General features: G+C 43.3%; 1 protein-coding gene across 1 annotated transcript; it reads left to right on the forward strand.

The window, feature by feature from the left end:
- Positions 1–21080: 21080 nt before the first annotated feature.
- On the forward strand, positions 21081–93091 carry LOC126291886 (ankyrin-1-like). Its single transcript, XM_049985612.1, has 4 exons — positions 21081–21178; positions 72004–72529; positions 82443–82565; positions 92291–93091. The coding sequence occupies exons 2-4, from the start codon at positions 72135–72137 to the stop codon at positions 92787–92789; spliced, it is 1017 nt and encodes a 338-aa protein (XP_049841569.1). The 5' UTR covers positions 21081–21178; positions 72004–72134; the 3' UTR covers positions 92790–93091.
- Positions 93092–144179: the final 51088 nt, after the last annotated feature.

Raw genomic sequence — 144179 nt, forward strand, 5'->3', positions numbered from 1 at the left:
GCATTAAATCTTCAATGATGAGGGCGAAGCTGTGGAGAACGAATGGAAAAAAAATTTCAAAGGCATCGTTCAATATGCCCTAGACAAGTATATTCCGAGTAAGGTTCTAAGCGATGGGAAAGATCCACCATGCTTTAATTGCCGTGTCAGTAAACAAAGAGAACTTTGTCTCAGATTCAGGAGAAGTAAAAACCTAGCTGACAAACAAAAGCTGAACGAAGCGAAAATGAGTGTAAGGAGAGCAGTGGGAGAAGCGTTCAACGATTTTGAAAGTAAGACGTTGTCAACCGACCTGTGTAAAACCCTAAGAGATTTTGGTTCTACGTAAAATCAGTAAGTGGGTCGAAATCATCTAGTCATTCTCTCAGCGACCACACCGGTTCAAAATGGTTCAAATGGCTCTGAGCACTATGGGACTTGACTTCTGAAGTCATCAGTCCCCTAGAACTTCTTAAACCTAACTAACCTAGGGATATCACACACATCCATGCCCGAGGCAGGATTCGAACCTGCGACCGTAGCGGTGGCGCGGTTCCAAACTGTAGCGCCTAGCACCGCTCGGCCACTGCGGCCGGTGACCACACCGGCACCGAAACAGAGTATAACAGAGAGAAGGCCAGAATACTGAATTCGGTCTTCCGAAGCTGTTTCAGCGCGGAAGATCGTAACACTGCTCCTCCTTTCAGTCGTCGTACGAACATCGAAATGGCAGATATTGAGATAATGGATCGCGGAATTGAAAAACAGCTACAATCGCTTAGTAATGGAAACGCTTCACGACCACATGAGATACCTATAAGGTTCTATAAAGATTATGCGAAGAATTTGCTCCCCCTCTAGCGCTAATTCATCGTAGATCGCTTGAGCAACGAAAGATACCTAACGACTGGAAAAAAAGTCAGGTCATTCCCGTTTTTATGAAAGACTATAAGACAGAACCACACAATTTTAGGCCTATCGTTGACGTCACTATGGAACATGTTTGATGCTCAATAATTATGACGTCTTTGGAAAATGAACATCTCCTCTATAAAAACCACCATGGATTCCGCAGATCCTGCGAAACCCAGCTCGCTCTGTTCCTCCATGAGATCCACAGCGCAGTGGACAACTGCCCACAGGTTGATGCCGTGTTCCTTGATTTCAGTAAAAGGCATTTGACACCGTCCCGCATTGCCGTTTAATGAAAAAAAAATACGAGCTTATGGAGTATTGGAGCACACTTCCGATTGGATTCAAGACTTTCTTGCTGATAGAACTTAACACGCCACTCTTAACAGAACAAAATCGACAGATGCAAAGGTAATATCTGGAGTACCACAGGGAAGTGTTGCTGTTTACTACATATACAGAGGGGTCCAAAAAAATGTGTCCACTGTTTAAAAGTCCATAACTGGCAAAATAATTGATGGAGTTGTCTCATATTTGGTAGTGTAACAGTTTGTAGTTCCGGCAATCGCCACACAAGCGTTGTATGGGGTTGTTTTGTTTTGTCAGATGACAGTCGACAGATAGTGTTTTGTTCTTAGTTGCGCCTAGTTACTTGAGTAAACATGGCTGGCGCAAGGCTTACATTCGATGAAAGGAAGTCAGTTTTGAAGTGGTATTTTAAGTACGAAAACATTAATGAGGTCCAATGGCAATGGCGAAATGAGTATCAAACAGAGCCACTGACACGTTTAACGATTCGTCGCATTCGAGAGAAATTTGGAGACGAAGGCTGTTTTAAAGATGTACGATCTGGACGACCTGTAACAGTAATAAGTGCAGCTAACTCCCGTCGTGTGTTACAACAATTCACTCGCCCACCACAGAAGTCTGTGAGACAGTGTGCCCGTGAAACTGGAGTGAGTCGCTCAAGTGTTCGGCGAATTTTGAAGACAGCAAAGTGGAAGTGCTACATCCCACGCAGTGAACGAGGGCGACCCAGATCGTAGAATGGAGTACTGCGAGTGGTTTACTGACATGGTGCGCAACGACGAAGAGTTTGCAGAGATGATTGTGTGGTCTGATGAGGCACAGTTCAAACTCAATGGTACAGAAATCGCCACAATTGGATCTACCGGGCCGCCGAAAATCCGAATGTCCATGTAGACAAAGCCGTGAATTTTCCAGGAGTAAATATGTGGTGTGGATTGTCTTACCGGGGCTTGATTGGGCCATTCGTCTTTGATGGGGCAGTTACCGAGGCGGTGTACCTTCAGAAGCTTCAGACATCCATTTTACCTGCCATCCGAGACTTGTATGGAGAAGGAAGAGTTTACCTTCAATACGTTGGTGCCACAGCCCACTACCAAAATCGTGTCAGGGCGTATCTCCACGAAAATCTACCAAGAAGATGGATAGGCCGTAGAGGTGCTATGGAGTATCCATCACGTTACCCAGACATAACTCCTCTGGACTTTTACCTGTGGGGACCACTAAAGGACGTCATTTATCGACAAAAGCCACGCACATTGAATGAACTTCGAGAATCCATCGTACATTCATGTGCAAATATCCAACTGAACACGCTGCAGTCAGTAGTTCGTGCTGGAGTTCGGCGGCATCGTTTGTGTGTGGATGTTAATGCTGACCATATCGAACACCTACAGTGATATCTTTAAGTTGAACTTTAAGCTACACTTTCACCAAAAATGAGACAACTGAATTAGTTTGCAAGTTATGGACTTTTAAACAGTGGATACATTTTTTGGACCCCTCTTTATATAATGATGTAGTATAAATGGTTTTTAAGGCTATTCGCAAATGATGCAGTTGTCTGTATCAAAGTAGCAACGGCAGAAGATAATAAGAATTGGGGGAACGACCTGCAGAGTACTGATGAATGGTGCAGGCGCTGGCAGTTGATCCTGAAGGTAAATAAATGTAAGATATTGCGCTTATACAGGGTGTTACAAAAACGTACGGCCAAACTTTCAGGAAAAATTCCTCACACACAAAGAAAGAAAATCTATTATGTGAACATGTGTCCGGAAACGCTTACTTTCCATGTTAGAGCTCATTTTATTACTTCTCTTCAAATCACATTAATCATGGAATGGAAACACACAGTAACAGAACGTACCAGCGTGACTTCAAACACTGTGTTACAGGAAATGTCCAAAATGTCCTCCGTTAGCGAAGATACATGCATCCACCCTCCGTCGCATGGAATCCCTGATGCGCTGATGCAGCCCTGGCGAATGGCGTAATGTATCACAGCCGTCCACAGTACGAGCACGAAGAGTCTCTACATTTGGTACCGGGGTTGCGTAGACAAGAGCTTTCAAATGCCGCCATAAATGAAAGTCAAGAGGGTTGAGGTCAGGAGATCGTGGAGGCCATGGAATTGGTCTGCCTCTACCAATCCATCGGTCACCGATTCTGTTGTTGAGAAGCGTACGAACACTTCGACTGAAATGTGCAGGAGCTCCAACGTGCATGAACCACATGTGTCGTACTTTTAAAGGCACATGTTCTAGCAGCACAGGTAGAGTATCCCTATGAAATCATGATAACGTGCTCCACTGAGCGTAGGTGGAAGAACATGGGGCCCAATCAAGACATCAACAATGCCTGCCCAAACGTTCACAGAAAATCTGTGTTGATGACGTGATTGCATAATTGCGTGCGGATTCTCGTCAGCCCACACTTGTTGATTGTGAAAATTTATAATTTGATCACGATGGAATGAAGCCTCATCCGTAAAGAGAACATTTGCACTGACATGAGGATTGACACATTGTTGGATGAACCATTCGCAGAAGTGTACCCATGGAGGCCAATCAGCTGCTGATAGTGCCCGCACACGCTGTACATGGTACGGAAACAACTGGTTATCCCGTAGCACTCTCCATACAGTGACGTGGTCAACGTTACCTTGTACAGCAGCAAATTCTCTGACGTTGACATTAGGGTTATCGTCAACTGCACGAAGAATTGCCTCGTCCATTGCAGGTGTCCTCGTCGTTCTAGGTCTTCCCCAGTCGCGAGTCACAGGCTGGAATATTCCGTGCTCCCTAAGACGCCGATCAATTGCTTCGAACGTCTTCCTGTCGGGACACCCTCGTTCTGGAAATCTGTCTCGATACAAACGTACCGCGCCACGGCTATTGCCCCGTGCTAATCCATACATCAAATGGGCATCTGCAAACCCCGCATTTGTAAAGATTGCACTGACTGCAAAACCACGTTCGTGATGAAGACTAACCTGTTGATGTTACGTACTGATGTGCTTGATGCTAGTACTGTAGAGCAATGAGTCGCTTGTCAACACAAGAACCGAAGTCAACATTACCTTTCTTCAATTGGGCCAACTGGCAGTGAAATGGTTCAAATGGCTCTGAGCACTATGGGACTCAACTGCTTTGGTCATTAGTCCCCTAGAACTTAAAACTACGTAAACCTAACTAACCTAAGGACATCACACACATCCATGCCCGAGGCAGGATTCGAACCTGCGACCGTAGCAGTCGCACGGTTCCGGACTGCGCGCCTAGAACCGCGAGACCACCGCGGCCGGCAACTGGCGGTGAATCGAGGAAGTACAGTACATACTGACGAAACTAAAATGAGCTCCAACATGGAAATTAATCGTTTCCGGATACATGTCCGCATAACATCTTTTCTTTATTTGTGTGTAAGGAATGTTTCCTGGAAGTTTGGCCGTACCTTTTGCTAACAGCCTGTATAGGAAAAGATACAGCTTGAGACAGCGTCTGCCGTAAAATATTTAGGCGCAACTGTCCAGAGATACCGTAAGTGGAAAGGCCACATAAAACAGATAGAGGGAAAAGCTGACACCAGACTCAGATTAATCGGAAGAGCGTTAAGGAAATGTAACTCATCCACGAAAGGATTATAAGGCGCTTGTTCGTTCGATTTTTGAGTATTGTTCATCTATCTGGGATGCGTGTCAGGTAGGACTGATAGAGAAGATCCGACCAAGAGCGGCGCGTTTCGTCACGCGATCGTTTCGTCGGCGAGAGAGCGTTACGGAGATGCTAAACAAACTCTACTGGCAGACGTTACAAGAGAGGCGTTGTGCATCACGGAGAGATTTGCTATTGAAATTTCGGGACAGCTCTTTTCAGGAGGAGTCAGACAACACGTTACTTTCGTCACATATTGACCAAGAGGAGAAAATTCGAGAAATTAGAGCCAATACAATCACTCTTCCCACGCACTATTCGCGAGTGGAACAGCGTTGGAGGGATCAGGATGTGGCTTGCTGAGTATGATGTAGGAGAGATGAGGGGGCCTCGTTCGGCGCCTGTTTCCGTCTGCAGCGAGCGCTCGCCCACACTGAATTGGCTGTCGGCAGCGGCTTATCAGCAATGCGTCCCATCTGTCAACATCCGAGGCCGACCGCCAGTGTCGCCCTGCATTTCGCAACCGCCTCCCGGCGTTCTGGCGCCTTTGTAGGCGGACGATGCAGACAGCGTGTAGACGACAGCTGTACCCCAGTGGTGCGGGCAAGTCGACACGGACACTTTCACACGGGGCGCTTGCAACACCGACTCAATGGAAGGCCTCGGCGCTAGTTCGTGCCGTCACGTCAGCTAGGCACGGCGAACGCCAGGTCTGTTGCGTCTCTGACACAGGAAAATGTGAAACTACTGGCGGTAGTTGACCGACACACATTGTTCTGAGCGATTTCTGCAATCAATTAATTGTGCAATACATTACACTTCTTAACAAATAGTGTACTCCTGAACTTAAATTTCCACCTGTTTTTAGGATTGACATACAAAAACAACTTCATGGTCCGGCAACAACAGAAGTTGTGCTTCTTTACATTATTTGTAAATCTGAGGAAGTTACGTTTGTACTGGGTTGCTTTTGCATATTGGTGCTCTTCTTTAGGTATCTTGGTTGACTATGGGGTGAGTAACACTGAATGTTAATGAAATGTCTTGCGATTGTGCACGTTGGGGGAGGGGGTGGGGCACAGAAGAAGAGGCAAAAGAGAGATACTTGTTTTATCCAATAAATTTTTTTTATCTTATAAAGATTCTCCTTTCAGTTGCAAGAGGGGAGTATTTATCTTTTCTAATACGCAAAGTTTAAGCTCAGCAGTATTTTCGATGTATGAAGCTATTTTGTTTCCTGTTTAGAATTCCTTTCGTTAAAAACGACTGTAATCTAATGACTGGCAACAGCTGGACATTAACACATGTAAATTAGTTCACATTTCCAGTGACGATGTCAAACGAAAATAAATTAATAAATAAAAGAAACGAGTTCATTGTAAGGGGGTTGGGGTAAGTTTCTATAGCAAAATGGATCAAGGAAATATAGTTACTTGAATGTGAAATTTCCTAAGCATGCAATGGGGCAAAGCATCTTCTCATATTGATCTACGTTTGTTTCGACAGGATTCAGTAAAACAGAACTATGCTTTTCATGTGTAGCTTTACGATAGTAAGAAAATCTTTCATCTAAATAAGACTGCAGAATCCAAAACAATGCCAAACATTTGTCCAAAAATAAGAGATTTATAGTGATAAGCACGCCCAGGCGCTTCTTCCTGCAAAAGAGCTGGCGTTCGCCGTGCCTAGCTGACGTGACGTCACCAACAAGCGCCGAGGCCTTCCTTTGAGTCGGTGTTGGTTTATTACGGAGCACGTTCGCCTCCGAAATTTGGATATTATCCTTCCGTCGTCTTACGCCACAGGTTTATTCCCTCAGATTTTTTAAAACTTTTTTTTCACTTATATTAGTAACACAAACTTTCCCATGTGAGTAATGAGACGAAAAACAATTTTGTAAACGTTATGCAAAAATAACGTGCGTTTACATTTTGATCTAAAGTTAATCGTATGTCATAGGAAGAAGGCGACTTTTGTAACTTTTGATTTTCCGGTGTTAAAACTTGCACAAACGGAAATTTTACATTTTGTAACTACAAGAACAAGGTGTTTTTAATATTCGAGGACAGTTTTAACGAGGAAAAGGAGTGAGGTTGACAACAACGAGAGGGCAATCAATACGGAGGCCGCGCGCATGCGCTGTGGGCCAGTCAGTCTCCCGACCTGACAGAACACGAAAGAGTCCCGAAACAAACTGCTCGTCTCGACCTTCCCTACACCAACGTGGTGCGCTGTACACACTTGTCATTTACACCCGCTATATACTGCAAACGGAATTCCCTGTAATTCTCACTTATTGTACTCCCAAAACCGTTACAGCGCGGAGAGCGTGCAGAAAGATTAGTAGAAGGTCCAGTGTTGGCCGTATTATTGATAGTTTATTGATAGCAAAATCGATTTTCAATCACATAGTGATCATCTTCAGTGCTGGAAGGTAAACATTTCACACAGCTATCAGTGAATAAAAAAACAAAAGACAACAAATACACCTGAGTATAAACCATCTGTTGGAAAGAACATACCTGTGGTGTACGAATTAAACTCATAGGCCTTCGTATCAAGTTATTATCAGTATCCAAAGCTTATGAAACGATAACAATAACTGAAGCCGCTATTTACATTCAGCTATGCAGCAGAGTTCGGTGTGAGAGTGTCTTGGAACGCCCTCTATGTAGCGTGTGTCACGTGAAGATTTAACAATACTTTATTTGGCAAGAGATTAGCGCAAAATACCAAGTTGCACTTGAAAATCATTAATTCAATAATTCAAATTTAAAATTGTGGATTAAGAAATGCATAGCAAAAAAGAAAGGGGGAAATGCACATCTTGCCAACATACGCTGGCGTGTTATTTTCCAACAACTTAAAAACATGTACGAATAAAAATCATCAGGTAAAATTGTATGGTGTCAGATTGCAGGACTAGTAAAGAAGAAAAATATACAGATAACATGACATCAAATATAACATAATTTGTTATAGCACAGTAACCGCCATGTTGCGTAGGAAGTCAGAATACAAAGTTCTTAATTTACGTCAAATATTACACTGAAACCAAGAAGTCAAATACATAAACAGTGGTAATTATACAATATATGTCACGATATAACAGGTCAAAATGCTATGAAACACATTACGTGTTAGAAAAATTTTGTAGGGTGCAGACTAATAATTTTCATCGTATTTAATGACGTGATGATACACACATCTCATTCGCCCCGTTGGGACATTAAACACTTTATCAATATTTCTTTGATCTAAAATGCAAGTGGTGAATAAGTAGTAATATACGTAGTACGTCCAGAAAAATCATCGTAATTAAGAAAACAGAATGTTTTAAAAGCACATTGTCGATGCAGAGGTCGTTTAGCGCACTCGTGAGTGAAAACTACTGTTACAAATTGCGAAGAATTAATTATGTGTTGGCTAGAGACAAGTGTACGAAATACGCTAGCTTAGTAGATACCTCCACTATCACACCTATTATTTATGGAAAAATTTCTTATATGATACAAATAGAACTTGGGTATAAGGAAAAAGTGTTCTCCTTCAAGTATAAAAACTTTGTACCAAAAAATACATCGCACTTTACTTATACACTTTTGCACAAGTACATTTACACTTGATACAACAGAACTGAAAACTGTCAAGAAGCAGACGGTTTTGGATACTCATATGAAGAAGATAATTTTATTTCATGCCTTATAGCAGCAGTGGGACGCCTTATAACATGAAAGCAGATTTTGACCATATATCCAAAGTAGGCCATAACAATTGATCTAAAATGCAAGTTGTGAATAAGTAGTAATATAAATAGTAGATCCAGAAAAAACATAACAGTACAAATTATTCCCAAAATTTACATCGGCACCCTTAATTCCGTACTGGAGCGAGACTGACGGTTCAAATGTGGTACGCTGGTGTATCGGACCTTGGTTTAAGATAAATTTAAAACGTTTGAAAAAAATCTTGCTTCGTATGCATTTTAGATCCAAAAAACACGTTCTTCTTGGTTTTTATTGAAGCGCGCCTCTTCGATTTTTTACACTTGTCCAAATCGGTTCAAATTTTGCAGAGAGGTACACAAATGGTTAAAGTCAAAACGAAATTATTTTTATCCAGTAACCTTTAACCCTTGTCGAGATACGATGGTTTAATGTCGAGATAAATGTAGCACGTAAAATTCATTCTTGCGTGAACAGAATGCTCGGAAACGATTTAAAGTGAATCAGACAAATAAAATAAGTCTTCTTACGATACAATTGAAAACTCGCTTTCAAAAATTTAGCTTGATGCGGATTTTACGCGCAAAAAAAACACTTTTTGTGCTGTTTTCTTCTCGCGGGCTACTTCTTTGTTTCAGACTTGTGCGAGTAGGTTCAAATTTTGTAAGAAGATAGGCAAATACATGTAAGTAATCGTCGCGTATTGTTTTGTGAAAGCTTAATCCGCTGCGACGATATAAGCGAAGACAACAGAAAAAATCTATACTGGATGAGTTGTGACCCAAATCAACAGAAATCTACATCAACTGCCAAGCTTTCGCGGTCTAATGTCAAAATTATGGTAGAGGAAAAGTGGGGAACCAGAATCAAAAACGCTGCTATCAAAGCACGAAAAGAGGCGAATATGTCCTGGGCAGAGTTACGGCTATAAAGGAAGGGAACTCGCTTTTCGACTTATCTGCCAGTTTCAAAGACGTTCAAATCAAAACATCTGGACACATTCGCGCTTTTTCACCAGTTTACCCTTCTACCTCAGCGCTATGAGTTCTCTTAGACGCAAGGTTTTGGCAAACCTGCGTATTTCTATTTATAGGTTCAAGTTCCTAATCTTGTGTTCAATTGGTTCAAATGGCTCTGAGCACTATGGTACTTGACATCTGAGGTCATCAGTCCCCTATAACTTAGAACTACTTAAACCTAACTAAGCTAAGGACATCACACACATCCATGCCCGAGGCAGGATTCGAACCTGCGACCGTAGCCGTCGCGTGGTTCCAGACTGAAGCTCCTAGAACCGCACGGCCACAACGCCGCCACCTGTGTTCAAAATGCAGGTGATTCACCAGCCACAGGAAACAATATATTTTATCATATGGCTGAAGGCCATCTTGTAATATTATAGAACGTTTTTCTGGGGGGGATAAAGTTTCTGGGTATGAATTAGTTCCTGGAGGACACTAAAAATGTTTTTTGATTCCTGGGGTAGGGTGAATGGGTGAATGGGGGGTTACTTTTTCCCCGAGGGAATGAAAGCCCACCCTGTTTTACATCTGTGACGAGGGGGTGGAACAACAAATATACGCAAACGAATCTGCTTCTAAATACGCGTCTACAATAGAAGTATTCCAGAGTGGGGATGAACGTTACGTCATGCTGCACGACATGACAAATGCCATGTCGGATGACGTGGTGGTATGTGTCATGTTATACGACATTACGGCATCTATCATGTACCATGCTACGTCACTTGACACGATGCATCGTAGTACACTACTTGGGTATTGATACGAACTATTAAAAAAGCCCGGATATCTGGAAGTTTCAAAGACGTTTAAATCAAACTGTCGTGACATTAGTCGGACAGCTAGTTTCCTTCTTTTACATCCCTAACTCGGTCCAGGACATACTCGCTATTATCGTATTATAACAATACGATCTTCCGATTTCGTCCCGTTAAGAACTTTTTCAGTTGTGTGTGGTAAAAAGTGCTGATTTCGGCCACAGATGTGGTCCTGTGCTCGGTAAGCTCGTACTTTCTCCACTCAACAAGAGTGCGGACTTGTGTCGAATGCCTTCCTGAACTCAACGCAGACGCACAAGCTGGGAGCCCGTGTGTACAATGCTCCGGACCTCACGGGGGAAGAGGCTTTGTGCACTGACCCTTCGTTGAATTTTATAGAGATGTTCGTGCTCCGTAACAGATAGCCGTCACCAATATTATTGTGCGCGTCTGTCCTACGACCCTTCTTGAAAAAGCCCTGAAATTTTCTTTGTCGGTCGGTGTGCTTCTTTCCTGCCGCGATCTGCGTACGATAAACTGACACGGTAAGAAACTGACAGAAGAAAAGGAAGCCATTTCAAGTACCCTCTGCAGAACTTTGGAGTCGTCCAGTCCAGTACGACTTAAGTCAGTTTCGTATTTCGAGATCACTTACCTCAACAACTGCCATTTCGCAGTTGTGTGACTTTCGAAAGGAGGAGCCGTACAAAGATCCTTCGATGTTTATCAGGGAGCTGTAGATACGTGGATTCGATCCCCTTAGTAACTTTATACAAGGCCAAAGATTACTGGAATTTTGTTCAGATAGGTTGGCAATAATATGTTAACGAAATCATTTACCAGTTCTCACATTGCTATCCTCACAGTCACTATAAGTCGGCTGTTTTTATGTTGGTAACGCCACGTAGCGCTCTGTCTGAAAATCACTGACTGTGCTGTGTGCAGTCTGTGGCTGGTTTGCATTGTTGGAATATTGGCAGTGTTGGGCAATTGGATGTGAACAGCGCGTAGCGTTGCGCAGTTGGATATCATAGACTGATTTATATATATATATATATATATATATATATATATATATATATATATATATATATATATGACTTTGGAACACTATTAAGGTAAATACATTGTTTGTTCTCTATCAAAATCTTTCATTAGCTAAGTATGCCTATCAGTAGTTTGAATCTTTTATTTAGCTGGTAGTATTGGCGCTCGCTGTATTGCAGTAGTTCGAGTAACGAAGGTTTTTGTGAGGTAAGTGATTCATGAAAGGTATAGGTTATTGTTAGCCAGAGCCATTCTTTTGTTGGGATTATTCAAAGTCAGTTTGCGTTGCGCTAAAATATTGTGTGTCAGTTTAGTGATGATCAGAATAAGTAAAGAAAGAAATGTCTGAGTACGTTCAGGTTTGCTCATCTGTTTGAAAATCAAATAACGTATGAGGTTTATCAGCGCAGTCATTTATAATTTTTCTAAGGGAACGTTTCAACTTTAGCTTCATTCACCTGTTCTTAGTCAACTAGTCTTATCACTTCGTTTAAATCTGCAATGAAGCTCTCTTTATCTTCGTGGCAACTTTCTAGTATGGCATTGAACCATGGCGTCTCCCTCCTACCCCTCACAACTTTCCTCAGCACGTAGTGGTCTATTGCGTATCGTACAGTTTTTATGAATTTTAGCCATTCGTGCTCCACGTCTCTGACGTCAGTAATGAGTATTTGATGACATCTCAGACACCGTGGTACTTATTTCCTGTAACTGAATATACAAATACACATTTTCCCACATTTCATTTCAACATGCATAGTGTCGGATGCTACCGCAGCTTTATCAACACCGGTGACCCCTGCCGTAAGTCGTTCAAAAAGTTCCACTAATCTTCAGATAATAAGTTCAGAACAATACAACGTGGATAACTTTCTCGGACATTTTCAACGGCACGGCTCTCCATTCTAACCCCCCCCCCCCCCCCTTATAAATCAGTATGGTCGTGCAACAGAACTGCGTCCTCTAGTTTTCTCTGAAGCGGTATGTCACATCGATTCCTGGACTGGATTGTGTCACCCCGATATCCCTTGTGAAGCTTCTATGTCATGTTTGTCTGTAAAATCTGGGTCGTAATTTTCCTCTAAACTTTCGCAACAGAAGCACTTCATAAGCTTTAGACTGTGATGAACGACAAGACTGTTTGGCAAGACACAACAAGCTTCGTGCAAAATGTGGTGACGTATGCAACTTGTTGACTGTAGGCATCTTTCATTCGCCTTATTCACGCATTACGTGCCTTCAATAAATGTGACAGGGACGCTTTTCAGAGGGAAAGCGGGAGAACAAAATATTTCGCGAGTGCGCTGAAAGATATTCAAGGTTGTCTCTCACAAGCCGTATTCCTGTACATAACGACGAGCGAAGGGTTTTTAAAGGAAAAAAGTACCGACTGTATGAGAATCAACGACTTCTTATGTCGGTCCACTACAGTCATGATATACAAACCGAGGCTACGTGAATTATTGTCTCAACATATGCAGAGAACACACTGGAGGTCTTGAAAAGATGTGATATGTATGGCAGTATTTATTCTCGTAGTGTGAAATGTAATACTCAAATGTTAAATGATAAGTCTGCAGTTTTATAATTTCATACGGAACTTTAACACCGTATCTACAGGGTGTCCCATTTATCATGACAGGAGGAGGAGGAGATTAGTGTTTAACGTCCCGTCGACAACGAGGTCATTAGAGACGGGGCGCAAGCTCGAGTGAGGGAAGGATGGGGAAGGAAATCGGCCGTGCCCTTTCAAAGGAACCATCCCGGCATTTACCTGAAGCGATTTAGGGAAATCACGGAAAACCTAAATCAGGATGGCCGGAGACGGGATTGAACCGTCGTCCTCCCGAATGCGAGTCCAGTGTGCTAACCACTGCGCCCCCTCGCTCGGTATAACTTGACAGGCCAAAATAACTGTTTGTCCAGATGCAAATTACAAAATGTTTCAAGCAAATGTTCTTAAGCTGTCAGATGGACATCAGTCAGCACGAAAGCCTTCGCTGTTGCTTAGGTTTTTACAAAGATATAAACAGCGGTATGACTTTTTAAAATGACACCCTGTATCTTTTATTCGGTAGTTCATTTCCTCTCTTGATGACCTATACAAAAATGTATCACAGTGTACCATATACTGAAACTTAACGTTATTAATTACTTAACACAACACTGACTTCGAGCCCGAGATCACAAACTCGTCCACTTGCTGCAGTCGTCAGAAAACAAATGAAAACCCGGTAAAAACATAACACAAAATTGACTTTGACTCTCCTGTACAATTGCCCAGGAGTAGAACATTTCGCTACGGTCGCAGGTTGGAATCCTGCCTCGGGCATGGATGTGTGTGATGTCCTTAGGTTAGTTAGGTTTAAGTAGTTCTAAGTTATAGGGGACTGATGACCTCAGAAGCTAAGTCCCATAATGCTCAGAGCCATTTGAACCATTTTTTAGTAGAACATTCAAAGGTGCTCAATTGGTGACCCTGGACCTTGATACACTGGTGCACTCGTTGAATGAGTTATTTTCTGCTTCCAGTGTTCCCTGCTGAAGAGAATTAGAAGCAGGCACGATACGTTCCCGCATGTCCTCTGGAGTTGTTGGAATATCGCGATAGACAACGTCTTTAATGCATCCCTAAAGAAAAAAATTTCAGAGGATTTAAATCAAGAGACCTAGCAGGCCAAGTAACTGTTCCTCCTCGACCAATCCATCTGGCAGGATGCCTGCGGTTCAGAACACGACGTCCACGCAAGGCATTATGAGCTGGGCATCCGTCGTGTTGATACCACATAAACATTCTGGTTCTTAGCGGTACATCATCCAGAAGAGCAGGAAGAATTCGTCTGAGGAAGTTGGCATACGCTGCGCCGTTTAGTGTACCATTGATGAAATAAGGTCCGCAGCTCGTGGTCGTGCGGTAGCGTTCTCGCTTCCCGTGCCCGGGTTCCCGGGTTCGATTGCCGACGGGGTCAGGAATTTTCTCTGCCTCGTGATGACTGGGTGTTGTGTGATGTCTTTAGGTTAGTTAGCTTTAAGTAGTTCTAAGTTCTAGGGGACTGATGACCATAGATGTTAAGTCCCATAGTGCTCAGAGCCATTTTTGATGAAATAAGGGCCAATAGTTGCAGTACCAAGCATCCCACTCCAGACGTTAACTCTCCATTGACGCTGATGTTCCACCTGTCTAAGCCACCGTGGGTTGTCGCTGGACCAATAATGCATGTTCCTTGTATTTACCTGTCCTTTGTTTGGGAAAGACCATTCATCGGTATTTAGAACATTGGAAGAGAAGTTCGGGTTGGCGAGGATTTGCTGCTGTGCCCACTGACATAACTGAACATGATTCTGGGAATTATTCGCATGCAATTCTTGATGAAGGTGTATATGGTAAGGATGAAACCGGTGACGTGTAAGAATATGGTGTACACTGGTTTTAGGAATACCTGTCTCGTTTTCAAGCTGTCGTACGCTCACATGTGGATTCATAGTAACGGAAGCGAGAACAGTAACTTCGGCAGCTTCGTCTGTGCGAGTGCTACGACGATTGCGTTGTCGTGGGTTGAAACTTCCCGTTTCCTGAGGCGTCGTGACAAGACGAGAAAACATCCGTCGGGAAGATGGGTTCTTGTCAGGATATCACTCTCTGCACAGTTCCGCTGCCTGCGTAGTATTTCACCTACCTTCAACAACAATAGGTCTTTAGGGGAAGAAATGAATTACCGAATAAAAAATACAGGGTGCCATTTAAAAAAGTCATACCTCTGTTCATATCTTTGTAAAAAAAAAACAACAACGAAGGCAATCATGCTGATTGATGTCCCCCTGACGGCTAAAGGACATTTACTTGAAACATTTTGTAATTTGCATATGGACAAACAGTCATTTAGGGTGGTCAGGATAAATGGGACGTCCTGTATAGCTTTTATCAAGTACAGGAGTAAACAAATCTATTATGAAGTCACCTGATTTGAATGTCTTGTGTGGTAATCCACGATGTTAAACTGCCTGCAGTTAGTTTGAAGCTACAAAATCTGTCGTGGAAGTTTGGATAAAGCAGCTGAGCTTTGCAGAAGAAACCTTTTTGTATGTTGGCATCGCGTTTTGTGCCATTACACTTTTAAAAAAATGGTAGCGAGAAGCGAGAGTTCTAGATGTGGCTTTTTTTCACCTACGTTTAAACACAAAACCTGCTAAATGTGGCCGGCCGGAGTGACTGTGCGGTTCTTAGGCGCTACAGTCTGGAACCGAGCGACCGCTACGGTCGCAGGTTCGAATCCTGCCTCGGGCATGGATGTGTGTGATGTCCTTAGGTTCGTTAGGTTTAATTAGTTCTAGGTTCTAGGCGACTGATGGCCTCAGAAGTGAAGTCGCATAGTGCTCAGAGCCATTTGAACCATTTTGCTAAATGTGGCACAAAAGTTATTGGATTGATACCAGGTGAACAAACATTCAACCAAACCATTCCAGTGTCTAGAATGGCCACCTCTTATAAACTAATCCGGTTACCTACTTGTGACCTATCAGCTTTTCCCTAATATCCATCTAAATTCTGTCACTATGAGGGGAAGCTAATATTTCTTTTAACATGCTTATAATTCTGGATCTGAACGCCAAATTTTGAACATGTTGTTAAATTCAAATTACAGTTAAGATGACACAGAAAGAGTTCTCCCACTTGCAACATGTTACGCACGTTCTTTCTACGAGTGTAACGAATGCAAAAAGGAGGCTCATTTTACAACAGGGCATCATCAGCTCAAGCTACAACGTAACTGACACATGGCTGAGCGATCACAGCGCACACTTACACACATAACCTACCTGCAGCTGCACGGTGCACGACGGGGGGTACTCACGTTAACGTCCGTGTGCCGACGGCTTTACCATCGAAACCCGTAGGTTAGCAGGGTGGCAGCGCGGTCTCTGCGGAGTACCGCTTATCTGAATTTAGCGGAGAGGGTCGTCTTTATTCCAGGGATTGCCATCTATGCTCCTCGACTATTTCTGCTACACTTTCGTATGGCCCATACGGACGAGTCGTAGCAGAGGAGAGAGCCTATAACACTACCTTGGGGAACGCCAGAAATCACTTCTGCTTTACTAGGTAACTTTCTGTCAGTTACTACGAACTGTGACTACTCTGACAGGAAATGACGAATGCAGTCGCATAACTGGATTGGCACAACATTCCTCGTTATTCTTGTCAGAACATTTTTTTTTTTTTTTTGTAATAATAACTCAATTTCACTTAATACACCGAAGTCAGATACCAGTGTAGGAAGGAATGACAATTTATTTTTTTAATTGATCACATGTGCACTCCCACAAAATAAATCCCTACACCCAATTTGGTGAGATCTGTGAAATGAATGAATGTATGGTCGTCTGCTAACCGCAGATAGTGCATGTGCAATATATGATCATCTTTGAGACGGTCCTTTGGGAACCAAAGAGATGAAATTTACGAGCGTTGAGCAGCACGTTCAACTTGGCACGCTCACTGAGGCGATATTCCATAACCACTTAATTTCACTACAAGCCGCTTGTGTGGTACAGTGTCAAAAGCTATCCAGAAATCTAGAAATATGGAAACAATTTGTAATCCCTTGTCAATAGCTCTCAACACTTTGAAAGGGTACAGCACGTCTGTTTGTAATGGAACTTTTATAAGCCTGTGTCCTTATTGATTGGACATTGTACTTTCCTTTTCGTGGACGATGCAGGAGATGTGCGGGAATTTTACGCCCGTTGACTAAACAGTGTGATTTACGAACCAGAAACATCCCTCAACTGCCGCTGGAGTGCGTTGTGATAGCGTATACCACGTTGGGGCCCACGTACCGTGTGCACGAGTCGCATCGTTCCTGAGCGCCTGAAATGTGGCTGACCATTACGGTAGCAAGGTACTCCCCCACTTCGGCAGAGGTGCGAGATGACCTGAAGAACGGCCATGTTTCAGCACTCTGGCGCTGGATCTTGTGTTGGTAAAAGCTGTCTTGGGTGTGCTCCGTAAAGACAATAGAGTGGAGAAAATGGTATGCATGTGAAATACTAAGAGTAGTTTGGAATAACTATTTCTCTATTTCAGGAACTTTTGGGGAGAGAATTAAATGACATGCAGGTAATATTAAGGGGATCGTAGTAATCTTCGGAAGTGACCAACGGTCACAGTGAAACCACGTGTAGCAATAAGTTGAAATACTTGCGAGTGCTAGTACTAAGTTGGAATACTTCCGAGTGCTAAAGTTAAGCTGAATTAAGCTGAATTACTGGCGTGTGTACTATAAGTTGGAAATATTTAAGAAATGGCGTGTGCAGGACTTGAAATTAGAGACGAGTACTACCACGTGGTGAGTACTGTGTGAGTCTCAATCTGTGTAGGAGACAAAGGATAAAGAGAAGTACTCGTCCATGGTATCAGTTGAGGACTCGCGTGTGTGACGAATATGTTCTTAATATCACTCTGCGTGTTATGTTTCCGTGTGACACTGGATTCAAACTCTAATAGCTACTCTGAGAGAGAAGCAAGGTTAGTCAGCCGTCTATCCAGCAACGCCACTTGGCTTCCATTGCACAGGAAGACGTGCATATGTCCTCCAGAGTTCGTAGTAGGAAAGAAAAGTTACGACGTGGGGCAGTGTCTTGTGAAACTGGGATGAATACTGATTGAAGTGGGAAAGCTGAAAGTGATGTGATTCCAACGTTGTGACTATTCTTTGTTTTGTATTGTATGTTGCCAGTGTGATGTATTTAATGTAATTTAAGTGTGTGTGGTTTGCATGGGAGAGTAGCAAGATAGGTTCAGAGGCAGTGGGCTATGCATGTTGCTTTTTGTACCGCTCAGTCTGGAGTAAATTTTCGTGATGATGGGTGTGAGAGTCTAAGTGAGAGATATAGCAAAAGATCCACCATCCTATCCAGAAAGTGCACTGTAGCGTTAGATAATTACCATAATATAGAGAATCACCAATGTAAAGCCATGCCCACTTGGCGGAGTTTCTCATGGGTAATTATTGTATAAAAATGTAATAATATAATAATAGAATTCACAGGAATAAAAAAAAAGATAGTGAACGGGAAAAGATTGGTGGCCTTGTTCTTCGAATAGTGTGTAGTCATGCTATCCAGAATTTATAATTTGTGCGCCATTCACATTCAGTGCGTTGGCCACGTGTTGATAAAAGCCGTTGAGTAAGAAAGAAAAAGTGGTATTGCCAATGCGTAGTGAAAAATCAGAGTTGTGTAAATTACCAATAGTCAGATGTGCGTTATCCGTTTCCGTTGCGTGAGTACTAGAGCTCATAATCAGTCACTGATGTTTTGCGATAAATAAAAATAAATCCTCTCGCCTGGCAGATCACTCATCTTGCAGGCCTGACTGCTTGATGCCACAGTATGAGCAAGGCATGTGGGTGCCTCTCAACTTCATGTGAGTAAATAGCTAGTTGTGTTTCACAAGAACGATGTCTTCTCAGTCCGTGCTGGCTGTGTGTCAATAGACCGTTCTATTCGAGGAAATGCATAATGTCGAATACAATATGTGTTCCAAAAGTCCTGTTGCATATCGACCTTAACGATGTGCTCGCATTTATTTCAGCGAGTAAAAATATTGTCCAACCTTTGTGAATTTCCTTACGATCGTGCAGTGACGATACTTTCCCGTAACCAATAACATAGCCAGAGTCTGATATTATACTGTTTATTTATTTATTTTACTTACATGTCAAGTTCCGTAGGACTAAATTGAGGAGCAAATCTCCAAGGTCATGGAACGTGTCAGTACATGAACTTACAACATAAAAGTAATAACAGACAAAAATAAATGTTCATGAACCTGAAAGAAAATCAGTCCATAAGTTTAAGCAAACGGTATCAGCAGTACAATGAGAATCAGCTTAATTTTTCAAGGAACTCCTCGACAGAATAGAATGAGTGACCCATGAGGAAACTCTTCAGTTTCGATTTGAAAGCGCGTGGATTACTGCTAAGATTTTTGAATTCGAGTGGCAGCTCATTGAAAATGGATGCAGCAGCATACTGCATACCTTTTTGCACAAGAGCTAAGGAAGTCCGATCCAAATGGAGGTTTGATTTCTGCAGAGTATTAACCGAGTGAACGCTGCTTACTGTTGGAAATAAACTAATATTGGTAACTAGATACAAGGAATATGTTGCTCCACTTATCCGATAAATCGTATACGTATATTCCGAACGTTAGCGCCCGCATTAACCTCCATTTGGACATACAGTAGAGAGTCGATTATCTGAAGTAATTGGGGGACATGGGTGTTCGGAAAACTGGTTTGTTCGGATAATCGAACTGTACATGTTTATTTGCCAAAAAGAAGTTTATTCATAATAACAGGCACCTCTTTTAGTATTACAAAGTAATACGTTTTCAAGAGAATGATCTTCTTCCCTTAATAAGTCCCTTCGTTTGACTTTGAAAGAATCAGCTGCTGAAGAATCAGTCGACAGTTTTTCTCCCTGTATTGTAAACTCACGAATGCCGTGTCTTGACTTGAAGCGTTTTAACCAGTCCGTGATCGCTTCAAAGTTCGAAGGCCCTCCAAGTTTTTCGTTGAACTGCATCGCCTTCTCACACAGAATGGGACCTGTGATAGGTTCTCCTTCCGATCTCTTTTGTGTAAACCACTTGTAGACAGTATCATCGAGATCTGTGATAGTGGCGAGCTTCATAGTTTTATGGCTTGTTGATCCATTCGTAGAATCGAGCATAACTATAAAATTTGCTATGCTCGTCTTTTGTTTTTTATATCCGTAATTGTCGACTTCCCCACTCATTGGATAAAGTGGTTGCAGATTCACCTTCTTCTAACCTTTTAATAATCTCGTACTTGTCCCTCATAGAAATGACAACGCGTTTACGTTTAAGCACTTTGTATCGTCAAGTTCACTTCTTCACGCAGCAGCACACGAGTGGTCGTAACAGAGAACAGAAGGTGACAGTTTGCACCGTCAGAAGCTCAATCCTTCAAACTGCGCGGAGCGGCACGCCTCAACTCTAAGCTGGCGCAGCTGTTGCTGTGAACAGCTCTGATAATGTCGCTACTTCTACTGCCAGTGCCGAGCCGACAGAAGTGTGCCGATTGTTGAAACACAGCGACTGGATGCTCGGCCGGTCAGCAGCGCCTCGTGAAGGCCCCATTAGAAGCAATGTGGCCCCGTGCGGCGACTACTGTGGGGAAACTTGGTTTGGGAGTGAGGGGGACGATGGACGGTAGGGTGGGAGAGTAACAGGTGCGAGCGAGTACACAGTTCGGTTAAGCGGTCGTTCGGTTCACCGACGTTCGGGTAATCGACACTCTACTGTACTCACTGTACTCATAGAGGCAGCCAGACGTTTGCGAAGACACCCGCGCGGTCGCTTCTCGTCTAGTATTCGACGGTGTGGCGGAGTATTGGTGGCGCCCACACATGGCCGGCACTCTCTACTCGTCCACCTGCACCTGTTGTCTGCAACGAGGCACGCGCTCACCGTGTTACGAAACGTGACTCGTAACGCAACGATCTGTCGTGGGAGGTTCCTGATCGGCTGAGTTCTCGGAAGAAGCTGCGCGCTGCCAACTCGCTCGTTCGCTCATCCCCCCCCCCCTCCCCTCCCCCATTATTCGCAGAACGGAAGTCGCGTGCGGATGGATCTGCGGCCTCGCCCGTTGTGGAACAGGCGCAGCAGGGACGAGACGTGCCACAGCAGTGGAGTAGTACTGTGTGTTCCAGCGGCAGAGCGGGCCAGGCGTGCGTGTACGCTACAGGTAGGGGCGCGGCACGCCTTCCTCGTTGCTAAGCGCACGCTTTTCACGTGACAAAGAAAAATGATCGAATATTCGTCAAATTTCTTTGACAAAGATCTTTGACGTGGTCCTTAAAATGGGTATTACACCGTCGTCATATTTTTCGTCAAATTTCAAGATGGCGGACGACAACTTGTTATGGTTCAAATGGCTCCGAGCACTACGGGACGCAACTGCTGTGGTCATCAGTCCCCTAGAACTTAGAACTACTTAAACCTAACTATCCTAAGGACATCACACACATCCATGCCCGAGGCAGGACCCGAACCTGATACCGTAGCAGTCGCACGGTTCCGGACTGCGAGCCTAGAACCGAGAGACCACCACGGCTGGCCAACTTGTTATAGTCTGTCTGTAAACTCAAGAGCGAGCAGCGCTTTTGGTGGGGGAAGTGGCCTTTCCCGGAAGAACCCTGCCACTGGCCTACAGGGCAACCCAAAATCAGTTGCCCTTTACCTATCTAGCAGTGTAGTTCGGCGTGCAGTGATATACGTCGCTTCTGTTCGTGGGATCTTAGGTGCTAATCTCAGTCAGTTGACTCTGTGTACTCACTGATATATTTCAGTATCCGGAAGTGATGGATAATCGCCATGCATTGGAAGAAAATGTGCAGAATACGAAGGAGATATTTGCGCAGAACGAGCGTTCGGTCGTCTCTAACGTTATTACAGCGTGCGTTAAGGAGGCTACACAAAGAGAACTGTTGGCTAATATTACCAGTCCCAATGAAAGGGCTGCAGTTTATGCAAACGTCAGCCTCGCCAAAATAGGACGCATAAGGAAGTAACGCGAAAACAAGGCGCGTGGTTTACTGGAATCGCCGCGAAGAATAACTAATAATTTAGGGAGGAAACCCATCGTTATAGACAGTTTCACAAAATCGGTCATTCGACAAACGATTGAGGACTTTTACATAAACCAAAAAATAATGCCCACATTACGGAAATTACTCACTGGCGTGAAACAAAAAATACATTTTTGTTGCAGAAAGATGTTTTAGACAGTTTCACAAAATCGGTCATTCGACAAACGATTGAGGACTTTTACATAAACCAAAAAATAATGCCCACATTACGGAAATTACTCACTGGCGTGAAACAAAAAATACATTTTTGTTGCAGAAAGATGTTTTAGACAGTTTCACAAAATCGGTCATTCGACAAACGATTGAGGACTTTTACATAAACCAAAAAATAATGCCCACATTACGGAAATTACTCACTGGCGTGAAACAAAAAATACATTTTTGTTGCAGAAAGATGTTTTACACAAGACATTGCGTGAAATGGGATTTACCTGGAAATACTTTTCAGACATGTTTACGAAGACAATGACAAAAAAGCAGTGCGAATCGAACTAATACAACACACGTAATTATAAATTTCCGGTTACTTTTTAAACACTCTTCATGTTGCAAGAACTGTTAAGTTTCAATGCAGCCCTTCAAAGAAAACTTCTACCATTCAGTAGAAACACAAAGTAAGAACAAGCCTTAAATTCTACAGATTGATTGCACTATATGTGGTTCGTCTTACGAATAGAAGAACATCCATTCATATGAATAGGCATTCGGTTCTATGTTTGTAGTAGAATCATGACTTCCGTTCTTATGTTAATGTTTTTTACTCTATAATGTTTTGTTTCGAAGAAGCTATCGTCTTTTGTTTTCCTTATACTCTTAACGCATTTGTCTAAAAATAAACGCAGACGGGACGTATCTGTACACGGCTTCGTCACAGATTTGAAGCGCGCGCCGCGGCAGGGACTGTACTACATAACAGCCTGTGGAAGCGCCCTGCGACGTAGCAGGATAAGCTGAATGGGGACTCGCGCGCTCGCTCCTCAGTTTACCGACAGACTATATTATGCGCTGTAGTTGCTAGTACCACAATGGCATTGTGTATGTATTTGGAAGAAAAGCAGCGGAAAAAAAGCAAACATACTTGGATCAAGCCATAGGTTTTCCGTCGAGACAGTAAAAGCATTCAGCAAAATTTGTTACGACAGCTGCAAGTGGTGGACATCATATATATATATATATATATATATATATATATATATATATATATATATATATATATATATATATATATATATCTTACGAATGGATGAGAGTGCATTTCCGTATATGCTCTATAAAGTGGCTTCTCATATTACAAAACAGAAACCTCTTTCCAGAAATGCTATATGTACAGCAGACACGCAAATTGTGACTCTGTGATTTCTTGATACACTAGAGCACAGCACTCGAATATCACCTTGCACATTCACAAAAATAATTCCGGAAACATGTGATTTATAAAGCACTGAAGAGAGACTGTGTGAAGGTAAATAAATGTTTCGTACACGTTTCATTTTTGAATAATTTAATTAACAGAATTAGTCTTCCAATTTCAACGGCTTTACCGCAGTGGTAACACCGGTTGCCGTCAGATCACCGAAGTTGAGCGCTGCCGGGCTGGGCTAGCACTTGGATGGGTGACCCTCCGGTTCTGCCCAGCGCTGTTGGCAACTGGGGTGCTACTGAGGAGCTAGTCGGTTGAGAAGTAGCGGCTCCGGTCTCGTAAAATGACAGACAGCCGGGAGAGCGCTGATCTGAACCCCCCCCCCCCCCCAATATCCGCATCCAATGGCGGCTGTGTCCTGAGGATGACACGGCGGACGGTCGGTACCCTAGGGCCTTCATTGCCTGTTCCGGTGGATTTTAGTTAGTATTCCAACAACTACAAAATTAACAGAAGTACGAAACAGATGAAGCACTTTGCAACTTGAGGCATCCAGAGTTCAAAGATAGACAAAGTGGAATGGTAAGCTATGAAAGAATTTTTTATGTTAGAGTGTGACCGCATCTTCTATTCTGGCCTGCTGGATGTTTCGAGATGTAGCGATGGGTGGCTGTAACTGTGATTATGGACATGAAGTCGTCTGCAGTATATTCCCCCTGCCCATTAACACACAATTAATAGCATGGACTGTGACCTTGCTCAACCCCCCCACCCCTGGACCACCGCCACCCTAGTCGAAGAAAAAAAAAATAAGGATCCGAAGGACCACAGCAACTTTGAAGCTATGTTTACAAAGACGCGACAGAGCCGTCAAATAGCTGTGGCGACGCCAGCGCGCCAGGTGGTTGCATTTCACAGTGAACAGAAGACTTTTATCATCAAATTTACAGCGCGGCCCTAGATTTGATCGCATTTACTTAACAACAGGAGTGATTTGAAAATGGTTCAAATGGCTCTGAGCACTACTGGACTTAACTGCTGTGGTCATTAGTACCCCAGAACTTAGAACTACTTAAACCTAATTAACATAACACACATCCATGCCCGAGGCAGGATTCGAACCTGCGACCGTAGCGGTCGCGCGGTTCCAGACTGTAGCGCCTAGAACCGCTCGGCCACTACGGCCGGCGCGTGATTCGACAAAGTTCCCTATTACACCATGAAATTTGTTTGACGTAGATATTTGACATAGTTTTGACAAAGAAATATGATAGTGTAAGGCTAGGCGCAAATTGAGACGCGTATAGCCCGTGTGACGTGACACGACACTACTGTGCAACAAGTCGCGCGGGTGCAGCGCATATAGCGACACGTTCACCACTGTTAAATGCAGAGGAGAGAGCAGATAGGTGGAAAGAATACATTGAAAGCCTCTATGAGGGTGAAGATTTGTCTGATGTGATAGAAGAAGAAACAGGAGTCGATTTAGAAGAGATAGGGGATACAGTATTAGAATCGGAATTTAAAAGAGCTTTGGAGGACTTACGGTCAAATAAGGCAGAAGGGACAGATAACATTCCATCAGAATTTCTAAAATCATTAGAGGAAGTGGCAACAAAACGACTATTCACGTTGGTGTGTAGAATATATGAGTCTGGCGACATACCATCTGACTTTCGGAAAAGCATCATCCAAACAATTCCGAAGACGGCAAGAGCTGACAAGTGCGAGAATTATCGCACAATCAGCTTAACAGCTCATGCATCGAAGCTGCTTACAAGAATAATATACAGAAGAATGGAATAGGAAATTGAGAATGCGCTAGGTGACGATCAGTTTGGCTTTAGGAAAAGTAAAGGCACGAGAGAGGCAATTCTGGCATTACGGCTAATAATGGAAGCAAGGCTAAAGAAAAATCAAGACACGTTCATAGGATTTGTCGACCTGGAAAAAGCGTTCGACAATATAAAATGGTGCAAGCTGTTCGAGGTACTGAAAAAAGTAGGGGTAAGCTATAGGGAGAGACGGGTCATATACAATATGTACAACAACCAAGAGGGAATAATAAGAGTGGACGATCAAGAACGAAGTGCTCGTATATTAAGAAGGAAGTAAGACAAGGCAGTAGCCTTTCACCCCTACTCTTCAATCTGTACATCGAGGAAGCAATGATGGAAATAAAAGAAAGGTTCAGGAGTGGAATTAAAATACAAGGTGAAAGGATATCAATGATACGATTCGCTGATGACATTGCTATCCTGAGTGAAAGTGAAGAAGAATTAAATGATCTGCTGAACGGAATGAACAGTCTAATGAGTACACAGTATGGTTTGAGAGTAAATCGGAGAAAGACGAAGGTAATGAGAAATAGTAGAAATGAGAACAGCGAGAAACTTAACATCAGGATTGATGGTCACAAAGTCAATGAAGTTAAGGAATTCTGCTACCTAGGCAGTAAAATAACCAATGACGGACAGAGCAAGGAGGACATCAAAAGCAGACTCGCTATGGCAAAAAAGGCATTTCTGGCCAAGAGAAATCTACTAATATCAAATACTGGCCTTAATTTGAGGAAGAAATTTCTGAGGATGTACGTCTGGAGTACAGCATTGTATGGTAGTGAAACATGGACTGTGGGAATACCGGAACAGAAGAGAATCGAAGCATTTGATATGTTGAAAATTAGGTGGACTGATAAGGTAAGGAATGAGGAGGTTCTACGCAGAATCGGAGAGGAAAGGAATATGTGGAAAACACTGATAAGGAGAATGGACAGGATGATAGGACATCTGCTAAGACATGAGGGAATGACTTCCATGGTACTAGAGGGAGCTGTAGAGGGCAAGACAGAGATTAGAATACGTCAAGCAAATAATTGAGGACGTAGGTTGCAAGTGCTACTCTGAGATGAAGAGGTTGGCACAGGAAAGGAATTCGTGGCGGGCCGCATCAAACCAGTCAGTAGACTGATGACAGCCGTAAATACACTATAGAAATAATAACATCTCAAAAGGAAAACCTGAAAATGGCAGTTCTTCCGAAACAATCCCGTTGTGGAGCAGTTTAATCAACAAGAGTCAAATAAATCAGTTTCCAGATAAGAAAATGCTGAAGGAGAATTTCTTGGACGAATTGTGACAGGTGATGAAACATGGCTCCATCACTTTTCACCAGACACGAAGAGGCAATCAGTGGAGTGCCATCATGCAAATTCACCCAAGAAAAAAAATTCAAAACCACACCTTCAGCGGCCGGCTCCTTCAGTGTAGAAATCGAGTTGAACTCAGGAGGGCTTCAGTCAGGGGAGTGCAGTAGGTGGTATAGGACTTAACAGCGCCACCAGTCAAACAAATCAGTAACAGCTTGCACTGTACGTGCTTGAGCATTCTCGCTTCAGTCCGGAATCGCGCGACTGCTACGATCACAGGTTCGAATCCTGCACGATCTGTTACAACCATGCGGATAAGATGTCTGCTATCTCGACTGCAAGGGTAAGAGGCCGTTGGGATCCAGCACGGTGTTTTCTAAAAAAAAATGATATTTCTTCTTTTATGTTACTGCAAACCTACACTACGAGGTTTTTCGTAAGCTATTGAGCTCTGTGATTGCCAATTACTTGTTTAATGAGGCACTCTGTTTCAGAATTTTTTCGCAATAGCTGCTGTGGGATGAGTTTGGGCAAATTACACTGTGTTTTTACAAAGGCAGTACAATTAACGCAGCCACCAAGAGAAACGTGGCCGCTAGTCACAAACGGTGATGCTTCTTCGAATAAGAAAAGGTTAACAACTCACACAACAATAGGTTGCCAATTCTGTTGTAATTTTGGTGGAATCCCCGTAACTCATAGTATTTTTAACACAGAGTGACTGGAAAGATTTTAATCCTTCTCTTGATCTGAGCGTTTATTAAAATAATGACGAGCGTTCCTTCAGGCGGAATGATAGGCACATGCCAGATAGTGGTTACTCACTCACGGCTTGCCAAACTGACAATGTATGATCGCGAATAAAATAGTTGTTATTGAGAAAAATAAACAATTGATCTGTCGCACAACACAATGGCCATTGTATTGTCAGCAGCGGAGGATAGAGTACGAAAAGCGTTGTCATGAAAGTAGATCTGCCTTTGTCAGCAGTACATTTCAACAAATTAAATATATCTAATCATAACACACTTTTAGGATATTCCTACTTTCCCAATAACACCTACAATTTTCTTCATTTTTGTAGCGTGTTGTATAATTAGTTTATTAATGCTGATAATGTGCATGCAACAATTGATATGCTTTTTCTCATCACGATGAACCAATTAAAACATGGTTATTTATGACTGCTTTTCGACTGTTTCTAACTTGCAGTGAAAATGTGATGTTAACATGCACGTAGTACAGTGTGTCGTATTACATTATTACATACATACCCAAGTAATCATAGTGGACTTCTATACTTCAGATCTTAGACGCTTTTTACGAGGAGCACAAAGGGATCACACCTGAGGAGATTATCCCTTTCTAAATTTTTGTGACAGATCGTACAGATATGCCAGCATACTAGGCAGCGAGAAGATAACCTTGTTTTACTTTCCTGTCTTGCTTCTTAAACACATGTTTTTATAATATTCCTTGCATCCTTATTCATTACCCTCTGTTCCTTACTGCAATCTAAAAACATCACGGAGGCATATGATACATTTCCAGCGGCCAATGGCTCACCACTTATTGAAGTATGCATATTTCTTGACAGAAGAAAAACAAAACTATATAGATATAAATAACAGAAAAGTATAATGTACTAACGAAGAAAGATGGAGCGTTTAAATGGCGAAAAACGAAACACTACCCAAAGGCAACAAAATTTAGAACACAGTAAGACAAAATTTATCGTTTGGATAGTACTAAATGCCCGTTGGGCATTTTGATCACAACAGCGGCAATTGGTAAACGGTCCAATTTAACGCGGGTAATGTATCAGGAAGGAAATACCGTCCGCACTGGTGGAATGTTACGTGATGCCACGTAGTTATACGTTTGTGACTATATGCGCCGTTCCGATGTGAGCATATCGCCGGGCTACTTTTCCGCTCACCTCCTCAAATTTCCCACGGTGTTAGCGAGGCATCCGCGACGCGCGGCGCGGGAAAACAGGCGCGTGTCGCGTCCCAGTCGCGTCGCGCCGCAATTTGCGCGGTCCCATTTGAACCTGTGATGTTAAACAAAAATGCGCGCTGCGCTGCGTAGCGCCACACGCGCTATACGCGTCTCGATTTGCTCCTAGTCTTTTATGCCGGCCCTAGGCCGGTATTACCGTATCAAATTTCTTTGTCAAAGATTTGATCAACGATGTGATCAAATATTCCGTCAAATATATTTGACAAAGATCTTTGACGTAGCGCTAGAAGGGGTATTACACATGTCATCAAATTTTTCGTCAAAGTTCAAGATGGCTGACAACAACTTGTTATTAACCGCAGCAGTTGCACGAACCGCAATTGCATTGTGTGCACATGCGGCAAAGAAGTGGGGGAAAAAAAGGAACCATACATACAAGGTTGTCAGTCTTTAATTCCTGGGATTACAACTTGATAATAAATTCAGTTGGGAGCAGCACACCACAGAGCTGCAGAAACGCCTTAACAAATCTATATTTGCAATTCGAGTGTTAGCAGACATAGGCAACATAAAAGTGAAAAAGCTAGCATACTTTGCCTACTTTCATTCCATAATGTCATATGGTATAATACTATGGGGTAAATCGTAAAGGCAAACAAAACTTTTCATAGTCCAAAAGCGTGTAATACTTATTATTTGGGAGTAAATTCACGGCCGTCCTGCAGAAACCTCTTCAAAGAACTGGGTATACCCACCACTGCCTCTCAGTATATTTACTCCTTAATGAAATTTGTCCTAAATAATATATCTCTTTTTCCAACAAACAACTCAGTTCATACATACAATACGAGGAACAAAAATCAACTCCACAAGGACTTAAAAGCACTTACTTTAGTTCAAAAAGGGGTCCACTACTCAGGAACACTCATCTTCGATAATTTGCCAGCAAACATAAAAAATTTAGTTACAAGTAAAGATCAGTTTAAAAGGAGCCTTAAAGACTTACTAGTGGCCAACTCCTTCTACTCCATTGACGAAATTTTTAATAGAAACAAATGATGTATTGTATTTATTCATACTATTAGTATTTTTATTTCAGCTTAAAAAAATGACATGTTCCACATCCACGAGGATCTCCTCAGCATGGATTTATGGAACGAAAACGAATCTAATCTGGGTGAAGTCATGGGTTTTACGACGACACGATAAAAGCATTCAACAAAACTTGTTACGTGAGCTTACAGTGGAAGACGTTAAGTCGTACATCAGTTACTTAAGAATGGATGAGCATACATTTCTGTACGTGCTCAGTGAAGTGTATCCTCATATCACAAAGCACAATTTAAGAACTGCTACATCTTCAGAAGACAGGCTCACTGTAACACTCCTATTCCTTGCTACAGGAGAGGGTTATGTTATGTTAGGTTAGGTCAGGTCAGGTCTCCAATCTTCTTAATCTATTTTTGTATTCTGCGTGCCTCACGTTGTAAAGCGCCTCATCAGCTTCATACATCTCTATTAATTTTGTAGTTGTCGGGATACACCAATTGTATTTACCGGCAATGTTTATAAAAACGCTACAGACGACAGAACGCTGCAGCGACGCTAGCGCTCCATGTGGTAACATGTTACATTGCAGTGAACAGAAGACAAGCGATTTCTTTGATCAAATCTACAGCGAGGCCCTAGATTTGATCAAATATTGGACGACATTTGACAAAGTCCCTATTACACCATCACATATTTTTGACAAAGATATTGGACAAAGATATTTGATAGTGTAATACCGGCCTTACTAACGGAGCAGGGTGCTTAGCTAGAAGCGGCGACTCATCGGCCAGTTACGCCTTAGAGCACAACAGGCAGCGAGCGAGTGCTGTCTGCTCGTCTCCAGGGTCTGTGAGTGGCCGGCTGTACAGATGTTAGCTTCCAGCTGTGTGTGTGTGTGTGTGTGTGTGTGTGTGTGTGTGTGTGTGTGTGTGTTACTCTCCAGTCTCGCCCCATTACGTCATGTCTGTTCGGTCATTATACATTCGTGAAAATCAAACAACAGGACGTGCTTGGTTTTTTCGTTCTTTCAAAACGTGATCCCACTGCGAACGTGGATGCGAGGGTGAGACAGATCGTCCGGTTCTGCAGAACTACGGTGTTATGTGAATGTAGCCATTTTTGGCGAGTAGCATTGACGAACTTTTCTGTCACCTAATGTGTTCGTGCAAGCACAAGATGGCGAACAGAAAACGTATCGAAACTTTGCTACGAATGTAAGCATACAATGTATTACGCGACATATGTCACGACAATAAATCCTCAGAGCCAATCTCTTAGTTGCCTTTGCGCAGTTTCTTTGGCCAACCGGTAAATAACCGTGTGAATCCTTAAAAGACGCCGACCAGGGTGGGATGTAGAAGCGGAGATTCCTCAGGCAGCCTCCACTGGCCGCCTGCATTTCGTCCTCCCAAGTGTCCGTGACGTACGTAAAGGTAGTGACGCTTTCTCAAGCGATTCTGAGCAACATATTCTATTGAAAAAAAAAATAATTTCGTACCTTATAGCCTCACTTCACTATCTGTTTATGAAATATTCATCTTCCCGTTATTGGTCATAGTTACTGTACTTAGAATTTATGTAGCGCATTTAAATTAATTTGTAGAGTTTCAATTTAATAAGGTACCCACTGACAGCTCTACATGTAGTACACCTTAGGCCGTAAACTGCTTCATAACTAATGCTGTCTGAAACTGAAAATAATTCTGAATCTGAAAGACCATTAAGCCCCGGTAAAAGTAAAAATACAGCAGCAAACATGGAAGTAGAAGACAAAAATTCTTTTTGAAAATCGTTTGTTGGAGGCACAGTACGTTCACAAATATCATTTATTAACTAGTGATAACTCCTTTCACCTGTGGTAACTAATTAGAGGTGCTGTTTTCAGCAATTATTTTCTTCTCGTTTCTCGAGTAATTTTCACTAATGCATGTTTTTTTTCCCATAATTTCATATTTTATAGTCCCACGTCGCTATCAGATCATGTTATTTTTTTATTACTCATCATACTCATTATACTTCGAAATTTCGTAATGTGTCCAGTATAAATTCGTGAAGTGTTCTTTTAAAAGTGTAGCCACTCACTGATGTAGGTCAGCTACATGACAGGTCGTAAGGTGATGGACAGAAAGTATCGCTCACATGTGGAAACAGTCTGTCGTCGGTAATAGTAAGGTAGCGGACTGTGATTCTTTAGTGCTTATCGAGTTATGATAATCTGTATTCTGCTTTCCAGTGCGTTTAATTAGATTGTTAGTGGAACGTAAGTAATACCTAATTATTGTGAAACTAATATAAACCGGTTTTCCATGTAGATGAACTAGCTTTCGAACTATAACGCTTTTACTACGAATTTATTCTTTAATTTCTGCTGCATGTAAAAATTTCTCGATGAGAAAATTTTCAACATATTTGCAGTCTTTTGACATTGCTGCCACGAAGTCTGACATCACAGTAGAGTATCTCCCAGGTGACAAACGTTATGGGGAAGCTCCCAATATCGTGACGGACCTTCTTTCGCCCGGCGTAGTCCAGCACCTTGAGTGGCATTGTCTCAACGAGTCTCTGGAAGTCCCCTGCAGAAATATCGTGCCTTGCTGCCCCTATAGCTGCCCATAATTGCGAATGTGTTGCCGGCGCCGGTTTTTGTACACCAGATGATCTCACAGTTATGTGCTATAAATGATCGATGGGATTCGTGTCGGGAGATCTGCGTGGCTAAATCATTCTCTCGAATTGTCCAAAATGTTCTCCAAACCAATCGCGAACAATTGGGGCTAAGTGACGTGAATATGAAGTCAAATGAGTGGGTGCAAATGGCCTACAAGTAGTCAAACATAACCATTTTCAGTCAATAGTTGGTCACCTGGGCCACAGTGTCCAGTCCATTCCAAGTAAACACAGCGCACACCATTACCGGGACACAAGGAGCTTGCCCACTGCCTTGTTGACAACTTGGGTGCATGACTTCGTGGGGTATGCACCACACTCGAACCCTACCATCAACTCTGAAAATCGGGACTCAGCTGAGCAGCCCACTTTTACAGTCGTCTGGGATCCAAACGATATGGCCACGGGCCCAGGAGAGGCGCTGCAGGCAAAGGCGCTCTCGTCTGTAATCTGCTGCCACAGCCCATTAGACTACAGCCACACTTGGTTTTTGTTAAGCTGGACGCTCAGCGTCAAAAGACGCCACAGCTGGAGAAGGCCGCTAGTGGCCACTTACAGCGTCTTTCTCTGCCAGCGTCCGACGGGAAGGCGCATCCTCAAGGTCAGACGCTAGTCGGATGGGCCAGGGCCCATTCCCTGTGTCAACAGACGCTTCTCACATTGCGTTCCCACGTGAACTCCGTAGTAACTATGCAGTGTGTCAACACAAAGTAGTGTGTGTAGTCAAATGTTTTATTATGGTTTTTTCGATGTGTGAGATGGAAATAATTGAACTTGGTAGCGAACATGCACAGCCATCCAGAATTACATCTGAAAGTGACCAACAATCATCTATGTCCACAAGCAGCACACCTACAATGATCTTCGAGGAAAAAATCAGAAGATTCAATCCTGTCCTTTTATACATTGTAAAGAAATAATACTATAAGTAATAAAACTTCACTTACCTCAGAGTAATTGGTAGTTTTTCTTCAGACCTTACACAATCACTTAGTCGAGTGCTTCTTACAGTCATAGCATTCGACACATTAGACAGAAGAGTTTCGTATGACTTAACAGGTATCCTGTATCACTAAAAAAAAAAAAAAAAAAAAAAAAAAACTTTTTAGCGTTTTCTTTAAGTTTGTTGTGTAGCAGATTGATTGTTCCCCTCTCTGATCTGTCCTCAATTATTGGATGAGTCTAGAAACGTCTTTTTTGTCTACGTCGTCTCCGTCGAGTCAGTAGCAATGCAGTACATATTATTGTTGCAAAAATGGTTCAAATGGCTCTGAGCACTATGGGACTTAACATCTCAGGTCATCAGTCCCCTAGAACTCAGAACTACTTAAACCTAACTAACCTAAGGACATCACACACATCCATGCCCGAGGCAGGATTCGAACCTGCGACCGTAGCAGTCCCGCGGTTACGGACTGCAGCGACTAGAACCGCATGACCACCGCAGCTGGCATTTTTGTTGCAGATTGTTTACTTAATACATTCATTTCTCAATGCTGTGATGTCACTCAGGCAGGTCTGAAACGCTACTGAGCCATATATGGCCACATTCACGTCTTTGGTCGTTAGGACGCGTTGTGCTGAAAGAAGCTATATACACGGTCGAATGTGGCCACCACCAGGTGACTTTTGAAGCTGCTTTTTTAGACGCTGAGCGTCCAGCCTGAAAAAACGCAAGTGTGGCCGCAGCCTTAACGCCAAGTTTCGCCGCACCGTCCTAACGGATACGTTCTACGCACGTTCCACATTGATTTGTGTGAGAGATCGTGCCTAAAATGTGGTAGTCTCGGCACATTCTTGTCACTCTGGATCTCAGAATATTGAATTTTTCCTACTATTTCCGATAGTTTGGACAAGGAGAGAATAGAAGCTTTCGAAATGTGGTGTTACAGAAGAATGCTGAAGATTAGATGGGTAGATCACATAACTAATGAGGATGTATTGAATAGGATTGGGGAGAAGAGAAGTTTGTGGCACAACTTAACTAGAAGAAGGGATCGGTTAGTAGGACATGTCCTGAGGCATCGAGGGATCACAAATTTAGCATTGGAGGGCAGTGTGGAAGGTAAAAATCGTAGAGGGAGACCAAGAGATGAATACACTAAGCAGATTCAGAAGGATGTTGGTTGCAGTAGGTACTGGGAGATGAAGGAGCTTGCACAGGATAGATTAGCATGGGGAGCTGCATCAAACCAGTCTCAGGACTGAAGACAACAACAACAACAACATACTATTTTCGAAACGGAATTTCCTGTGCATCTAGCTCCAGCTACCAATCCGCGTTCGAAGCCTATTAATTCACGTTGTGCGGCCGTAATCACGTTGGGAATCTCTTTATATCAATCCCTTGAGTACACATGACAGCTTCGGCAACACACCGCCCTCTTACGCCACGCGCACGCGACACCGCCACCTGTGTGTGTGCATATGGCTGTCCCGTGACTTTTCTATAACGTAAAATGAATTGTGATACCGGCAGTGTAGCTCATGCCGCTCTGAAAAGCGAACACCAACACTGCAAGTGCTTCAAGCAGCGTCATAAAACGTGGTCGCTGTGAGCCTGGAAGCTGCGAGGAAATCTGCTGGCGTTGCGAAACATGGGTCTGCCAGCAGGAAGCGCACAGCCGCCAGGAGACGTCACTGCGTGTCGCCGCAGGCCGGGGCTTCCCCGTGGAGCTGAAGCAGTGCGGCCAGCCAAGCGAAACTGGCTTCCCGGATGTTGACAGGGTGGGTGGGGGGGGGGGGGCGATGAGCAGCAGTGAGGCTGGCGCAACAGCGGGGCCGACAGTGGACTGCCAGAAGTATCCTCCGCTACGCCCCGCAAAGTAATCTGAGCAGTGGACATGTGAGTGCTTAGAATGAAATTTTCACTCTACAGCGGAATGTGCGCTGATATGAAACTTCCCCCCCCCCCCCCCCCTTTACCACGGTTCGAGTCCTCCATTGGGCATTGGTGTGGTGTATATGTTGTGCGTAAGTCTAGGGACCGATGACCTCCGCAGTTTCGTCCCATAGGAACTTATCAGACATTCCAGAAACGATTCCTCAGGATATGTCCTGTCCACCGATGCCTTCCTTTGGTCAAGCTGTGCCACAAATCACTTCTTTCCGCAGTATGACTCAGTACTTGCGCAGTTCTTTTTCGATCCGCCCATCCAATATTCGACGTTCTTCTGTAGCATCACATTCTCTTCTTGTGTGGGCTGTTTCGTCATCCACGTTTAACTTGCATACAGTCGTACTTTCTATCCACATTTCTTCAGAAAAGACTTCCTAACACTAATTTATATTCAGTGTTACTAAATTTCACATCTTTCCGTAATGCTTTCCTCGCTGTCGCCAGTCTGCCTTTTCCGAGCTTCCTGCGTGGACCAGCGGCACTTAATCTGTGGCCCAAATAAAAAAGCCTCGTCCGCTACTTTTATTACCGCATTTTCTAATACAATGATCGAAGCACTGCTTGATTTCACTCGACTACATTCCATAATCGTTGTTTTACGTTTTTTGTCGTTCATCTTATAGCCTTTTCGCAATACTGTATGCATTTCATCCACGATCTTTCCTGTCTCTGACATAATTACAACGTCATAGAAAAACCGCTTCTATCTGAACTCCCATTCCCCTTCCAAATTTCTCCTAGGTTCCATGGCAGTTTCCTCAGTCTACAGATGTAATAATATCGGCGATGTGCTACAACCTTATCTCACTCAGTTCCGTACTACCGCTTCTCTTTCACGTTCTCCGACATTTGTTACTGCACTCTGATTTCCGTACAAGTTGTAGGTAACCTTTGACTCAGTTCTTTTACCCGTAATGCCATTACAATTTTAAATGGTATATTCGAGCGACTAGGAAGGGGTCGCTCGTTCAGCGACCTACAGAACGCTACTGCAAATCCATTCGCTTAGTGTGTGTACAATCGTAACGAGGAATGGCAGTACAGATTTCCTCAATGAAACAACTTCGGGGAATCTTTCAGTATTTCCCCCATATCTCTGTCATTCTCCGTTTCGCTGCACATATTGTCGTACAATGTCCGGAGAGATGGCTTGGGTCCGTTTACTGATGTAACGTAAAACGAAACCTTCTGAGGATTCTGCCTCCGAATTCGTTGAAATTTTAGAATCATACAGCTTCTTCTTCTTCTTCTTGCTTTCAGCGTTCACAGGCCCTGTAGAACACGCATTGTATCAACGATCTGCTCGCGTCTTTTTCTGTCTCTCGCTGTTTCTCCCCACCCTGAGGAAGTTAATAATGCTGCGACGCCATTCTCTACGTCACCATTCCACCGCGTGCGATGGCGGCCCAGTGGTCTTGTTGCTTGGACACTGCCCTCAAATTCCTTCTTAGAAATTCTGTTGGTTTCAGTTCTAGCCATACGGCCAGCCCATTGCAGTCTCCTACTTTTTAATTTCTGGACGACAGTTGGTTGCTTCATTAACTGATAAATTTCAGTTTTCTTTCGAACTCTCCAGATGTCGTTCTCAAACACAGATCCCCAGATTTTTCTCATCACCATTCTTTTGGAAACATTCAGTTCTTCTCTCTCTTTCTTGGTAATTGGTAAGCGTTGTATGTGTTCACCTTTGTCGTGATTGACAAAGCTTTACTTTTAACTGAGCTGCTCACAACGTACAATATCGATCCTGAGGCTAGTCTCCCCTTTTATCCAGTGTTGTGACATTTTTACTGCTGAAGTGCGATCCAAGGTATTTATTTAATCCGATGAACTTTTCTGAATCGAGAATGGCGTTAAATTTCAAAGTGTGGATTAGGTATACAAATCGATATATTTCCGTATATTCTCTTTTCTCTTGGTTAATGAAAAGTCCCATCTTGCTGGCACTGTGCCTCAGATATCTGTACAAGTGCTTGACCTCTTCTTCTGTTTCTGAATATGACTACATAATCTGCGTATTCCAGGAGTTTTACATCACAGTGTTGCAATCACAGCCCATTGCAAAGCTGTAAACTGTTCTCTCGAACCACTTTCTCTAATGCAAGGTTATAGAGAACACATTAAAGAACGGCTTCTTGTCTTAAGCACGTTTCGATTCGGAAGTTAGCGGATGTGGATCCTCTGAACTTCACTGCTACCTGTAAGCCACCCATGCACATTTGTACCATCCTAAGGATTTTACAAGGTATCCTAAATTCTCTCAGTGCGTTGTACAGGCTACTTCTGTGGATGCTGTCATTGTCTCCCTGAAAATCAATCAACAGACAGTGTATGGTTCTGTTAAATTCCCAGTATTCCTCAAAGATCTACCGTAGAGTTAACATATTGGCATTTGTGCAATGGTTTGGTCGAAATTCAGCCTGGTTCTCTTGAATATTGTTCTCTGTGTGAGAATTAATTTTGTCGAGAATGCTCATCGGCAGAACATTTTCTGTCATGTTCAGCAGACTGATTCCTCTGTAAATTCCATATTCAATTTTGTTTCCTGTGAAATGCTCCAAATTCTTTCAGTTTTCCAGTCTTCAGGCAACGTTCGACTTTTCCACATCATTGTGATAAGGTTATAAATTTCTTTGTGTAGTTTGTTTCCACCTTCTTTGAAGATGTCTGCTGGTATCTAGTTCTCCACTGCAGCCTTGTTGTTTTTCGGCTTTTGAATGGTTTGTACCACTCCCTATTCTGTGAGTCTGTACTGTCAGTATTACTGCTGTTACTCTCGATCATTTTGTAGTTGAAGGTTGTGTGAAGGTCACTACAATTCAACATTTCTGAGAAATACTCTGAATGACACCTGTTGTCTGTTACTCGTAAGATCAGCTACGCAAAATATCTCTTTATCAATTCCCTAACTCCCGAGAATGACTCTGCAAGTAGTTGCTACCTTCGCTTGCCTGCTACAAGTACCAAACACAAAATTTCTTATTAGTAGGCCAAATTAATCAAAATATCGATTAACTGAACTGATACGCTTTGATGATTTAATAAAATACCAATCCTTATATTGGATATACAACACTCAGGCAAATTGCATTGATACATTGCTAAGAGAATGTGCAAACTGACCGATTTTAAGGATCATGACTAGAGAGTGGAATGGCGCTGTGAGATGGAATAGTAAATAAATTGGCAATAATTCTCATTTATTTTCTCATTAACAGTAACATACAGAAGTTAAAATACGAGGGTTGGCTGAAAAGCAATGTCTGCACCTTCGCCGCGCGGGGTAGACCCGCGGTCTCGGACGCCTTGTCACGATCCACGCGTCTCCTCCAGTCTGAGGTTCGAGTCCTCCCTCGAGCATGGGTGTGTATTGTCCATAGCAGAAGTTACATTGAGTAGTATGCAAGCTTAGGGACCGATGACCGAAGCAGTTTCATCCCACAAGACCACAATTTTTTTTTCTACCTTCGTAACTCTTCAATAGTTGGCTTGTTCCGTAGCGTCTTCTCTACAGCTCGAGTTGGCGGGAAGCCTTAGCATTGAACGGTTGTGTTGTTACAGTGTAAAGTATGGAACCCTGCGCAGACGGTCGCTCAATGCGATTTAAGCAACGTGCAGTGATTCAATTCTTGACAGCAGAAGGTGTCACCCCAAAGGAGAGTCATCAGAGAATGAAAGCAGTTTGTGGTGAATGTGTTGATGTGAGTACGGTGCATCGTTGGGCGAGTAAGTTTGAAGATATTGAGGGGGGAACATCTGACCTGCGTGAGAAACAAAGAATTGGACGTTCTGTGACAGCAACCATCTACATCTACATCTACATACATACTGTGCAATCCACCATACGGTGCGTGGCAGAAGGTACCTCGTACCACAACTAGCATCTTCTCTCCTTGTTCCACTCCCAAATACAACGAGGGAAAAATGACTGCCTATATGCCTCTGTACGAGCCCTAATCTCCATTATCTTTGTGGTCTTTCTGTGAAATATAAGTTGGCGGCAGTAAAATTGTACTGCAGTCAGCCTCAAATGCTGGTTTTCTAAATTTCCTCAGTAGCGATTCACGAAAAGAACGCCTCCTTTCCTCCAGAGACTCCTACCCGAGTTCCCGAAGCATTTCCGTAACACTCGAGTGATGATCAAACCTACCAGTAACAAATCTAGCAGGTTCTTGCTTCTATGTCCTCCCTCAATCCGACCTGATAGGGATCCCAAACGCTCGAGCAGTACTCAAGAATAGGTCGTATTAGTGTTTTATAAGCGGTCTCCTTTACAGATGAACCACATCTTCCCAAAATTCTACCAATGAACCGAAGACGACTATCCGCCTTCCCCACAACTGCCATTACATACTTGTCCCACTTCATACCGCTCTGCAATGTTACGCCCAAATATTTAATGGACGTGACTGTGTCAAGCGCTACACTACTAATGGAGTATTCAAAATTACGAGATTCTTTTTCCTATTCAACTGCATTAATTTACATTTATCTGTATTTATAGTTAGCTGCTATTCTTTACACCAATCACAAATCCTGTCCAAGTCATCTTGTATCCTCCTATAGTCACTCAACGACGACACCTTCCCGTACATCACAGCACCCTCAGCAAACAGCCGCACATTGCTATCCACCCTATCCAAAAGATCATTTATGTAGATAGAAAACAACAGCAGACCTAGCACACTTCCCTAGGGCACTCCAGATGATACCCTCACCTCCGATGACCACTCACCATCGAGGACAACGTACTGGTTTTTATTACTTAAGAAGTCTTTGAGCCACTCACATATTTGGGAACCAATCCCATATGCTCGTACCTTAGTTAGGAGTCGGCAGTGGGGCACCGAGACAAACGCTTTCCGGAAGTCAAGGAATATGGCATCCCTCTGATACCCTTCATCCATGGTTCGCAATATATCATGTGAAAAAAGGACGAGTTGCGTTTCGCAGGAGCCGTGCTGATGCATGGACAGCAACTTCTCTGTCTCAAGGAAATTCATTATATTCGAACTGAGAATATGTTCGAGAATCCTGCAACAAACCGATGTTAAGGGTATTGGTCTGTAATTATGAGCATCCGTTCTTCTATCCTTCTTCTATACAGGCGTCGCCTGCGATTTTTTCCAATAGCTCGGGACTTTACGTTGGGCAAGAGATTCGCGATAAATGCAAGCTAAGTAAGGAGCCAATGCAGTAGAGAACTCTCAGTAAAACCGAATTGGAATCCCATCAGAACCTGGCGATTAATTTATTTTCAACCCATTCAGCTGCTTCACAACCTCAGGGATGTCTATCACTATGTTCTCCATACAGGAATCTGTACGAGACACAAACAGTGTTATGTCTGTACGATCCTCCTGCATTAAAGATTTCTCAAATGCTACATTTAAAATTTCAGCTTTCGTTTTGCTGTCTTCCGTTGCCAGGCCAGACTGATCAGTGAGTGACTGGGTGGAAGCCTTCGACCCGCTTACCGATTTTACGTAAGATTAGAATTTCCTTGGGCTTTCAGCAAGATATTTTGCCAAGGTATGACGGTGGTAGTGGTTGTATGCTTCGCGTATCGCTCTTTTTACAGCAGCACCAATCGCTACTACCTTTTGCCTGTCCTCATTCTCCCGATCTTTCTTGTACCGCGAGTGCAACTGTCTTTGCTTCCTGAGCATTCTCTGCATTGCACTGTCGGTCTTCTCCGTCCGTAACCCACTTTTTCGGCACATACTTCTCCAATGCGTGATTTACAATGTGTTTAAAATTTCCTCATAATTCTTCCACGTCCATCGTACAGGAAGTAAATGAAGTCGTTTCATTTACTAAGTGGGATGCTAACAACTGCTTATCTGCTCTTTCTAGTAACAATACTCTCCTAGCCTTCTTGACCGACTTTTTAACTTTCGTAACCATGGTCGTAATGACAACATCATGATCACTAATTCCTGTCTCAACACTGACACTGTCGATGAGGTCTGGTCTGTTCGTGGCTACCAGATCTAAAATATTTCCATTACGCGTTGGCTGTCGGTTTAGCTGCTTAAGACAGTTTTCGGATAATGTGTTCAAAAGTAATTCACATGATGCCTTGTCTGTACCACCTGTAATGAATCCATAGACATCCCAGTCAATACTAGGTAGGTTGAAGTCGCCTCCAATTAATATCCCATGATCAGGGTACTTCTGTGATACAGAATATAGACTCCCTCTGAATAATTCTAGAAGTCGCGGTGGAACCTGGTGGCCGTTAATAACACCCCACAATTAACTTTATTTCCCCTAGCCCTGTTAAACGTGTCCAGATAACTTCACAATCACACTCAACTTCGATCTCAGTGGACACAATATTTTTGACAACTGCAATGAAGACACCACCTTCTACGGTGTGTAATCTGTCTTTCCGATACACGTTCCAACCCTCACTAAATATTTTAGAACTTCCTATCTCAGGGTTCAGCCAGGTCTCAGTCCCGAGAATAATTTGCGTGCCACACGCTTCCTGGAGGGAAGTAAATTCAGGAACTTTATTCCGAACACTCTGAAAATTTACTGCTAATATCTTGATAGCTGAAGAGTCTTCACATTGAGCGCGTCCTGATTTCCCTGCCTGCACGTCGACTGGTGAGTGTTCATCAGGACACCTCGCACTACTGCCTAGCCTAAAATCCCCATGTGCACGCCACAAGTACTCTGCTACCCGAGTAGCCGCTTCCTTTGTGTAGTGCACCCCTAACATATCGTGGGGCGTCCTGTAATTCGCTACCCAATAGCGCAAGTCTAGAGCTCTGCAGCCAAGACCGTCACAGTGGATGAAGCCTCTGGTTGAGACCCTCCACTCGGCTCCAAACCAAAGGACCCTGATCCACTCTGGGAACGATGCTGCAAATAGAGAGCTCTGCTTGAACCCCGCGTGCGAGGCCAGCTGTCTTCACCAAATCCGCCAGCCGCCCGTGCAAACTGGCTTGTGTCCACTCACAGCGTATTAGTTACGCGGATTCTGGATTCCGTCCCTCGTGAGCGTCGCTTCATCTGTGAATGAAACAACAACTGCCAATTGTAGAATGAAGGCTTTCACGACCGGTTGACATGGCTGTTGATATACTTTCCGGGATGTGAGGTCGTGATCCAAGAACTTTTCTGCTCCTTACGTGTCGTCCAGGACTGCGCTGGACGAAACGTAAGGATCAGAAAAGTTCTTGGACCACGACCTCACATCCCGGAAAGTATATCAACAGCCAACAACTGCCAAGTTTCTGCACCACAACACATTGCTGAACGAACCACCGCAAGATCGATGCTTTCGCGTTAACATCCTCTGGTACTGTACATATTAGCCTGTCACTGCTTCCTGGTGCACGTGTGAAAACTGCCGTGTTCACAGAGTCGGCGATCAAAAATCTCTTTAGGTCTCGTAATCTGCGCATCGGTTCGTGGTACGAGTGACGGGCCTCCAATGCATTGCCATCCGACATACGGTGAAGTCCGTGCGTGGTCGCGAGTTCTCGGCTGTACGTTTACAGGCTGCAAACGACGGCAACAGGACTTGCAAACCACGCCGTACACACCTTCGCTAATGGTTACGGATATCTTTGACGTTCCTCGTGCTAGCGTGTCACACGCCAGACAGCGCGCCACAGTTACTAATCACGGGTATGCCGTCAGCTACGTACACGAACGGTGAACACTAGCTGTATACTTCCTGTGTGCGTGCTGAAGGATGTCAGGGCCTGTAACAGCAGCGTGCTCGAATAACTCAATAACTGTGTGTTTGGAACCCCATGTTGATACAGCCTTTTCTTTTTTGTTATGTGGGGAGTCCACTCCTGACGATCTGCCATCGATTTTTGAAACACCCTGTATATTATGCGGAACAAAGTGGGATAAATCTCTTCAAACGATGATATACAGGAGCCGCGCGGGATTAGCCGAGCGGTCTAAAGCGCTACAGTCATGGACTTTGCGGCTGGTCCCGGGTGAGGTTCGAGTCCTCTTTCGGGCATGGGTGTGTGTGTTTATCCTTAGGATAATTAAGGTTAAGTAGTGCGTAAGCTTAGGGACTGATGACCTTAGCAGTTAAGTCCCATAGGATTTCACACACATTTGGACAATTTTTTGATACACAGGACAAAAAATTCCGTCTGAAGCCTGCGATCATTTTTATGTTAATAATTGGCAACCAATGCTGTACAATCGCAGTAAATTCATGAGATGCTCAATTGACTCTTTTATTAGAACATGTTACGTGTTTTGGGAAGTCATGAGATGTTCAATTGATCCTTTCATTAGAACATGTTTCGAGATTGCACCCATCTTCAGACATCTGTCACAAAAAGTACAAAATATAAGTGAACAGCACACTCAACACGTCTCAACGTTACAGAAAATGAGATCTGGTCCTATGAGTTACATACCACAAACTTCAACTCCTTCCTAACCAACCAGGCGTACAGCCTTGATAACTCAAAGAAAGTGTCGAATAACATATGACTGACACAAGCATTCTTGAAGCAGAGCGTGCACTGACGCTAAACAAGTCAACTAGCAGCAAAGCGCTCTCGCTAGGGGGCACTGCATGGTCATGTGCCCCAAGCGTTCACATGTAATTTAATAATAGCACACTCAGCATATAAGATCTAACAGGGTGTAATAACGACTAACAATCGGAATAGTACTTCGGTACACGTTAACACTAAAGAATTTTTAAAAATTAAATTACATGTGAACGCATGGGGCACATGACCATGCAGCGCCCCCTACCGAGGGCGCTTCGCCGCTAGTTGACTTGTTTAGCGTCAGTATACGCTCTGCTTCAAGACTGCTTGTGTCGCAGCCATATGTTATTCGACACCTTCTTTGAGTTGTCAAGGCTGTACGCCTGGTTGGTTAGGAAGGAGTTGAAGTTTGTGGTACGTAACTCATATGACCAGATCTCATTTTCTGTAACGTTGAGACGTGTTGAGTGTGCTGTTCACTTATATTTTGTACTTTTTTGTGACAGATGTCTGAAGATGGGTGCAATCCCGAAACATGTTCTAATGAAAGAATCAATTGAACATCTCATGACTTTATTACGATTGTACAGCACTGGTTGCCAATTATTATCTTCAAAAGATGTATTCCAAAAAATGTTCTCTAGCTAATTGGCAAGAAAGCTTGTTGACTGAAAATTAGTTTTCTAACAACATACGTTCATAAAATTACAGGTAGTGCAACAGTGTGCACATTTGGTGAAGATATTTTGAGGGAAAGGTTCTTTACGTGGCGTGATACCTGTGTCCTCGCATTATGAGCTGCACAAGCGTTACTTGGTTCATCCGCATTTTTGTGGCATTTGTCACAGTTACCAACTACAGTGACGCAGACTCAATTTCAGGTAAAAATATTAGTTTTTTCTTAAGTTGATATAAGTTAGGGTGTGATACTGAATAACAAATCGTATACGAAGTAATAAAATAAGTGCTCAGATTTTTCTCTCACGTTCCTGTGAATTTCTTTTTTAGCATCTGATCCTGAAGTCACAGTCCACCGTTCAAGAGCCGACAATCAAGCTAATATTTGCTTCCGTTATTCCTATAGACATTTCATGGTTCAGAACTTTATTTGATGCCAACTTGTTGTAGTCCTATTTCGTGATTCATTAACTGCTTTGTGTCGCGTTGGAGTCAAGCGATTATTATGAACCATCCTTGTAACATTTCTGAGTTTCAGTCTTTCATTGCTTTTGGTATTACAGGTTACCAGATGGAATGCTATTTATTTAAGTGTTGCACGCATGTTTCATAGAGTCTTACAGCGATATTTGTAGCCTCGATTAGGAAAGTGTAAGTATAGTTTTCACATAAGGTTTTTATAACGCATCGGTAGCCATCCTAAGTGGAACACGTGCTGTGTTGTGCATTACACTTTATGTCGTTGTTGTGAGACGGAGTTCATCTTTGGAATGCTAGCATTAAAGGTGACAGGAAACCAGCTAACAAGCGACTTCTCTTGGCTCGAACGGGAATTTGTGTTTAAACATTTCCACACTCACCCGTCTCACGTTTCTATACACTCCTGCGATGACGTGTGATCGTGTCGGTCTCGGTTTGTACACAACAGCGCTGTCAGTCTTCGAGGAAGGGAGAGGTAACACGCCAGTCGGTCAGTAGTTCATGTGTTTAGTATACGTGTCAGTATTGTCATCCATGTATAGCGAAATGACCGAAACCATTAATGTTGGGAAGGTTTTAAATATTGAACATCCATTTCGAGGGAAAAAGGCAAAAAAAAAAAAACAAAAAAACTGGAGCTAAAACAACACGTGCTGTCCCAATTTGACATAGCAAAGAATTGCGACTGCGCCCATCAGTGAAAAAATCAAGACTAGTTTAAGTGTTCTGCAGCTTCCATAGTACGTCTCAAGAGAGAATACATAATGTACCGCAGACACGTCACCTTCGTCATGACAGCCAGAGATCTACAGAAAGATCAAGACAATCGCCAAGCTGCGACCCGTTTTATTGCAGAAGTAAACCACAAAACTGCAAGTTTACCGATACAGCCACGCTGCATTTGGAACACTGATCAAATTGAATTTGATTATCGACTTTTTTCTGATGCGACAGTACCTAAAAAGGGCCTTTGTCGAGTCTGAAAACGTTGTAACCCGTAGTTATACAGTGGTTGTTGGATTTTCAATGAGTGGGCGCCTAACAAAAAACTGTGTATTTGTGTTTAGGAAAAGCCTTTCGATCCCAAAGCTAAAAAGGCTGCTGAAGAAAATCTTCCAACAAAATTACATTTGGAGGGTAGGACAAGTGGGACAATGTCAAAAGACCATTCAAAACTGTTTTTCGTGAGTGTTCTTTATGACAATGTTGCAAATAACTAGAAGTCTACCCGAACACTGCTTTGTCATTTTTGGAGGGCACGCAAGGAAACAAAATAGCAAATGATTCATTTCCAGGTAAAGACACTGAAGGCCTGTTCATTCCGCCAAAAACGACGAAATGCGTAGAGCCCTCGGATGTACAGGGTGATCAACAAGTCAGTACAAATTTGAAAACTGAATAAATCACGGAATAATGTAGATAGAGAGGTACGAATTGACACATGTGCTTGAAATGACACGAGATTTTATTAGAACCAAAAAAATACAAAAGTTCAAAAAATTTCCCCCTCAGATGGCGCTTCATCTGATCAGAATAGCAATAATTAGCATAACAAAGTAAGACAAAGCAAAGGTGATGTTCTTTACAGGAAATGCTCAAATGTCCACCATCATTCCTCAACAATAGCTGTAGTCTAGGAATAATGTTGTGAACAGCACTGTAAAGCATGTCCGGAGTTATGCTGAGGCATTGGCGTCGGATGTTGTCTTTCAGCATCCCTAGAGATGTCGGTCGATCACGATACACTTGCGATTTCAGGTAACCCCAAAGCCAATAATCGCACAGACTGAGGTCTGGGGACCTGGGAGGCCAAGCATGACGGAAGTGGCGGCTGACCACACGATCATCACCAAACTACGCGCGCAAGAGATCTTTCACGCGTCTAGCAATATGGGGTGGTTCCAATAAAACCCCATGTCATTCCAAGCATGTGTGTCAATTTTTACCTCCCTATCTACTTTATTCCGTGGTTTATTAGGTTTTCAAATTTATACTGACTTTTTAATTACCCGGTATATTTCCTCCGGTGAGGGTAACAGACGTTATACCGACTAACCGCAGTGACCTCGGTACTCAATTAAGAAACAGAATTTTCACAATGAAAATGTTTTGTTTTATTCAAAACCGGTTTTCTGCTCCAGTATATTCGCGTATTCTTCAATGTTCCTGGCACATGTTGCTGAATTCAAGAATACGATTCCAGTGCATTTGATTTTGCAGCTCAAGACTGAGATTCTGAAGATTGTGCAATTACAGCTTTCGCCAAATATGCCTAACGTATTTCTGCATTTCGTTTCACGCATTTTCTTGAATAAGCTCATGTATCTTTTCAAGGGGCTCCGGTAAGTCCTACCTTTGGGGACGTTAAAATAGCGCTTATAAATTCCATGTTTTCTCAGGAAGTATTTGAGCTATGAAACTGAAATTTTCACATGTTGCTTATTGGAGTATTGGCTGAAATCTAACACAGGCATTTTTAAAAATTTGGGTTCAGTTGTTAGAGATTAATTTTTCTATTGTAATGAAATTCACTACTTTGTTGTGCCATTTTTTGTTTATAAATTCAACAATATAAAGGTTTTTGGAAAAAGCCTCTGTTAAGTTACGCAGGGAACTGTGTAACATTTCCTGAAACTTTGAAGCAAAAACATGTAATTTGTATGAAAAAATAAAATTTTTGGGAATCGAGCGAGAAAGTTCGGATGATATTTTTAGTGCATTCCAGGTCCATAGGATGGATTATCTTCATCTTTTGCAAACTCTTCCTCAGGCTACTCTTTTTTTCTCCCCCTGTTTGCTCTGGCTTGTACTTCTAGGCTATTTACAATCCTGTAGACAGTCCAAAGATGTTCCTTGTCTAAAGCGAGCATCGTTCGTACCATGTTCGAAGCCTATCTTCATTCCCGCGATATACTGTGCACCTTATCATTGAAAATGGCAACAGCATCATACACACCAGAGAGAAGTGTTTCTCTTCCAACAAACGCAGACTTGGGCAGTCTTGACCACATAAAACTATTTACACTTTGATTGGGGTTTTGAGTTTTCCCATGAAGACACTCAGTAAATGTCTGAAGATGGCATTGTAAGCCGGAAACCGGTTAACAATAAAAGTAATATTGTAGAACAAAAGCAAACTGGCGCTTCTCATTTATTATGAACACACTTTTCAACAATTCGAGTCTCTCAAAATAGGTTTTATCGCCTCCATTAGCGCATCAGGCAACTATGTTTATGAGAGTACGCTTCACCAGTTAGCAATCTCTTGTTGTACTTACACCAACTGTGTTCTCCTTTTGGACACAAGTAATCGATGGGGACTTTTATCGGTTGAAAAAGTCCGAAAAAAGAACAGTCCAAACAGCCAACTTCATTTCACCGACACTACATGTGGTTTGCCTAATATCCATTGGATAATAGTTCTATATTTTGTCAATTACACTGTCAGTAAATCTTTCCTTCCCATCCAACCCTTTACCGTCACTGGGTTTTTGCTTTTTGAACGAAGCTTTCAGTCGCCGAAGTCTTGATCCCATTTGTTGCTGTACGTGTCCAATACACTCAAATTTTTGCACTACAACGTCATCAGTATAGGGCATCAGTTCTTAACAACGCTTTAAACTTTTAGAATCATAGTCACCAAGCTAATTCACGAATCCCACTTTATCACGCGCAACAGAACGTTGAAATATACTAGCAACACCAGCCACTTCCATCTCTCCACTACTGCCTCTATAGTTAGCTGTGCAATTATTTTCATGTGTACCTTTATTTTTGTTTGTAGACATCTACAGTATTTAGATATTACCGCTACATATAAAACTTTCCGTGTAGACATACTGGTGGCACATTCTATGCCATGAAGATATGTGTGGCCCTTTTATGTCAGCTACCATCGGAGCCGAAGTCGCGTCTTCCACTGCAGCCGAAACTGGGCCGGTGAGACTCGGTTTCACCTGTCAGAAACCTGCTGTGTCCTGTGTCAAGACGAACGGGATAGGGCGTTTCACTCACTGGCAGCTCGAACATATGGTGAGAAATGGAACCTTGAGACGTGTCTGTTGCGTAAGCTATTTTATAAGATGTACCGAAATATGCGTGTGACGTTCCATCTCTGACAATAATAGAATTCCAATTGATAACAGAATGAAACAAGAGATAACACAGAGTCAACTAGACCTCCCACGAATTATAAATAAATCAGTTCTCAGCCATCTGACTGAGTTTTTTAAATATTCTCTTACGTCTCCTAACGACTGTTCTGCTACGCTTCTGTGCACAACACACAACGTACCTCGTCTTGCTGCTGCAACTGCGTGATCGGCAACATGCTAAAATACACTCCTGGAAATGGAAAAAAGAACACATTGACACCGGTGTGTCAGACCCACCATACTTGCTCCGGACACTGCGAGAGGGCTGTACAAGCAATGATCACAGGCACGGCACAGCGGACACACCAGGAACTGCGGTGTTGGCCGTCGAATGGCGCTAGCTGCGCAGCATTTGTGCACCGCCGCCGTCAGTGTCAGCCAGTTTGCCGTGGCATACGGAGCTCCATCGCAGTCTATAACACTGGTAGCATGCCGCGACAGCGTGGAAGTGAACCGTATGTGCAGTTGACGGACTTTGAGCGAGGGCGTATAGTGGGCATGCGGGAGGCCGGGTGGACGTACCGCCGAATTGCTCAACACGTGGGGCGTGAGGTCTCCACAGTACATCGATGTTGTCGCCAGTGGCCGCGGAAGGTGCACGTGCCCGTCGACCTGGGACCGGACCGCAGCGACGCACGGATGCACGCCAAGACCGTAGGATCCTACGCAGTGCCGTAGGGGACCGCACCGCCACTTCCCAGCAAATTAGGGACACTGTTGCTCCTGGGGTATCGGCGAGGACCATTCGCAACCGTCTCCATGAAGCTGGGCTACGGTCCCGCACACCGTTAGGCCGTCTTCCGCTCACGCCCCAATATCGTGCAGCCCGCCTCCAGTGGTGTCGCGACAGGCGTGAATGGAGGCAAGAATGGAGACGTGTCGTCTTCAGCGATGAGAGTCGCTTCTGCCTTGGTGCCAATGATGGTCGTATGCGTGAGGTGAGCGCCACAATCAGGACTGCATACGACCGAGGCACACAGGGCCAACACCCGCCATCATGGTTTGGGGAGCGATCTCCTACATTGGCCGTACACCTCTGGTGATCGTCGAGGGGACACTGAATAGTGCACGGCACATCCAAACCGTCATCGAACCCATCGTTCTACCATTCCTAGACCGGCAAGGGAACTTGCTGTTCCAACAGGACAATGCACTTCCGCATGTATCCCGTGCCAGCTAACGTGCTCTAGAAGGTGTAAGTCAACTACCCTGGCCAGCAAGATCTCCGTATCTGTCCCCCATTGAGCATGTTTGGGACTGGATGAAGCGTCGTCTCACGCGGTCTGCACGTCCAGCACGAACGCTGGTCCAACTGAGGCGCCAGGTGGAAATGGCATGGCAAGCCGTTCCACAGGACTACATCCAGCATCTCTACGATCGTCTCCATGGGAGAATAGCAGCCTGCATTGCTGCGAAAGGTGGATATACACTGTACTAGTGCCGACATTGTGCATGCTCTGTTGCCTGTGTCTATGTGCCTGTGGTTCTGTCAGTGTGATCATGTGATGTATGTAACCCCAGGAATGTGTCAATAAAGTTTCCCCTTCCTGGGACAATGAATTCACGGTGTTCTTATTTCAATTTCCAGGAGTGTATTTCGAAAAGCAATGCTGCGATCCATGCAGAGTGCAATGAACTGACTAATTGCAACAATTACTGCCATACTTTCATACATAGACACTGAATGATCAGAAGGGCTGTGGTCAACTAACCTTAAACGATGCAAAGAAAAACGAAAGAAACCTATAAAAACTTTTAATTCACTATAATCACAAAATTGATAATTTAAGTGCTGACAGACTTTACACAGAATTTTAATTATTCCACAATAGTCAATGAAAAAGTTTCTGGCCACAACAAAGATACGAATATTACTCTGAGCGTACGCACACATACATCTGACAAAATCCCTCCAGTGCACAAGCAACCAACAACTACGTGCACCGAAAAGGTAAATTACCCAAAAATCCTCAGTTAACACCAAAGTCTCACCCGGCGCCACCAGCACCACCACGGCGGGCTGCGACCTCTTACGTCGCGCGGCGTCTCCCCACCGCACCCTGCGTTGGCCTCGAGAACTGCTCGCTCGCTACTACTTGTGATAATAATATCTCACACCAGAGTTTGTGTATGCACACAGCAGAATCATAGACCTCCAACTTTCACCCTCTTAGAGAAACGGCAACAGTGAACGGAAGGGCACACCAAATGAACTCAGTGTATATACCTGAGGACCTCCTTCGATACGAAGCTACTCTCACAGCCTGATGCCAAAGGGTGCTTGCTACCAAATACAGACTGTATGCTGGAAAAAAATGGTGTCGGTCATCTGGACACTGAAGTCATACGACGTTAATTCAGTGAACTGGCATCAAGAGTTGAAAAGACCGGCCTTTTTCATGCAGTTTCAACAATACTCACAATTAGCATCAGTGACTCCAGAACTGACCGTGTCCCATTGGTTCTCAGTCGAGCGGAAGGAGGATAGAGTCGGAGCCTTCACGTTGTTACGAGGTAGACTGCGACGTTCAGGATTTGACCCTAAGTGGGTCAGATCTGTACAACACAACAGAGGCTGGTACCAGGTATCTGAGTCTCAGTGGCGTGCACACAAGGATTTCTCACATAAGGCCGCTCCCCATCAAGACTATGTAACGGCAGCTCTCGGGCACCCTAAGATATCAGTATAAGATCCAAAGAAATGCCTGTTACAGATGAATTACAATGTTGAAGCGTCCACAACACAGTGCCAGAACTTCAGATGCTTGTAAGAGGCAGTGGAGGTGACATAATACCAGGTACAGAAAACTGGTTAAGAGTCTACCTTGATAGTTTTGTAGAAATTTAATTCTATACCAAAAATATTGACAAAGGGTGCGTGTCTGTTGCAGTAGAGAAGACACTCACATCAACTGGCAGAAATTTAAACTGGATGCGAGGTCACCTGGGCAAGAATCAGTATCAAGGGCGGCTGTCAATTATTGAGATACTTCAATGGGCCAGCAGACTCACTCCACGATCTACACAAAAGCATGACATAAAATCTGTGGGACGCTTCAATCAACCAATAATAAATTGGGAAAATTACAGTTTTTTGTAAGGGGTTGGTGCGATAAGAAAGACTAATAAATGCATTGTCTCAGAAATGCTGGGTTGTGCGTACTGTAAGACCTTCAGTACACACACCATCAGATTATTTGACCTGTCGCTCTAATGAAGTAGGCGTGTGTCAGCAATATGTCTCGTGGTTTTATCATGGCGTGTTGATCTTGTGCCGTTTGGTCAGACGATAGAAATGCCACTTGCACGCTTAGAGTAGCAGATTGACGGTGACCAACTTTAAAAACTTGATTAATTTTCACACACATTTATTAAAATAATAACAAGCATAAAAATTACTTAACTTGGTTCTGGATGCTATTTACAATTGACTTGGTATTGGTACGTTAATCTTATTCACACATATATCTCTGATACTTGACAAAAGTGTCTATACATTTATCTTCATGGCTATGTACAGGAATCTGGTAATGTTATTCGGCGCAGACTGAAACTTGAATTTAGAGTGGTACAGACAAATGTAGAACTCATACAGACTAACGCAGACAGATGGCAGACTGGTACAGACTGGTACTGACAAATGCAGACTGACTAATCGGAGGTGTGTACACTCGTTATAATACCTCGCGCGTTCATGTATCACTGCGCGAGTGTGATCCGCGAGGAGAAATGGTTCTACGTTAGTAGTAATCTCATTGGCTGCGTTATATATTAATACGCGGATCGGCGGAAGCAGAATTTTGTCCGTCTCTACGGCAGCGCCATCTCGTAGTGCGGAGACAGACAAGTGCTGCACCTGCGCTGTTGTGCTTAGTGGGGCGCGCTCTAGCGGGAAAGTTGTATACGCGCTGACTACGCGGAACTATGAACACAACAAGTGCCTAAAACGGATTATTTAGGAGGCTACTTATGAGGGACATGTATTGAATGAAACAGGATTTCCATAGAGAAACTATAGTTTATAGTGACTGTGAGGCAGTTGCTGTAAGAGTGATTGCCAAAGTGAAAATGGTAGCTGAAACAAGTGGACGAATTTATATGTTCAGCGTATTAGATAAAGAGACGCTAGTGTCGTATCTCTGTGGAGAGCAGCGACTCAAATTCAGAAATTGAAGATATACTTGATAGATATGTACCTAGGAGGCCATTTCATGAAGAGAGGGACCCTCCACGATTTATAGTCATTGTAAAGACACTTCTAAAGAAACAGACTACTGCAGTATTAATACAAAACAAAGGATAGAGCTATAGATAGGAGATGCACAACAGGATGCATTTGCCTGTCGAGAGAGTACTGTGAGAGGCTGTCTTTGAGTACCGTAGCAAAAGCAGAAAGAAAGTATCTTTCACGATGCCCAAGAAGTTCTGGTCCTATGCAAAGACAGTAGTAGTGAAGTTCGAGCTCAGATACTGACTGATGAGAAATGGACTGCAACTGTGGGTAGCAAAGCAATGTTTTTCAAACGTTTGTTTATAATTGTTAATCCCTATTTAGTTCTTGCACCTCTGTAAACACGAGTGATATGTTGTTCTGGTTTTTAGTCCTGAGACTGGTTTGATGCAGCTCTCCATGCTACTCTATCCTGTGCAAGTTTCTTCATCTCCAAGTACTTACTGAAACCTATATCCTTCTGACTCTGCTAAGTATATTCATCTCTTGGTCTCCCTCTACGATTTTTACCCTCCACGGTGCCCTCCAATGCTAAATTTGTGATGCCTTGATGCCTCAGAACATGTACAACCGATCCCTTCTTCTAGTCAAGTTGTGCCACAAGCTCCTCTTCTCCCCAATCCTATTCAATACACCCTCATTAGTTATATGATCTACCCATCTAATCTTCAGCGTTCTTCTGTAGCACCACATTTCGAAAGCTTCTATTCTCTTCTTGTCCAAACTATGTATCGTCCATGTTTCACATCCATACATAGCTACAGTCCATACAAATACTTTCAGAAACGACTTCCTGACACTTAAATCTATACTCGATGTTAACAAATTTCTCTTCTTCAGAAACGCTTTCCTTGCCATTGCCAGTCTACATTTTATATCCTCTCTACTTTGACCATCATCAGTTATTTTGCTCCCCAAGTAGCAAATCTCCTTTACTACTTTAAGTGTCTCATTTCCTAATCTAATTCCCAAGTTAATTTGACAACATTCCATTATCCTCGTTTTGCTTTTGTTGATGGTCATCTTATATCCTCCTTTCAAGACACTGTCCATTCCGTTCAACTGCTCTCCCAAGTCCTTTGCTGTCTCTGACGGAATTGCAATGTCATCGGCGAACCTCAAAGTTTTTATTTCTTCTCCATGGATTTTAATACCTACTCCAAATATTATTATTATTTATTGCGAAACAGCTTAAATTGCCTGAAACTGTACAAAAGTACAGAGCCCAACGGAATCCCTGTCGCATTCTATACCAAATTGCATGTGACTATAATCTATACCTGGAACTAAAAACGGTGCCCAGCATTTAGAAGAAAGCTACGATCACGCCTGTCTGCAAGAGGGCTTCTGGAAGTCCAATATCGCTGACATCTATATGTTGTAAGACCTTAGAACATACTGTAAACGAAGTGGTGGAGGTGCTACACGGCACCAGCTGGACAGCCCGTGGTCTTCGACGCGGTGTTGCTCGCTGCGCGCCGCCGCGCACAGTCCGTACAGCCCCGGCCGGTGACGCAGTGGCAGTCACCCACTACTCACAAGTCGACGGCCGGGGCGGTTGCGTCTCAGCGAGGACTGATGCAGACTCAACCTGTGCTCCACAAACGGGATTCGGGAGGGCGGCCAGACGGCACAGCCCGTGGCGTTATGGCTGTGATACAAAAATGAATTTAGTATAAAATAGTTAGGTGAGCCTTTCTGGCAAATTAAAACTGTGTGCCAGACCGCGGCTCGAACTCCGCACCTTTACCTTTCGCGGGCAAGTGCTCTACCATTGAGCTACCTTAGCACCACTAACTACTAGAGTTGTGGCGATTCGTGAATGAGTCGTTCATTTGATCGCCACTAATCAAATAATCGTAAGAATCGAATTGTGATACGGACGAATCGTTCAAAAGAATCGTAAGAACGATTGCGTTTCCGAGGCGTGAAGATTCCAAGTTCCAACGATTCATCGACTCTTACAAGGGAACCTCCACATCGCACCCCCCCCCCCCCCCCCCTCAGATTTAGTTATAAGTTGGCACAGTGGATTGGCCTTGAAAAATTGAACACAGATCAATGGAGAAAACAGGAAGAAGTTGTGTGGAACTATGAAAAAATAAGCAAAATATACAAACTGAGTAGTCCATGGGCAGCATAGGCCACAACAAGGATAATGTGAGCTCCAGAGCGCCGTGGTCCCGTGGTTAGCGTGAGCAGCTGTGGAAACAGAAGTCCTTGGTTCAAGTCTTCCCTCGAGTGAGAAGCTTAAATTTTTATTTTCAGACTATTATCAGAGATCAGGCACTCACACATAATCAACTTCGCCCTCCAAAATGCCAGGACATGTTCAGATTTGCTTGGACATATGCAGGATTTGACGGTCTACACACGGAAAAATTTGAAAACGTTAAAAACATATGTTTTGACAGAGCACAGAGAAAACTGTGCGACTGTGAAACTGTTGCATTCATTTGTTGCAGTTTATGTGACACACTCTTATGTTTTCATCACTTTTTGGGAGTGATTATCACATCCACAAGAAAACCTAAATCGGGCTAGGTAGAAGAATCTTTTTACCTATTCGCCAAGTGTGCAAGTTAGGTAGGTCGACAACATATTCCTGTCATGTGACGCACGTGCCGTCACCAGTGTCGTATAGAATATATCAGATGTGTTTTCCTGGATCAAATGTTTTCGGTTCCCATTGGAGAGGCACGTCCTTTCGTCTACTAATCACACGGTTTTGCGGTGCGGTCGCAAAACACAGACACTAAACTTATTACAGTGAACACAGACGTCAATGAACGAACGGACACATCACAACGTTGCAAAAATAAAGTAAGTAAACCTCTGGCTCAAGGGAAGACTTGAACCAAGGACCTCTCTCTCCGCAGCTCCTCACGCTAACCACAGGACCACGGCGCTCCTGTGCTATTATCAACCTTGATGTGGCCTATGTTGTTGTATATTTTGCTTATTTTTTCATAAAATGCGTCAAATGGCTCTGAGCACTATGGGACTTAACTGCTGAGGTCATCAGTCCTCTAGAACTTAGAACTACTTAAACCTAACTAACCTAAGGACGTCACACACATCCATGCCCGAGGCAGGATTCGAACGTGCGACCTTAGCGGTCGCGCGGTTCCAGACTGTAGAGCCTGGAACCGCTCGCCCACACCGGCCAGCTATTTTTTCATAGTTCCACACAACTTCTTCCTGTTTTCTAGATTGATCTGTGTTCAGTTTTTCAAGGCCTATCCACTGTGCCAACTTATAACTAAATCTGAGGGGGGTGCGATGCGGAGGTTCTCTTGTTGGTACACTGTGCTTCGAAGTCAACTTCCGAATCATGCCGAGTCGTACCGAAAGATTACGACTGCCAGATGGCAGTCAAGTGGAGGATGCGTGTGAACAAAGGAATCTCGGAACGAACAAACCAAGTTCGTGGGTCGTAATATTACTCGTGAAAACCAAGCTGACACTTGGCGGTGGCTGACGGGAACGAGCGTAAAGGCGTTTCCCATTTACTATCGCTACCATCAGCCACCACACCGACGTCAGGTAGGTTTGCGCGAGTAATACACGAAGTAGTGATGACAGAAACGATATACAGCGAGTACACAGTGTCCCAATACACACGATTACAATCAAGAAATCCAAGTATGATGAATAAATACGTACCTCTTATTTGTTGCAGATGCAGATATACCTTTATACAGCATTTCCCCCATGGAGGACGAGCTGCTGGTCTTAAGATTAGGAGTTCTCACGTAAATAGTAGTGAGAGCGGCAAGTTCACAGACAAATTAAAAGCAAAGTATCTATGCTTTGTATTTAGAAGAAATGAAAGTTAAGCTAAATTTGCTGTGTCGGAGGGCTGTCAGCTGCGTTATAAATTACAAGGGTGATGTGGACTTGGAAAGACATCTTAGCACAGAAGAACATAGGGTGATATAAGCCAGAACCACGTCTGCCTCACTGCTAGGCTTTGTTACTATAAAACAGAGGTCTGTAGTTAGATACGTTCAAGCCGCACAGCCAAACTGGCATACCACGTAATTTTGCACCACCTTTCGCACAAATCGACTCCTCTTTCCTGGCATACTGAAATAAAACAATAGATGCAATCAAATCAAACGTGACCTTTCATTAATTAAGGCATTACACGTATAAATCGAGAATCACACTTGTAACATCATATGCATGTTTACTCATAAATAAACTACTTCTAGAATATACACTCCTGGAAATGGAAAAAAGAACACATTGACACCGGTGTGTCAGACCCACCATACTTTCTCAGGACACTGCGAGAGGGCTGTACAAGCAATGATCACACGCACGGCACAGTGGACACACCAGGAACCGCGGTGTTGGCCGTCGAATGGCGCTAGCTGCGCAGCATTTGTGCACCGCCGCCGTCAGTGTCAGCCAGTTTGCCGTGGCATACGGAGCTCCATCGCAGTCTTTAACACTGGTAGCATGCCGCGACAGCGGGGACGTGAACCGTATGTGCAGTTGACGGACTTTGAGCGAGGGCGTATAGTGGGCATGCGGGAGGCCAGGTAGACGTACCGCCGAATTGCTCAACACGTGGGGCGTGAGGTCTCCACAGTACATCGATGTTGTCGCCAGTGGTCGGCGGAAGGTGCACGTGCCCGTCGACCTGGGACCGGACCGCAGCGACGAACGGATGCACGCCAAGACCGTAGGATCCTACGCAGTGCCGTAGGGGACCGCACCGCCACTTCCCAGCAAATTAGGGACACTGTTGCTCCTGGGGTATCGGCGAGGACCATTCGCAACCGTCTCCATGAAGCTGGGCTAAGATCCCGCACACCGTTAGGCCGTCTTCCGCTCACGCCCCAACATCGTGCAGCCCGCCTCCAGTGGTGTCGCGACAGGCGTGAATGGAGGGACGAATGGAGACGTGTCGTCTTCAGCGATGAGAGTCGCTTCTACCTTGGTGCCAATGATGGTCGTATGCGTGTTTGGCGCCGTGCAGGTGAGCGCCACAATCAGGACTGCATACTACCGAGGCACACAGGGCCAACACCCGGCATCATGGTGTGGGGAGCGATCTTCTACACTGGCCGTACACCTCTGGTGATCGTCGAGGGGACACTGAATAGTGCACGGTACATCCAAACCGTCATCGAACCCATCGTTCTACCATTCCTAGACCGGCAAGGGAACTTGCTGATCCAACAGGACAATGCACGTCCGCATGTATCCCATGCCACCCAACGTGCTCTAGAAGGTGTAAGTCAACTACCCTGGCCAGCAAGATCTCTGGATCTGTCCCCCATTGAGCATGTTTGGGACTGGATGAAGCGTCGTCTCACGCGGTCTGCACGTCCAGCACAAACGCTGGTCCAACTGAGGCGCCAGGTGGTAATGGCATGGCAAGCCATTCCACAGGACTACATCCAGCATCTCTACGATAGTCTCCATGGGAGAATAGCAGCCTGCATTGCTGCGAAAGGTGGATATACACTGTACTAGTGCCGACATTGTGCATGCTCTGTTGCCTGTGTCTATGTGTCTGTGGTTCTGTCAGTGTGATCATGTGATGTATCTGACCCCAGGAATATGTCAATAAAGTTTCCCCTTCCTGGGACAATGAATTCACGGTGTTCTTATTTCAATTTCCAGGAGTGTATTATCATGACACAGTTCGATTCTAACCCTAGTGACAATTCAGACATGTGCTGCCATCTGTGAGTAACATGAAGAACTTTTTGCATTCCGTAAGAATCGTACCATCGCAGACTAGAATGAATCGTGAACGAATCGTAGGAATCGATTCGCAATGTGGGATTGAATCGTACGAATCGAATCGGGAAAAAGAATCGTGATGCCCAACTCTAGTAACTACCCGTCTTCACACCTTCAGTTCAGCCTGTACCTCGTCTCCTACCTTCCAGACTTCACACAAGCTCCCCTGCGAACCTTGCAGAACTAACACTCCTGGAAGAGAGGATATCGTAGTGACTTAAATGTTTATTTGACACTGCAATAGTGAAGCCATAGTCATAGCGCACAAAATTTGTTCTTTAAAAAATTGGTTACATTCCTGGTTTGAGCGAACTATGTCGTCTTTTTCAAATGTAAAACATAAGTCGTTAGATACCCTGAGTCACATTCCATTTTCATATCATTGGTAAAAAGTTCCCCTAATCACTGTAACAACTATAAGGTGTTGTAGTTAGAGGGTCAAGATATAAAGGAATCACCGACATTGGCTGCAAGCGGACATTGACTGGAATGAATGGAGAAAGTTGAAAATATTTGCCCGACCGGGATTCGAACCTGAGCATCGAGCTTTCTAGGCAGATGATCTAACCAGCGCGTCATCCGGACACAGCGGTCATCGCAACTGCATATACCGCCCAGCTGACCCAAATTCTCATCTCATCCACACACTACTGATGTACTGCCCCTTGCCCATTACCCTCATTCTCTGAAAGAACAGACACTACGTACTTATGCAGAGTGATTCACGAAGATATGCAAATATTGTAGTATGTTATTCTACAAGTGAAACTAAAGCAAAAAGTTCATATAAACATAGGTCCGCAAGTGTTTGGTTTCGGAGTTACAGCAAATAAAAGATTTTGCCTGAAACTTAGCAACTTCGCTAATGTGAAGCAGTCGCTAAACTGTATGACGTTAAAGCAAAGCACCATTTCCATTTATTTTGTTGTTATTACTCTGGCGAATCTAATAAAACATGTCTAGTAAAACATGTCCCAGACGTGTAGCTGAAGTAGTTTCCTAGATCATGCAGTGAAGCAATGATTATTAATACAAGTAAATTTGTTTAGTTTCCATTAAGAGTGTAGAAACGGTTTCATTATTGGCAATCGTAAGTGAGTTGTTTCAGTCGTTTCCTAAACTTGAAACGAGTTACTTTTCTGTATTGTTCAGTGAAAGAACGTAGTGACAACAGTGTATTTATGTCAAACCACATACTAACTGTTGTAGTTTGTACAAATATGGATGCCTTTCAGATTTACGACAGAGGAATACGCCGATATGCTGTTATTACTATCATTTTTCCAAAATTGAATTCTCTGCAACTTCTGTTGAAAACTTTGTGCAATTGTGTGGAATCTAAAAAACAAATTGAAACAAGAAGTTAATGCATTAAAAATTTTGTGAAATTACTTACTTGCTGCTCTGGATGATATGAAAAACTGCAGCAGATATACGTCTGGGACATGTCTTATCAGATTCACCAGATCACCAACAACAAAATAAATGGAAATCGCGCTTTACTTTAACCTTGTACAGTTTTTGCAATGGCTTGATTTTAGTGAACTTGCTAAGTTTCAAGCAAAATCTTTCATTAGCCGTACCTCAGTAACTAAACATTTGTGGACCTATGTTTATATTTACATATCTTCAGGAATCACTGTGTATAATGAGAATTATGATCTTACAATAATTACGAGAAACAATGAACCCAGACAACTGAGGCTATGGTCCCATAGCCAAGTCAGTATAAGTTATACCAATGCCTGCCCAAAAGTTCATTCCATGATCGTATGGCTGATACAAATTCACAAGTTTGAAAATGAAACACATATATGTGTATTTAATCATTGTCATGGCGCAAACTCCTATGAGATAAACATAAACCTCACTGTAATTGTATCAAACACAGCAAGCTTCCATATGGAATACAGCATGTAATTTTACTATGTTCCGAAAAAAGAATGTCTCTCTACATGTAGCATTGACAGACTACTAACTTACTAAGATAACATTCCTCCATTTTCTTGGTAACCCATTCTGTCACTAGAGAGCGTGGACATAGTATAGAAACACAAGAAACAAAATGGGGCGTACATAATTTCCATAACAGGCGCTAGATGGCGCCCTTGTCAAGTCTTAACGAAACTAGTCTCTAGTTGAAATATAAATGCAGACTGAACACTGGTATATAAACCAAAACATTGGTATACATTGTTTACAGCTTTAAAATTAGGTAGCTCAGCATAGTCGATAACATATGATAACAAAGAAACGAAGTTGCGTCTCAGTACACCATTAAAACAACCAGAATATAGTTGTAAACACATTACAAAATGCCTGTCCCATGCTTCCCATTAAGCCAAAGCCCATAACCACCTCTGTCTCCTTAAACTTCTCTCTGGCCGGACATGGGGTTGAACTCCTCTACTGTCCTCCACACCCACAAATCGTTGATCCATCCCATCCTCTGTTATGCCATTCCTGTCTGGATATCCCCTCTCCCCCCCCCAATTCTATAAGTACCTGCAGATCCTTGAGCGCCATGCACACCACCTCGCCTTCCCTATACACCTCCCATCCCCCCTGTGGATCCTCTATGACCTGTTTCCTTTCCCCCATCTGCTCCTTTTCCTCGATCATATCCACATCCTCTACAACTCTCGCTGACTTGATCCCCATCATGCCCTGGTAGCTCCTCTCCTCTCCAACCCCCACCTGCTGCTGTGGCTTCACCATTGTCCCTCCTCCTACTGTCCACTTCTACACCCTTCATCTCGTTTCCCAAGGTGGATTCCGTCAACTCCCCCTCCTGGATGATGCCCTCTCTCCCTCCATTTATCCCTCATATCAACTCTGATCACCTCCCCCTCCCTCCCTCTGTTCTTTTCCCGGGCTCCCTGACTCATCCAGTGCTTTTCTGCCTACCCTCTCTTTGACTCCGTTCTCTCCCCACCGACTCCTTTTGCTTTCGCTCCTCTGCTTGGCCCACTCCTTCTTGCGTCCGCCCTGCCCCCCCCCCCCCTTTTATATATCCTCTCCCTCCATAAATTCCCCCCTTTTTCTTTTCCTCTCCTCGTCTCCTCGACCCTTTTTCCCTCTCATCTGTTGCTGTCCTCCCCCCTCCCCTCCCCATCTGCTGTCATGTCTATAGCGCAGTTTTAAGTGAGTGTTCAGTGTTGTGCATCCCCTTTCAGTGTTGCAAACAGACACCATACTACCGCTAGGTGTGTTTTTAAACTCTTGCGAACAGAAACCAAACTGTCGCCGTGTCTTTTAATTGTGGCTGTCTAATTACTGTGTATTTTAATCAGCATCACCCACCCTTTGTTTCTATATTTTCACTTTTCAACTTTTCACCATGTTCCAGTTTTCAACAATCAGTGTTCTATGGCCTGTTTTTATTGTTTTGATATCTCCTCATTATGTCTTTAAGTCTTCTGTAGGCTGGAGAGCGGAATATTACACTGCTTCCAGCCTGTCCCTCTCCCCTTCTGGGGGAAATCGAAATTCAATAAAGAAAAAAAAACTTCCCATTGAAATGTTGTTTCTTACAGACAATTACAAAACAAATTAAAATCCTATTTACTAGAGATAATAGGTGTATCATGTCAAAACACTATATATCGCAAGTGTGAAGGGCTAGATGTGTTGTGTATTTGAAGGGGTGAGAAAAGTTGTTTTTTCTTTTTTTGTGTATATTAGCCACCGATCATGAGAAGGCAGTATCAGTGGACAAAAGCAACATCATAGTTACAGCAAAACTGAAACTCCACTCTAGATACTACATTCCAGCAATCTTAAGTAAAGATGAAAACAACCTATGATTTTAGATAGAGAATGTGCACAATATATTAACTAATGCACACATATATATGAAATTAATTCAGCACATTGCTATTTATATGAAGTAGTCAATCACAGCATTTAAGACAGTAGGCTACACAATCTGCAAGATCCTTTACCTTTTATAACGGGATAAACATCAGAAAAGCAAAACTATTAAAGCAACTCAAAGTCCATGCTATTACACGATTGCAAAGTACATTTAATACCTAACTGTGCCATAGTAATATAAAAACAACCTGATCCTAAATATGAAAAGTAAGCAGCTTAAATATTTTTTATGTTGGCCCAGTAACAAGCTGTACATATACTGACCTACAACTATATAACGTTAACGATATACAAATAGTAAATATTTATCCTGATGTAGGTTTTATCTGTGCTGCATTAGGACATGCAATGAACTTTTGGGAAAGCATGGGCATAACTTGTAGTGACTTGATTGTGCCACCATTGCCTCAGTTGCCTGGTTTCACTATTTCTCGTAATTATTGTAAGATGTATGGTCCTGATTCTCATTATATATTCTCCAACTGATGTTTTAGGTTTGAAAGTGAGGACGTAATTCGCTGAAAGCGGTGATGTAACCACTTTTTTTAAAGAAAAAATTATGCATTGTGACTATGGAATCACTATTGTAGTGTCACACAAACATTTAAATTATATTTTTGCCCCACTCCTTGTGACAGTTATGTCGGAATGTAGAATATTGTAGAGACAGGGCTCAGCCACAGCCTGGGGACTAAGTACGTATACCGTTTCGAGGGGTGGTCGTTTGGGTTTTGCTATGGCTTGCACAAGTTTACAAACATTTTAGCAGCTGGTCGGACAAAGATTGATCTCATCTGCTGCTCGGGTACTGCTGTATCGTACGCTTCCACGCCCAGCCAGGACGACTCACCTCGCAACGTTGAGATGGCTGGTTCGTGTTTTGCAAAGCATAACGCTTGTGCTCGCCTGCGACCGTCACTGCTGCAGTTCATGTCCAGCTTCACACGCTTACGACCAAACATGTTCGGTGCGCTAGATTTCTCTCTCCTTTAACAAGATCCAGCCTCTCAGTTAATAAGCGTCGCTCTGCTACTCAGTATGACAGTGGTCAATGTTGTTTCTTTCTGGTACCTGTTCTCCCTGCACTGATCCACGTGCTGCATGAATATGTTCAGGGAGATTAATCCTTCCTGTTCGTTAATGATTTTGTCTGTGGACAAAATCAAAAAAATGTTCAAATGTGTGTGACTGGGACTTAACTGCTAATGTCATCAGTCCCTAAGCTTACTCACTACTTAACCTAAATTATCCTAACGACAAACACACACACCCATGCCCGAGGGAGGACTCAAACCTCCTCCGGGACCAGCCGTACAGTCAGTGACTGCTGCGCCCCAAATCGCTCGGCCAAACCAACGCGGCCATGGACGGGATTGACTCAGGTCCTGAATTCTGGTTCAGAGTAGTCACGTTGGTGGCTGTAACACTTGGACAGGTTCCTCCGGCCGATATAGCCGAGGCTGCAAAATGCCCAGGTGTACTGTGGCAGGCAGACGGCAGGTAGGTGCCGCTGTTTGGCCTGACGCCCTCCTCTTCCATCCAGTTCTGAGCTTTCTGCCACTTTGAGCTTCCCTTGTTCGTAGCAACTGGCCACCACTATCACCTCATGGAAGGTAAAGTACAACCCATGTTCGCAAACTGCTCATCTCTTTCATGTCAACCTTTCCCATTTCCTGATCCAGCGCCCACTACCCTGTTCAGGACCTTTGCACATCTTGTCTGCTGACGTGTCCAGCCTGAAGACAGGGATTCCTGTTACCTTTCCCTCCCCCTAAAGGTCCTCTGCTGCTCCGCAGCACTATATGTGGACTACAGTATACATTGTGCTATGTTTATACCTAACAAACACAGAACCGTAAACCTCCTCCTAGGCCTTAACACTCACGGATTTTCTGTCTTTGGTTCGTCTGCAACCTATTTGCAACATCCTTTTCGATTTTTTCTTCTGTTTCAGCCCACAACTCCTGGAATAACGTGCGGACGCGTTCTAAACGGTTTCAGACGTCCCACATGTACACATAGAAAGTCAACAGACGTGTACTGCGGCGTTCTTAATGCATGGCTCACTGTTTCTTCCTGTTTTTCTAGTGCCTCTGAATTAGCTCCACACACCATGTTCCGTATTTCGTTTATCACACTTGCGAACACTTTAGGGATTCTACTGTTTTACCCTTCTCGGCTTTTAACATGTCAAACGGTGACGGCATCTCATGACCATATTCTACCTCATACGGTGACAATCCTGCACTCGTATGCTGCTTCGAGTTCTATTCTGAGACCACATACCTTAAACAGACATCCCAATTGGTATGCCGTATCCTAACATTTTCCCTATAGTTCTATGAACCCTTTCCATTACTCCATTAGCTTCAGTATATACATGACTATTTGTCAACACAGCAAGCACAGTTCTGAAAAAATCCGACATCAGTTTGGCTGCCTGATCTGTCTTATCATCTCAGGTACTCCGAATTTCAGTATCCACTTGCGCTACTGTTTCTTCATGTTCGTTGGGCGTCATGACCATTTCCATGTATCTCGAAAAATGGTCTGTAATCTATACTAGATACTTGTACTCAATGGGTCTTACGTTGAAAGAATCCAAGGCCTCAGTCCTGATCAATTCGAACTGTGCTAATACTTAGGGTAACCTCTGCAATGGTACTCTTGTCCGACACAAATCCACTCTCTATGCACACTATATGCTATTCGGCACATATTGATCCACGTCCACCTTCCTATTCTCCCACCAGTTCCTCTCCTAATACTCTCTAGGTGTTGCCAACACCTGTATCCCAACGACTGGCTAACAAGTGATCAAGCGTTTCCTGTAACACTTCAAACCCCAACTGTTCTGGTACCACAACTCACGGTTTCAACTTAGTTTCTATGCACACCAACCCATCCTGCACACAAATCTGTGACTGTTTACGAAACTTTTTGTATTTGTCATCCATCTCCTGTACTGTCTGCCATACTTTAAGCTCATTACCTTTTATTTTCAATACAGCTACTTTCCTACACAATCCACCTGAGTTTCCACCTCACTTTCCTGGTTTATGTATGGCCCCAAAGTCACACTTTATCGTACTGCCCACCTTGTTAACCTACTGGGTGGATTCTTCGACCTTAGCAACCATTTCAACGCTGCATGATCCATTAGCACCGAAACTTGTGTCCATTGAGATAACACTTGAAGTAGGTTATTTCATATACGTGACATAACATTTCGTTTTCTATCATGGAGTAATTCTTCCCTGGATTCGTTTGCTATGATGACCCAGCACTCAACAAAGTGCATGTTAGGACATAACACATAACAGAATTAATTCGATATTGAAATTTGTGATCACTAAGAGTGAACTCGCCGTCAAAGTTTCTTTCACTTTCTTAAGAGCACACCGGAAATCCTCTGACCATACACACTTTGAATGTTTCTTGAGCAATAATTGCGTTAATAGTCTGGCAATATCCGCAAATCGGTTTAAAAACGTCCTACAATAATTTGTGATGCCAAGTCCCTTCACTGTTTTGGGTACAGGAAATCCACGTATTGCGTTTACTTACCTTGAGCCCATCTTAACCCCCTCCTTACTAATTTTGTGACAAGGGTGGGCCATCTGCTCTAACACAAAATTACACTTCTCTGTACTCAACGTTAAATTTGCGGCCCCTATCTCAGGACTGCCCCCCTTGGCCACTGTATGCACTGCATCACGTCACTCGCAAAGACGGTTATATTATAAGGGTACACCGTCCGCTGACATGGTTTCAGTGCTTTGAGGGCCCTGTCCAGCAGACTCTGGACTGTTGAGGGCCCGTCGCGGTTTTCAATCCTGAAGGCATCCTCCTGAATTGTTGGGGAAAGGGTATCCATCACAGTGTTGGTATTCAAAGAACGGCAATCGCAACAAAATCTATAGTTTCGTGATCCATCTGTTGATTATTTGGGTGCTACGACAATTCTGCGCCCAGTCCTCCTATGGGCTATTGCTTCCCTTAATAGTCCCTTCCTTCAGATGCAGATAGTTGAGATGCTCCAGAACTGGCTGCAGGTACCTCGTTACCCTGTATGTTTGCAGCAAACTGGTGATTCATTGCAAATTAGTATTTTGTGCTGCGTTGTATGCGTCGCTGGCAGCAGCCGTTTTGGAAAAAATAAATGCATAAATTCCAAGAGTCATTTTTCTATCTGTTCCATATTCATCTTCTCTAGGTGCTTTCCTTTACCTTGTAATGCAGTTTCAGTGGCGTTTTACGATTGTTTGTGAGCATCGCCACTCCAGGAGACCACATTAGCCAGTAACAAACCTTTCGTTAACTTAAACTTTCTGGCACTGTATTTATTTACAAATACAGGTAACATTTTCCACATTTAGCTTTTGTACACTCACTTCTCATTGAGGAAGCTGCTGATCGAGTACTTCATCTACTTCCAATGGTCCCAAACCATACACAACGTCTGTACCGATGAGTTAGACATAACAGTGTAGTAGAGTGGTTTGCCAGTAGCCTTAGGTACACGATTGTGTAAATCGAGCCGTAATATGATTGTTCACGGTTTGAATGGTTTTTCATATCTAATAGACTCCCCTACACTGGCGACCGTTTCCCAAACTGAAAACGTTTTTCCATTAAGCTCCGCAATCCACTGTGAAAATCGATTTTGCACAATGCTAATGCAAGAAATCCGACTCCAGAACCGTGTCATAGCCTCCGCCTGTGGCACACCTTCCACACACTGCCGTGCCTGAGCAAAATCTACGTCCAGCAACCCCAACGGTGACATCTTTATCCCTGACTCCATCCCATCTGTGCTGTGGTTGGTTCCACTACCAGATTCCCACTGGCAACAGGTACATTCACCGTCCATCCAAAAACATCCAGCAATTCCTCTTCCCCACTTCTCACACCATCCACCTCGGCATACATTCTTATAGCATCTAATTTTACTACGAATATCTGTAGGTAGATCTCAGGTTCCTTTTGGCAGTTAAGGCCTGCTGCTTCTCTGGTCCTGTACCTCTGAAACTACCATTACCACCATTATGACCTGTGCCCCTACTCCCACAATTTCTACATCTACATGATTACTCTGCAATTCACATTTAAGTGCTTGGCAGAGGGTTCATCGAACCACAATCATACTATCTCTCTACCATTCCACTCCCGAACAGCGCGCGGGAAAAACGAACACCTAAACCTTTCTGTTCGAGCTCTGATTTCTCTTATTTTATTTTGATGATCATTCCTACCTATGTAGGTTGGGCTCAACAAAATATTTTCGCACTCGGAAGAGAAAGTTGGTGACTGAAATTTCGTAAATAGATCTCGCCGCGACGAGAAACGTCTTTGCTTTAATGACTTCCATCCCAACTCGCGTATCATATCTGCCACACTCTCTTCCCTATTACGTGATAATACAAAACGAGCTGCCCTTCCTTGCATCCTTTCGATATCTCCCACCTGGTAAGGATCCCACACCGCGCAGCAATATTCTAACAGAGGACGAATGGAGTGTAGTGTAAGCTGTCTCTTTAGCGGACTTGTGGCATCTTCTAAGTGTCCTGCCAATGAAACGCAACCTTTGGCTCGCCTTCCCCACAATATTATCTATGTGGTCTTTCCAACTGAAGTTGTTCGTAATTTTAACACCCAGATACTTAGTTGAATTGACAGCCTTGAGAATTGTACTATTTATCGAGTAATCGAATTCCAGAGAATTTCTTATGGAACTCATGTGGATCACCTAATACTTTTCGTTATTTAGCGTCAACTGGCACCTGCCACACCATACGGCAATTTTTCCTAAATCGCTTTGCAACTGATATGGCTATCGACATCACTTCCACATATGATCCATGTGTCCACAGTCGTAACATCTTACATTAACTGAAGACGCTGCTCGTCCAACTTGCAACCCAGTCAACAAATAAGTTTCTTCTCATTCTAGTGCCAATCTAATAGCTGCTCACAAACCAAATGGAACCCCTGTTCGCACTCTCCTCGATATTTCCGAAGGCAAACTTCTTAAAAATGCGAAAAGTGAATTCTGTACATCCTAACACAAAATAACTTTATTCGGCATGGTATTTTTCCCCTACTTATATCTACAACCATTAACATTGCTCATCGTGTGCACAAATTCTTTTTCGAGTTATTCATACCTCTTTGATACCATGTGCGACTGTTCTCTAAATGTCTGGTATTATTATGCTTGCTATATCTTTCAACTAGCCCCCTTTTAAATTCTTCAAGTGTTTCAGTCCCTTGAGAGCCTCCATATAATCCGCATAAGCTTTCTCTTCTCCAGTTACTTTGGTGGTGGTGGTTAGTGTTTAACGTCCCGTCGACAACGAGGTCATTAGAGACGGAGCGCAAGCTCGGGTTAGGGAAGGATTGGGAAGGAAATCGGCCGTGCCCTTTCAAAGGAACCATCCCGGCATTTGCCTGAAACGATTTAGGGAAATCACGGAAAACCTAAATCAGGATGGCCGGAGACGTGATTGAACCGTCGTCCTCCCGTATGCGAGTCCAGTGTGCTAACCACTGCGCCACCTCGCTCGGTATACTTTTAGTTTTGTTACCCTCAATAGTTCCATGTGAAAACATCCTACCATCTCTGCCAAATTTCTAAGACTACTGCTGTACCAGTTGTAGGTAAACTGCTACACTGTGTGGTGCCAGTTAAAGATATCTGTACTCTCCAATAGTTTATAGTGGCACCCCGCCATACCTCACTAGAGGAAGCAGCAGCTTGGCAGCGGCATTCGGCCGCCTAGTGAGTGTTGCACCCCAAAATGCTGACAGAGCACAGCAAGGGCCAGATGTTGGCTCACGTCACAAGTGCTTCCATCAGTGGTGATTTCAACTTGGGGCGACCTCAGCTGACACTGCGTTGTGGCACAGGTCGTGAATGCTGCACAGTCCAGAAGACAGCAGGCTAGCGGTGTAATGGGACGGACCTAATGCCCCCCTCCCCCCTCTGCACCCCCTGCCCCAGTTTGTGGCTGGTCAACTGCTTCCTAGGGCTGATTCTGGCCTGTGTTTGCGATGGCTCCAGGTGCCACAGGACAGACTGCCTTTATGCGGAGTCGACCTGTAGCCTGCAAAGAGGATTCCACAGAGTGTTCACACGATGCACTGCCGTGGCGTCAGAGCTATGACTTCATTACAAAGTGGCTAAGTATATATGTTGTTTGGGCTTTGCTAGGCCTTGCAGCAGAGATGCTAAATATGTTGGTGGCTGGCTGGTCGCAGTGGCCGAGTGGTTCTAGTCGATACAGTCTGGAACCGCGCGACCGCTATGGTCGCAGGTTCGATGTGTGTGATGTCCTTACGTTAGTTAGGTTGAAGTAGTTCTAAGTTCTAGGGAACTGATGACCTCAGGAGTTAAGTCCCATAGCGCTCAGAGCCATTTGAACCATACTGGTGGCTACTGGTGTGGAAAGGCTTATGTCATCTGCCAAGTGGTTACTGGTCCCCCTTCTTAGCCAGGTTGTTGACATGCTTACCTACCTCGTTCGATTCCCGGCCGGGTTGGAGATTTTCTCTGCTCGGAGACTGGATGTTGCATTATCCTCATCATCATTTCATCCTCATTATGATATCATCCTCATTACCGGCGTGCAAGTCGCCCAATGTGGTGTTGACTGAAATAAGCCTTACACTTGGCAGCCATATTATTTATTTATTTATTTATTTATTTTTTGGGGAGCGCTGTGTCACATGTTTCCATCCCTGCCATCCTGGCTTGCCTTGCAGTACTGGGATGTATGTATAACTATTCATACAGCGTAACACCCACACTTGGTTGAAGGTGGAGCTGTGACTATGCGCTTTCAACTTTGCTCATATGTGACCAAATATGGGTGATATGCTGCATTGTGCTGAGCCACCTCAAACATAATGGCCTCTCCCATGGCAACCGCTACGGTTTACAAAAATATCGATCATTAGAACTCAACTCGCAGTTTTCTCACATGGCACCCTGAGACCATTGATGTTAAAAGTTTAATATTTACCTGTACGACAAACTCTACTCAGACAAGCTTTGATGTTGTCGCAAGTGATATGTAATAGACAATATTTATGAAATTACAATGAAATGAACACCTTTAGCTGCTTACAGGCGTTGACATACGTCAAAGGGGACAGATGAAGATGTGTGCCCGGACCGGGGCTCGAATCCGGGATCTCCTGCTTACATGGCATACGCTCTATCCATTTGAGCCACCGAGAACAAAGAAGATAGCATGACTGCAGGGATTTATCTCTGGCATGCCTCCCACGAAACTCACATTCTCAACGTATTGTCCCGCACTACATCCGTAGTGAACCCACCCATTATACTCATTACTCGCGGTGCGTTGCCGATTCCCGTAAGAGTTCAGGCACTATTTGTGCATTCGCACAGAGGAAGAAGATGGTCAAGTGGCCGGTGAGCCTTTACTATATATGTACTAAGGTGGTATATGTTCTTTCACATACAGGAATCGGCAACGCGCCGCGAGTAATGCGTATAATTGGGGGGGGGGGGGGCACTACGAATGTAGTGCAGGACAATACATTGAGAATGTGGGTTTTGCGGGAGGCATGCCAGAGATAAATCCCTGCAGTCGCGCTGTTCTCCGTTCTAGATAGAGTGTCTGGGGAGGCATGCCAGAGATAAACCCCTGCTGTCGCGCTGTTCTCCGTCCTCGGTGGCTCAGATAGAGTGTCTTCTATGTAACCAGGAGATCCTGGGTTCGAGTCCCGGTTGGGGCACACATTTTCATCTGTCCCTGTTGACGTATGTCAACGCCTGTAAGCAGCTAAGGGTGTTCATTTCATTGTAATTTCATTCGGACATGTCCAAAAGAACAGATACTATCTTAGTTTATAAATATTTATGAGCTTTTGCATGATACAAACCTGCCTGTGCCTCATACAAGTAAAAAATGTTAACATGTGTGTGAATTCCTAAGGGACCAAACTGATGAGGTCATCGGTCCGTATACTTACACACTACTTAAACTAACTTATGCTAAGAACAAGACACACGCCCATGCCCGAGGGAGGACTCGAACCTCCAGTGGGAGGGGCCGCGCAATCCGTGAGATGGCTCCTCTAACAACGCGGCCAGTCTGTGGGAGGGTAAAGGCCTGCTCAGGGACCCCGTGTTTTAGAACCACTGGCAGCAGACCTGGCCCCCCTACTGGACTCCGGGGTCGGCGCCGTGGTGTGGCTGGTCGCGGGCGACACGCGCCTGGTGGCGCACAGGGCCGTCCTGGCTGCCCGGAGCCCAGTGCTGGCCACCATGTTGAGCGACGACTCGCCAGAGGCCAGCAGCGGCCGGATCAGCATCTCCGACGTGGGGGGCCCAGTGCTGCGCCAGCTGGTGGCCTACATGTACACCCTCCAGGCCCCCCAGCTGCCCGACGTGACCCCACAGCTGGTGGCCGCCGCTGACAGGTACGGCCTGCCCGCCCTGAAGGCAGTGTGCGAGCAGCAGCTGGCCGCGCAGCACTCTGTGGGGACTGCAGCGGCTGCAGCTGTGCTCGCGGTTAGGCGCACCTCCGACAGCCTCAGGCAGGCCGTCGCCGACTTCGTGAAGACTCACCTGTTCCACGTGATGCCACACACGGTGCGCGGCCAGCACCAAGATGTGACTGATGCGAGCCACCAACACTCTGATCCATTTGCTGAAACGAGGTAAGCGACAGACGAGTCACTCGTCTTTGTCGTTTCCAAAGCTACAGCATTCACCACCGAGTATCCACAAATGCGTCTGTGGTGTAAAATGCACTTTCAGTGATGTTCATTTCCTGGTATTTCATAATGCTTTTTTTTTTATTCCCCATAAAAGATATGTGGTGTGCGTACTGTAAGACCTTTGGTACACACACCATCAGATTATTTGACTTGTGGCTCTAATAAAGTAGGCGAGTGTCAGCAATATGTCTCGTGGTCTTATCGTGACGTGTTTATCTTCTGCCATTAGGTCAGACGATAGAAATGCCACTTGCACGCTTAGAGTAGCAGATTGACGGTGACCAAATTTAAACAGAACTTGAGTAATTTTCACACACATTTATTAAAATAATAAAAAGCATAGACATTACGTAACTTGATTGTGGATGCTGTTTACAATTGACAGTCTGAAGTTCCTTTGGTATTGGTACGTTAATCTTATTCTCACATATATCTCTGATACTTGACAAAAGTGTCTATACATTTATCTTCATGGCTATGTACAGCATGGCTTATTAGGCGCAGACTGAAACTTGACTTTAGGCTGCTACAGACAAATGTAGAACTCGTACAGACTGGTACAGACTAATGCAGACTGGTAAAGACTGGTGCTGATAAATGCAGACTGACTAATGGGAGGTCTGTACACTTGTTATAATAACTCACCCGTTCAGGTATCACTGCGCGAGTGTGATCTGTGAGGAGAAAAGTTAGCAGGAATCTCATTGGCGACGGACAAGTTATCTTGTGTCTCAGTGCGCGACCGACCAACTGATCACCCCAACCGCCAATGACCATTGCCTGAACAAATTGGAGCAGACTGGTGGCCTAACGCGCAAATGTAGGAACTAAGCACTAGCACTCCGGACGACAGACAGACACTAACTGCCTCACAAATTGGACGAGAGACAGACTAGCAAGCTGGGGACGAGAGACTGACCCAGGCCGACTGGCTCAGACTGACTCCAGACTGCTGGCCGGAGTGGCCGTGCGGTTCTAGGCGCTACAGTCTGGAGCCGAGCGACTGCTACGGTAGCAGGTTCGAATCCTGCCTCGGGCATGGATGTGTGGGACGTCCTTCGGTTAGTTAGGTTTAACTAGTTCTAAGTTCTAGGGGACTGATGACCACAGCAGTCCTACAGTGCTCAGAGCTGTTTGGATCCAATAAACACAGACAAACGTCCTTATTGGTGCTTAACATTTGATGTTTGTTCTGAGCGCCGATGAAGTTTCGAACCGTTCTGGCAGATAGCGGAGCCGTAGTACAGCGACAAAATGGCGTCCACATACGACTCACGTTACAAGCAGCGTGCTGTTATTGAAATCTTGTGTGCAGAGAAAGAAACCGTGGTGAACATCCGTAAACATTTGTGTGCAGTGTATGGCGATGCTGCAGTTGATAGGAGTACAGTTGGGAGATGTGTAGAGAAAATTACGGCCTCAGGAAATGCAGAAACAGAGCTCCACGATCAGCCACGCTCGGGACGTACTGTCGCAGCACCGCTCCAGACCTGCTGAATCGTGCGGACGCCATTATTCGCGCCGACCGGCGCGTCACAACTCGACAAATGGCTTCACAGTTGTCGGTCAGCACTGGAAGTGCGCCTGCAGTGATCGAGACTAGGGTATTCAAAGAGGTGCTCACGATGGGTTCCACGAAAGCTCACAGCGACCACAAGATCCAAAGAAAGGCCATATCGTCCGAATAGTTGGAGCGTTTTGAGACCGACAAAGAGACCTTTCTATCACGGACCGTTATGGGGGAAGAAACCTGGGTGAACCACTCTGTGCTGGACACACAAAGGCAGTCCGTGAGGTGGCACCATCCTCATTCACGACAAAAGAAAAAATTCGAGACAACCCCCTCTGCCAGAGAAGTCACGGTGACATTCTGGGATTGTGATGGCGTCATTGTCATGGATGCGATGCCAAGACGGTCAACCATCAATTCAGAGGCATACATGAAGACTCTGAGTAAACTCAAGAACTGTTTCCGACGTGTTAGAACGGACAAAAATACAGTAGAAATCTTGCTCAACACGTCCACACACAAGTATGAGAACCTGGGAACACATCGCCAAATTGGGCTGGGCATCACTGCCTCATCCACATTACAGTCCAGACCTGGGACCCTCGGACGTCCATCTCTCTGGGTTGCTTTAAGATTATCTACGGGTCACACACACACTTTCAAGATGACGAGAGCGTCAGTCATGCAGTGAAAACATGGCTACGCCTACAGGACAAGAGATTTTACCAGCAGGGAATACATGTTTGGTGTACATGCTTGGTGTACAGCCATAGAAAGTGATGCAGATAACGTAGAAAAATAGGGGATGGACAAGACATGTTGATATATACACTCCTGGAAATTGAAATAAGAACACCGTGAATTCATTGTCCCAGGAAGGGGAAACTTTATTGACACATTCCTGGGGTCAGATACATCACATGATCACACTGACAGAACCACAGGCACATAGACACAGGCAACAGAGCATGCACAATGTCGGCACTAGTACAGTGTATATCCACCTTTCGCAGCAATGCAGGCTGCTATTCTCCCATGGAGACGATAGTAGAGATGCTGGATGTAGTCCTGTGGAACGGCTTGCCATGCCATTTCCACCTGGCGCCTCAGTTGGAACAGCGTTCGTGCTGGACGTGCAGACCGCGTGAGACGACGCTTCATCCAGTCCCAAACATGCTCAATGGGGGACACATCCGGAGATCTTGCTGGCCAGGGTAGTTGACTTACACCTTCTAGAGCACGTTGGGTGGCATGGGATACATGCGGACGTGCATTGTCCTGTTGGAACAGCAAGTTCCCTTGCCGGTCTAGGAATGGTAGAACGATGGGTCGATGACGGTTTGGATATACCGTGCACTATTCAGTGTCCCCTCGACGATCACCAGAGGTGTACGGCCAGTGTAGGAGATCGCTCCCCACACCATGATGCCGCGATTTGGCCCTGTGTACCTCGGTCGTATACAGTCCTGATTGTGGCGCTCACCTGCACGACGCCAAACACGCATACGACCATCATTGGCACCAAGGCAGAAGCGACTCTCATCGCTGAAGACGACACGTCTCCATTCGTCCCTCCATTCACGCCTGTCGCGAGACCACTGGAGGCGGGCTGCACGATGTTGGGGCGTGAGCGGAAGACGGCCTAACGGTGTGCGGGATCTTAGCCCAGCTTCATGGAGGCGGTTGCGAATGGTCCTCGCCGATACCCCAGGAGCAATAGTGTCCCTAATTTGCTGGGAAGTGGCGGTGCGGTCCCCTACGGCACTGCGTAGGATCCTACGGTCTTGGCGTGCATCCGTGCATTGCTGCAGTCCGGTCCCAGGTCGACGGGCACGTGCACCTTCCGCCGACCACTGGCGACAACATCGATGTACTGTGGAGACCTCACGCCCCACGTGTTGAGCAATTCGGCGGTACGTCCACCCGGCCTCCCGCATGCCCACTATACGCCCTCGCTCAAAGTCCGTCAACTGCACATACGGTTCACGTCCACGCTGTCGCGGCATGCTACCAGTGTTAAAGACTGCGATGGAGCTCCGTATGCCACGGCAAACTGGCTGACAGTGACGGCGGCGGTGAACAAATGCTGCGCAGCTAGCGCCATTCGACGGCCAACACCGCGGTTCCTGGTGTGTCCGCTGTGCTGTGATCATTGCTTGTACAGCCCTTTGGCAGTGTCCGGAGCAAGTATGGTGGATCTGACACACCGGTGTCAATGTGTTCTTTTTTCCATTTCCAGGAGTGTAGTTTGGACAAGAAGAGAATAGAAGCTTTCTAAATGTGGTGCTGCAGAAGAATGCTGAAGATTAGATGGATAGATCATGTAACTAATGAGGAGGTACTGAACAGAATTGGGGAAAAGAGGAATTTGTGGCACAACTTGACTAGATGAAGGGACCAGTTGATAGGACGCGTTCTGGGGCATCAAGGGACCACCAATATAGTACTGGAGGAAAGCGTGGAGGGTAAAAAATGTAGAAGGAGACCAAGAGATGAATACACTATGCAGATTCAGAAGGGTGTAGGTTGCTGTATTTAGAAATGAAGAAACTTCCACAGGATAGAGTAGCATGGAGAGCTGCAAACCAGAGTCTGAAGTGAAGACCACAACAACAACAAGAGCATGTCTGGGATGCACTAGGGATACGGATTGCATCACGTCAGCGTCCACCAACCACTCTCCAAGACTTGAGAGCTTCTCTGCGGGAAGAATGGGTGTTATTGCGTCAGCGTGAGACTGATGACAACCCGCCGTTGTCAGGCCTGTATTGCTGCCAGAGGTGGTCACACCCCATACCTAGCACACCGAGCAGTTGTCTGAATTTGCGTGCAAATCCGTTAAGTTGCAAAAACCAAGAACACTTTTGTCCACCGTAATGCATGTTACAGCTGTTTACTTTCTGTATTCTTTACATGGTTTCTGCGTTACTATCGCTTGTTTTGTGACAAAATGAAGGAAACCTTGGAAAATTTTCGTTTGTTGCTTTAATTTTGGACACAAGTGTAGATGATTTTCTATTTCTCCATCGGTTACCTCAATATCGTCCATTTCCAAGTTCGTACGACGATTGAAAGGAGGGACCGTGTTACAATTTCGGAAGACAGAATTCAGTATTTCGGCTTTCTCTGTGTTATCTTCCGTTTCTAAATGGGGTTCAATTGACTCCGAGCACTATGGGACTTAACGTCTGAGGTCATCAGTCTCCTAGAACTTAAAACTACTTAAACCTAAGTAACCTAAGGACATCACGCACGCCCATGCCCGAGGCAGGATTTGAACCTGCGACAGTAGCGGTCGCGCGGTTCCAGACTGTAGTGCCTAAAATCGCTCGGCGACAACGGCCGGCTCTTCCGTTTCGGTGCCAGTGTGGTCACTAAGTGAGTGAATAGATGATTTTGGCCCAATTACTGATTTTACATGGGACCAAAACCTCTTAGGGATTTTACTCAGATCGGTTAACAAAGTTTTACTTTCAAAGTAGCTGAACGCTTCCCTTAGTGCTCTTCTTACGCTCATTTTCGCTTGGTTCAGCTCTTGTTAGTCAATTAGGCCATTACTTCTCTTGAAATTGAGACGAAGTTATTTTTGTTTACGTAGCAGTTTTCTAGCACGGCTATTAAACCATGGTGGGTCTTTCCCACTCCTTGGGACATAACTCGGGACATACATGTCTAGGGCATATTGCACGATTCATTTGACTGTTTTTACCTTCTTTTCGACATATTCGTTCACAAAACCGAATATATCTTGCTGACTGCTCAGAAACTCTGAAATTTGTATCCTATTCCCCTTATTGTTTACCATACTTCTAGTTTATTAATGTCACTAGACGTTGTTCCATTTGAAAAAGAGTACGTCGGCACAAAAATTCACTATTAAGTATTATTACAATTTGTTTGTTGGCTAACAATATGAAACCATGACTAAAAATCCACTCTGTGAAAAGCGCATAATAGCACTGTGGCAATTTCCATTTTCGCTATGTTTGCGGTGGCAGTTTTAGGTTATTGGGTCAATATTAATAAAACCGACAAACTGCAAGGACGGATTCAGATTGGAAATGGAGGAGTAGTGTATTCAGATATGGATTATGTACGTGCAAGAACAACAAATCGTCCCTTAACACAGGACAGAGCTGAATTAGATCAATGTCACAGGAAATGTTGAAAGTGGCCTCCATGGGATGCAATGCATGAATACACTGGAATGCTGTAGGTCCCCCACGGCACGCAAAAGTGCCGCAACACGACGTGGTATGGATTCGACTAATGTCTGTTGTAGTGCTAGAGGGAATTTACACCATGAATAGTGCAGGGCTGTCCAAAAATCCGTGAGAGTGCAACGGGGTGGCGATTTCTTCTCAACAAGACGTTGCAAGGCATCCCAGATATGTTCAATAATGTTCATGTCTGAGGAGTTTTGTGGTCGGCTTAAGTGTTCAAACTCAGAAGAGTGTTACTGGAGCCACTCCGTATCAATTGTGGACACAGGGGGGGGGGGGGGGGGGGGGGGTCGCATTGTCCTGGAGTTGCCTGAGTCCCTCGGAATGCACAATGGACATGAATGGATGCAGGTGATCAGACAGGATGCTTATGTACGTGTCACCTGTCAGAGTCGTACCTAGACGTATCAGGGGTTCCATATCACTCCAACTGCACACACGCACACCATTACAGAGCCTCCACCAGCTTGAACAGTCCACTGCTGACATGCTGGGGCCATGGCTTTGTGAAGTTGGCTCCATACCCGTACACATCCATCCTCTCTGTTCAACTTATAACCAAACTCTTCCTATCAGGCAACATCAACGGTCCAGTATCGGTATTGAGGGGACCAGGAGAGGCGTAAAGCTTTGCGTCGTGCTGTCATCAATGGTACACGAGTGGGCCTTTGGTTCTGAAAGCCCATATCGACCATGTTCGTTGAACTGTTCGCACGTTGGCACTTGTTGCCCAGCGTTGAAATCTACAGCAATTTGCGGAAAGGTTGCACTTCTGTCGCGTGAACGAATCTTTCCAGTCGTCGTTGGTCCCGTTCTTGCAGGATCTTTTGCCGTCCGCATCTAAGTCAGAGATTTGATGTTTTACCAGATTCCTGATATTCACAGTAAGTTCGTGTAATGGTCGAACGCGTTAATCCCCACTCGATCACTATCTAGGAAGTGCTGTGTCCCATAGTGCATGCTCGACTATACACCATGTTCAAACTCGCTTGATAACCTGCCATTGTAGCAGCAGTAACCGATCTAACAACTGCTGCAGACATTTGTCTTATATAGGCGTTGACGACCACAGTGCCGTATTCTGTCTGTTTACATATCTCTGCATTTGAATAGGCTGGTTCAAATGGCTCTGAGCACTATGGGACTTAACTGCTTAGGTCATCAGTCCCCTAGAACTTAGAACTACGTAAACCTAACCAACCTAAGGACATAACACACATACATGCCCGAGGCAGGATTAGAACCTGCGACTGCAGCGGTCGCGGTTTGAATAGGCATTCCTATACTAGTTTCTTTGGCGCTTCAGACGTAACACACGTTACACATATTGAATTGCATTTTCCCGAAAAAGTTAAAGCGCCGGGGGGCACGTATGTCCTTGTTTGTTTAACGTTTTTATCGTTAGTATCAACGGAGATATTGAAGGAAGTACGCTTTTTTTTAATGGAACCATATACTTTTTATAAATGTATTCGATGCCTCTTGAGAAGACAGTTACAGTGATGTAGCGTTTGTTATCGCTGACTTTGAATTTTGCTGTAAGAACATTCGAGAAATGAACTAGAATCTGAGAGCGTGGTCGCCGGAATCAGCATTAGTGTGAACACCTTTTAATATGTAGATATTTAAGAGTGTGGTTGTTTTCTACAGCGTATAAGACTTCTTTATTTTTTAAGAATGAACAGGTGATTTCTCTAGAATGAGATTTTCACTCTGCAAGGTTTGCAGGAGAGCTTCTGTAAAGTTTGGAAGGTAGGAGACGAGATACTGGCAGAAGTAAAGCTGTGAGTACCGGGCGTGAGTCGTGCTTCGGTAGCTCAGATGGTAGAGCACTTGCCCACGAAAGGCAAATGTCCCGAGTTCGAGTCTCGGTCGGGCACACAGTTTTTATCTGCCAGGAAGTTTCAGCTGATTTCTCTGTTTCAGCTCATGTAAATCTGGGAGTATACACGAATGTGAAGCAGTTTTCCTAAGCGTATTCTGGTATCGCAGGCTTGCTTATGGTACAAAAGTAGGGAGCCTCGCCCGAGATGCCTGCATGGCACTGTTTGCACCTTCATATACTTATTTAGGAGTTTGGTGGACGATTTTCAATAGCCACTTCTCGACCCATCTTATCGTACATGTACTTGATTGGAGACAAATCTGCGCATCTTGCTGGCCAGTGTCTGGACAATCATTATCCTATAGGAACTATACAATACCTTCCTATTGCAAGAACGGAAAAATAACAGGTATAACAACATTGTGCACATACTGAGCGCTGCTTAGTGTCCCTTCCAGAAACGCAAAATGTGAACTAGAGTTGCAGCTGATTGCATCCCATACTGTAAGGCCTACAGTGGGGCCGGTGTGTCTCAGATGAATGCACTCCACAAGACAGCACTCTCCAGGACTATGTTGTACAGGCAAGCGACTGTGACTTGTGCTCGAGCTGTATCTGCTCTCATCGCTGAAGGCCGTGGCACCTCATTCTATTTTCCAAGTGATGCTCTGATAGCAACAGCCGAACCATGCACATCGATGCTGCTGCATGGGTGGCAGACAGGTTACAGGTGCACATTGCTGTAGACCCCCCCCTCCTCTGATTATAAGCTGCTTTTAAGAGTTTGAGTTGACACGACTGGGCCCACAAGCCCTCTTTTCTGTGCAGTGTAACTGTACGTCATGCCACTGCTGCCCTTAAAAAATATGGCGACCCTGGCAGGTGTATGTGATGGATGGATGTCCAGAACATCGTCTACTGGTGTGAGAACGTTCATTTGACCGAGCGCTGGTTAGCGTTCCTTCCAGAAACGCAAAATGTGAACGAGAGTTGCAGCTGATTGCATCCCATACTGTAAGGCCTCCACTGTGGCCGGTGTGTCCTGAACGAATGCACTCCACGAGACAGCACTCTCCCGGCGTACATCATACAAGCGAGCGACCGTCACTTATGTTTGGGCTGTATCTGCTCTCATCGCTGAAGGCTGTGGCACCTCATTCTATTTTGCAAATGATGCTCTGATGGCAACAGCCGAGCCATGCACATCGATGCTGTTGCACGGGTGGAAGCTGGGTTAAAGGTGCACATTGCTGTAGCTCCCCTGCTAATAAGCTGCTCGTAAGAGTTCGAGTCGATGCGTCTGGGCCCACAAGCCCTCTTTTCAGTGCAGGGTAGCTCTACATCATGCCACTGCTGCCCTTAAAAAATATTGTGACTCTGGCAGGCGTCTGTGCTGGATGGATGTCCAGAACCTCATCTACTGGTGTGAGAATGTTCACGTGACCACTGGTACCAGCACCGTTGCACAGCTGATTCAGCACGCCCAACTCCTGTCGCAGTTCTCTGAATCCACAATTTGATCCCTTTCAAACTCACTCAGTTGGCTGTAGGAAGCACGAGCCCACCTTCGTGTCACGGTTGCCTGTGTGCTCCACACGTACGCACACAATGGGCCATCTGGCGGTGAGCATTCCTTATTAAAGGGTAGACACATATGACATAGATCAGAATGATATTCAGTGTCTTGCTTGTTGGGCAGTGTGAATCAAGTGGATGTACTGGGAAATGTTTCACTTGCTGATACTTTTAGTGGAAGTTGATGTTTCACTGGAACAGCTTCACACTATCAAAAATTCTGTGCCCCCTTCCTTCTCCGACTCCCTTCCCCATTGAGTTCCAAACGTGCAGTCCTCCTGGTTTATCGTCTGTGCATCCTACAGTCTGCTCTCTGCACACTACCTACAAACACCATCTCATGTTCATAAGGCAAATTCTGTTTACTTAAAGGTTATTCTCGTTTTAATTTCTGTGTAATTGTTACATGTACAAACTACGCTCGCCACTAGTTGTCGTACAACTGCGGCGTAAGCATTGAAACTTGTACGTATCTTCCATTTGTGCTTTATTTTGTATAAACTGTTGTTTGGTATGCTAAGCTAAAGGTATGAGCAAGTCAGGAGCTGCAGTGTGTAAAATAATTAGTTAAATGACCAGTCATTCATATTAGCCGACCCACTACTGCCTTGGGCTGTGTGTGTTCTGTTACCTGTGTGTGGACGAACCCTCCTTCGTGAGCTGCCCCCTGCTCTGCACGTGAGTACATTCTCCCAAGCAGTGTGTATCTCTGCCGTGCAGCACAGCAGCCGCCGCCGCCGCCCCCACCACTCTGCCCCGCAGCGACCGCAGCCACCACGGCGGGACCACCTCGCCTGCTTGCCACACCCCCACACCAGACGACGCTGCTGTCTCTCTCCTGCGGTGAGTTCCACCACTGCATGTTCTCCTCATTCACAGTTCGTCTTATTGGGCTTTAACTAACAAGGGGAAGCCGCCAATTGTGAAATTCAGATTCGATTCGTACTGCGCATAATAAAAGCTCACGGCCAGAGGTGTAATGTGGCAAGGCACCAAGATGCACTTCTCCGCCGTTGTCGAGAAAATCGACAGTTAAAAGTAACTGTTGCGTTGAAATACTCTCTATGATCAATAATTTTCTACAGCGTCGTGGCCCAGCGGATTAGCCGGCACGGTAGCTCAGCGTGTTCGGTCAGGAGATTAGCTGCCAACTGTAATAAAAAAACTAAATTACTCGATCAACAACGAACTTAACGGATGTCTTACGACATCCGCCCTGAGCATATGCAACGAACAAAACCGATCAAAAGGAGATTAAAAAAAAGGGGTAATTGCTCATTTCATAAAGATCAGAAATTATCTTCTGGAGTTTGCTGAAAGTCGCTAAATGCTCTCACTCCCAATTATGGTATGAATAGATACTAGGTATTTGCACTGAGTGCTTTACGCTGTTACTGAGGAGATATTGTGTCGTTAACAGTAATATAGGTAAATATAGGTTTCTTGAAACTAAGCGCAAATTACCCTGAGTATACTCACCCAGTCCCTGATAACGCTACTACTTATCCACTTTCTACAAACACCTAACGTAATTTCAAACTTTTTCTAAACCTTTTTCCGCTTAGATACTGAAAGTCAGATATTTAACACATTCATTCATTCATTCGTAAAACAATCAGTAGGTTGATTGTTTTATACAGCGCAGTTCGATTGTCTGTAGAGTCAGGGACTGACTGATTACTTACTGTCTGGAAAGATTCACTGTGGGGTTGAGAATCAGCTACAGCCCAGGAAGGTGGGATAGAAGGATAACTCAGGATCACCTGGAGCAGTTTCAACCAAATTTGTTAGGACACGAGTTATTTATTGTCTGTATAGAAGTACTACCACTACCGCTATAAGTGAGGTGTAGATGAGTAGGCGTAAAATTGTTCGCAAACGACCTTTTGGTACATGTTTCCTGTATTTCGTTGACTTCAAATACTTTTAAAAGTATGGAGTCCAATTTATCTCCAGTTTGTGCCATTCAGTGCGTCAATCAGATTTCGCAAGTGAGCACTGCAGCGAGTCAATAGTCGTGTAACTGTGTGTCAGAACATAAGGCCAGGCCACATGGCTGAATACCACATGTAAATTTAACACCCCTGTGGATTCGTATGACTTGAAACAACAGAAAATCAGAGACATCACTGTGCGGCCTTTACTTGTATGTTCAACACCTCTTCTTAAGCCCCTCTATCGATTTCTAACAATTTTTGTACACCCATTTGCTACTATCTGGAATGAAATACTGTGGCGGTAAAAACCACCATCCTCCCATTGGGGTGGGATGATAACTGGGCGATAGACGGAGGAGGGAGCTGCAGGTGATCAGAGAGAGGGGAGGATGAGGAAATATAAAGCAGGGGAGGAAATGCACAGTGGGAAAGGAGGAGATGGACAGATAGAGGGTGTGGGCAAGATGGACAGAGCGCCAAGGACAAACAGAAGACTGGAACAAATAACTATCTTGGCAACGCCATGTTGAAAAGCTAGTTTTTTTTATAAAACACAGTTTACAAATGCATGGAAAAGTATTTCCTTTCATAAATTTTTTTATTCGAGTAGCTATGTATCAGAGTGATTCTCTACAACAATCTCTGAGTTCAGTTCAGAACAGAAATAATTCATTTAATGCAGTTATGTGGAAAAGATTCTCCATAGAACAGTCATTTTATGCAAATAAATAGTTGTAATGGAAGTCTGTGATACTCAAAAGGAAATAATAATGCAATAGTAAGCAGGAAAAGAGAAACAAAGTAATAGACAGCAATTGAATAAGGGTATGGCATGTTGGGTGTGTGTTTAAATTTCAGATTGTAAGGTGGCACAATAAATGTAGGTCAATTTCGCACCTTACGTAAGAGTTTAATACATTGTAATGGGAAGGTGAATATAACACCTAACTCACTTCGGCGGTAATGAGCAGATTTGCCTATAAGTATGTAATGCAAAAGGGATGACACTCAATCGACAGTATTAACACACCGCTCCTATCTAATGCATGTCAATTATCAGAAGGTGAAACAGAGAGATGAAACGGTTTGTGTGGAAGCCACTGCGGGCAGATGTAGAGGCCGCAGCATGGGATGCACTACAGAAAGCTCTTAAGGCGATGCGTCCCACAGCGGGAGTCAGCGACGGGACAGGTGACGCATACTGCAGAGCAATTAACGGACTACCAGAAGAAGCTTTAGAAAACTGCGTTTCTGAATTCCAAATGGATACGAACAAAACCAGTGACGCAGTTGATCACGTGAACAGCGAATGGTACACATGTGAGTGGGCACGAAACGTCCGATTGATGGAAACGAGCTAGGAATGAGGTAAGTGCTAAGATTTTGACACAGTTCAATGGTAGGGCCTTTGCGATTGGCAGAGTGGAAAAAAAAGTGTGTGAAATCTTATGGGACTTAACTGCTAAGGTCAACAGTCCCTAAGCTTACACACTACGTAACCTAAATTATCCTAAGGACAAACACACGCTCACCCATGGCCGAGGGAGGACCCGAACACCCGCCGGGACCAGCCGCACAGTCCATGACTGCAGCGCCTGAGACCGCTCGGCCAATCCCGCGCGGCGGCAGAGAGAATTTCCACAAACTAAGAGGAACACTCCTGTTGGTCAAAAAAAGCCGTGACGTGGAGAACGGAAGAACCCCGGTGGGGAGAGAGTTTCGCTACGAGAAAGACGAGAGCGAAATTTTCGAGGACTCTTCTCTGAACTGGTGTCAAGTGTAGAACGGGTCCATCACTCTCTGTACGACGCAGAGGAGAAATTTGAGTGAACACTGCGTTCACTGTTGTTGACATTCAGCTAGATATTAGCTGAAGCGTCGTTGAGCTCCCACTGTGGAGACCCGAACCAGCCAGTAAGTTAATTTTATAATCTTCGTTAATTCATTATGGATCGTTGCACGACGGCTGGCATGAACTTCTTGATACAATAATTTACCAACAGCCGTGTGTATTGTAGAAATTTATTTTATTTTATGAACTTCTATGTGCTACCAGTTTCGGAATTACATTGATGCCATCTTCAGGCACCACTCGTCATAGTCGTAAAATCGCTATAATTGGAAGGAGCCATATAACTGTATCCGTGTATCAATCATCTTCCAACAGCTCTTGGCGGCCAGACGACACAGTCATCGCGGCTGAGGTAAATACCGAGAGCAGAGGTGTAAACTTGTTGGTTCACGAGCTTGCGTCCACTGTAAACTCGAGCGACCTTGGATAATCTTTTGCTCAACTTGTCACAAAACTAATCATCCTCCATAGACTTGATTGTCATCCTAAATAGTTCCGAACTTTGAACCGGAATCGGATGATTTACAGTAGTACTGGCCAACATCATGTCGTAGTCGTAAGAATAGTTTTGTAAAGAAACTTCTTGTTAAAATTTACCATTGTTGTGTTAAGGATTATTTCACCTACTGAAGATGAGACGCGTGCGTTTGACAACCAGTCGTAACATTGTCACATTTTAAACGGTGTAATTGCGCGTATTTCTGTGATAAGATTGCAACATTAGGCCAAAGTTATTTACAGCTTACACAGATGTTGCTCTGAGCTCCAGAAACCTTACAACATGAATTTCGTATAATTTGCTTTAAATGACTTTTTCAGTTACTATTGACTTACCATTGAAAATTTGTACCATACTGTGTCTCGAATGCGGATTCCTTTATCACAAGCGTCAGCTTAACCATTGTACTACATGACAGACCTGGCTCGAACATCCGTCGTAGCTAATATTTCCACTTTTTTTCCAAACATTAGAATCAGCGGTTTTCCCACGGACTATGTGGGAATAACTCCACTGGGTGAATGGAGTCTATGCGGTACAGTGGCTTACCCTGCTACAAGAGATGAACATGGGAACTTCGCATGGTAGTGTTCGGAAGTTATTCGTCAAAACATCAGCCTCATTGGATGTGGCAGTCATATCTGTGGGCATGCTGAGAAGGCCTAACCTTTAAGGCGGTTGTCAAATCAGACACCTTTCAGCCATCTAATTTTCAAACTTATTATACTTGGCTGTCAGTTTCGGCGATTTACTGCGCCATCTTTGGGCCCCTGACTGACGTGTAGGAAGATTCCGCCACGGTTCTGGTCAAAATAGAGGCCACCATTTAAATACTGGTATCTGGTGGCTATACCGATCACTTTAACCATCAGCTGAACAGTTGTAAGATGATGATTGATGTCCACATCTGCAAAGCCCGAATTTACTTGTAGTACACAAAAGCTTTGTGGAACTGAATCTTGGAGAAATAGTTTTTATCATGATAGTGACTTCCAAGGACACGGAATTGAAACACATTCTTCAAGTGAATTGAACCAGTCATCCTGAGACTAGTTTCAAGGGATGGTAAGTTTACGTATACTCATTTTAATATTTCTCAAAGAGAAAAACTTGAGGTGGCTGCTTATGCAATGCAGGAAATGTCGATTATAATGCTCATCTGGCACAGATTTTAAACTGTCACCACAGATACTCTATACTGTTCCCCTGTGATTGACTCTTTCATTCCTTTACAGTGCCGTTCATTCCACATTCATTGTGGTTGTTTTTGTTGTGGTCTTCAGTCCTGAGACTGGTTCGATACAGCTCTCCATGCTACTCTATCCTGTCCAAGCTTCTTCATCTCCCAGTACCTACTGCAACCTACATCCTTCTGAATCTGCATGGTGTATTTATCTCTTGGTCTCCCTCTACGATTTTTACCCTCCACGCTGCCCTCCAATACTAAATTGGTGCTCCCTTGATGCCTCAGAACATGTCCTATCAACCGATCCCTTCTTCTGGTCAAGTTGTGCCACAAACTTCTCTTTTTCCCAGTCCTATTCAATACTTCCTCATTAGTTATGTGATCTACCCATCTAATCTTCAGCATTCTTCTGTAGCACCACATTTCGAAAGCTTCTATTCTCTTCTTGTCCAAACTATTTATCGTCCATGTTTCACTTCCATACATGGCTACACTCCATACAAATACTTTCAGAAACGACTTCCTGACACTTAAATCTATACTCGATGTTAACAAATTTCTCTTCTTCAGAAACGCTTTCCTTGCCATTGCCAGTCTACATTTTATATCCTCTCTACTTCTACCATGATCAGTTATTTTGCTCCCCAAATAGCAAAACTCTTTTACTACTTTAAGTGTCTCATTTCCTAATCTAATTCCCTCAGCATTACCCGACTTAATTCTACTACATTCCATTATCCTCGTTTTGCTTTTGTTGATGTTCATCTTATATACTCCTCTCAAGACACTGTCCATTCCGTTCAACTGCTCTTCCAAGTCCTTTGCTGTCTCTGACAGAATTACAATGTCATCAGCGAACCTCAAAGTTTTTATTTCTTCTCCATGGATTTTAATAGCTACACCGAATTTTTCTTTTGTTTCCTTTACTGCTTGCTCAATATATAGATTGAATAACATCGGTGAAAGGCTACAACCCTGTCTTACTCCCTTCCCAACCACTGCTTCCTTTTCATGTCCCTCGACTCTTATAACTGCCATCTGGTTTCTGTACAAATTGTAAATAGCCTTTCGCTCCCTGTATTTTACCCCTGCCACCTTTAGAATTTGAAAGAGAGTATTCCAGTCAACATTGTCAAAAGCTTTCTCTACAAATGGTAGAAACGTAGCCTTTCCTTAATCTTTCTTTCAAGATAAGTCGTAGGGCCAGTATTGCTTCACATGTTCCAGTATTTCTACGGAATCCAAGCTGATCTTCCCCGAGGTCGGCTTCTAGTAGTTATTCATTGTGGTAGTGAAAACATCAAAACTTCAGAAATACTCACCACAAGTGAGTTATGGTTTGACATTAGCTTGTTGCTGCTGCCGGCTGTATTCAGATGCAATATCATTATTATATTTTACACCAGTGGAGAGAGAAAAAAATGAAAGCTAAAAATTATAAATCAAAAATTAGTTACAAAAACCACTAAGTTAGAGGAAAATAATAGTAAATCCGTTTGTTTACAAAGTGTGCATGGCATTTTTGTGACTAAAAGATAAGTTTCCCCAGGCTGCTGTTAGTATCCCTACATATAAACTATTTAGTTTGTACGAACAGACCTTGGAAGCTCAACGGCGCCGACCGCCCGCCGTGTCATCCTCAGTCCACAGGCGTCACTGGCTGCAGATACTGAGGGCCACGTGGTCAGCACACTATTTTCCCAGCCATTGGCAGTTTTTCTGGCTGGAGCCGCTACTTTCCAATCGAATAGCTTCTCAATAGACTTCACGAGTGCTGAGTGCACCCCACTTACAACAGTGCTCAGAAGACAGTCACGAATCTCAGTGCTAACCGGGACTGACACTGCTCATCTTTGGTGATCTGATGGGAACCGGATTACCACTCAGGCGATGCTCCTGGTGATGTTCTTACTTACACTAATCTAAATGTGGTAGAGCAACCTGTAACAAGACGAAGCACATTGTTGGTTACATTGTAGTGTTTATGACTGAAACACTGTTATTAATGAGTTTGTGTGTGTATAGTAGTGGAATGCTTGTGAGATGACAGTTTTCGTTTTGATGCATGCGATGTTTCGTCAGGTTCACAAGTATTGTCCACCATATCCACTGACATCAGTGCCCGGAGAGCTACCCACCAGACTGGCTGGTGCACTGTGCCCTGCCAGAGCTCACATGGGTGTAGGAGGAGGCTGTCCTAGGTTCACAGCTCGGGTGCACCTCCACCGTTTGACGCCACTGCTGACCCCACTACTCAAGTGCAAAGCAGGATCTCCTCCCACTGTAGATGACATGCGTGGTTGCTTCAGCAACAGATTTAAAGTACAAAATTCCCCTTTTAACAGGCAAAAGCAATGAGGCACAGAAGCATGCATATGAGTGGCCTAACAGAATATAGACTTCCAGTAATTTTGCCATCCAGAACATCTGTTGGTTTGAAGGACGACGGGTCTTGTACTGGAACTGATGATGAGTCAACCAGCTTAAAGTGCATGTTTCATAGTATGTACAGTAATGATTAGAAAATGTGGCAGACTAAATGTGGTACTCTGAATGTGGTTGCAGCAGTAGTTGTAGAGATACATCAGCAACAGAACTAGCCCGATATTAAGGTGGCCGATCCCTTAGTTAAGTGTTTTACTCACATTTGTAGAATTTTTTAAATCTGTTTTAAAGCTGAGTAGCACCGTCGCCAGTACACCTATCAGAGCGGGTTCGATGTGAGCCGGCGCACTCACCAGGCTCGTCCAGAGGTGCGCCACTTCCGCCAGCGACACGTCTAGTAAAGCACCGTGTTGGTCAGAACGCCTTCCAGGCTGTTGGCCACTGTACACTTGTTCATTATTCACATTTTCTGCCTTGTCGTCCCACAAGAAACATCTAGAAGCATTTCATACTGTTGCTGGAACACTAAGATAAAGTTTGAGCATATGATGTGTATTATTTTTAATTAAAACCGCGACATTATCATCTCCATGTGGACATTATATTTACAGAAAAAAATATTTTCTCATCGTAGTAAAGTTGTCACATCGAAGTAACATCTTGCGTTTCTCAGAAAAACTATCAGCGGTGTCGATCTACAGAGTGTTTGGGAACCTGGAGGTACTTGGAGCTATATGTAGGATGTTAATGAAGGTAAGTTCATGCTGTATACAAAAAGGTACGACCAAACTTCCAGGAAACATTCCTCACACACAAAGAAAGAAAATATGTTATGTGGACATGTGTCTGCAAACACTTTCTTTCCATGTTACAGCTCATTTTATTACTTCTCTTCAAATCACATTAATCATGGAATGGAAACACACAGCAATAGAACGTACCAGCGTGACTTCAAACACTTTGTTACAGGAAATGTTGAAAATATCCTCTGTTAGCGAGGATACATGCATCCACCCTCTGTCGCACGGAATCCCTGATGCGCTGATGCAGCCCTGGAGAATGGCGTATTGTATCACAGTCGTCCACAATACGAGCACGAAGAGTCTCTACATTTGGTACCGGGGATGCGTAAACAACAGCTTTCAAATGCCCCCATAAATGATAGTCAAGAGGGTTGAGGTCAGGAGAGCGTGGAGGCCATGGAATTGGTCCACCTCTACCAGTCCATCGGTCACCGAATCTGGTGTTGAGAAGCATACGAACACTACGACTGAAATGTGCAGGAGCTAAATCGTGCATGAACCACGTGTTGTGTCATACTTATAAAGGCACATGTTCTAGCAGCATCTTTCCCATATGAAATCATGATAACGTGATCCATGAATCGTAGGTGGAAGGACATGGGGCCCAATCAAGACATCACCAACAATGCCTGCCCAAACGTTCACCGAAAATCTGTGTTGATGTGATGGTACAATTGCGTGTGGATTATAGTCAGCTCACACATGTTGATTGTGAAAATTTACAATTTGATCACGTTGGAATGAAGCCTCATCCGTAAAGAGAACATTTGCACTGAAATGATGATTCGCACATTGTTGGACGAACCATTCGTATAAGTGTACCCGTGGAGGCCAAACAGCTGCTGATAGTGTCTGCACACGCTGTACATGGTACAGAAACAACTGGTTCTGCCCCAGCACTCTCCATACAGTGACGTGGTCAACGTTACCTTGTACAGCAACAACTTCTCTGACGATGACATTAGGGATGCTAGTACTGTAGAGCAATGAGTCGCATGTCAAGACAAGCACCGAAGTCAACATTACCTTCCTTCAATTGGGCCAACTCGCGGTGAATCGAGGAAGTACAGTACATACTGACGAAACTAAAATGAGCTCTAACATGGAAATTAAGCGTTTCCAGACACATGTCCACATAACATCTTTTCTTTATTTCTTGGTGAGGAATGTTTCCTGAAAGTTTGGCCGTACCTTTTTGTAACACCCTGTGTACTCTCATATATATATATATATATATATATATATATATATATATATATATATATATATATATAGCATGTCGTCAATGAAGTGTGCATGTGGAACTGCTCCAACAAGTGTCTCTGTAGGAGCAAGGGAGTCAAGTCAGTGTCACTGGTCTGTATCAGCTATTTCGACTATATGATTTGCTGGCCGAGTAGCTTTCTCTAAGGCAGATTTGTAAAACTGTTTGCAACTAAGTGGATTGATATTTTTGTTGCCATATCAGGAAACATTTCTTAAATACCTGGAGATGTGATTAGTTTTATGCATCACATTTCCAAGAGTTAGAAGGGCTTGATACACACAGAAGATTGATTGTATGAATAATTTCTTTCGTGGGGGACAACGACTGAGTAACAGTAGGATAAAGGAACGTAATGATGGGAAACAATTTGCCAGAATGTTACTACTGAATTTCTTGAGTGATGGAAGGTAGGAATTTTTATATGAGAGTGGATGGTGGCTTTGAGAGGATGATACCACACTATATCTGTTCTTCAATATAAAGAGTGTCGATAAAAGAAGGCAGACAGTTACAGATTTATAAGTTGTCACCCGACAGATGTGTTTCTAGAAATGGTCTCAGCTCCACTTCTACGATAATTTTCTACATCAGAAGTCTGTGTTCGCAGAGATGTGTGAGAATTTTCTTTCTCTTTGGCAGGAACCTTTCTGCAGAGGAGAAAGACAGGAGGCTGATTTTGGCAGCTAAGAACGGAGCAGTGCAGCAGATGCAGGCACTGCTGGCCGCTGGGGCGGACGTTGGGGCCGAAGACAGTGACAAGAACACCGCCCTGCACTGGGCAGCCTGGGAGGGCCACTTGCAGGCAGTCGGGTGCCTGCTGGGGGCCGGCGCCGACGTGGACGCCGGCAACTGGGTGGGGAACACGCCGCTCCACTGGGCGGCGTGGGGCGGCCGGGAAGCTGTGGTGCGCCTGCTGGCCTCGTCTGCCGCCGACCTCGACGCCAGGAACCGGGACGGGATGAGGCCGCTGCACGAGGCGGCCAAGCACGGCCACGCGGCGGCGGTGGCTGCGCTGCTCGACGCGGGGGCCGACAGGCGGGCCGCCACTGGCGAGGGCTACACGCCGCTGGACCTCGCCAGGCAGCACAACCACGACAACCTGATAGACATACTCAGCAGTCCGACAGACATCTCCTGATCAAAAAGGAAATATCTTTATCACATTACTTTTCAATATTTAATTGCCCGCAGCTCGTGTTCGTGTGGTAGCGTTCTTGTTTCCCACGCCCGGGTTCCCGGGTTCGATTCCCGGCGTTGTCAGGGATATTCTCTGCCTCGTGATGGCTGGGTGTTGGTGTTGCCCTTAGGTTAGTTAGGTTTAAGTAGTTCTAAGTTCTAGGGGACTGATGACCATAGATGCTAAGTCCCATAGTGCTCAGAGCTATTTGAACCATTTTTGAACTTTTCAATAGTTTTGAAATAAACAATACAGAAAGTAAATCCTGCAGTTATTCTTTCTACTCGTATTTATACACGCCATACACTGAAGACGTGTGAGAACCAACTCGCTTTATTTCTTTATGAGACCCAGAAAATATTAGATACAGGCTCCCAGGTAGATGCTATTTTCCTTGACTTCCGGAAGGTGTTCGATACAGTAAGAGCCTACGGAATATCAGACCAGCTGTGTGGCTGGATTGAAGAGTTTTAGCAAACAGAACACAGCATGTTGTTATCAATGGAGAGACGTCTACAGACGTTAAAGTAACCTCTGGCGTGCCACAGGGGAGTGTTATGGGACCATTGCTTTTCACAGTATATATATAAATGACCTAGTAGATGGTGTCGGAAGTTCCATGCGGCTTTTCGCGGATGATGCTGTAGTATACAGAGAAGTTGCAGCATTAGAAAATCGTAGCGGAATGCAGGAAGATCTGCAGCGGATAGGCACTTGGTGCAGGGAGTGGCAACTGACCCTTAACATAGACAAATGTAATGTATTCCGAATACATTGAAAGAAGGATCCTTTATTGTATGATTATATGATAGCAGAACAAACACTGGTAGCAGTTACTTCTGTAAAACATCTGGGAGTATGCGTGCGGAACGATTTGAAGTGGAATGATCATATAAAATTAATTGTTGGTAAGGCAGGTACCAGGTTGAGATTCATCGGGAGAGTCCTTAGAAAATGTAGTCCATCAACAAAGGAGGTGGCTTACAAAACACTCGTTCGACCTATACTTGAGTATCGCTCGTCAGTGTGGGATCCGTGCCAGATCGGGTTGACGGAGGAGATAGAGAAGATTTCGTCACAGGGTTATTTGGTAACCGTGATAGCGTTACGGAGATGTTTAGCAAACTCAAGTGGTAGACTCTGCAAGAGAGGCGCTGTGCATCGCAGTGTAGCTTGCTCGCCAGGTTTCGAGAGGGTACGTTTCTGGATGAGGTATCAAATATATTGCTTCCCCCTACTTATTCCTCCCGAGGAGATCACGAATGTAAAATTCGAGAGATTCGAGGGCGCACAGAGGCTTTCAGACAGTCGTCCTTCCCGCGAACCATACGCAACTGGAACAGAAAAGGGAGGTAATGACAGTGGCACGTAAAGTGCCCTCCGCCACACACCGTTGGGTGGCTTGCGGAGTATAAATGTAGATGTAGAAGAGCCAAAGAAACTGGTGCACCTGACTAGTATCGTCTAGTACCCCCACGAGCTCGCAGAAGTGCCGCAACACGATGTGGTTTCGTCTGAAGCAGTACTGGAGGCACGTGGCACCATGAATCCTGCAGTGCTGTCCATAAACCCCTCACAGTAGGGTTGGAGACCTCTTCTGAACAGCATGTTACAAGACATCCCAGATATGCTCAATAACTTTCGTGTCTGGGGAGTTTGTGGATAGCGAAAGTGTTTAAACTCAGAAGAGTGTGCTTGTAGCCACTCTGTATCCATTTTGGAAGCGTGGGGACCCGCATTGTCCTGCTGGAATTGCCCAAGTCCGTCGGAATGCACAATGGACATAAATGGATGCAGCTAATCCGACAGGATACTTACATACATGTCACCTGTCAGAGTCGTATCTAGATGTATCTGGGCTCCCATATCACTCCAACTGAACATGCCCTACACTATCACAGAACCTCCACCAACTTGAAGAGTCCCCTGCTGACATGCAGGGTCTATGGATTCATGACGTTAACTACATACCCATACACGTCCATCCACTCGATATAATTTGAAACGAGACTTGTCCGAGCAGGTGACATGCCTCCAGTCTTCCAATCATCAACAGTTCAATTATGTGTCGTGCAATCGTCAAGGGTACACAAGAGAGCCTTTGGCTGCGAAAGTCCATATCAATGATGTTTCGTTGAATGGTTTGCACGCTGACACTTCTTGATGGCCCAGCACTGAAATCTGCAGAAACTGGTGGAAAGGTTGCACTTCTGTTACGTTGAACGAATCTCTTCAGTCGTTGTTGGTCCCGTTGCTACAGGGTCTTTTTCTGGCCGCAGCGATCTCGGAGATTTGATGTTTTACCGGATTCCTGATATTCACGGTACACTGGTAAAATGGTCGTACGGGATAATGCCCACTTCATTGCTACCTCAGAGGTGCTTTGTCCGATCGCTCGTGCGCCGACTATAACGCCACGTTCAGACTCACTTATATCTTGATAACCTGCCATTCTAGCAGTAGTAACCGATCTAACAGCTGCGCCACACACTTGTTGTCTTATATAAATGTTGCTGGCCGCTGTGCCCTATTTTGTCTGTTTACATATCTCTGTGTTTGTATTCGCATGCCTACACCAGTTTCTTCAATGCTTCAGTGTGTAACTACTCAGGTAACATCATAACAAAAGCGACCAAGATAGAATTTATTTTCTAAAATAAGTAAAAACAGAAAGTTTCCCTTTGCATACAGACAACAAAACTGGAAAAATACTCAATTACTAACAAAAACTAATCCAATATAGTATTTCATTACAGAAAATTACTTAATGTTTAGTGCTATGTGAAACTACCATAAAGTTCACCATACTCAGTTCACTACCATACAAGGTCAGTGGGTGCAATGCATCTTGTGTTGAAACTGAAGACTCAGTTTACTACTGTGCATATCCTGCAGACTTTGCAGTGATTTATGTCACTGTAGTTACACAAGTAAATTCAGTTTAGCAGAAGAACGTATAAGATGTGTCTGCTATACTGAAGGCTCGTGAGATACTGTCTATAATTAGAACGCGACATTCCCAGCAATGTTTACACCACACTATCACCTGAGATCATACTGACAGTTTATTTTTATTTAAAACGATCCTAGAGGACCACCTAATCGTATGTTTTCCATACACCTCTTCTGTAATTGCAAGATGCAGCATTGCCATGTATCATGCATCATACTCTTGTAAGAGGATGCTAAAGCAAATTTTTCTCTTCTCTTTCTCTGCATATTCCTCAACCCCGCGTCACATGAGCAGAGTGTCTGCAGGGGCTGGCACGCAACATGCCTTGCAGCAGCTCTGTTCCAACACTGCCCGCACCGTCCAGCCAACGGTCGGGCTGGACTGTGGAACTGGAACGGATTTGTGTAGGAAAGCCAATCAGAAAGCGGTACATGTCACATGCCGTGTGAATGCTAGTCCATTCCTAATGGATATAGCCCAATGATGCTCATAATATTGCCCAAAATGTCTACAAATAACCTTAACAATTTGGCAAAATAGATAACAATACATTTTGATTAGCAGTCTCAGATGTCCAATAAGTTATTTCCACTGACTTCCAGGTAATAGCTATAGCCTTTTGTACAAGCTATGATATAGTGGAAATGATTACAGGGTGTATGAAAAAGAATCATCCGATTTCGTATGTCTATATTTCTGAAACTAATAAAGATATTCAATGGATTTTGCTTTTTGATGAATGGGAAACTCAAAAAGTTTTTTTCATATCTTTTAAGAGAGGTATGACGTCAAATGGGCCGACTTGGAGCAGGAGAGGCATCACAGTACATTTTAATTTCCAGTGTCTATACTTTTACAAATAAATTCATAAAACTTTGTCAGCATCACCAGGAAGGATTCAGGACTCACACTCATTGCAGTGGAAGTTCCAAAACATAACAAAACAATTTTTTTCACGTGTGAAATTTCATAATTTTTTAACTTACTAATGGCTGCATTTGTTGCTGTAGGTACACTTTTCTTCATAAGTTAGATTCTTCGATGAATTTTACACATCATACATACAATACTTACAGGTGTATGAAACTCTAGAATTTATTTAATTTATGAAAAAAAAAACGAATGATCTGTTCTATTTTAAACTTCATGTTTAGAAAAAACACAAATGTTGTAGTTAATTACCTCAATTTTTACCACAGTTTTTAATTCATTTAGAAAATTCTAGAGTTTCATACACCTTTAAGTATGGTTTCTATGATGTGCAAAATTCATCGAACCATCTCTCTTACTTATGAAGAAAAGTGTACCTATAGCAACAAATGCTGCCATTAGTAAGTGAAAAAAATGATGAAATTTCACATGTAAAAAAAATTAGTTCGTTATGTTTTCGAACTTCCACTGCTATGAGTGTGAATTCTGAATCCTTCCTGTTCATGCTGAACTTATTTGTAAAATTATAGACAGTGGAAATTAAAATGTCCTGTGGTGCCTCTCCTGCTCCAAGTCGATCCTTCATACGTCCTACTCCCCTTAATAGGTGTTCAATACGGCCCCCTTGAGATGCACAGCATATGTCAATGCGGTATTCATATTATTTCCACACTATAGTGAGCTTGTCTTGAGTTACAGCTCTCACAGCTGCTGTTATGCGATGTTTCAGTTCATTCATTGTTGCTGGTAACGGAGGCACATAAACAGAGTCTTTTATAAACCTCCACAAGAAATAATCACATACAGTCAGGTCCGATGACCTTGGAGGCCAGTAATGTAACGCTGAATCATTTGATCCAGCGCGATCGATCCATCGTTCAGTAGTAATTTGATGTAAAATTTCCGGCACTTCCATATTCCCGTGTGGCGGTGTCCCATTATATTGGTAAATGAACTTGTTCGAATCAGTCTCCAACTGTGGGAAAAGAAAGTTTTCAAGCATATCGAGATATGCGCTTCCTGTAACAGTGTTCTCAGGAGTGAAAAATGGACCGTACACCTTTTCCTGTGAAACTGCACAGAGCACATTAAATTTTGGAGATTGCCTCTCATGTTGTACAACTTCATGTGGTTGTTCCATGCCCCATATTCTCACATTATGACAGTTCACTTTTTCATTTAAATGGAATGTTGCCTCGTCACTAAACACTACGTGTGGAAGAAATTTGTCATCCTCCCTCTTGCCAAAGAACGAAATTACATAAATCCACACTTCGTTGCTTGTCACCTTCATGAAGAGCTTGCAGTAGCTGAATTTTGTGTGATTTCATGTATAAACGTCGACGCAGCACACTCCAGACGGACAGCGGGGGCATGTTGAGGTGTCGAACTGCATGGCTAACGGATTTCTGCGGACTCCTTGTGGAACTATTGCGGATGCATTCGACGTCTTTGTCAGACACTCAGGGACGGCCCGGCTATTTGCCTTTACACAAACAATCTATTTCTCGGAATTGTTCATGCCATCGTGTAATACTCTGTGCAGTAGGGGGATCCACACGATACCTAGAACAGTTATTAGTGATCCGCACTGCGCATAACGTAACACACAAAACGCTTTCTGTTGTCCCGTAACAGTTTTTACTAGAAATGAAGTGGGCACACACTGCTGCTACCTAGCGGGAACCATGTAAAACTCGAGTTTGTGCTACTTCCAAAAGTACACTGTTCATGCACAATCTCAAATAATATAATACTTATGATTTTCCTTTTAAATCGGCTGATAGGTTTTGATACATCCTGTATTTTCGAAAATGGCCACACAGATTGAGAGAACTTTACAATTTGACAAAATAAATAATAATACAATTTGATTAGCAGTCTCAGTAATCCGGTAACTGATTTCCCGGTAATAGCTATAGCCTCTTGTACAAGCTGTGGTATGATGGATATCTAATATAATGCGATATGAGACAGACTGTCAAAAACAAAATGATCTTTGAAGAAATATATACCAATGTTCCGCTTTGCTTAAAGTAAAAATGGCCGGCACGGTGACGAGATGTACTAACACACTCCGAAATGAGAGACAGCATATGCAAGAAATAAAATTAATGCCCTGCCTGTAGATTCTTCTCTGTGTTCCATCGTCACTATGAACATAAGACAGCAATAGCTACATCAGAATCGTGCAGACGAAAGATGACACACATCAGATCAAATGATGCTATTGTGGTGGTAACCAAAATAACAAAATTCCCTACTTTGACCCATTAATCCAGTAAGTAATTCTAATTATATTATTGTTATGTTAATTAAATGGACTGTTGATATCGTTATAGATGGAAATTATACAGCTTCCCTCACCTTCGTTGAGTGTTAAAGCGAAATGTTTTTTTTTCAGAATTTTTGGAAAAATACACAAATCAAAAAAAGTTTGCTTCAGCTCAGTTCCCAGAAATCCTGAAGATAGGCGTTGACTGTGGATATTGTATCACAGACACAGTCCCTTTGACTGTTCAGAGATGTCACGAAACCCGCCCAAAGATGTAAACAACCATGCTTGAGCGTTAGACGGAGGGGTCCGACAGCCAATCAGTTCCAGTCATTCCAGCAGGAAAGAGGTACACAGTTCGTGTTGTCTGTAGTTCAGCCATGCCTAGACGGTCAATACCGCGGTTAGATCGCGTCCGCATTGTTACTTTGTGCCAGGAAGGACTCTCAACAAGGGAAGTGTCCAAACGTCTCGGATGGAACCAAAGTGATGTTGTTCGGACATGGAGGAGATAGAGACAGGAACTGTCGATGACACGCCTTGCTCAGGCCGCCCAAGGGCTACTACTGCAGTGGATGACCGCTACGTACGGATTATGGATGGGAGGAACCCTGACAGCGACACCACCGTGTTGAATGATGGTCTTAGTGCAGCCAAAGGACGTCGTGTTACGGCTCAAACTGTGCGCAATAGGCTGCGCAATGCCCAACTTCACTCCCGACGTCTACGGCGAGGTCCATCTTTGCAACCACGGCACCATGCAGCGCAGTACAGATGGGCCCAACAACATGCCAAATGAACCGCTCAGAATTGTGCGGCCTTTCAAATTAAAATGAAAGATGTAGTGGTGTCGCCCCCAACTACGTACCCTCCGACTCAGAGTTGAAATATTGAAAGTTTTGCCTGGTTTCGTTGTCCAGGGACTGGGATACGTAGTTGCCCCATTACAGGCCAAATACTGCTGAGTCTACACTATACGATAAGAATACGCACATGAATCGAATGGTCGAAGGTTTCTATCACTCGGCAGTTGCGAATTATGAAAGTAACATATAAATTTATAAATGAAAGATTGCAATTAAATAAAATCTGCACGTACTATCTTAACGACTTTAAATGATGAGCACGATAGCAGAAGTAGTTTTGCGAATGCGGTATATATCTGCAAAACACTTCTTGGTGTCGATGGTCCAGCAGTTAAAAAAATATAAGTTGAATAACAGGGAAACAATAGATTCCTACAGCACGCAATTAGTTATGAACAACAACACAGTTCGCGCGATATTCACTTCTAAACGCACACTCCGTCTTCACTGTAGAAGCCACAGAAATCTCTCAAGTGCACAAGTCGGCACTGCAAAGTATTTCTATCTGCCGCGACCACGCGCAAACTGCTCCGCACTCTCCAAGTCTCTGCCGAGACCGAGCGTCACGTGCAGCACTTCCCCTGTCCTGTCCCGAACTCCCGTCTCCTGTGCCGTCCTGTCCAGAACTGCCGCACTGCCAGAACCACCCCTTCACGAGCGCTGTGATTGGCTAGAGCGCTCCCGCTATGTCTTCAAGCCAATGCACACTCACAAACGAAAAAACACTTTCGAAATACTGGATTTACATTTAACTACTTGAAATTAAATAAATATTCCTACGGCTGGAAAATAAACACGCTCTAACACACATTATTACATACATAAACAAATTAAATAAACATATATCAAAGGAATAGAACAAAAGGTAGGCCAGTAGCCTAATGTCTCTGTGTTTTCTAAAACACAGAAATAATTGACCAATTTCTTCATTAACAGCATATATCTGATATAAACAAAGACATAGATGAATAAATATATTTATAAGCATGCTGCTAACGTTGTTTTGTGTAACTGTGGAGTTCCTATGACCTGACGCCATCGACAGTAATCGGCCACTTTGACCTCCAATAAGTCATGTACTATTTAAATTACATGCCTGTAATTCATGCCAATTCAGGTTTACACCAATAGCTTTCAAAAGACACGTAGATCGACGAAACCGGATGAACCATTTATATTTTGGAAATTCGTTGCTGGGTGTTACTTGTAAATTTATTGTCAGATACTGAACTTTAAACTAATAAAGATATTGAAAATCTGATTTAACCATCAGAATCATCGTGCAAATAATGGTAATTTACATGTTTCTTTTTGAGGTATCACGATTCAACTGGCTGCTATTAATTTCTATACGAACTGTGAAATGTCTGCTATTAAGGTTTCACAAAGGCCGCCATCTCCGGCCCTCTTGGTGCACAGCGTCACCATGGAATTCCCAGTCATATGCTCGATGCCCCTCTCGTCCAGCTAACGTTCAGCACCACGTGTTTGCTGCCGGGCCCCGGCTGGCCGAGCGGTCCGTGCGGTGGTTTCAGGTCGCCACAACTCGTGCGTTACCTCACAATTCGCATCATGTTCTCTTCACTGATGTCGCATATGCCTGCAACCAGACAATCGTCGAAGACGTGTTTGGAGGCAACTCGGTCAGGCTGAACACCTTACTGTCCAGTGAGTGCATTAAGGTTTTTGGTGGCATTATGTGGGGCCGATGTACGCCGCTGTTGGTCATGGAAGGCACCGTAACAGCTGTACGATACGTGAATGCCATCCTCTGATCAATAGAGCAACGATGTCGGCAGGACAGAGGCGAGGCATTCGTCTTCATGGACGACAATTCGTGCCTCTACCGTGCACATCTTCCTACAGGATAACGACAGTACTGGACTAGAGTGGCCAGCATGTTCTCCAGACATGAATCGTCATTGAGGAGAGGAAAATCTTGACCAACAGTGCCTTGATGAACTTGTGGATAGTATGCCACGATGAATACAGGCATGCATCAATGCAAAAGGACGTGCTACTGGGTATTAGAGATACTGGTGTGGACAGCAATCTGGACCACTACCTCTGAAGGTCTTGTCGTATGGTGGTACAACATGCAATTTGTGGTTTTCATGAGCAACAAAAAGGGCGAAAATGATGTTTATGTTGATCTCTATTCCAATTTTCTGTACAGGTTCTGGCATTCACGGAATCGAGGCGACTTAAAGCATTTTTTCATGTGTGTACTAATGCAAGCAACAGCAGCTGCAGACAGTGAACCCTCCATACTCGTGTACAGTCGTGCTCAAAAGTATCTGAACGACCTGAATTGCATTTCGCCTGATTCGCTTGCAGTCCGCAAAACGCACCTGTCTAGCAGATCCTCTAATCGCTCCTCGGTACTGTCGTCTGATTATTGAGAAAGGTTCCAACAAGTCATCACTAGAAAACACTGCTCTGTATCGCAATAACACAAGGTGTAAAGATCGCCATATTGCAGCGACATTAAACCCTGCAAAAGTGGTCTACAGATCATAAAGTATGGAAAGACACTTCCTTAATTACGCTGCTCTGCTACTGCCGAGGAAAACTTGAATTTTTCAGCTTGAAACAGATCTCCAACCAAGCTATATCACCACATACCATACTGATGTAGTAAACACACAGTTAGTATCCTCCGCCGTACAAAATTATCACTTCTGCATCCTGCATATAGCTATCGACCACCAGACACTCGTACACCGTGAAGACAGACAGATCCCAAAAAAGAACATAAGTACCTGCACCGTATATACTCCTCGCAGCACTAGATATCTCCCGTGAGGTCGGGCGCTCATCCACTGCAGCCGTTGGTGATGAGGCAACTGCCCCCCCACTCACACGCCAGCCCAGTGTGCGACCAGAGCGCTCTCCACAGACAGCTATCACTCTCAGAACTGCTGCACGAAGGCTGAGCCGGTTCAACTTGGCACAAAGACGTTACATTTTTTGGCACTGACTTGCCTGCTTTCTTCACCCATCACCAGATTATGGGATTACAAGAACATACGTATTTTCATGTGGTTTTCCAGAATATCATACCATTTATGTGCTCGTTCTCGATATCAAGCACATAGCAGTATGCAACCAATCGCTTGCATAGCATAATTCCGAAGACAAAGACAGGAAATTACGTTTCTAGAAACCCAAAGTTTTAGCAAGGTGCGGCAAGATGGAACTAGAAACTAATCTCATCTGCGAAAATCTTTACCTGAAAACACGAGAGAAAGTAAAGGAAACTGACATTTTCACTCACGGATACCTATGTCAATGATGTAACAGATTCCAAATCACTTTTCTGCTTTAGAAACTGAACTAATGTGTTTCTCATGTCTAGAGAACCAGCCAACCTGTGTCTCACCCTCATTCACCATCTAGACCACAATCGATGATCTCTCAACCAAATAAAGATGGAAAATGTGCAGAAGCAGACAATCGAATAATTAATATGGGAGGGTAGTGCAGACACACGTCCATATTGAATCTGAGCAGTCATGCACATGATCAGTGTTTCGGTGCTAGCCATTCCCGGAGGGTGTTTCTCTTCCACGAAGACTCTTTCTCCATCTGAAACAAGCGATGTCAGTCATTATGTGGTAATCAACAGCGTACCAGTGAATGGATGGGATGGAAAAAGACACGTCCATGTACTGTAATCACAAGCATTTGATTTGATAGTGTGGTTAATTTTAGCAATTTTACAGGATTTTTTTCAACACTGAAAGAGCAGTCTCACCTTCTTAGGATAAAATTAGAGACTGAAAGCTCCCCTCGCATTGTCGTTGACCAACACATCCTGCAACACTGTCATCAATTTAATCTGCAGCTGACCAGAAGTAGAACGCTACATTCCGCGTTTTGTGTAGGAAAAGATCGAGCCGAATCCGTAACTGCTGTTCCGCACCAATCTTGTTCAAGGTACCGATCCGAGTGCACAAGATTGCACCATATGCGCGCAAGTTGAGGAGATTACCACCGCTTATCGGTGTATAGCAGCAGATATGAAAGTGTTGTCATGTAATAGGAGATGGTTAAGGAAAAGAAGAAGAAATAGTGGTTTTCATGCATGATGGAGCTCCAGGCAGACGAAGTTCGAAGAATTTTACGTAAATCAAACCTGTTATCAATTGTATTGTTATAGTCTCTGGGGTCAGTACCAAGAAGGTACTGGTAAGAGATAACATGAACACATACATTCTTAAGGGTACATGATTCTGTACTTAAAACAAGCTACAATATTAGAGCGATGTGGTGTCTGACCTATTAGTCATGTGGAATGCAATGCTGTTAATATTCCACCGTAAGAAATATATTTTTAGCGCATGACATACATTCTCCTACGATAAACTATGGTGACAAACTGTTATATGAAACAAAAACTATTTCCTTAAAACATCGATTCTTTGTGACACACGCACAAAATAACTTTGCAGAGGTGTGCAGCGCCCACTATTCGCATGCGATCACGGTTCGGAAATTATACTACGCTCGCATCAGTCCCATATAAAATGAACGTTAGTAACGTCCGCCCCGATAGCTGAGTGGTCACCATGGCGTATTGCCGTCCTACGAGCCCAGGTTCGATTCTACATCTACATCTACATCCATACTCCGCAAGCCACCTGACGGTGTGTGGCGGAGGGTACCCTGAGTACCTCTATCGGTTCTCCCTTCTATTCGGAAGGCCGGGTCGAAGATTGTCTCTGCTCAGGGACTGGGTGTTGTGTTGTCTTCATCAACATTTCATCCCCATCTGGCATGCAGGTCGCTCATGTGGCGTCGAATGTAATAAGACCTACACCAAGGTGGCCGGACCTGCCCCGCAAAGGGCCTCCCGGCCAATGATGCCAAAAGCTCTGTTCTGTACATAGTTCCGCGTAGTCAGCGCGTACACAACTTTCCCACTAGAGCGCGCCCCGCTAAGCACAACAGCGCAGGTGCAGCGCTCATCTGTTTCCGCATTACGAGATGGCGCTGTCTTAGAGACGGACCAAATTCTGCTTCTGCCGACCCGCGTGTTAATATGTAACACAGCCAACGAGATTGCTGCTAATGTAGAACCTTTTCTCCTTGCGGATCACACTCGCGCAGTGATACCTGAATGCGCGAGGTATTATAACGACTGTATAGACCTCCGATTAATCAGTCTGCATTAGTCTGTAGTCATGTTTCAGAATGCGCCTAATAAGATTATCATATTCCTGTACATAGCCATGAAGATAAATGTGTAGACACTTTGTCAAGTATCAGAGATATGTGAGAAAAAGATTAACATACCAAGACCAAACGAACTTCAGATTGTCAATTGTAAACAGCATCCAGAATCAAGTTACATAATGTCTATCCTTTTTATTATTTTAATAAATGTGTGTGAAAATTAATCAAGTTCTGTTTAAAGTTGGTCACCGTCAATCTGCTACTGTAAGAGTGCAAGTGGCATTTCTATCATCTGACCTAATGGCACGCCACGATAAGACCACGAGACATATTGCTGACACTCGCCTACTTCGTTAGAGCGACAAGTCAAATAATCTGATGGTGTGTGTACCGAAGGTCTTACAGTACGCACACCACACGCTCTTTTCCATTTACATAGTTAGTAATGCAGAATGCCTGTTGCAGAGAAAGAGACAGGCACATAGCAGCGGCGTTTCACATGTGAAATTACACACCATGCCGCCAGTAACTCCATAAACAGAATACCTGTGAAGCAGGTGTATGCACGGGGAATGCAGTACCTCACAAACACCTGTCGCTAACTTGAAATCATTGTAGTTATGAAACCGAAGACTCCATTTTATGCAGAGATGCGGTAGGGGGACGGAGTGCGTAGCATAAATCTTCCTTCGTCTAGAAAAATGGAAATAGACGTGCCGAAACACGAGGGACATATTTCACCATCACTGCACAAGCCCTCTCAAGAGAGAGAGGTTTGGTGTTAACGATTGCGAGTTGACAGTGCTCTGAGACACACACAGAAAACGCGGTTGTACGTGAGTCGAAGACAGGTTATGCTACACAACTAATGCATCACAACATTAAAACGGAAAAAAGTCAATTGACCTGCAGCAACATGTCTCCCTCTCTAACTAGAATGCATCATCACTGTATTTGCGCTAGGTGTTGACAACTGTACTGCTGCATTTACAAGCAATTTTAGAACTCCTGACGAGAAGTGAACTGTATAGACGGAACTGTGGGAACATCCGGCCTGTGTGTGTGTCCAGCCCCAACGGAGGTGTGTCTGTGGAGAGGCCAGGCTGGTCCAGCAGCCCAGCAGTGGGGCAGGAGGCCTTCCTCTGCACATCTGACTGGTCTGCCCCCGCAACTTAGTCAAAACTGTGCTGGTGCTGCAAACGGCCACAGGCTGGGGGAAGCTGCAGCCGTGAAGAAAGGAGGCAGGATTACACGTCAGCATCCTGTCGACAATGAGCTCATCAGAGTCCCAGTGTTGCAGGGATGGGGAAGGAAATCGGCAGTTCCCTTTCAAAGCAACCATCTTGGCATTTACCTGGAACGATTTAGGGAAATCGCGGGCAACGTATACGCTTGATGGCTGGATGCGGATCCGAACCGTGTACCTCCCGACTGTGAGTCCCACCACTGCACCACCTCTCGCAGCAGTTTTCCTTGTTCCCGCAAGGGCACGCTTCTGTCCTGTACAGTTAAAATGATGGCAGCCTCTCGGGTAAAATATTCCAGAAGGAAAATAACCCACATGTTCGGATCAATGGATGTTAGATCCTTTAATGTAGGAGCGGCATTAGAGAATTTAAATAGGTTAATGAATAGGTTGGATGGCTGAAGTGGGAATTAGTGAAATGCGATAGGGTGAAAACTTGTTTTGGTCATGTCAGAACAAGGTTATCAAAACACATTTTAAGTACTACACTACGTCCGAACAAGCCGGCCGGTGTGGCCGCGCGGTTCTAGGCGCTTCCATATGGAACCGCGTGACCGCTACAGTCGCAGGTTCGAGGCCTGCCTCGGGCATGGATGTGTGTGATGTCCTTAGGTTAGTTAGATTACAGATGTTAAGTCCCATAGTGCTCAGAGCCACTTGAACCGTCCGAACAGGCATTGGAAGGTCCAACGGTACCGACCGGCCGCCGTGTCATCCTCAGCCCACAGACGTCACCGGATGCGGATATGAAGGGGCATGTGGTCAGCACACCACTCTCCCGGCCGTGCGTCAGTTTACGAGACCGGAGCCGCTCGCTCCTTCTCAATCAAGGCAGCTCCTAAGTTTGCCCCACAAGGGCTGAGTGCAACCCGGACAGCGCTTAACTTCGGTGATCTGATGGGAACCTGTTTTACCACTGCCGCAAGGCCGTTTGCATCAAAACGAGATCAGACAGAGGTAAAGCAGGAGTATGCCAACTAACGAATAAGAAAGTGGGAACTCGAGTACACTAATATGAAGAGCACAATGAAATGTATCGTAGCGGAGGTAGACACAAAGCCAACAGGCACCACATTAATACGACTTTATATGCGAAGTATCTCTGCAGATGAAGAAGAGACTGACGGAATTTACGATAAGGCAATTCTTCAGATATTTAAAGGAGGTAAAGATTTTACCAGGTGTAGAAGTATGAAACCGGAATTTCCCTATAGATCAGGCTCATACAAGAATTGCGCCCCGTCCGCAACCGTGTGTCGCTAGTGTCGGCATAGGCGCGAGAGAGACAGCTGAGGAGCGAGTGAGACCTCACACCACTGCTGTGCTGTGGACTGTCCCACAGTCAGATCCAACGCAAACAAAATAACAGAGGAAGCGCACCTCTGTAAAAGAGGTCCATGAGCGGTAAAACAAGCAAACCATTTACCGTTCAGGTAACAACTAGTGTTCGTGTGGCAGAATTACTACGCAAAGCTTTAGACAAGAATATCCAAAACAAGAATCGAAGAACATCTTATTTGTTTTCTGACCCACAGGTTCATTCTATTATTACTGCACATGCACACTCGTCATATGTACAATAGGCGTCTTCTGAAAAATATATCAATTTCTTAAATGAACTAGAGTCATAAATATTCTATTTTAGAAATAACTTTATGTAAGGGATATAGAGACTCATTCTTTCTGTTAGCAGTTACTAGTAATTTTTTTTGTTATATTTCGGGCTACATCTCTTTGTATCCCTTTTCAGAGTTTAGAAATCTGATCCTTAGTTTGCTGCTTTGTACATAACGATTTTAACCGAGCAAGTTTGAAAACTTATTAAAAAATAGAATTAAGATTATAAAGCTCTTTAACTTAGGCCGTGTGCTTGTGCAAAAGAGGATAGTTGTAAAAGTCATCCAAAGTTTTACACGTGAGAAAGCGGTCCTTCAGGCGGATATCGCACTGCATATCAATCATCTCTAATTGAAGCACTTGTGACACGTCCTATGCCGAAGGGAAAACGGGTGAACAAATATATCTAAGGCCGATCGAAGCTCACTTATCCCCAAAAATCTGTTTTCAAACCGTTCTTGTAATTCGCAAATGATTGCTACATAATCTGAAAAATCCACATCTTCTTTAACTCTGTCTAGTGCAGGAAAGTGTCCACAATCCTTCTTGCGCAAATGTTTTTTTTTTTTTTTTATGCTTGAATCGTCTGCACTAAATCAACGACACCATAGTGATTTTCGCGTTGGAGTGAAATGTTCAAAGTATTTAAATGACCAGTGAGGTCACTCAAACAAGACAAATTCGCCATCAACTTAGGATCACAAAGTAATTCTGGACGTCCTTTCATTTCCAAAAAGGTACTTATTTCGCCTCTCAAGAAGAAAAACCGATGAAGCACCTTTCCTCTGCTCAGCCATCTTACTTCCGTGTGGTAGGGGATGTCCCGGTATTCTGCTTCGGTATCAGCCAGAAATTCTTTAAATTGGAGATGTGTGAGTCCATGCGAGCGAAGATATTTACCGTTCGAAGAACTGTGTCCATAACATTTTTTATGTTGACAATCTTCGCACAAAGTGCCTCCTGGTGTATTAGACAATGGATTGTCGCGAATAAGGAACAGCCAGTTTTGATCTCACGTAACTCAGAAATCCAGTGCGTATACCTCGTAGCGCAGGGGCTCCATCCCTTGTTACACTGGTCACGCGTTCCCATTTTAAGCCCATTGACTGAAACACGTTTTCCACGGCTAGAAAATTATCCAAACCCTTCGCTGTGTCTTTTAATGGTATGAGATCGAGAAATTCTTCGGTGACACGCAGATTGTCTGACACACCTCGAATGAATATGACGAGCTATGTCCGCAACGTCTGCGGACTCGTCAAAAGCGATAGAAAGTGAAATGAAGTTTGCCACTCTCTCCATTAATTGCTGCTCCATATCTGAGACCATATCTTTGACTCTGTGAGCAACAGTTTGAGGCGAAAGAGCTATTTTTTCAAAATTTTCCTTGAGATCTGGTGGACAAATACAAGCCGCCGAGTCGACCAAGCAATCCTTGATGAGATTCCCACAAAGAGTTTCAGCGGTCATTTATAACTTGCGCACAAACTTTGCCCACCTGTTTCCTGCTCGTACCACGCCAAAAAAGAACATACGATTAATTTTGTACAATCCTGTTTTTAAAACACTTTTATCGCTTTAACAATTAATTGTTTCATTCATTCAAACTCAGATAAAAAACTAACAATAAGGATTGGTTTTTTGGTGCGTTTTCCCCCAGTTCCGCTGAAAGGGACAGCGATGTGTGGTCGCAAAATAAATTTTTATCTGTTGCAATATTTGCGTACAGCGGCATGGCGAGGCTCGGCGGGCGGTCTGCACGGCCAGCTGAGCGACACGGCTCGGCCACTGCGGCAACATACGAATTCGCCCGAGGAGCTGGCCGCGGGCTATCGAGGGCGCTAGCACCCCAGGGGCACAGTTTGGACGAACCTGCTATAGATGGTGCTAGCCGTCAGTATAGGGCCCGTGAGACGGCGTCTGCAGCCCCACCTGCTTCCTGTAAAGCCTCAAGACGAATGTCAACACACAGTAACGCAAGTTCCGTACATCGCTATCTGTTTCAAACACGTAAAAGTTTTGTCTTCGAACTACGATTTGCGGGCAGCATTGGTTTCCTGTTATCATTTGAAGAAAACTGCTGCAGAATCGCATCGAATTGCTTGTCCAAGCTCTCGGCGAACATGCTCTTGGGAAAACACAGTGTTTCGAGTGCTTCAGAAATTCAGAAGTGATGATTTCGACGTGAGAAACGACGAGCCCTGGAAACCACCGAAGAAGTTTGAGGACAACGAATTGCAGGCCGTACTGGATGAAGATGAGACTCAGACTCAACAGGAACTCGCGGAGCAATTGAATGTGACGCAAAAAGCTGTTTCTGTTAGGTTGAAAGCTATGGGAAAGTTCCAGAAAGCGGAAAAATGGGTTCCGCACGAACTGAATGAAAGACAGCAAGCAAATAGGAAGACCGCTTGTGAAATGCTGCTCGTCATATACAAAAGAAAGTAGTTTCTCCGTCGAATAGTGGCCGGTGATGAAAAAAGGATATATTTTGAGAATACTAAGCGTCGTAAGCCATAGGTAAATCCAGACAAACCATCGACATCTACTACAAGAGCAAATCGCTTTGGGCCGGCCGTAGTAGCCGAGCGGTTCTAGGCACTACACTCTGGGCCCGCGAGACCGCTACGGCCGCAGGTTCGAATCCTGCCTCGGACATGGATGTGTGTGATGTCTTTAGGTTAGTTAGGTTTAAGTAGTTCTAAGTTATAGGGGACTGATGACCTCAGCAGTTAAGTCCCACAGTGCTCAGAGCCATTTTCGAAATCGCTTTGGAAACAAGACAATGCTCAGTGTTCGGTGCGATCAGGAGGGTTTCATCTATTATGAGCTGCTGAAACCTGGTGAAACGGTTGACAATGATCTCTACCAACAGTAAATGATCGATTTAAACAGAGCAATACGTGAAAAACGACGAAAATATGGAAAAAGGCAACAGAAGGTCGTATTGCTCCGTGATAACGCAAGACGGTGCAGGGAAATTATCGAGGAGTTCAGTTGGGCATACGGGCTATTCTCAAGATTTGGTTTCGTTCGATTGCGATCTATTTGCACCACTGAGACACGCTCTCGCTGAACAACGCTTCAGTTCGTAGGAAAATGGCTCGCTGACTGGTTCCCTTCAAAAGAAGAACGTCTTTTTTTTGAGTGGTGTTCGTGGCCTTCCGGAGAGATGGGAGAAATGTGTAAATAGCAATGGAGATTATTTGGAATAAAATATTGTTTATCAGTTTCAAACAACAGACGTGTAATTATTGCAGCTAAATTCCGGTGTCATACTTCTGCATCTGGTATTTTGGTGTGCGACTACAATTCAGTAGTAGGAAAAGGAAGACAAATAAAAATAATCGGAGAATATAGGCCGGGGGAAAGGAATGAAAGACGACACCATCTACAAGAATCGTTTAGTCATTGCCAACACTTAGTTTAATAATCATGGAAATGTGAAAGAGACCTGGTTATACTGGAAAACTCAGTGGTCCTGTCGCTAAAGTCAAATTCACCTGCTGTGTCGTATTCGATGAACGAGACAGCTGAGTCTGACAGCCTGTTCTACCTACGTTCGATCTTAAGCGGTATCTTATCATGAAAATTCCTGGCAGATTAAAACTGTGTGCCGGACCGAGACTCGAACTCGGGACCTTTGCCTTTCGCGGGCAAGTGCTCTACCAACTGAGCTACCCAAGCACGACTCACGCCCCGTCCTCACAACTTTACTTCTGCCAGTATCTCGTCTCCTACCTTCCAAAGCGCTTAGAAATTGTCAAAATATCTATAACTGAGATTCCTTAGGCTAGTATCACATTATCATATTTCCTTGATAAAGGAATACAATCAAGTATTCGTCAAATTTGTTTCACAAAGATCTTTGACGTGGCGCTAGAAAGGCGTATAATACTGTCATCATATTTTTCGCCAAATTTCAAGATGGTGGACAACAACTTGCTATTACGCACTGGAGTTGCTTGTGCCACAACTGCATTGTGAGTGCATTTGTAAGAGAAGCGGCAAAAGAGAAAAAGGAAACGTACTTGAGTGAAGCCTTGGGTTTTACGTCGAGACAGTTACAGCATTCAGCAAAATTTGCTACAAGAGCTGCAAGTGTAGGACGTCAAGTCTTATATACAGGGTGTTACAAAAAGGTACGGCCAAACTTTCAGGAAACATTCCTCACACACAAAGAAAGAAAATATGTTATGTGAACATGTGTCCGGAAACGCTTACTTTTCACGTTAGAACTCATTTTATTACTTCTCTTCAAATCACATCAGTCATGGAATCGAAACACACAGCAACAGAACGTACAAGCGTGACTTCAAACACTTTGTTACAGGAAATGTTCAAAATGTCCTCCGTTAGCGAGGATACATGCATCCACTCTCCGTCGCATGGAATCCCCGATGCGCTCATGCAGCCCTGGAGAATGGCGTATTTTATCACAGCCGTCCACAGTACGAGCACGAACAGTCTCTACACTTGGTACTGGGGTTGCGTAGACAAGAGCTTTCAAATGCCCGCCGGCCGCGGTGGTCTCGCGGTTCTAGGCGCGCAGTCCGGAACCGTGCGACTGCTACGGTCGCAGGTTCGAATCCTGCCTCGGGCATGGATGTGTGTGATGTCCTTAGGTTAGTTAGGTTTAAGTAGTTCTAAGTTCTAGGGGACTGATGACCACTGCAGTTGAGTCCCATAGTGCTCAGAGCCATTTGAACCATTTTCAAATGCCCCCATAAATGAGAGTCAAGAGGGTTGAGGTCAGGAGAGCGTGGAGGCCATGGAATTGGTCCGCCTCTACCAGTCCATCGGTCACCGAATGTGTTGTTGAGAAGCATACGAACACTTCGACTGAAATGTGCAGGAGCTAAATCGTGCATGAACCACGTGTTGTGTCATACTTATAAAAGGCACCACAATAAAATCTCAAAGGTATTGCCAAACTCTGCACAAACTCAGAAGAGCAATACAAAACAAGGGCAGCGGGAAGTTGGGCTCAAAGATCTTGCTGATTCACGACGGGCCAACACGACAAATAACACTCGTGATGTTCCCGAATCTTTTAAGTGGCAGTTGTTTGGTTCAAATGGCTCTGAGCACTATGGGACTCAACTGCTGTGGTCATTAGTCCCCTAGAACTTAGAACTACTTAAACCTAACTAACCTAAGGACATCACACACATCCATGCGGCAGTTGTTTCCTCATCCGCCGTACAGTCCCGACCTGGCACCGAGCGACTTCCACTTATTCCCGCAATGAAGAAGTGGTTGGCTATGCAACGTTTTGATGACGACGCACAGCTTCAAGAAGAGGTAACCACGTGGTTGAAGGCGCAGGCGGCCGAATTTTACGACGAAGGAATTTCCAAGCTCGTCCATCGCTACGATAAGTGCCTTAATTTAAATGGCAACTATGTAGAAAAGTAGTATTTAAGTGTGGCTTTCATCTGTATGTAATTAAAAAAATTCCAATACTTTATTTATTTTTAATTCCACAACGTAATGTACTTTGTGGATAGCCCTGGTATTTGACATATGAACTTTGACAAAGAAATATGATATTGTAATACCGGTCTTTTCAACTGAGGACATTTGTGGAGACTGTCAGCTCTTCACATGTGCGAGCTGACAGCAGTGAACAAAACATTTGAGGAGGTGCCGACTGTCTTTATCAGGCCATCCATCAGATAGCCGAAGTACGTCTAAGAACTTCCCTGATGTCGCAAAGCCACGGGTGCGAGATCTAATTAGCCACACCTTGCACACGCGATAAACTTTGCACTTTTGAAAGGTTGTGTATCGCTAGGATCCTCTGTTTACTAAAGGACTGAACGAAGCGCAGTTTTAAATCAGATGAAATGAAACGAAAAAAGAAGAAATTTTTATTTTATGAAATGAGAAAATAAATTAAGTGGTCCTTCGAAGATGATACGTTTCCTACAGGTAACTGAAAGAAACAGGAACAAGTGTTACAAGGGAAGATATGGACACAGTCGGATTCAAACTGGGGACCCCTCCGTCAGAGTGTTCAATCCCGAGTCCGGCCACCCTGATTTAGGTTTTCCGTGATTTCCCTAAATCACTCCAGGCCAATGCCGGGATGGTTCCTCTGAAAGGGCACGGCCGAATTCCTTCCCCATCCTTCCCTAATCCGATGAGACCGATGACCTCGCTGTCTGGTCTCCTTCCCCAAACAACCCAACACCCAACCCTCCGTCAGAAACACACTCGCCGCAGTCGTTTCACGTATGAAGTTTCTAGTGTCTTTTGATTTAATTTTTCGACATATAGCATATTCCATTTCCCACGAACAGTTGTATAAAAGTTACAATCGTCTTTAGTTTCCGTTCAAGTAGATATCCCCAGTGTAGCTTAAATAGGTGCAGCTTAAATAGGTTAATAAGCAGCTTAAATAGGTTAATAAGCACAGTCAGCAGGCGAGAACCGAGACGTGCACTCAGCGTCGGAGGCTGCCCAGTTGTGATGGTGGAATGGAATTTACGTAATTAGCATTATTGTATAACAACAGCAGCATCTGCATTTGAACAACAAACCTCGGTTTTGTCGTGAACGCTCATGTTATTTTCAGTTACAAAGTGTAATGGAAAGTAAAAGGGAATGGCGTCATTTGAACTGATAGCATCGCTTCACAAACAAATTTACCGTACACGAAGCTAAGGCCAGTCGTTTCACGAATGAAATTTCTTAGTGTCTTTTCATTTAATTTTCGACATATAGCATATTCCATTTCTCACGAACAGTTGTAAAAAAGTTACAATCGTCTTTAGTTTCCGTTCAAGTAGATATCCTCGGTGTAGCAAAGCAGCTTAAATCGGTTAATAAAGGCAAGGCCTCTGGTGCAGATTGTTTACCAGTCAGGTTCCTTTCAGAGTATGCTGACACAATAGCTCCATATTTAGCAATTATATACAACCGCTCCCTCACTGAAAGATCCGTATTCAAAGACTGGAAAATTTCTCAAGTCACACCAATACCCAGAAAGGGAAATAGGAGAAATTTACTGAATCACAGGCCCATATCACTAACGGCGATTTGCAGTAGGGTTTTGGAACATATGCTGTGTTCGAACATTGTAAATTACCTCGAAGAAAATGATCTATTGACACATAGTCAGCACGAATTCAGAAAATATCGTTATTGAGGAACACAACTAACTCTTTATACTCATGAAGTAATGAGTGCTAACGACAGGGGATGTCAAATTGATTCCATATTTTTAGATTTCCAGAAGGTTTTCGACACCGTTCCTCAAAGGATCTTCTAAACAAACTGCGTGCCAATGGAATATCGCTTTAGTTGTGCGACTGGATTCGCGATTTCCTGTCAGAAACGTCACAGTTCGTAGCACTAGACGGAAAGTCATCGTGTAAAACAGAAGTAATATCCGGCGTTCCCCAAGAAAGCGTTATAAGCCCTCTATTGTTCGTGATCTATATTAACGACATAGGAGACAATCTGAGTAGCCCTATTAGATTGTTAGCAGATGATGCTGTCATTTACCGTCTTGTAAAGTCATGAGATGATTTAGATAAGGTATCTATATGGTGTGAAAAGCGGCAAGTGACCCTGGATAAAGAAATATGTGAAGTTATTCACACGAGTACTGAAAGAAATCCGCTAAATTTCTATTACGCGATAAGTCACACAAATCTAAAGGCTGCAAATTCAACTAAATACTTAGGGATTACAATTACAAATACCCTAAATTGGAACGATCACATAGATAATGTTGTGGGTAGAGCAAAGCAAAGACTGCAATTCATTGGCAGAACACTTTGAAGGTGCAACAGATGTACTAAAGAGACTGCTTACACTACGTTTGTCCGCCCTATTCTGGAGTACTGCTGTGCTGTGTGGGATACGCATCAGGTGTGACTGACGGATGACAGTGAAAGAGTTCAAAGAAGGGCGGCTCGTTTTGTATTATCGCGAAGCAGGGGAGGTAGTGCTACAGACATGATATGTGAATAGGAGTGGGAACAATTAAAACAAAGTTTTTCGTTGCGATGGGATCTGCTCATGAAATATCAATCACCAGTTTTGTCCTCCAATTCCGAAAAAAATGTGTTCGCACCCACCTACATAGGGAGAAATGATCATCACGATAAAATAAGAGAAATCAGGGCTCGCACAGAAAAATTTAATTGCTCGCTTTTCCGGCGCGCCGTTGGGGGGTGGAACAGCTCGAAGGTGGTTCATTGAACCCACTGCCAGGCACTTTATTGTTAGTAGCAGAGTAATCACGTAGATGTAGAGGATGGTGGGGCTACACTTCTCCCGTGTTGGTGTAATCTGAATTCTAGGAATGTCTGAAAACTTTCACTGTCCTATGAAAGTAATAATTGTTCCTGCTGTGGGCGAACACATCTTTTCGAAAATTGTTCACTTTTCCAGTATTTGCCTCGATTTCACTAAAGTAGTCGCTAAGAAAAATGGTGTCGGACGTCGCTACAATTACATTTCGGCCTCAGGAGCGGCCGATAAACCTCAGACCGCCTGACCCAGGTGGAAGCCTGCACTTGCAGGCTGACTAGGCTTCAGTTGAGAGCTGTTTGTAGGGTTTTTGCAGTTACCCTCGCTCTCTGCTGGAGGTCTGCCCACCACACTGCCCGCTCTGCTCCCTCCACACTCCGGACACAGACCGCAGCTGCACTAGAGAGAGCCAGTCCCCGCCTCACAATTTCTGGAGTCAGCTCCAGAAAGGAGGGGGCAGTTTCAGTAGCTGGTTCAGAACTCTCATGGCCGAAACTCGGTGACACCCTAGTTCACGTCTCTACGCCGTGACCTGCTTATACGATTTTCTAACGAAACTAATAAGACGAGGAAGGACAGCAATTTACGCCGTATGACAGTCTGAATTTTGCCTCTTGAACATTTCAAGGAACAAATTTAAAGTTGTTACAAGTCTTACCAGAATACATGCATTTCTTCACAAATATGTCGCACCATAACGATTCGAAAATGTCCTATAAATTACAGTAACACCGAGTGTATTAAAAAAAGTTACATTATTTACAGAAAAAGTGCATCCTGCCATTTTACATCAATCGAAATTTATCTCTACATCAGCGCTGCAGCGACATCAGCTGTAGAGGGCAAGCCTCATCTGACTGACAGATTACGTATTCCTGACACCGTCAGTCCGGGGCCGATATGCAGTGTGTGATAAATGAAGAAAACTTGGCAAGCCAACAGAACAAAAAACGCATTTAATTGGATGACCGGTTTTTACACCGGTATGCTGGTATCATAGGAGCGTATGGTTTAAAATCTTTACAACATATTGTCCGTCACTGCAAATCATATGTTGCAAAAGTAATGTAAAATATGTTGTAAAAATGTTAAAGATTGGATTCCATTTTGACAGCATAACTGTGCCCTCCGAAAAAATGCTTTTTCAGTGGTCTCGGCTTTTTAAAAATTTTCACTTACCACACATGGCTCAGTGATTGTGTTGTTATTTAGAGAGTGTTGGAATGTGCAGTCTCACAGTGCCCAGTTCAGAAAGGGCACAGAAAGAATTTCGACGTTCGCATTTCTGACAATTAGAGGTGTCTGAAGGCTACGATAGACTCTTACACAATAGTAAAAATATAGATGTTGAAGTGAAAATAATCTACGTTATGTACACAAAAATAGATGTTGTCCAAGTCGTGTGAGCCAGCACTCACGTTTAGTGGGCTTTATCTACAGACGGCGCGCCCGGCAATCGGCAGTCGAAGTAAAAGATAAGCTGATATGCGGGAACCCGTTATCGGAATTGCCCGCACGTCAAAGCAGCGCCGAACGCTTCCATTCTGTGTCCACCAGGAGCAGTGACGGCGGAAACGAGGGTAGTGGGCGCAGTTTTGCCCTGTCTGGGAGGTGAGCGCCTGAGGGAGTAGCGGAGTAGGCAGCTGCTGGGGGCGCATCCGCGACCGTTCCGACTGTGGGGAGAACAACACTGAACTCGAATGCAAACAAAGTCGTCCACGAAACGGTATCTCTCGCTCTGAGTAGCTTCTGGAAACATCACTCGAATGATGGGCCTTCTGCCACACACGATATGTGGCAAATAGCAGACACGTATGAACTGGTACAGTAGATCCTCTCACATCACGAACATGTGTCGTGCACTGTACCTTACTGTAGAGTGGTTGTTAAGAGAAACTCGTGTATTTTATATTCTCAGACATCTGCATAGCTTAGTGAATGTTCTAATTGCCATTACGTGGTACTGATGGCGAAAAGTCAATAGAAACTAAATCCTCCTTCCAGAGTGAGATTTTCACTCTGCAGCGGAGTGTGCACTGATATGAAACTTCCTGGCAGATTAAAACTGTGTGCCCGACCGAGACTCGTTCTGCAAGGTTCGCAGAAGAGCTTCTGCAAAGTTTGGAAGGTAGGAGACGAGATACTGGCAGAAGTAAATCTGTGAGTACCGGGCGTGAGTCATGCTTCGGTAGCTCAGATGGTAGAGCTTTTGCCCGCGAAAGGCAAAGGTCCCGAGTTCGAGTCTCGGTCGGGCATACAGTTTTAATCTGCCAGGAAGTTTTAAATCCTCCTTGTTTGCTTCACAGCCGGCCGCAGTGGCCGTGCGGTTCTAGGCTCTACAGTCTGGAACCGAGTGACCGCTACGGTCGCAGGTTCCAATCCTGCCTCAGGCATGGATGTGTCTGATGTCCTTAGGTAAGTTAGGTTTAATTAGTTCTGAGTTCTAGGCGACTCATGACCTCAGAAGTTAAGTCGCATAGTGCTCAGAGCCATTTTGCTCCACAAGAAGGAACAACAGGGCACTAATATTCTGAACATACACTGAAGAGCCAAAGAAACTGGTACACCTGTGTAACATCGTGTAGGGCCCACGCGAGCACGCAGAAGTGCTGCAACATGACGTCGCATAGACGACTAATGTCTAAAGTAGTGCTGGAGCGAAATGATACCATGAATCCTGCAGGGCTGTCCAGAAATCCGTAAGAGTGCGACGGGAACAGCATCACAGATATTCTCAATAATGTTCATGTCTGGGGAGTTTGGTGGCCATAGGAAGTGTTTAAACTCAGAAGAGTGTTCCTGGAGCCACTCTAGCAATTCTGGACGTGTGGAGTGTCGCATTGTCCTGCTGGAATTGTCTAAGTCCGCAGGTGTGCACAATGGACATGAATGGAAGCAGGAGATCAGACAACATGCTTACGTATGTGTCACCTGTCAGAGTCGTATCTAGACGTATCAGGGGTGCTGCATCGCTCCAATTACACACACCCCACATCATTACAGAGCCTCCACCAGCTCGAGCCGTCCCCTGCTGACATGCAGGGTCCAAGGATTCATGAGGATGTCCGTACATCCGTACACGTCCATTCCCTCCACACGATTTAAAAACGAAACGTGTCCGACCAGGCAACATACTTCCAGTTATCGACAGTCCAATGTCAGTGCTGACTGGTCCAAGCGAGATGCAAAGCTTTGTGTCGTGCAGTCATCAAGAGTGTGGGCCTTCGCCTCTGAATGCCCATATGGATGATGTTTTGTTGAACGGTTCGCACGCTAACACTTGTTGATGGCCCAGCACTGAAATCTGCTACAACTTGCGGAAGCGTTGAACTTCTGTCACATTGAACGATTCTCTTCAGTCGTCGTCGGTGTCGTTATTGCAGGATCGCTTCCCGGCCGCAGTGAAGTCGGAGATTCGATGTTTTACCAGATTCATGATATTCACGGTACACCTGTTGAACCGTGATTTATTTTCAAAGAATATTCTTAAGAATTTATTTTATTTACTAGCGATTCATCAAGAACCTTAACACATTTAATCACACTACGTAAGCATGGAAGTAGTTGCCAGGAAGTAACTGATGAAATCATAACCAAATTCCTTTTAACAAATGGGAATTTTTTCACTTTAATAGTGCCTAAAGCTTTTTTTAAAACGAAACAGATTTAAAATTATAATCAGAAAGCACACTCTAAATATCAAAGTTACAATTCAAACAAGTTTTGACTGTACAAGCTTTCAGGCAGAGAACCTTGCCACTCCCTTTTGACACAGCCGTAGTTACGACCGCTCACAAGAGTCTCTGAAAGACTACACTGGTGCAAATCTGCAACACAACAGGTAACTTTAAGTTTAACAATTAACACAAGCACACCAAGTATGCACCCCCTGTAGGAGGGATAGAAATGGTACAAAACACTGTTGTTGGGGTCTTCAGTCCTGAGACTGGTTCGATACAGCTCTCCATGCTACCCTATCCTGTGCAAGCTTCTTCATCTCCCAGTACTTACTGAAACATGCATACTTCTGAATCTGCTTAGTGTATTCATCTCCTCGTCTCCCTCTACGATTTTTACCCTCCACGCTGCCCTCCAATGCTAAACTGGTGATCCGTTGATGCCTCAGAACGTGTCCTACTAATTAGTTATGTGATCTACCCATCTAATCTTCAGCATTCTTCTGCAGCACCACATTTCGAAAGCTTCTATTCTCTTCTTGTCCAAACTATTTATTGTCCATGTTTCACTTCCATACATGGCTACACTCCATACAAATACTTTCAGAAACGACTTCCTAACACTTAAATCTATACTCGATGTTAACAAATTTCTCTTCTTCAGAAACGCTTTCCTTGCCATTGCCAGTCTACACTTTATATCCTCTCTACTTCGACCATCATCAGTTATTTTGCTCCCCAAATAGCAAAACTCCTTTACTACTTTAATTGTCTAATATCCTAATCTAATTCCCTCAGCATCACCCGATTTAATTCGACTACAGTCCATTATCCTCGTTTTGCTTTTGTTGATGTTCATCTTATATCCTCCTTTCAAGACACTGTCCATTCCGTTCAATTACTCTTCCAAGTCCTTTGCAGTTTCTGATAGAAATACAATGTCATCGCTGAACCTCAAAGTTTTTATTTCTTCTCCATGGATTTTAATACCTACTCCGAATTTTTCTTTTGTTTCCTTTACTGCTTGCTCAATATACAGATTGAATAACATCGAGGAGAGGCTACAACCCTGTCTCGCTCCCTTCCCAACCACTGCTTCCCTTTCATGCCCCCTCGACTCTTATAACTGCCATCTGGTTTCTGTACAAATTGTAAATAGCCTTTCGCTCTTTGTATTTTACCCCTGCCACCTTTAGAATTTGAAAGAGAGTATACCAGTCAACATTGTCATAAGCTTTCTCTAAGTCTACAAGTGCTAGAAACGTAGGTTTGCCTTTCCTTAATCTAGCTTCTAAGATACGTTGTAGGGTCAGTATTGCCTCACGTGTTCCAATATTTCTATGGAATCCAAACTGGTCTCCCCCAAGGTAGGATTTTACTACTTTTTCCATTTGTCTGTAAAGAATTCGCGCTAGTATTTTGCAGCTGTGGCTTATTAAACTGATTGTTCGGTAATTTTCACATCTGTCACCACCTGCTTTCTTTGGGATTGGAATTATTATATTCTTCTTGAAGTCTGAGGGTATTTCGCCTGTCTAATACATCTTGCTCACCAGATGGTAGAGTTTTGTCAGGACTGGCTCTCCAAAGGCTGTCAGTAGTTCCAATGGAATGTTGTCTACCCCCGGGTTCTTGTTTCGACTCAGGTCTTTCAGTGCTGTCAAACTTCGCGCAGTATCGTATCTCCCATTTTATCTTCAGCTACCTCTTCCACTTGCATAATATTGTCCTCAAGTACATCGCCCTTCTATAGACCCTCTATATACTCCTTCCACCTTTCTGCTTTCCCTTCTTTGCTTAGAACTGGGTTTCCATTGGAGCTCTTGCTATTCATACAAGTGGCTCTCTTCTCTCCAAAGGTCTCTTTAATTTTCCTTTAGGCAGTATCTATCTTACCCCTAATGAGCTAAGCCTCTACATCCTTAGATTTGTCCTCTAGCCATCCCTGCTTAACCATTTTGCACTTCCTGTCGATCTCATTTTGGAGATGTTTGTATTCCTTTTTGCCTGCTTCATTTACTGCATTTTTATATTTTCTCCTTTCATCAATTAAATTCAATATTTCTCCTGTTACCCAAGGATTTCTACTAGGCCTCGTCTTTTTACCTACTTGGTCCTCTGCTACCTTCACTACTTCATCCCTCAGAGCTACCCATTCTTCTTCTACTGTACTTCTTTCCCCCATTCCTGTCAATTTTTCCCTTACGCTCGGCCTGAAAGTCTGTACAACCTCTGGTTTAGTCAGTTTATCCAGGTCCCATATGCTTAAATTCCCACCTTTTTGCAGTTTCTTCAGTTTTAATCTACAGTTCATAACCAACAGATTGTGGTCAGAGTCCACATCTGCCCCTGGAAATGTCTTACAACTTAAAACCTGATTCCTAAATCTCTGTCTTACCATTATATAATCTATCTGGATTCCTAAATCACTGTCTTACCATTATATAATCTATCTGATACCTTCTAGCATCTCCAGGATTCTTCCATGTATACAACCTTCTTTCATGATTCATGAACCAACAATTAAAATATTAACCTTGCCTCCGAAGGTGCAACTTGATTTCACTTCTAAGAAAAGTCTTACAGTGAAAGGGTGGTAACTTTATATACTAAAATGATCATTTAAATAAAAACCCATAAAATGCAATCTTATATAAAAAGGTTGGCCTAACAATAGTTAAGATGCTCTACAGTACACAGATACCGCCTCTCAAGATCAAAACATATTTCAGGTATTAGGCCGTTACACTCCAAGCATTAAATCCGTTAAGAGACCAAATCCGACAACATGACAGAGGCAGCTACTAACGTACGGTAGTTTAATAGGGAGATACCGAACCGTAGGTTATTAGGCGTTGCCGACAGCAGCGCCGTATTCTGCCTGTTTACATATCTCTGTATTTGAAAACGCGAACTGCTGACAGCCTTGGGAGAGCCAGTCCTGACAAAATTCTACCATGTGGTGAGTAAGATGTATGCGACAGGGGAAATTCCCTCAGACTTCAAAAAGAATATAATAATTCCAATCCCAAAGAAAGCAGGTGCTGACAGAGATGAAAATTACCGAACTATCAGTTTAATAAGTCACAGCTGCAAAATACTAACGCGAATTCTTTACAGACGAATGGAAAAACTGGTAGAAGCCGACCTCAGGAAAGATCAGTTTGGATTCCGTAGAAATATTGAACACATAAGGCAATACTGACCCTACAACGTATCTTAGAAGCTAGATTAAGGAATGGCAAACCTACGTTTCTAGCATTTGTAGACTTAGAGAAAGCTTTTAACAATGTTGACTGGAATACCCTCTTTCAAATTCCGAAGGTGGCAGGAGCAAAATACAGGGAGCGAAAGGCTATTTACAATTTGTACAGAAACCAGATGGCACCTATAAACGTTGAGGGGCACGAAAGGGAAGCAGTGGTTGGGAAGGGAGTGAGACAGTTGTAGCCTCTCCCCGATGTTATTCAACCTGTATATTGAACAAGCAGTAAAGGAAACAAAAGAAAACAAAGGAAAAGACATCAACAAAAGCAAAACGTGGATAATGGAATGTAGTGGAATTAAGTCGGGTGATGCTGAGAGAATTAGATTAGGAAATGAGACACTTAAAGTAGTAAAGGAGTTCTGCTATTTGGGGAGCAAAATAACTGATGATGGTCAAAGTAGAGAGGATATAAAATGTAGACTGGCAATGGCAAGGAAAGCGTTTCTGAAGAAGAATAATTTGTTAACATTGAATATAGATTTAAGTGTCAGGAAGTCATTTCTGAAAGTATTTGTATGGAGTGTAGCCATGTATGGAAGTGAAACATGGACGATAAACAATTTAGACAAGAAGAGAATAGAAGCTTTCGAAATGGGTGCTACAGAAGAATGCTGTAGATGGGTAGATCACATAACTAATGAGGAGGTATTGAATAGAATTGGGGAGAAGAAGAGTTTGTGGCACAACTTGACTAGAAGAAGGGATCGGTTGGTAGGACACTTTCTGAGGCATCAGGGATCACAAATTTAGAATTGGAGGGCAGTGTGGAGGGTAAAAATCGTAGAGGGAAACCAAGAGATGAATACACTAAGCAGATTCAGAAGGATGTAGGCTGCAGTAGGTACTGGGAGATGAAGAAGCTTGCACAGGATAGAGTAGCATGGACAGGTGCATCAAACCAGTCTCAGGACTGAAGACCACAACAACTGGCTATATCAGTTTCTCTGGCGCTTTAGCAGAGAGGATGAGCTGCATTCTGAGAGCATGTCGGCGTGTACAGGTATGATCCTTAGGATGACAACACGAAAATGTGAAATATCTTTGATGCTTCCTTTTCTTTCAGTTTGCCAAAATAAAGCTCTCGAAATATATAGCGATGGAATGACAATATCTAGTAGTAAACAGAGAATCTCGTGTTATTCTATTACTAAATGTCGGGACCTGGTGACTTTTGGATAAGGTATCGTATATCTGGAGCTACACTCACTGTAAAAATACTATGAATCGCAATGAGCATCACACGAATGCGAAAGCAGAGCTGTGAGTAATAGAATTGCATTCATTACAAGGGTTCTGGGAAAGTCTAGAATATTAGGAACCCACACAAGGCACTTCAGTACCACCTGTTGTACAGTACTTCTCCAGCGTTCGGCGTCCATATTAAGCAAGTCTGAGAGCGGCCGCTGCAGCAGTACAGAGCTGGTACAGACGTGTGACGCAAATGACTGGTGGACTGAGATCGTCGTGGTCGGTAGGACACGTTGTCAGCTGTATCTACGAGACTAGAACACTGGCTCTACTGCCTTCAACATGTGTCTCTCACAGGAGGGCCAGGATAGGAGGAGAGAGATTAGGGTGTGTACCATAGCGCCCTGAAAGTCTTCCCCCACCACTATAAAGTGGCCCAGTGGAAACCCCGTCGAAAATTGAATACAGATCGATCGCGAAAATAGGAAGGTGTACCGAGTTGTGGAAAAAGAAAAAAAATAGAAATGGTGGACGGTCCATGCTCAAGATGTGCAACGTCGGACGACTTGCGAGAACAATGGCGTCGTGGCTATCTGGTCACGGCGACGGACTACAATGCGGGAATTTCGCTGCTCATTATTATTACTATCATTTGTCACAAAATTATGAACTGCTCGTCCAGTCATTGACGTGTCTGTTCTCCTTCTGTAGTATTGGCAATTGTCACATTACACATTGGTTATAGAATGTGAGTCATGTGGTAGGGCTATATTACCGTCGCAAATAAATGTGCTGGTTAGTGAGAGCAGGCGACATACTACATACACAGCTCACAAAATGAAAAAAAGAAAAAAACAAATAAACGTAACAACAAGAAAATACGAGGGTCATTCAATAATTAAAGAGACAAACTGGTCTGGAGAAAAAAGCGTTTATTTTTACAAAACAATACTTTTTCTACTCTTCAGCCCCTTGAACATTTACGCACTTGTTCCAATGGGCTACAACCTTTTTTATTCCAGCTGCAAAGAACTCTTTATCTTGATGTTTGAACCAATTTCCCATAAACTTTTTCATGTCCTCGTTGTCCTGGATCCTTTTTCCACATAACGCCTCCTCCAGTGGGAAAAAAAAAAGTAAATCAGTAGGTGCTAAATCAGAATCGTAAGGGGGCTGAGGCAGTACTTCCCAGCCAATTTTGTAGACGGGTTCACTGGTTAGTTGAGCAATATGAGGATGTGTGTTGTCTTGCTGGAAAATCACACCTCTCCTCTGAGATCCACAATGTCTCTCTCTTGTGGCTGTCTTCACCTTGTTTAAAATCAAACTCGAGTAGTATTCATTGTACAATGCTCTTCGAGATAGTCACTGAAAACTGGACCTTCAAAATCCCAAAACAACAACATGACTTTTCCTGCTGAGGCTTGGGTTTTGAATTTTTTCTTGACAGGTGAGCTGTTGTGCTTTGTGGTGATTTTTTTCTTTAAAAAAAATTATATTTTGATTAAATTTTCTCTTGTGAAGATTCAGAAATCTGTTGTGAGTTTTGCACCACTTCTTGGCGGGAAGAGCAAAGACTTTTCAAAAACTTAAGTACTGTATGTGATAGTTTGTATGTCACCTGAAATCGTTTGCAGAAGGCGTAGATCGAGAACAGAGTTCACATTGCCACTTAATTTATTTGTGCCGTGATCATGTTCGATCACGACCGGATATGAGACTTAGCAACTACGAACAGAGAAACCTAAGGGACCAGACACAGCTGGAAATTTTCATTGCTATGCTACACAACACATTAAAAGAAATTGGATTTAAATCACAAACAAGGTAAATAGCAATGCGCCTTCTGCCTCAACTACGACTTTTGCCGACATGCAGTCGGTCCCTGGTAGCTGTACGAAAACAATAAAAACACCATTTCTGTTGCCATTAATAGGAGATGGATAGCACAGAAATACTTTAAGTAATAAGCAGGCTCTACAGCATTTGAAAGCACAGTAACCAATTTAATTACCTTTGTCAGTATTGCTAACAATAGTCTCCGTACAGTTTTAATGTTCTATCTTCGATATTTCATCTTAGATGCACACATTAATTCTTACATAGCACTGAACAATAGTAATATTTTATAATAATTAATTAGTGATTGCGGACCGGGCCACATACACGTCCGCCGTCCTAAAAAAAAAAAAAAAACAAAAACGTATCAGGACTGTCGTAACAGAAGAGGATTACAAATCTTCAGCTGTCAAAAAATAAGAAACACAAAATATGGCTTTCGATACAATTTATGAACAATTAACATTCTGCGCCGTGGCGCGTAGAATATTCTTTGAAATATGAGGTGGTCGCTGCTCAGCGACGATGTAAGAAATTTTTACGGAAATTGTATGGCTTTTATGAGCCTGTGTGGTTAGATTATCGAGTGTAAGTTCATTTAAGCTATCAAAACAGATACTAATATTACACTGCCTACCATGAGGAGGGGAGGAATAACGGAGGTATTACTTCCGTCCTAATGTCACTCGTAATAATTGTGGCTTTTAATACATGTCTATTGTTGAGACTGAGTAGTCATACAGTGGTATAAGGCCCCGGGAGTAGACAACATTCCATTAGAACTACTGACGGCCTTGGGAGAGCCAGTCCTGACAAAACTCTACCATCTGATGAGCAAGATGTACAAGACAGGCGAAATATCCTCAGACTTCAAGAAGAATATAAAAATTCCAATCCCAAAGAAAGCAGGTGTTGACAGATGTGAAAATTACCGAACTATCAGTTTAATAAGCCACAACTGCAAAATACTAACGCGAATTATTTACAGACGAATGGAAAAACTGGTATAAGCCGACCTCGGGGAAGATCAGTTTGGATTCCGTAGAAATATTGGAACACGTGAGGCAATACTGACCCTACGACTTATCTTAGAAGAAAGATTGAGGAAAGGCAAACCTACGTTTCCAGCACTTGTAGACTTAGAGAAAGCTTATGACAATGTTGACTGGTATACTCTTTTTCAAATTCTAACGGTGGCAGGGGCAAGATACAGGGATCGAAAGGCTATTTACAATTTGTACAGAAACCAGATGGCAGTTATAAGAGTCGAGGGGGCATGAAAGGGAAGCAGTGGTTGGGAAGGGAGCAAGACAGGGTTGTAGCCTCTCCCTGATGTTATTCAATCTGTATATTGAGCAAGCAGTAAAGGAAATAAAAGAAAAATTTGGTGTAGGTATTAAAATCCAGGGAGAAGAAATAAAAACTTTGAGGTTCGCCGATGACATTGTAATTCTGTAAGAGACGGCAAAGGACTTGGAAGAGCAGTTGAACGGAATGGACAGTGTCTTGAAAGGAGGATATAAGATGAACATCAACAAAAGCAAAACAAGGATAATGGAATGTAGTCAAATTAAGTCGGGTGATGCTTAGGGAATTAGATTAGGGAATGAGACACTTAAAAGGAGTTTTGCTATTTGGGGAGCAAAATACCTGATGATGGTCGAAGTAGAGAGGATATAAAGTGTAGACTGGCAATGGCAAGGAAAGCGTTTCTGAAGAAGAAAAATTTGTTAACATCGAGTATAGATTTAAGTGTCAGGAAGTCGTTTATGAAAGTATTTGCATGGAGTGTAGCCATGTATGGAAGTGAAACATGGACAATAAATAGTTTGGACAAGAAGAGAATAGAAGCTTGCGAAATGTGGTGCTACAGAAGAATGTTTAAGATTAGGTGGGTAGATCATGTAACTAATGAGGAGGTATTGAATAGGATTGGGGAGAAGAGAAGGTTGTGGCACAACATGACTAGAAGAAGGGATCGGTTATTAGGACATGTCCTGAGGCAACAAAGGATCACAAATTTAGCATTGGAGGGCAGCGTGGAGGGTAAAAATCGTAAAGGGAGACCAAGAGATGAATACACTAAACAGATTCAGAAGCATGTAGGTTGCAGCAGGTACTGGGAGATGAAGGAGCTTGCACAGGATAGAGTAGCATGGAAAGCTGCATCAAACCAGTCTCAGGACTGAAGACCACAACAACAACAACAACAACAGTGGTATACATTTGATGTTTCATAAAGTTACCATAATAGAGAAAATATTCATTGTTAAGACCATTAGCAAAAATTGTCTTTGTGCAGTTCATCTGCATCTGTGTTTTGGTCACAGGGTTTCTTAACATCTAAAACAACATGGAAAGTATTACTATTCACAATAAAGAGCATTAAGTGGAGATGACAGGCACTGTCGCAGAGAAAAAAAAATACATAGTCATAGAAGTTCCTAAATCCTAAAATGCTTACAAACTATGAAATTGACATGACATTTTCATTATTCTTTCACATGTTTTCCAAATTTTCAATGTCTCTACAATCTCGATAGGCTCGTGTTTATTTCATAGTAATATTCTTTCTTATTTTACACACATTGTACATCAGTTTGTGGATCACAGTGTGCCGTCGAATTGTTTGTCAAGAATCGCTCACGATGGGAGTCCCTTTTCTACCACTTCACTGAATGGAGTTCGCCGTCAACTCATGGAATATGGAACATAGATAGAGAATACTCTGTATTAGTATTGCTTAAATGGCTCTGAGCACTATGGGAATTAACATCTGTGGTCATCCTTCCCGCCGGCCGTGGTGGCCGAGCGGTTCTAGGCGCTACAGTCTGGAACCTCGAGACCGCTGCGGTCGCTGGTTCGAATTCTGCCTCGGGCATGGATGTGTGTGATGTCCTTAGGTTAGTTACGTTTAAGTAGTTCTTAAGTTCTAGGGGACTGATGACCACAGAAGTTTAAGTCCCATAGTGCTTAGAGCCATTTCATTTTCTCGTTCTCTTTCAGTCTCTAAAATATGATGTTTTTCTATATACGTATAGAACAATGTCCTTCAGAGTAGTATGAAGTCTCAGTTATTGCCGGAGCGAGTCACGCGGACCGGGCTATTAAAGTTTCAAATATCCATTATTTCGTCATACGCCGCTGTGCGGCAATGTTGACAGACCAACACCGATCAGTATCGGGCGCGCGCAATCGTAGATTGGGTGTGTTGTGTTGTCCGCCGACAACGTGCAGCGTTTGAAGCACATTGCGTGAGGATTGCTGCTGTTGCTTCACCGAGGAAGCCTGCACGAAGTCATCTCGTCGTACCACTCAACTGTCCGTAAAGCACTCACAGGTAAGTGAAAAGAAGTTATTTTGCTGGCTTGCAAGGGCTGCAGGGCGAACGATACTTATTCACTGAGCGTTGCACACGTCTTCCACTACACTAATTTTCAGTCTCGTCTTATAAACTCAGCTGCCTTATTCTTTACCGTCAAATTCTTATTGTTGTTGTTGTTGTCTTCAGTCCTGAGACTGGTTTGATGCAGCTCTCCATGCTACTCTATCCTGTGCAAGCTGCTTCATCTCCCAGTACCTACTGCAACCTACATCCTTCTGAATCTGCTTAGTGTATTCATCTCTTGGTCTCCCTCTACGATTTTTACCCTCCACGCTGCCCTCCAATGCTTAATTTGTGAACCCTTGATGCCTCAAAACACGTCCTACCAACCGATCCCTTCTTCTAGTCAAGTTGTGCCACAAACTTCTCTTCTCTCCAATCCTATTCAATACCTCCTCATTAGTTACATGATCTACCCATCTAATCTTCAGCATTCTTCTGTAGCACCACGTTTCGAAATCTTCTATTCTCTTCTTGTCCAAACTAGTTATCGTCCATGTTTCACTTTCATACATGGCTACACTCCAACAAATACTTTCATAAACAGCTTCCTGATACATAAATCTATATTCGATGTTAACAAATTTCTCTTCTTGAGAAACGTTAACAAATTTCTCTTCTTGAGAAACGCTTCCCTTGCCATTGCCAGTCTACATTTTATATCCTCTCTACTTCGACCATCATCAGTTATTTTACTTCCTAAATAGCAAAACTCCTTTACTACTTTAAGTGTCTCATTTCCTAATCTAATTCCCTCAGCATCGCCCGATTTAATTTGACTACCATTTTTTAATTGTTTCAAACACAAACTAGTTGACTTCCTCTTTGAGAACACGCCTCTTTTTATTACTATTTTCATTTATGTGTCCGTTAGCTTGTGTTTACTGTGATATTTCAGTTGAGGACAGCCTTCAGACAAAGAGACTGCCTCCTTTTCCATGCGGAATACTGTTCGCTTAAAAATACACGGGGGATGACTGACTAATCGCGCGTTACAAAGACTACAAACTCAATTTCATTCCAAACAAGTGGCTTGACTAATTAGCTTCAACAAGCAAAATTTAACTGATCTCGTCGCGAACCTACACGCTTTTTATATGAGTTGCTTCGCCCAGACTGTACAAGTAAACCCCTACGATGTTTGAAGGGTTATCAGGGGTCGGTATTTTGGATAAGATTTTATAAAGAAACACAAAAATCAGCATTTGAATAATCTAGACATTATAAAAATTATCATACTAAACAAGAAAAATTTGTATGCGAACGCTTATGCTGCTGCAATTACTTTTTGCGTAGAAAATATAATTTATTCATTTACATGCCTCTATGCATGTGCTTGTTTGACCAATTATTTACTTGGTTACTTGACTCTGTAGCCTTCTACAAGAAGCTGTTATCCATTATTTTTTTTGTTATTAATCGCTACATGTAGTCTTGCGGCTGGGATTGCTTAAGTATAATATTTCCATGGAACTTATAATATAGCGTTATCCCTATCCCTACTTTTACTTGCTACACCTTCGAATTTACGTCAGCATAACTTATCTGCCATAGACTGTAAAACTCTGTTCTTAATGAAGTTTTCCACATTACTTCTTCTAAGCATTGGATCTTACCCATTTTTCTTTAGCATATTATAATGTGTCATTCTCATTACGTTATCCTAAGATATATCTGATACTAGTCACGAAAAGTTATAAAAAAAAAGAGCATGCATCATATACTTGTATACTAACTTAAAACTAGAACTGAGTTCTCTCTTTGACGTCTTCCTTTACCTGTATTCAATTAAGAGATCGGTACAAACTTTCCTCATACAGTCAGCACTGTATGATGACCACCAGACGTATTAACTGCTGGCTTGTCACTTTTCTTGAGTTATCATTCGACGTCGACGACTTATCTTGTTCTCTGATGATGCTTTGTAATTGCCTCGTACTACTAACACCTGCAAAATTCTTGTGTTACCATTGTGGAATTTTTTTAAGTAACTATGTTGGAATAGAAAAAAATGGTTCAAATGGCTCTGAGTACTATGGGACTCAACTGCTGTGGTCATTAGTCCCCTAGAACTTAGAACTACTTAAACCTAACTAACCTAAGGACATCACACACATCCATGCCCGAGGCAGGATTCGAACCTGCGACCGTAGCAGTCGCAAGGTTCCGGACTGCGCGCCTAGAACCGCGAGACCACCGCGTGTTGGAATAGACCTTTAACCCTTCCAATTATGGGTTCGGCTAGCAAGTAACTCCCTGTGTGTGGCCTCCTGACAGCAACATATGGGCCTTCATAAACGCACTGCCACTTACTATTTTTCTTTCGTAGCTTTGATGGTTTAAAATGAGTCCTTAGTAAGATTCTCTCACCTTCTCTATATTCAATAACCTTATTTACCTTTTTGTCAGATGCTTTCTTACGGAGGTTTGCATACGTTGTCAGTGAAATCAACACCTGCCTGATTTTGGTGTCAGCTTCTTGTGGAGGTTAAATAATGCTGTTCCTAGTTTTACTGATTGTGGTGGTTCTCCCTATCGGATATCGCCTTTAACGTCTCCTCCGTTTCGTGTTGGTGTTGTGACTGTGGTACAAAGGGTGGTGGACAAGGGTCTTGTCCCGTCTACGATCCACTTTGCGCATAATAGGTTTGTGCAGTCTTTCGCCGTTTCGGCTTAAGATTTCCTCCATAATCATTTGGGTGGCCGGAAAAATTTATATTTGTCGGAGGTCGGAATGCATTCTGGGCCATGTAGTGTATTGTGTTGTCATTATTAGCAAAATGTTGTTGTCCTCCAATTGTCCCATGCCATTTATGTGATTTCCACTCACGCGTCCTGTTAAAAGGCTGGTCAGCTGTAAAAATTTCCTTGCTGTGGTGGTTTGTTTCCCTACTGATTTTGTAGATAGTTGTGTGTTGAGTTTCCGTACTGTGGCCGTTGTGTACTATCCATTGGATTGTACCGTTGTTTATTATTATCCTTCGGTCGAAACTGTCCGTTTCCGTACGACTCCTGTTGACTTTTGTAGGCGCCGGACGGTTGGTAGTAAGCGTCGCTGCGGCGCGCTCTTCTCTCATTGCCATTGTTGACCGCGTAACCTCCACTGTTTCGCCTGCTCACTTCATCCGGAGCGCTACCAACATTTGCTGCCGCGTCTTCGCGAATCAAACCCAATGAGTCCAATATGTTAAGAAATGCTTCGGTATCGTCCTCAGAAACATTAACTAATTTCTCCCCTATAGAGAATTGTATTATTTGCTTGGCTGTCCAACTGTTCGGAAATACTCCAGAGAAGTTTCGCAAAAATACGATCGGATGTATGTCACGTATTTGCTGGTGAAAGGGTGGAAATGTTTTGTGTTTCAATACACTTTCTTCCTGTTTTTGGGTTACGAGTGTTGGTGGGCTGTTCACTTCACTGTGTGTGTCGGACTGTGGTATGACATGTCATCAAGTGGAGTGTTGTAATGAATTTTCCTATTGTCATTTCGGTATGGGGAGCGATTCCATTCGCTACCCATCGGATGTGAGGGACTTTCCACTTTGTTCTTTAGTGTCTGGACATCTTCAATTACCTGCTGCTTTCATTGAGGAAGGTCTTGTGCCAAAGTTCGCCTTATCTGTCCTAGCTCAGATAACACGGTGTCTCCCGATTTTCCTGGTTCCGCCAAAAGATCGTAAGGAACTTCCCTTACTACGTCCTTCAGTTCTGTCTTTACCTTTTTTTCTATGTTATTTGGTTTTTATCCACTCTGTGTACTGGTCGGATAACGCTTCGGCGTGAGCCTTTACCGTAATTTTTACCTGCTCCTCTATGTCAAGTGATACTACTGGTTTCGTCAAATCATCTGTCTCCTTTCCCTAATTAGTGACAACCAGTTTCACGGCGCTGACCTCCTTTGACTTGGTTCACAATTATCCTTTAATGCTACAGCTCGGTCATTCCATGTCAGTTCAACCAGGGGCTCCAGCTCATAGTCTCAGATTTGACTGAAATTCAGTACACTAATTCTACCATGTGTGGAACACTCGTGTACAAAGTATTAGTTTCCCCTGCTAATTAGTTCCAGAATTATGACTTGTGACCGAAGGTGGCGTGACACGGAAATTGCAACCCGCATCTGGCAATCTATCTTCAGACCCAACTTCAGGTCTTAATAACTTTGGAACTATTCTACACAGTCGAGTGAAATTTTTACAAGCCAGTAACATCCATTTAGAGAACACACTCCATGAATCGACACACCAACAACATATTTCTGAGGGAAAATAAAAAATTCCAAAATGTGATTAAAAACGTAATACATTAAAAGTTACATATTGTAGGTTCCATAATTCACTCAAAGAGGGTATAAATTTTTTTGTGGTAAGCTTAATGTGACCTAAACACACACAGATCTCATCATGCCCATATCAGTCACAAAAACTGAGTTACATGCACACAGAAATACAAAAATTTGAAAAATTACCTGAAAAACATGGATTTTCGAAGGGTGGTAGCACAAAAAGGACAAATGGTATCCAAGCCTAATTTCACACACTGCATAAGTAGACCATAATGATATATATTTCAAAATTTCAGCATGTTATTGCAAGACATTTGTGTACAATGGAAATTGACAGATGTATTTGATGACATGGTCATTGTTCCATAACACAATTTTGTAAAAACATATCATAAACTGTTCTGCCTCTTCTTATACTCTTCCACAACTGTTTAATTACTAAGGAACAACATATAGGCAGATTAATGCAACCTATCATTAATGTTTACTGAACCTTACCTACTAAAAACAAGTCGATTGTGCTTCGAAGATAAGTTCTCCTACTGTACTCTGTACATTGAGTGGCAAACTGTACTGTCTTCCTGACACTGTGGTAGGAACTGGAACTATCATAAGAATATGTTCAAAAGGAATCCAACACCTGCCTGCCAAATGTGGCCAATGACATGATCTTGCTGGCACCATGAAGTTCAGAAATATATCACCTTCTGCTTCACAGCACTCTGCAACACATCCTAAGTACCATTTGTCATCATAAACAATAATAACATAGCAACATGGTTGTATGTTGCTGCTTTTGCTTCTGAATCCTGAGCCACACACACTGTGAAGACACATGTGCATGAACCTATAGTTTTAAAGGGACAGTCTGCTCATCTGTACATTGTCAGAGTCCGCTGGAGAGAAGTGATGATGGCTCCTTGTGCCTGCAATAGTTTTAACGTGTTCTAGTCTACCTTTTACCAACTCTTTGACTGATTTCACCTCATCTTTCGAAACATAGAATGATTGTATGTCAGAGATATTTTTCTGTACCCAGGTAAATAATTGAAGAGGTGTTAGAATGTGACCTTCTGAAGGGTGCTGCAGACTAGCTCGTGATCCCATGTGCTTAATGGTAGCACCAATACCATCACATACACTTTTACCATGACTTGTAGCGAAAAAATTCCATTCTGCATGAATCTGGAAATCATGGTAATGCATGCATAAATTTTTGAGATTTTAACAGTTTTTGTACTGACTAGCTACCCCATCACAGAAGTATTTCACAAAATGTATGTGAGGCAGCTTGTTTTTCACATATGCCATGACAGTGCGAATGTTGGCATGAACTGCAATGGCATCATTAATTAAACAGTCACTAAAAACGCACAGGTTCATGACAGACACATCACCTGATTCACCTCTATAGTAAATTGCAAATGGCTGGAGAGTTGCTTGACTGTTGTCCTAATGATTTTCTTGGATGGCATCTTGAAGTATAAATGCATAATTTTTAGAAAAGTCTTAGTGTTACTATAATTTCATCTTGTATCAAATTATCCTTACAAACCTGGAAATAAGCCAATTGTGCTGTTGCTGTGAAGCTGTGTGTGGTCAGTTTGTCCATTTTTTGACAACACATTTCAACGAAATCTTCCACTGTACTTTGCTGTGTTTCAAGACTTGTGGAATCCATGTGTATCCATTGTTTATAAGAAACAAGTTCATTGTCATCCAGAAGGAGTTCACCATACAGTTTGTTATTCATGCGTTCTGCAAGATTTGCCTTACCAGGACACTTTTCACACCTGTTTATCATGCACTGGTAGGAACTGATGTCACACACTAGCAGCTTCATTGCACCTTTGTAATCCAGACCAGAATCATTTATAACAGCAAACATCAGCTTACCATTTTGATGGATCTCACATACACAAACATTGTGTGTGCCCCTTGCACTTACAGGCACAACCCATTTTTGCTGAAGATTGAAAAAAAAAAAAAAAATGATAAACCTACTTTGGTATTGGGATACTTTTCTTTGAATTCTACATATAGTATTGATATGCTGCATAGCAACAGTCTATTTTGCATCTGTACATGTACATTTCCCATCCTCAGCATTACATAGCCTTTTTTTACAGGCATTATTTGGCTGTAGTCATTATTTTCATGAAACTCCGACACTAGCACCTTTATTTCTGAACTCAATTGCTTACTCTGAGCGTGCTGAAGTTATAGAAGCACTCCTTGGGTTGCTTTTATTTTCCTAGCTTGCTTTACTGTATATGTAGAAACATTGAATTCCTTTGCAGTGTAGTCAATAGACCAGCTGGAAGGTGCAAGGGTAAGAATAGCTACTTTTTTCTGGCGTGTGGATTTGGCACATTTTTCTTTCAAATTGTGCACAATTTTGTCCATATCAGAACATTTCTGGGATGATTTCTGTTCCTTTGGAGCAGATAGTTCTTCCTCTTCCACCATTAATATGTCGGCTATTTTGTCTTTTAATACCGTTTGAGCTTCTTGTAGTTTTCGTCTACCATAGCTGGGCCTGTCTCTTTTCCCAACTTTGTGTGTCTTCATGGTAGACAAACCAAGAGCAGTCACTGAAGTATTTAATTGCTCATCCGCTGTGGTTGTAGGTGGCTGATACTCTTCATCACTGTCATGTGAATTGTCAGAATAGTCTTCATTTTTTGCAGTGTAACACACCTGGAACATAACTTTTGTCATGGTTTCATGTTAAGTCCCATGCACTGATTCACTTTCAATAGTGATTTTATATCAATTTCTCTGAGGCTACACTTCCCTATCTTCTTATGAATACGAAATGGATCAAAACAACTTCTTTGTAGGATAGAATGCGTATCCAAAAACACTTTCATATGATGATAACAAACACTAAAGTTTCCTGGAACTGTACTTCTTGTGCTCACAGGGTGTATCCCAGATCTCCATAGCAACAAATCTTGGTCCGATTCATCCAGATCATACAGTACAAAGCGAATGCCCCGTTTTGTTCCATATGTTGTTTTATGACATTCAGATGCTTATGCTCTACCAATACTGCAACTTGTTTGAACAAAAGCACCACTAGTACACTCTTCTGCCTCCATACAGACTTTCTACAACAGTACTGACCAGTCTGATGCAGAATCTTAAAAACATGAGTAACCTGTAAATGTTGCTTGTTTCCTTTGTTGTCCTGCCTAACAATGACTCATTCTGTCCCTGAAAACTACCGTTGTTTAACTTTCTGTTGCCTAATGGTTCCCAACAATTGCTGCAGCTTAATATTAAACAAGCTGTCTGCATCATCACTATTACTTGCTCAATCATGTTAAAAGAAACATAAACAAATACATCTCTGTCAGCTTTTGTTGTACACAAATGCCTGGCAATAACAAGTTGAAATTTTGCCACATATATATGACGGTAGTATTTTTTCTTCCTTAGCTGGGATGACCACAGCTGTTTTCCTGATCATATATGGTTTGGACTGTCACCTCGAGATGATTGTTGTCTTTTATTCTGTTGACAAAGAGATCCCAATACTGTCAATTTAAAATGTGTGACGCTATACACACACATTTGCAAGAGAAAACACCAGCTGTTACAGAAAACACATCTCATTGTAAACTTGACAATTTTTTGTGGATACATGTATCTCATTTTGTTCCAGTCTGGTGAACAGTAGTAGGTGGAATTGGGCAGAAACATATTTAAGCTGCTCAATCAGTCCCTGACTTTTTAGAATTTTCTAAAACTCCACCAGGATAAAAATGACAACAAGAAAAATGAATGGGTAGAAGCCCACATATAAAATGACAAGCAAAAATAAAGAAACACTCACACTCTCCCATTGTAAACGTTTCTTAACTCTCTGAAGTGCATGCATCATTGCAACCTACTACACATGTAGATGCTTTGAAAGGATGGTGGTCATTGTGGCCAACCACCAATTTTCAGTTTTGTGTGTGTGTGTGTGTGTGTGTGTGTGTGTGTGTGTGTGTGTGTGTGTGTGTGTGTGGTAGTATCTCTCAACTAACCAACTAACTGTTGACTAAAGTTTGCACTAGATGGCACTTTTGTTGCATATTTATGACAAGAGCTGACACTTCATGCATTGTTGATGTTGTTTGTGGAAGTGTTGTGCATTTATCTCTGTAGTTCTTCTTTATATGGCTATTTATGCTAAATAATTGTTTACATTTATGTGCCGATCTTCCTCAATCTGCAGGTAATATTAATTTTTATTCAATTAGAATTTACCATGTGGTCAGTGGCACTAATCACTGCCCTTCTACACCTTCCAGTATATTTTCTATTCCATCCAGCATGTCCTGCTAAAAATGAATACGAGAGGAAGAATGTTACTGAATATTATTTGATGAAGATTGATACCTTGAAATGTAGTTGTTTTCCAATAACGACTTTTGTCGAGGGGTGTACAAAAGTTTGTTGGTTCCAAAAACAATTTCATGGCTGCTGCCTCATCCTCTGTAAATAACAATAATTTATTGTCTCAGATCAAGGCACACAAGCCACACATAGATGAAAGAATTTCACACAAAAGCAGCAAACATCAACCCATTCACTCATAATTTAGAAGATGTGGAGTTTGCAGTCCAAGGAAAACCCTGGTCAAAACTGTGTGATGTGTTCAGAGTGCAAAGTGATTTTGTGATGGAGAGCAGGCAAGAACTGTTTCAAGAGATACCATGAAAATTAAAAGAAAGCTATACCAAAGTTGAGCCACCAACTATGTGCTGATAGTTAACTATGGTGACCACATTTAAATGCTAATATTTTGTAGTTGTTAAGGTGAATTTTTTACAAATTTAATATAGAAAACATATCACAATAACAAAAGTAAGTGTTATAAGTGGATCGAATTTAAACTAGAAATTTATTGTTCATGCCCCTCTACGGTAAATTTTTATGGCGCTTGCCTGCCCCTCAAAGAGTTAATCAAAGTAGAAACTAATTTTCAATTCTATCAGATGATACTCAACATACATAAATTGAACAATATCATTGTATGGATATTTCATGCTGGGACTATATAAAATTGTTAATTTTGATGTACATTGCGACTTGAAAATAAGGACATTATTTACTCTACAACAAGAAAAAGTATGCGAAGTTTTAACACATTGTGAATGGGTAACGAAACTCTATTATGTATGCAATGGTTTATTGGAACTGTTTAATATCAACAGGTACACCTGAAGATGAGGATAGTAACCCTGAAACTGATCATGACATGGTAAAAAATTGATGACTTTATCACAATATAGGTAAATTTATTCTACTGTTAAAGGAAATGCTACAGGATCTGGTTAAGAAGTAATACAGGACGAGATTAATGATAAAAGTGAACAAATCTTGTTCATTAACACCACCTACACACCATATAATAAATCACATTTACTGAAAACATGACCAATCAAACAAATATACTGGACCCAAAATAGATTTTAGCACTCATTACATGCTCTTAAAAGTGGAATGCGTTTAGAATGTAATATCAGAATAATAATTCTTAAAAACATTTCTCATGGAGAAACAGTGGTCTGGCTCAAAATACTTTAAAATGGATTAAAAACAGCCTTTACTGCAATAAAATATTTATTTACTATGGTGACCAATTTCTGTCAGACTGTGACGAAAATTGAATCGTTGATACCATGTTGGTAATTATTGGCAGTGAACAAAGCAGATGTTATGACTCCATGAAGACAAGTGCATTTGATGTTCATGAAGTCTCAGCACCTGCTCCAATCACTGCCGCTGCCTGTCAACATGGTATACATGGTCAGGAAGAGCTCATATTTTGACCAAGTGGTAACCATTGTAAGTACGATGAAAGATCAGAAAGTAATGCACAATAATCTTATTACCAATAAACAAAACAAAAACAGAATCACAAATGAAATATTTTACCTACTTTTCTACATAGTCACCAATGTTCGCAACACATTTCTCCCAATGTGGTACCAGTTTCAATGTGCCTTGCTCATGGAAGTCTACTTAGTTGCAGTATAACTATCTTCAGACTGCTTATTTCGTTTCCACCCCTATCGCAAACTGTTGGCCAGCCACCAATTTCATCATGGGACCTAACAGGTGAAAGTCCAACAGTGCAAGATCTGGACTGTACAATGGATTCTGGTGTCTCCCACCCAAATCTGGTGATTTGCTCACCAACATGAGCAGTGGCATGGGGGTGAGCAGTGTCGTGAAGAAGTTTCACACTGTTCTCATTAATGTTGTGTTGTTTGTCACGAAGGTCACAATGCAACTTAACCAAGTTTTAATGTAGGCTACAGCATTCACAGTGGGCTCATGTTCAACAAAGTCCAACAATGACACAGCATGCACAAACCAGCAGACTGTTACACACTGATTTTTTTTCATCCTGTGGAACCAGTATGTTTCCACACTACAGAGGCCTATTTGGTTTCGGGCTTGCAGTGGTATGCCCACTACTCATCAACTCAACCATGACAATTCCTTTTACAAAGCCATGCCCTTCTGCAGCATAATTGTGTTAAGTGATCCAAGCTTGTCATCATTCATGTCCCTTGCATTTGTCGGTCAGGTTCTTAGGCACCCTGCGAACACAAACTTTCCAAAATTTCAATATGACATGATCAAAACCATACACTGCAGCATAGGAAATGTTGAACTAATGTAATAAGGTTTGCGGTTGCACACACTAGTCTTTTAAAATTAGTGTCTCTATGGCTCCGACATTCTGTGGAGTTGCAGCTCGTACCAGCCACCGTGAGCATGGTGGATCACTAACATCCACTGACCTCTTGGGAGGATGCACACCACCTGGATACATTGCTACAGCCCATACAGTCATTCCTGTGAATTTCGCTCAGCTTATGCTCTTTGGCCAACAAATATCGAACTGCACTTTGTTGCGCTTCAAGAGGGCATCATGTTTGTTTAATAATTCAGGCTTCTCTCACTACAGCTGCACATGAAAACAAAATATCCTCTGCAGCACAAACTTCAAACTATATTGTCATGAAATTTCAACATCCCAGAAAAAAAAAATTGTGCATTACTTTCCCATTCTCCTCATAGATATTTTATGGTGGTGAAGATAGTTTTTAGTTCATTTTAAAAATAGAATACTGCAATGATCTAAACTGACCTGACAATACTTGCAAATCCAAAGTTTCACACATCCTTGATAGAATAAATGAAAAAGTATGACCCCACTGTATATCGTTAAGTCAGAGGAACTGAACAACTCACATTTTAGGTATTAGTTGGTTTCTTACCTGACATGGTATTCCTTGTCAGCCCATAACTCCAACGAAAGCACACTTTCTGTACACCTATGAATTCACTGAAAGACAGGTAAGAGAAGATCTTTATCAGAATCTCATCTGGCAAATCATCAATGTTCACATGCCAGGTGATAGTGTCATGCACTGTGCCATCAGCCGCATCAGAAACTGAAATTTCTGACTGCCCAGTGTTCAAATTAGTAGCAGAAACATCTGACCGGAAATGCGTTACCGACATTTTGCTAAGCAGAAGTGACGGTGGTAGGAGGAGTTTCTTGTGGTGCACTACTCTTATGCACTTCAATTTATTCACCAGCCATATGGCATCCACCAGTGTGTTCAGGACCTGGACAAATTTTTCTGTCATGTCTGCCTTCAGATTTCCGGCAATCTGAAGATTCTGGGGATGGGGTTGTCACATAGACCTCTGTCAGAGATTCTTCCAGGCACTGAAAAAAGCAAAGAAAGAAATGAATGTGTCTGATAAACACACATAAGCACACCCACATGCACATAAAGTTCAATAAAGTATGACATTAACAGACCTCTGTAGAAATACAGTGTAACAGGGCAGGAATGCCCATCTTATTAATGCCTTTAATCCTTTAAAAATTTGAAAATATACCACACACAATGGTAAAATAGGGCTTTTGACACAGATGTAGATATATAACACTATGGAACTCACAACATATAACAACAAGATAGTTATGACATTCCTTGGCTCTGCCCCAACTTGCACCCAAGCCATCATTTCACAATCTAAACTAGCTTCAGTCAACACAGCTGATAAGTTTGTCACCACAAACTCCATCTAACAATAACAGCTTTCTGTACTGACACATTCATGGCTTGGCTAACTCATATCCAAACTATCAACTTCCAACCTAATCTATCCCTCTGCTACACAGCAGTTCCATTTATTACAACAACTTCTTCCACACAACTGTTCTTTTTGATGGACCTCTAATAAATAAATTGTTAAGCTTCCCATAACAATAATACAAATAAATCATGGCTGCACAGTACCACCTAGCAACTGTATTGACTGGAAAAGAAGTGCTTTTCAAGACTTTTGAGTGTTTTAACAGAATTAATATAAATAGGAAAACAAACTGGTGTACCTGGTACACATCTTGATGAGTTGCAAACACAACTCTGAGCTCTCATAAGCAAATCAGCATGCAGTTACGGCCAGTATGAGCCAAAAGTAAGTTGTGAAATAAGATTAAATTTAATCACTTTGATGTAGCGATTTTTCCTATGAAAAAAGAAAAATCTAGCACAATGGGTGGTTGTGGATGGACAGAGATAAGAGGAGATTGAAGCTACAAGGTTTTTTATGTGAACTAAGTAAAGCTTCTCACTGTATTCCATGTTAAGTATTACATGAGACACTTTAGATTTACTGGGTGTACAGCACATAAATAAAAATAATTGTTTCGTACTTAAGTAACAGAAAGCAGCAAGTCTCAATGAGAAAAACATTCTCTAATAAGAATTTCTGGGAAATGCATACAACAAGGATCAGTTCTTGGACTATTCTTTTTCATAATTGCAAGAAATGATCTGCAATATTATGTTCCAGTATGTAGATGACACAATGACAATTACCTCTCACAAAGACACATGGGTATTAAAATTAACATGACTGGAATCTAGATGCACTGAGATGGCTCTCCTCCAATATACTTCTGTGTAAGCCTGATAAGATCCACCATCTCCAGTTAGGATTATCAAACTATGTAGAAAACAAGTCATTAACCTTTCAGAATTCCACATTGATTCCAAGCTGACCTGAGTAGAACACATTATATTTGTAAACGAATATCAAGGGCATCAGAACTAATGTTGAAACTGAGAGATGTAATTTCTTCTGAATATCTATCTAAGATTGATATATTTTGTACTGTTCCAGTCTCTTCTTAAAGACTGCTACTGTGGAGACACTCTTCTCATAAAAATGATATATGAAAAATACAATAAATAAATAATCAACTGAGGAATGTGTATGGCTGACCAAATCACTGTTGACCTGTCTTTAGAAATGTTCAGATATGCCCAACTGTCAACCTGTACATGTATGTCTCATTGCTATACATTAAATTGAATATAAAAGTATTTCGTGTAAGAAGAGATATTCATCTGCACAATACTAGAGATAAAATGAAAATCAAAATTCAAAGACACAGTTAAAAGCAACGAATTCACTGAGACTCAGCTCCCTAAAAATCTTTGATAAAATACTACTCTCAAGTCGGTGCCCATTTAGGTAATTATTTCTAGGGGAGTCGGAGGGAAAGTCAAGAGACAGAAGAGAGAGGGATAACATTAACAGTATATTTTTGAAAGTGCAGTCGAGTTCTTATTTCCAGTTTTATGCATGATACTTGAATGACCAGCCCACTCATCTTTTTAAGGTGCTGTGAGCTGTGTTACTATGTGTACTTACTGCCTAAACTCCAAACAGACTGTGAAGTATTATAGATGTCATGCCACTGTTTGTAGCCAAGTTGATCACCAGTAACTGCTATGCCCTTTGATGCTTTTTTTCTCAGAGCCCACACTCTCATTCCATGAAAGGCACATTTTCCTCTCTTTTCCAGATCTGATAGATTAAATTCCCTGTGACATTGTAGAAAACTGAGTGCTGGGTCCCAAGCTTTGCTTAAATTAAAACCTTTGTCTCAGTTTATTAGATTTTCTGATTTTCTTATTTCAATAAACTGCTTACTTTTGCTGTCTTAGTATCTTGATATCCACACCATGATACTGGTATTTCTGATTTCATTTTATGATTATACTAAAGGCAGTGCTTAGCAACAGCTGATTTACTAGGTTGTTATAGTCTGATCTGTTGCTGAAATTTGTGTTCTTGGTATTCTGCCCCATGTGAAACATGACACATTTGCATGGAATGAGATAGGCATCCAGTGTTTGGAAATGTAATCTTCAACATTACAAAGAAGATTTTTATCTTTGTTGACAGGAATGCAATACTTTGGATGTCATGATTGTGTAGGAGCCTACTTATCTGCAGAATGTGCCATCATAAGGCAGATAATAGATTCTTGATTTTC

The sequence above is a fragment of the Schistocerca gregaria genome, chromosome 9, assembly GCF_023897955.1.
Source record: "Schistocerca gregaria isolate iqSchGreg1 chromosome 9, iqSchGreg1.2, whole genome shotgun sequence".
NCBI classification, from domain to species: domain Eukaryota; kingdom Metazoa; phylum Arthropoda; class Insecta; order Orthoptera; family Acrididae; genus Schistocerca; species Schistocerca gregaria.

Excerpts from the sequence above, each read along its gene's own strand:
- LOC126291886 (XM_049985612.1), top strand. The coding sequence starts at position 72,135 with ATGTTGAGCGACGACTCGCCAGAGGCCAGCAGCGGCCGGATCAGCATC. Across the intron at positions 72,530-82,442 it reads GATCCATTTGCTGAAACGAG|CACAGCAGCCGCCGCCGCCG; the intron begins GTAAGCGACAGA and ends TCTGCCGTGCAG. Across the intron at positions 82,566-92,290 it reads GCTGCTGTCTCTCTCCTGCG|GAACCTTTCTGCAGAGGAGA; the intron begins GTGAGTTCCACC and ends TCTCTTTGGCAG.